Source organism: Ovis aries, chromosome 4 (assembly GCF_016772045.2).
Source record: "Ovis aries strain OAR_USU_Benz2616 breed Rambouillet chromosome 4, ARS-UI_Ramb_v3.0, whole genome shotgun sequence".
Taxonomy (NCBI): domain Eukaryota; kingdom Metazoa; phylum Chordata; class Mammalia; order Artiodactyla; family Bovidae; genus Ovis; species Ovis aries.
In genome coordinates, this window is record NC_056057.1 from 100,935,646 (window position 1) to 101,037,606 (window position 101,961).

A 101,961-nucleotide genomic window follows, 5' to 3' on the forward strand; every position below is an offset into this window, starting at 1 on the left:
GTTTGGCGTCTTAAATTCTGTAACAGGTCAGACACTTGACCATTTGGCTACCCTGACAATAGGAGTGACATCCTGACTCAGAAGTATTTCAAAGCAGCATGACCGGTAGCGATACTGGTTCCTCAGACCAGCCATACAGACCAGGTGGTCCCTCAGACATACCTCACATTGGTATTTCATTTGGGCTCATTCACTTTTGTAAGTGGCCAAATAATTTGGCCTACGCTAACTGGAAGCAGCAGTAATATTCCTGGTTAAACCTGGTGCAGGTTTTTGACTGGCACAAAAGAAACTTTGTAACTTACAGATAGATGATAAACTAAGAGGGTGACTTTGTTGGTAAATCATTGTGGGAAAACTGCAGTTGCTGTCATTAGTAACTTAAGCAGTGCTGTAACCATGGTTTCCTCCTTTTCCCATAAGGTGTATGTGAAGTGAGTGAAGTCACTCAGTCGTGTCCGACTCTTTGCGACCCCATGGACTGTAGCCTACCAGGCTTCTCCATCCATGGGATTTTCCAGGCAAGAATCCTGGAGTGGGTTACCATTTCCTTCTCCAGGGAATCTTCCCGACCCAGGGATCGAACCTGGGTCTCCCGCTTTGGAGGCAGATGCCTTAACCTCTGAGCCACCAGGGAAATAGCTGATGGTAAAAATCTGAAATGTGTCACGCTGGAGGGGTTGGGAGCAACATCCAGTCCTGTGGCAAAGACTTCTGTCATGGGGATAGGGGTGCAGTTCGGGAAGAAGGAGGAGGCCTGGACTTCAGAGTCATTTCAAGGAAGACATTTATTGAGCAGACAGGCACACAGTTTACCGTACCATATAAGTTGCTGGAGACTTTAAGAGACATAAGACATCTCCCCTCCCCTCCAGGGGCTCGTCAACTATGCTTATCTTTTGGGGGGCAAACTACTCATTGCCTCCTGAAGAAAACCCATCGACATATCATTAATAGTGCTGTGGCCTTAGTTTCTGCCGCCTCAGTAAGACAGGTACGAACTATGAAGGTTTTTCCTTCCTCCCAACGCTTAGCCAGCATGGTGGTATTGATGGTTAGTGCTGAGTGGAGAGAGAGACACTGATCTCAATGTGTCTTCTTTCTGCCCCTTTTTCCTTTGACAGAGAACAGCACCAGCCTCATTCTGCAGGGGACACTGTTTCTTTGCAGGGATTTGGTGCCACGGTATAGAGAGGCCATTGATGAGAGATACTTAAAAGAGGAGTGATAAGAGTACTGATGGCCACAAAGAGGCCTCCCTAAGAACTGCCCTTTTGTGGGGAGAGCTTGGCGAGAAACACCTAGGAGAAAGGAGCCGACGTCAGGTCTCAGGTTCTGGGTGAGACTTTTCCCCCGAAGAGGAGATGACACTGGTTTCACTCTCTGCACTTGGTACCATGATTTGGGTTTTCTCCTTCTATTCCTAAACGGAACTGAGAATTTAAGAATAACATCAAACCCAGGGGGACTGGTCAGTTTGTGAGGCTTAGCCTCTGAGGGGCAACGAAGACAGACTTGTCTCTTGCCGGCTTTCAGAAAGAGCTGGTTGGAGAGACAAGCTACAAGGGAGGGAGAAGGGTTTTAGGTTTCCTTCCACTGCAGTGCTGAGGAAGGAGGGCAGAGTGGAAGACACTGACGTCTGGGCCTGTGCATTGTGCTTGGAGGCTCTCTGCACGTCACCGGAGGTGGAAGACGGAGGAATCTTCTGAGGGGGTCCTGTACTCATGGTGGTCCTCTCAGCCTGTTGGTCAGCCTCTGCTGGGTGCTGGTCGCTCCTGGGGTCGGGCCGTGCGCCCGCAGGGGTCAGGCCTGATCAGTGATATTACTGACCTTGGCCCAGGCAGGAAATGTGTTGAGGTCAAAGAGGCTTATTCCCCACGTATTGATGGCCACCATCACTGTCACCAGGCCAATGACGTTGACCCCCAGACCAGCTTTCACCTGCAGGGCACAAGCAGCAGGGCGCACAGCCCGCGGTCCCTGTGAGCAGACAGCGCAAGTGCCCAGGTGCTCCCTGCCTGAGCCTCTCCTGACATGACCCCAGCGCCCCTGCATGGCCCTGACTTGTTCCCGTCACTGCCCCCTGGTACTCTAGTGGTGCCTTATAGCAGGCACAGGCCTGTAGAGGACCGGCGGACAGGAAGGACTTGGGGCTGGGAGATGGCCATTGGCATCTCTCCTTTTGTAGCACGCTCACTATTGCATGGAGGCCTAGGAGGTGTGTGCTTGGGACGCCAGATCTTGGAATGTTAGGTTGCACGGAAACAGCTACATGACTGGAAAATGTGTTCACTGAGATAGGGGAGCTCCTCGAAGCTGAAGCCTATCAGAGTGGTCACTGTCCCTTCACAGCAGGGGCCTCCCGGGAGAGCCTGCGTTCTGTGACTGTTGCCTTTTCCCCACAAGGAACAGCTAAGGAAGTAGTGTCCTTGGGTTCACCTGGGCAAAGGTCAGCCGCCTGCACCAGCCCTTCCACAGAAAGGCAACAGACAGTGCCCAGGCTGGGGGCGTGGGGCCTTTGCTGCTTTCTCCTGGGGGAACGTCACCGCCAAGGCTCTGACCGCTTCGTTTCTGTCGTGGCACTGACATGCCCAGGCAGAAGGGGGACGTGGGGGAAGAAGGATGGCAGAGCCAGGGCCGTCTGGGAAAGTGTCCGCTAAGGAGGGCTGGCATCCTAGCAGGTGACAACCCAAGTGCGTAGCGAGTCACCACAAGTCCACTAACCAGAAATGAGTTGGGCAGGTTGCGAGGGAAAAGTGAATGTCAGGAAATGGTTGATGACTCAATGAGTCGCCCTTTGGCCTTCTGGCCCAAGCCTTGTACTTATGAATCATCCCGTCCCCCTGAACCTTGCGGCATGGAGAACTGCCCATGTTTCCCAGTGGGTAAGAGGAAGCGGGTTCTAAAGGAGCTAAGTGAAGGTCATTTAGAGCTGAGAGGGACCACACAGAGCATCTGGGCTGAACCTGCTCACTTAGCAGATGAGGAAAGTGAAGTCTTGAGTCAGTGCCCAGGCTGGCACTGGGTTAGGGTTAGTGTTAGGGTTAGGCTCACTGCTCGTCATCTGGTGCCTCTAAAAATGACTGGCTCTGGTCCCTTGATTCCAGGGTAAAGGCTGAGGGTGAGCGGTGGGAGCACTCGGCAGAGGGAGCAGGATCGGGGGTGCAGGGGCAGGTCGAGGGGACAGGAGAGTCGTGGTGGAGCTCAGCAGGAGTGGATGGGGCTGCGCAGTAAGATCTGGGGGTGGAAGGGGACAGGGGTGGCTGTGACCCCCTTCCCGAGGTAATTCAGATGACTTGGATGATCATTTTGAGAGCAGAGAGGATCTGAATATCTGCTCCCAGCCTGAAGCTCTTTCTTCCTTTCCTCCGTTTAATATTTACAGAGCTGCCAAGATCTAGTTTGGATTTGAGTGAGAAACTAGCCCCCAGCAAGGAAGGACAGGCCATTTCAGTCGGCCGGGCCCAGTTACCTGTATGAGGGGTTCCTCCCTCCCCAACCTGATCAGCCCTGGGAGTCGAGAAGCACAGCAGTGAGCACAGGCTGAGGGGTGGAGGGTGGCCCCACACTAAAACCAGCCGCAAAGCGTCCCCTCCAAGCCGTGTTTCGTGAGCCTCGCTGAAAACTAAGAAATGAGCTATGGGTGCTTCATTTTACGGTTGTTGCTTTGGGGGTTTCTTGCTTGGGGAGAGGGTTGGACAGGGAGGAGAATCTTGTTCTTACAAAGTATCTTTCACCCTCAGTTCATAAAGTGTCTCACACTTAACCTTTTATGAATAAGCCAGCAACTCTGGGCCAACGTCCCCACAGTTCAGTGCAGGAACTAAGCAGAGACCAGAACAAGCTCTCGGCTTCCAGAGTGGGTCACACCCCAGGTCGGTCCCAGCCTTTTCTGTCTACGTTCCCACTCTCTTCCCAGATTAGGGCTGGGGAGAGCACATGATTGCTGTTCTTGGTGCTTGTGGACCAAAGAAAAACCTTTCCCCAGAACCATTCTTTCTGCCACCCTGGGGCTGAGCTATGACAGATCAGGGGTACTGCTTATAAAATAATAAACTTTAGAAAGCTATATAGGGCCAGTCATCCCTGTCTTCATGGCAGGTGGACCTGGTGGGAAGAGGCCACCCACGACTCACCATATCTTTAATCTGGCAGTGCCCGTAGCTGAAGACGATGGCGTTGGGGGGATTGCCCACTGGCAGCATCACTGCAAAGGAGATGCACATGGTGACCGGGATCAGGGTGTAGAGTGGATTTATTTGCAGCGTTTCAGACTAGAACAGAATTCACAGAAACATTAGCATGGAGGTTAGACTTGCATTTGCCATGCTTACCATCATGAGTGTGCCTAAATGATGGCTGAGTGTCAGCTGCCCTTGACTGAATACCATGTGCGACGGACAGGTAAACCACGCCCTCAAAAGCACGGAGTCCCGGGCTCCTTGGATGGGTCCCTGCTGCTCACTCACTCCCCATGGAAACATGGACTCCAAGTTGCCTCCCTACTAGAAGGGATGTTTCATTTCTTGGTGCTGGTCTAAGGGAGTAGTTTTAAAATTTGACACTTCAGCTGAGAAATTCTTGCAATACAAATCTCATGAACAAGTTGCGTTGATCGAGGTAGACATTTCTCGCTCTTGGCATGCAGAACTAAGTTTTTTTTTTTTCTTTTCCCGAGTTATGATAACTGCCTTATGTGGGACCTGAACCTGTGGGAACCTGTGGTCTTACTCTCAGTGGTACCACGTTTTAAGTGCATTCCTGCACTCATGTAGGCAGGCTGATGAGAGGGAGAAATTGGAGGGAGCAGTGAGCAGAGAGTGGCTGAGTGGGAGGAGTTTGGGGCTGATAGAGTAGGAAGGTACTATCTTGTTGGTGATGAGGAAGAGCCTTCATCTTACAGGTTCCACCTCACAGAATGGGATGGAGGCAGCATTTTGTTTGGTGGATCACCTCTGGGGCTCCTTAGCCAGGCCGAGATCTGCCAGTGGCTCCACCCCCACCATCCGACTGTGCAAACACCTACTCCATTAATCACAAATTGTTCTGAGACCCAGGAATGAGGCTGGCATTGCTCATAATTCTGAGTCTCCTGGACAGAGAAGCTGGGTGGAGGCGGTGATGACCGAGCTGTGGTTTTGGTCTCTGCAGCTGAGAGTACTTCTGGGAACATTTTTGTCTCCATTTTCTGTAGCTATTTCTCCTGCCCTCCTGTTAGGTCTCATCCCTGGAGAAGGGAAAGGCTACTCACTCCAGTATTCTGGCCTGGAGAATTCCATGGACTGTATCGTCCATGGGTCACAAAGAGTCGGATACGACTGAGTGACTCACTTCACTTCCATAGGAGAGGAAGATGGATGGCGACTGTGGGGTATTAGAATCCTAGGGCTTTACAGTTATCTTGTCCATTCTTGTTTCCATTCAGAACTGCCCCTAAACTAAGCCTAGACTTTTGGGAAAGGGCTTCTAGAGCTCTTGCTTTTATTATCTATTTACTTATCAGTTACTGGACATCTCAGAGCCCTGCTCTACTCACCAGACTGCACACGATGGGCAGGAAGATGGTGATGGTGGCTGGGTTGCTCACGAACTCTGTGACAATGGACACCAGGACGCACGCCAGCAGGGTGACAGCCCAAGGCGGGAGGCTGCTCAGAGACAGCATCTGCTGCCCGATCCACGTGGAGAGGCCAGAGGTCTGCAGGGAGACAAGGCGATGCAGTGAGGAGAGAGTGGCACTCTTAGCCTCCAGAAGGTCAGGGATGGTGGGGGCTGGACAGGACCACCAGGAGCCATCTAATTTGCCTCCCTATTTTTAGGCAGGCTGGATCCACAGGCATTCCTGGTTTTTTTTTTATGATTAAGTCACTTCGTAGCCCAGCAAATGCTTTTTTTTTTTTTTTTTTAAAATATTTATTTATTTAGCTGTGCTGGGTCTTAGTTGCAGCATGCAGGATCTAGTTCCCTGGCCAAGGATCAAACCTGAGCCCCCTGCACTGGGAGTGTGGAGTCTTAGCCACTGGACCACAGGGGTCTCAGCAGATTCTTTTTTTTTTTTTTCTTATTGATTGCACATTTAGTCTTAGAGCCGCCTGGTCAGTCGTTGTCACAGGGCACGGAGAGCCTCCACTTGCTGTGATCCTCCTCGGCGCTCTGGTGACTTGGCAGGGATTGGAGACCTTAGGGGTGATGGGCCGCTCAGCTTCACACCTGATACTCTTTCTTCAGCCTCCGACAGCGTCATGCTGTCCGTTCATTCAACAGTGCCCTTTGCACAGGTCGCCAAGTGTAATCCTTATTCCTGCTTTTGAAATCTATTTCTGTTATCACCCACGAAAGGGAAAAAATTATCACCATGTTTGGATAGTAACTTTTCCTCTGGTCTTTGGGGCCTGAGTAGGCAGGGCTGGGCATTAGAAATTTTACGTGAGCAATGATGGAGAGAGGAATTCCATGTCGTGGCAAAGGTGCCACCTCACTAGCCTGGAAATGGTCATTCAGCCTCAGCCTGTGTTAGGTTCAGGTCTCATCACAGCTGACATCAGGATCTACCATCTGCCCATACTTCTTGTCAATATGAAATAAAGGCTTGAACCTTTTCCATTAGCAACACCTACACACATCAACTCAAATAAATGAATATTTCCACTTGGAGTAATTCATTTGGTTGGAAGATGTTCATCTGCCAATGATGAGGGCTCTCCCCATCCCCTAAAAATGAAGGGCACAATTGAGTTTATGTTCTTAAAAAACCCCAGGTTGCCGTATGCACTCTCCAGCTCTCCCCCCCTCCCTCCTCTGCCTTCTCTAGTTGACATGCTCTGACTTTTCCTGTTCACCCTCCAGACTGCAAATGCAATAAAGAAGTGAGGACTAGGGCAAGAAACAGGGTGAGACGGTTTAGGATTTCTCAAACTGCGGGCCTTCCTCATATTCTGCTATTAAGGATGGCCTCACTATGTTGTCAGCAGACCACTCTTTCTCTTCTCCAAGTTCATCAAAAGCTCATTTCATCTCCACAGCACCTGGGCCACTTCAGGGCACGCTCATAGACAACTGATAACCAAAGGGCTTCAGAATTCTCTCATGTAGCCATTTTTACCTTGAGCACTTCCTCTTTTTTTTTTTTTTTTCTTCCACTGACTGAGAGCTATGAATGCGATATGTGAGGACTACCTCAGTTAATGGAGGGTGCAGTGCCTGGAACCTCTGTAATTTCCATTGCTTGTGACACATAAAACTGTGCTCACCAGACAGACAGAGGAGGCAGAGAAGTTAGCTGAGTGGGAGCAGTAGGTTTTATGAAGAATTGGAGTATTTATTTATCATGTTAGCCAATAGTACTTGTAAGTAAAGTGAAATAAGGGCAATTTTTTTTTCCAGAAGAACTAGCTTATACTATAATTTGAAATAAACTGATAAATTAGACTGTAAAGTTCGGGGAAAAAACACAATAAAAGAAACCTTTATTTTTTAAATCCTTGGGATGAAAACATTTTTATTGATTTTTTCTCACTAATGTTAAGACTCTGAAGTTATTTCAGATTCAGGAGGAATCACACATACTATATCTAAATTATATTATTAAAGTAGTAGAGTGAGTAGGTTTTATAGCCATACCATCTGTACATGTATAATTTTAGTAAAAAAAAAAAAAAAAAATCTTGCCAGGCTGGGCTCAGTGGCCAAAACTAACCACTGAAATTCAACAAGGATAAATACGATATTATGAACTTGGAGTCAGAAATATTGAAAGCATATATACAGAACTGACTGAAGGACCTGAAGCTTAATAATGGCTAACAATGAAAAGAATGAAGGGTATTAGTTGACTGTGGTTTCAGTGTAAGCACTGACATGAGTGCCAATGAAGCCTTGTAAAAGCTTCCATAAAATAAAGGATGGGGCATGAGTTATTGTTAACTGCTCTACTCTGCAGCAGACTGACCACCCCTGGACTGTGTTTGATCAAAGGCAAAGCGTAGTGAGTCCTAAGGAGAGAGACCAGTGTGGTCAGGGGTCACTACTCCTATGCAGAATGGTTAAAGGAACTGGGGAGTTTTAGTTGGAAGAAAGCATGATATAGGGGAACATAGTAAGTGTCTTTATTGTTTTAATAATTATTACTGAGGAGAGGGTTCCTGAGAAGAAAGCCAGACCAAGGAGTGGAAGACATCCAGAAGACCTGAGCTGAAAGTCAAGAGTGACTTCTCTGCTGGCTGTGCAGGGCTGTCCCTGTCACCCAAGGTGTCCTAGAGGGAAGAAGTCTCTCTTGGGTGGGCTAGGGGACCCAGTGTCCTCCACGGTTCCTTCCAAGCGGAGGACCCAAGGACCTTATTACTGATGCAGATAGCACTGAGGCCCACACAAGGGGCAGTCAAAACTGAGCCAAGTTGAGAATGGGTTAGTGAGTTAAACACATAGAGAAGACAGAGGGAGCAAACAGTGAGAACCTTAACCTGATTGTTAATGGTTGTTTACTTCAGGAAAGGGTTAGGAAAATCAACTCTTTTCCACCAGCCCCCTTTAAAAGATCTCATCCCAAATCCTCCCACTCAGGAAATCAGGGGGCATCTACACCCGCTTTAGCATACATTCTCCAAAGGGCCTTAGGATAGGCATACAGACTAGCTGAGGGATCAGTCTGGGGCATCTCTGAGCCCTTACAGCTGTCACCACTGTCAGATCCCCAGAAGGAGACGGCTACAAAGCCCAGTGCTTCTCTCGCCTGCAGCGGCGTGGGCCCATCCCTGGGGTGTGGATGCCCGTGGGCCGGGACTCTAACTCTGCTCCCAGTAGTGCCGTTTAGTAGTGCCATTTGTTCCGGGTGGGACACGATGTCCATTCCTGGCTTCCCTTCCCAGCGACGGGTGAACACTCACCTCTTAGCACCTTTGAATCTTCCCTCCCAGAACCATAAGGACTGGCTTTACATAGTTTACATACTGAAAACTACTTGGCGCAACAAGACGACTCAGGGGTTACCTTGCTGCCAGAAGCCAGGGCATAGCCTCCTCCCACCAGAATGACGATCTCCCAGGGCATCGTCTTCTGGAAGTCCTTCCACGTGATGATGGGCTCCATGCCCGGCGAGGGCCCCCGGTCGTCCCCTAGATGACAGGGAGGCAGAGCCAGATGAACCCTCCTGGTGTGACTCGTGGAGACAGGGGTCTCGTTGTTGAACGAGAGGATACTCTGCTACGCTGGGAGGAGTCAGAAGGGCTTTGGTAAGGCTCCTTCCAGAAATTCTGAACTTAGACCATTATTTGACTGGAGCCAGCCCCGACTCTTCCCTTGAACTCCTCTCACCATCTCTCTTTTTCCCGAAGCAAGGCTTCTTCGCTGGAATCAGGAAGAGGAGGAAGCCAAGGAAGACAGAGACCGTGGCATCGGTGCGATAGCCCTTCCTGCCAGAGACAAGCAGAGCTGGGGAGGAGAGTCAGGAGGCCCAGGGGTCACACCGGGCCTGGGACAGCCTGTCTGAACGTGGTGCCTTCCCAGGGCACCTAGTCTAGTGGGGACCTCAGCCTTCTGGCCAGCTGCTCCCATGCCATCCACTGGTGGATTTAATGTCTGGAGGCAGGGCCTGACTAGGGTAGATGTCTTAGTGTGAATTTATGGACCTGTTAGAAGGAATGAGCAGGAGTTATTTTAGATAGAGGAGAAGAGAAAAGGAGGCGTTCTCTTTCCTGGGAGGGTCACAAGCTGGCTCTGAGAACTTGTGGCTTGTGGCCCTGGCCCTCGGGAATATGAGGGGCAGGACACGCCTTGGCCACTGCGACCATAGCCTTTACAGGTGGTGTTTTACTCTACATTTTCTCCTTTAACTCTCGAAACAAGCACTAAGGTAACAAGACCAAGGTCATGTGGATGGTAAGCAGCAGCTCCTGACCCCAACCCTGGAGGCAGACTCCAAAGACTATTTTCTTCCTGAGTCTGCACTGTAACTTCCCTAGGAAAGGGGAATTTTTAACAGGACAGTGCTTCCTCGGTTCCTGACTATCCCTAAGAGTCTAGGAAGGGACCCTGGTGGGTACTGCCTGAAGAGTTCGGGTGAGGCGGTTGTTCACAGAGATGGTATCATTTACTTTTCAAAGAAGGAATCCCAACCAGGAACAAAGCCGGGCTCCCGAGTAAACCACAGCACGGTCATCAGGACGAAGAAGAATCCAGTGACCATTTCCGGGTAGCTAGAAGAGAAAACAGGAAGACCTCCTCCAGGAACTGGGACTTTTCTCTTGGCCTCCTCCCTTTGCTTTGGGATGCTCTTGCGATCAGGGTTCCAGGACTGGAGACCTGAGACGCAGCTTCTGCTCAACCACTTGGAATACTGCAATGGGGAAGGGTGGCCCCTAGGGCCTGGGGGCCAGCTTGACTTTGGCATTAAATAGCACCTCTAGTTGTACTTGAGGAAAACTCCCCCAGCTCAGGAGGCCACCGAGAACAAGGCTGCTTCTTTGCGCACTTTACATGCTGTGATTTTCCCCTGGGGAAAGAGAAAAAGGGTGAAGGGCTGATTCTTACGTAATGGCTCCCAGCTTCTCATATTCCTCTTGGATCCTCTTCTCTGATAACTCCTCCCTTTTGGTCTTCTTCTTCTTACTCAGAGAGCAGGTCTCTTTAAAACTGAGAAGGGAAGAATGAGCAGAGGAATGAAGGCCACTTCTGAAAGCAAGTGGAGAGCAAGTCGTAAGCAAACACAAACTACTGGCTGGCTGTGATGGTTCTCCTCTCCCCTCGTCCCGCCTATCATGTGACTTCATCTGCAACTTAACACAGCCCCTCGGCAGCCTTCTCCCCAGCTTCCCGGGTGAATCTCTGGTATATAAATGTCTCATGGACTTGTGTGAGGGTATTTATGTTTGGTTGTTTCTACACATTCATCTTTCCCCCATTCCCAGTTGGGTTTTTAAATTACCTAATTAGGCTGCACCGTGTGGCTTGTAGAATCCTGTCCTATTCCGAACTAGAATCAAACCTGTGCCCCCTGCATTGGAAGCGCAGAGTCTTAGCCACTGGACTTCCAGGGAAGTCCCTACACACTCATCCCTTACATAAGTGAGACTCATTGTGATGCAGCATATGTATCTAGATGCTTATATATTTATTTTTTGCAAGCACACGTAAGAGTGTGTGTGTGTGTGTGTGTGTGTGTGTGTGTGTGTGTGTGTATCTGTCTAGAGACAGGGTTGTTTGGGGTGAACGTGGGTATTAGTTTTCAACTAGCAATACTGGGAGCATAGAAGTACACAGTTGTCATTGATTTGACGGTTGTCCCTTGAGTTATTTCTTTTTAAAAAAGCTCAGCTTAGAGAACATTCCCTGAGCAGTGGGAAAGTTGGGTCCCCTGGACTAATAGTAAAACAGGTATATCTTTCCTTTATGTGTTTGAAACTGATCAAATTTGGAGCAAGCATCAGTAATGGAAAGCTGGCTAAATAGATTAATATTAGACATAGTATTGCAAGAGGAATGTCTAATGTTATTTTGAGTGATATGAGCATATTTTATATAACTATTAAGTATAAATCAGTCACGTCTATAAAATTAAGCCTAAGTCAACTTCTACTTGGAGTCATTTCTTTAGAAATTAGTTCAAATTACTCTCCATGAAACTACATTAACTACTCTCCCATTCAGACCTTTTATGAATCCAGCCCTTCCTCTAACCAGTCGGTTGACCTTAAGAACACTCCATCATAGAGCTCACAGAGAAGTGCAAAGGCCGTGTGAGTCTGGAGTATCTAGAAAACATGATGCCTGAGTCCTTGTCTACTCCACTGCCTTCTCTTCTGGGCATCCTTGATGGTTACTTGGCAGCTCCCAGTTGAGTGTCCCCCTCAGGGCTTGGGCCATGGCCCTGGATGGATGGGAGAGCCTTGCTCTCAGGCCCTAGGACTCACTTGCAGCCCAGGAACAGCCAGTGCATCCAGAACCAGCTGACCACCAGCATGATGAGGGAGATGGGGAAGCTGAAGAGGAACCAGGTGCCAAAGTTGACCACTTCTGCAGCTGGATACTGGCTGGAAGGGAAAGAACCAGGTCAGTGGTTAGAAAAGGGTGGATTTCCATGTAGTATTTTGGGGGCTAGTAAGCTAAATGGTCCTTAAGAAGACATACAGCAGAGTTAACAGAACAGCTGATGTTAAAAATATGGTAATATATTATCGAGAAGTCACTTGACAGCTGCAGCTGTACTGAGCCCAGCCAAGAATTATGAAATAAGCTAAGACGGCATCCAAGCAACCAAAATTGATATCTTGGAAGTGTATATGCGTTGCACTCCGGAGAATCACTCAGATCTGTTTCTTCCTAATTTATGTAAAGATTCTGATAAATTTACCACCCAAGACATAGCCTAAAGGAATAGGAATTGTCCCAGAAACTAAACCAGAAGGGCAGAAACTCAGAGCTCGGGCAGAGTACTGTGGTGTGAAGAGCTCAGGTCCTGGGGAGTTAGGTCTTAAGCTTTGCTCAATCCTTCCTCCTCCCATCTCCTGCCTCATTTTCCTCCATTTTCCTTCCTTCTCTCCCTGCTTGGGCGAGAACTCTCCAACTCTCTACCCCCTCTTGTTTTCTCAGTGCCATCACCCTGTCAGCCACCCCTCTCTCGAGGGTTTAACTATTCTCTCATCTGGATCATTCCTATCAGTGCTTACACGTCTTTCATCTTAAAAGCCCATTCTTGACCCTGTCTCGTCAGTCAGTCATGTCCAACTCTTTGTGACCCCACGGACTGCAGCATGCCAGTCTTCCCTGTTCTTCACCATCTCCCGGAGCTTGCCCAAACTCATCTCCACTGAGTTGGTGATGCCATCCAACCATCTCGGCCTCTGTCATCCCCTTCTCTTCCTGCCTTCAGTCTTTTCCAGCATCAGGGTCTTTTCCAATGAGTTGGCTCTTCACAGATTGTCAGGTGGCCAGAGTGCTGGAGCTTCACTTTCAGCATCAGTCCTTCCAGTGAATATTCAGGACTGATTTCCTTTAGGATTGACTGGTTTGATCCTCTTGCAGTCCAAGGGACTCTCAAAAGTCTTCTCCAACAGCACAGTTCAAAAGCATCAATTCTTTGGTGCTCAGCTTTCTTCACAGTCAACTCTCACATCCATACATGACCACTGGAAAAACCATAGCCTTGACTAGACAGACCTTTGTTGGCAAAGTAATGTCTCTGTCTAGGTTTGTCATTGCCTTTCTTCCAAGGAGCAAGCGTCTTAATTTCATGGCTGCAGTCACCATCTGCAGTGATTTTGGAGCCCAAGAAAATAAAATCTGTGACTATTTCCATTGTTTCTCCATCTATTTCCCATGCTTTACCCTCCCTTTATTACCACCCCGTCTCTCCCCTTCCCTTCACAGCCAACTCTGCATTTCCTCATTTCCATCTTACTCCTCAAACTACTGAAATTTGGCTTCTTTTCAGGTCACTTGACCAAATTGTTCTTGCCTAGACCACCAGTAACCTCCATATCGTCAAATCTAATGGATACATTTTTGTCCTTCCTTCAACAACTGTAAACCATATGGACCACTTTCTTTCTTTGGGTAGCATGACACTAGATTTTCCTCTTCTCTGTCTGACACTGTTTTATTCTCTCTTTTCTAGTCTAATTTAAATGTTCTTCTAAAAAATTATTTGCTTGTTTATTATTTGGCTGCGTCAGGTCTTGGTTGCAGCACGGGGAATCTCTCATTGCAGTGCCTGTACTCTTGAGCAGTGGTGTGTGGGTTCATTGCTCTGAGGCATGTGGGATATTAGTCGCCCAATCAGAGATAGAACCTGTCCCCTGCATTGCAAGGCAGAGTAATAATCACTGGACCAACAGGGAAGTCCCTAAATGTTTGTGCTTAATGTTTATGCCCCTGATCTCCTTACTCTGTGTGTTCTCCCTGAGTGATCTCCGTCACCCTTAGGACTTCAGTTTCCATATGCAAGTCACTCGGACTAGCTGTCATCTACTTTGTGGGGCCCAGTGCAAAAGGCAAATGTAGGGCCACTTGTTCACTGACAGCAGGACATTAAAAGCCACATGAGGCCCTTGTGAGCCTGGTGGCCTGGGGGTGGCACAGGTGGCCACCCCGACCCCACATCTGTGTCTTTAGCCTAAAAATGGCTCTTGAAATTCAGGGACATGTCCACTCCTCTATCAGCATTTCCTCATCTTTACCCTCGTGTAGGTCAAGGGCAGCTCTGTTTCCCCAGCTGCTGAAGCCCCAACTCTAAAAATGAGTCCAGGGCTTCCCCTCTCTCAAGCTTTTCCTAATCCAACCTCAGAAGCTCACTCAGATCAGGCCATTTCTCCTCCCACTGTTATCCAGGCCACCATCAGCTCTGTCCTGGGCAATGGCAGCCACAGCCTGGATTGTCTTCCTGCCTTTTCCTTCCCAAATTCCACTGTCCATTTTTTAAAATCCAGAATGCATTTTCAAAGCTGTAAATGTGATCACCTCACTCCCTGCCTATAATTCTTCAAAGGCTTCTCTCAGCTTTTTCGGATGAAGTCCAAGTTCCTTCATGGGCCTTGTGAGGCCCTGTGTGGTCTGCGCATCCACCTCCCTGGCCTCCTTTCGCCCTCTGCCATTGTCTTTATTTTCTCTGCTCTCTTGCCTCTGAACCTCTTAAACTGTTTTGTCTGGAAGATCTCCCTTTGTCTAGTTTACTCCAGCTCAGGCTTCAGGTCTCTGCTTTCACTGCCACCTCTTTGGGGAGGCATTTCCTCCCTCTAGACTGATTCCCCCCACCTGCCCCCGCCACCCTTGCAGAATCCCACCCTTCTCATCACATTTAACTGTAATGACTTGATCATTTCTCTGGCCCTTGGTACAAAAGCTGCTCTGATTCTATATTTTCTGCCGTATCCTTAGCATCCGGGTCTGTTCCTGACAGATGATGCTTTGTAAATACTTGTTGACCAAGTGGATTACTTACTTGTTGAAGTGCTCCAAGAAGATGAGGCTGGTGGAGGTGCCGATGATGGTGGTCAGGCCCCCGATGGTGGCGGCATAGGAGATGCTCAGAGACAGACACTTGCAGATCATTTGGTCGTGCTGGGACTTGTACTTTCTTTTGAGCTCCTGGTTCCTGGAGCTGGGGGTGAGGACTGGTGGCTTTTCCTACCAAAGGAAAGTCAGTGAACTTCTCTAACCCAACTTGGGCTTGTGGCCCACAAAGCATGAAAGACCATTGTGCAGCGGAAATGTTTTGAGCTTGGTTGTCAGATGGGTCCCAGTCCTAGTTCTCCTCTTGACCTGCTAGGGCATCCCTATCTGAACTATAGCTTCTTCTGTGAAATGGGGAAAATCCAGTTTTCTCTGCCAGGTTGTTGTAAAGAGTAAATAGAAAGTACTTGGAACCCTTCCTGGTATTTAACAAATGGTAAGCTATTAATATTGTTATTTTTGTTGTTATAAATATTAACAATTATGTTTTTTTTTTTTTACTTGAATTCCAGTAAAACTGACTGTTCTCCACTTCATGTTTAAGTACCAAATGGAAGATGGTTATTCTCTGTGGAGTTACAATACAGTCCTGGTTGGGAAATGACTGAAAAATAAGCTTTGCATTATAGAAAGAGTCCAGCTTTCACTGGACAGAGAGTCAAAGTGTGTTTCTCTCCTCCCTTCTTTCTCACTTCTTCCTTCTTGCCTATTGATTTTTCCTCCCCTCTTTCTCCTCCCCCTCAATTTGCATAGAAATCTCAGCCTTGCCCTGGTCTGCTCAGGCCCTGCATGGTCCATGTGATGGCCTTTCAGGGTCAGAGGTTTCTGACCTCTGATCTCAGCTCTGGGCTTAAGAAGCCAGTGCCCCTCTGTCCTGCCAGATCCATGAGACTAGGAGTAGCCTGGTACAAATGTCACCAGGCCAGGCCATGGGGAGACCGGGGGGGGCAGAGGCCACCCTGCCACAATTCTCAAAGCCCATAACCTCTGCCCCATCTTCCTACAAGGGCCCAGAAAAGGCTGGAGGCTTCCACATTCTCCTGAAAGAGTCCTTGATTATAAGAGCTGGAGAAGACCTCAGAGAGTCTCTTGTCCAGTGGTTTTCCATGATCCTTTCTCCTAATGAAAACTGACATGGACCTCCAATAGAGGAAACAAATATGGCGCTTAATGGGCATATATCGATGTTTTAACTGAAAGTCTATTTGAATCAAGGTTCTCCTCTTACTAGCTCCAAAGCCTTGGGTACATCTCTCTGCATCTCTGTAAAAATGCAGTTCAAAGTTGCTACTTCACTGAGCCAAGACTAGAGGGCAAATGGGCGGCACAGTGCTTGGTATTCAATAAACAGTGGTATTTATTTATGATGAGATGGATGTTACATAATTGAGATGATTTTGATGAACACAAAAACTTGAAATCTAGGGTTATAAGTGAGAGTTGCAGTGTGACGCCAGCTTTCACATCTGTTTTACTTCTGCATTTTTGTTTCAGTGATAAAAGTTCCAGGAAAATCAGGGAACAGAAAAGCAGTTGCCTTAAAAATCTCAGGATACGTTAACACAATATTTGCAGTGGCCCTGAAGCACCTTTGAGGAGTAGTGTGGACACCTCTGATCTAGACTGAGCCTCAGTTTTAAAGCTGACGAGACTGGGGCTCGGGCAGTGGGATAACTTGCTGAAGTCAGCAGTGAGTGGGATGCCTCGTCTCCGCGGCACACACAGACCTCACCCACAGGTGGCTGAAGTGGCCTGGTGACAGCCCGCCTGCCTGACACCCTCACAGCTGCAGGAACCGTGCCCCTGGGAGCTCAAGTGCTTCACGAAGGAAACAGGATCAGGAGGTTCCGCTCCATTACCTGGGATGGGTGCTGCTTCCTGCCTGGGAGGTTTGCTGTTTCGGCAGAGTTGGTGACTGTGGGCACACCATTCCGGTTCTGTCGGGACAAAGACCATCACACCATCAGGAGGAGGATGTGGGGTCTGGAGAAGCCACTGGATCACCCTGGGAGGGGGGCACCACGCCTGTCTCCCCTCCCTGGGGACTTGGGGAGCAGAGCCAGGGTGAACAGGTGGTAGACAGCCACCCTCACTGTGCCTGCCTCCTTTTCACAGGTTCCTGTCTGACTGGAGCCAAGCTCCCCATATGAAGAGGCTGTTGAAATTTGGAAAAACATGGCTCTGTCCTTAGAGGAGAGCTTGGCTTTCTAGAACTCCATTAGCTCATGAAGAACCCTTCATTTTAACACAGAGAAAATGAAACAGAAAATTCACACAACCAAGTCCATAGTTTGGACTGATCAAGGCCCATCCATTGGGACTGAGGTGAGAAGTGGTGTAAAACCAGCCCTAGGGGAGGGGCAAGGCTGAGCAGTGTGTGGGCAACTTGACTTTCACCTTTAAACTGTCCCCTTTTGTAGTAGGATTTTTGTAAATGAACCCCTCCTGAAAGGAGTCCTAAGGGTGAATCTGTGGATGGCTGACTATTGGGTTTCTATGAGGTAAGGTTAATTAGCCTGTCCCTTTGTGAAGCTAAGCCCAGAAACCAGGCCTGGGGTTCAGAATTGCCTGAAGCCTCACATGTCCAGGCTCAGGTGAACACCTCTCTGCCCTCACATCTGAGAAGGCCACTGGGCTCTCGACTAGCTGCCAGGCATCTCTGTCTCTGAGTTACCTTTATTTTGTATAATTTTTTTTTTTTTTTGGCTGTACCGTGCGGCTTGCAGGATCTCCTTTCCCCAAGCAGGGATCAAACCTGCACCCCTTGCAGTGAAAAGGCGGCATCTTAACCACTGGACTGCCAGGGAAGGCCCCATGAGTTATCTTGAGGGTCTTTTAAGTATCTCAAAGCACAGAAGAAACCCAAGGCCATACCTTTTTCTGCATCAGAGAACTGAAGTCTGCATTCGACGTGCTGGAAGAGAACAAAGAAGGTGGAAAAAATGGCAGTGGCCCAGAATGGCTGAGATGGGGATTCTCCCCACATCAGGGTTTGGTATAAAGGACCCTTCCAGACTTGGTTACAAAGAAGACGAATCTCACCTTTGAGAGATGTGGTAAGGATTTGTGGGGACAAGGGCAGGGTGTTGCATTTGAAGGGAACCCGAGACTCCTAATAATAGCTAACATGGAGCTGAGCACTCAAGAATGGATTTCAATCCTCATGACCTTGTTAATCCTCACAGCAGATCTGTGGGGCAGGTACTGTCACCTACATTTACAGGGTAGGAATCTAGGCAGAGGGAGGTTACTAGCTTCCCCAGGCGGCCTGGGTGCTAAGTGATGGTGCCAGAGAGGAACATGTCTGCCTTCCTGGAGAGCCTGGGGCCCTGGACTGTGGCCTCACTGGCTGACCATCTAGAAGGAGAAACGTGAAATGCTTCTCTAAGGTGAACAGGAGCAGGGAGGGCCAGGGCCACATGTGGTGAAAGGCACAGGAGAGAGGGGCGAGCTTCTCAGCAGCAGCTGCACCCCCAAGGGTGGGAGTCACCGCGAGTGCCAAGTCCCTCCCACCCCGGCCTCTCTTCAGCTCTGCCTTGAGAGAGCTGGAAGAGAGGAAGATGGGGATGTAACACCAGCCTTACTGACTTCCACTCAGCACTAAAGGCATGTTTCTGGTCTGTCTGAGCTCTGAGGACAGTGGGTCCTGTGAGCTCAGCCACTGGGAAAGCCAGTGAGGTGCTGGACACACATGTAGGGCGTGGGGCCCTGCGGTCGTCACCCACCTCCAGGCTCTATCAGGAGTTGGTGGAGCTCAGAGGGAAGCGTTCATTGGAGGGAGTTGTCAGCCTGGGGGGAGTATTGTGATATTTCCCTGTCCTCCTTCCCAAATCGGGTGAGGAGGCTGGTGAGGATCCCCTCAGAGTGCCATCCTGCCGTCCTCACACCACCACCAACCCTGGCAACCCCCTCCCCAGACGCCGCCCCCCCTCCCCAGTGCTGCTGAAAGAGACCAGGGACACCCTGAGCTTCAGCTTTGGAGTTTGGGACATGTGTTTTTGTCTGGAAAAGAACAAGGGCAAGAGGCCCGTGATCACTGCCCAGGAGGCCAGAGTGAGAAGGGAAAGGACCCCTGCACCAGGAGCAGCTAGTGCTTTCGGTGTCCAGCGGTTCCTGCCGGGGGCAGGCCCACAGGGAAGGTGCTCACCGTGAAAAGGCCCCATCATGGAGGCAGAGGCAACCCCAGATGGAAGGAGCTGGGGAGAGAGCCACCAGAACACAGAACCAAGGGGCCGAGCAGCTCTCCAAGAGCCCCTCGTGCCTTTAGGCCCTACACAGAGGTGGCCTCCAGGGGACACTAAAGACGCTGAAGGGGAATGCCCAACGTGGGAAAGAGTAGGGACCTGAGTCCCCGGGCACTGGCCACACTCTCCAACACCTCCAGCCAAGACCCGCTGTGCCCCTGTATCTTTCCTGCTCCCTACAGCCTCTGTCCTGACCCTGGAGAAGTCAGAAGTAGCTGAGAGGGTTGGTGAGGGGAGGGGAAGGTAGAGGAAGACTGAGAAAAAGCCAGCTGTCTCCCCCGCTCGCGGTCACCTCTCATCCTGCAGACCTGGGCTGACGGGGGCTTGAGTGTGAGCACGAGAGTGTGGGGAGAAGCTTCAAATGAGAGTGAGGTTTTGACACGAGCCTGGACCCGATGGCCAAATATCTGAAAATGAGATTGTTCTAGTATCTGGAAGGAGCTGTGGGATTTGCCCCAGATATCATCAAGGGTGGGGAGGGAAGGCCAGAGTATTCTGATCAACGACGGTGGTGGGAGGAGGGGCCGCCCTGCATCTATTTCTCCACATAGTGCTGGTCTCACTCACTGTGGGTTCCCCATTTTTTTTATGAAAAGAGCAAACTGTGCAACAGAGCTCTAGTACAAATCCAGCTTTTAAAATGTCCTATTCATCACAGTCTTCCTTGAAGGCCATATATTGATATCAGATGTCCAGAAGAAATCAGCTGTTCATGAATCGCCCTCACATGAGTGTTTGAGACCAGATTTCTCCTTTTCTAAATAGCTTGTTTTCATCATCACGTGGCTCTCTCACCAACTGTCCTGTTATCCCCTACGTGCCACTTAATTTTTCCTTGCCGTATGTAACAAGACCAAACCTAGTAAGACCATATCCAATACCTATAATATACTTTATGGTTCTTTAAGTGTCTCCAGCGATATCTAATATGCAAAACTTTCTTCACTGATAGATTTTTAAAATATCATTCTCCCAAGAGGGACATCAATTTAGATGAAATTCTACTTGGGAGATGTACGTACAGTCTGTCATCAGGTTCAGCATAGTCTTTCCCCCTCTTCCCTCAGCCCTGTAGTACCCAGTTTTGAAGGGAGTTGCCCTCAGGATCTTGGGCAGAGAGGAAAGCAGGGTGGGCGGGGGGTGGTGGTGGTGGTGGTGTGCCAAGCTGTGAGTGTGGCCCGCCCCACTGAAAGGGCTGTTCCCCAGGCTCTTTCCTGACCTCTGGGATGGACCTGGCGGGGCTCCGTCTGGGAGGAGGGCAGTCATACTCACTCTTCATTGACGAAGATGAGTTCCAGGGGAGGTTGGCTGTTGTTTACATCGAGATCTACAGCCGCAAAGGAAAGCAGAAAGTGAGACATGGAGTCCGGACTTGACCCTGAAGGGCAGGGACTCCAGGCTGGGGCTGGACTAGGGGGACCCAGAGGCATGCAGGCTCCTGCTGGGCCTGGTGCCTGGCAACTCCCCTTCCCTCCTCTCTGAGGATGTGGTGAGACTCAGGGACACAGACAAAAGGCTGGGGTCCTGGGCTAATCCTTGAGCATCTAGGGGCAGGGAGCAGCAGAGGCTGCTGGAAGCAGGGCAGGAAGGAACAGCTGGGAATGGGGGTTACAGGGAGCCTCTGGATGAGCAGGGCTGGAGGTTGGGGGATAAAGGGCAGGGGATGGGGACATCAGAAGATGAGGGGAGGGAAGCAGGTGAGGGGGGGCGGTGGGAGCAGGTGCCAAGCTGGGCGGTGTCACTGGAGGAGGGGTGGAGTAGCGAGGGGGAGATGAACTCCAGCAAACTGTACTGATGGGCTCGGCCTCTTCGGCGCTGGGGTTGCCAGCCACGAGCTGCTCCTCCTCGGCACTGACCAGCTCCTGCAGCACGGCCTCCACGATGGGCATGACCATGGCGGTGGTGGACGTGTTGGAGAGCCACATGGACAGCAGCGTGGTGCAACACATGAAGCAGAGCAGCAGCCTGGAAGGCAGGGAGGGGCGTGGGGTGGGGGGACAGCCTCACAGCACGCCCACCCCCCCGGGCCCAACCTCTGACCTCGCAGGCTCCCTCAGGGCCTCCTACCAGCCCACAGGCGCTGGCGTTTATCCAGAACATTGGGGTTTTATGTCATACGTGGTACTCCCAGGGCTTGGCACAAGAGTAAACATTAAAGATGTAAAGATGTGTTGAATGAATGAAGCACACTTCATGGGCTAGTGTGGCCTTGGCATTCCACCCCGCCTCCACCCCCAAACATACACCACCAGAAAAAGCCCTTACTTAAGCAAAGAGTAGCTTCGGTCATAGGGTCACAGGACATGGACTTAACTGATTCCTCATCTCTCTGTGGAGAGAGCTTGGTGACATTAGCCTGGTGATGATGTGTGTTTCTTTGTGTGGGTATAAAGGAATTCTTTTTTGGCCCTTGCAGCCAGCAAACCTCTGAATACCTTCACATTCCTTGCTTTGCAGCCACGTCACCGTAGTTATTAGCGACCGAATAGAGATGAATGGATGGAGCTCATGGTTCTGCCCACTACCTGTTCCACTACTAACATGTGGAAAGCTTAGCCCTCAAAGGCCCCAGTGCTCAATTTCACTGTGTCCACTTTTTCAGGCTGGTATCTTAAAGAGTTGAGGCTTGGAGAAAGGCTATCAAAGATAACATCCAGGTTCTCCTTGACTTTGAAAACATGCTCTGTGTGTACAGATACAGTTCTCATTTCCATAGGAGAAGTCAACGTAAAGGTGTGGACCGCCTTAGGTGGGATCACTGACTGTGCAGGAGATGAGGGGAGGGAAGCATGTAGATGAGGGGGCTAGCATGTCCTATGGATCATGACTGGATAGGTGCCAGAGCCCCAGTAGAGCCTCTGTGTAGGCTGATGGAGACAAGAATTTGTCTGACTTGGACCCTCACCAGCAAACAGAGGGCCCCACAGGGTTGGGAGGTGTGGTGAACCGAGATGAGTGGAAACACAATGGGATAAAAATTCTCAAAGATGGTATTCAGGGGTTTTTAAGAGCTGCAGAGTCCAAATATCATGTGGGGAAGTGCCAAACTGTGTCCAGCAGGTCGAGTGTGGGGTGCAATATTAGATTATTATTGAGTTAGGGGGAATTACTCAGGTTATTACTCAGGGTATTACTGAGAATTATGCTGTGAGTTAAAGCTGTGGTTAAGTGGGAGACGGGAACATCTTTTGAATTATAACCTGTATTCATCTAATGACTAATGTTGAAAACGAATACCATATTATTTATTTACGCTCTGTTGGATTCCCAAAGGAGCCAGGGAAAAAGGGTTGCAAGAAAGTTGTAAGCTAGAAGGAGGTGAGGACAGTATTCCAAAGGGAAGGGCAGGGTTATTATCCAGCAGAGTGGGAGTGAGTTCACACAACACCTTCAGTCCTGACCTCCTACACATTCCCAAGTGCCCCTCCTGACAGCAAAGAGAGGAGACAGCTGAGGGACTGCAGACCAGGTCAGACGCCACATTTGACAGGCCTGTGGTCTGAACCAGTGACAACAAGAGCTGGGATGGATGGCAGGAAACTGCCACACCTCCTTAAATGACCAAGGAGACACCGCTTCCTTGTCCAGCCTGTTACCTGATACACCAGGAAAAAGGTTGGGAAACAGTTTTCGCTGGTCCATGTTGCTTTATTGAATGAGCCCCTTAGATGCTGTAACCTGCTGTACCAGGAGTCTCGGTTACTCGGGTTACTTAGATTGTGACAATAAGTAAGTAAGTAAGTGAAGCTGCTCAGTCGTGTCCGACTCTTTGCGACCCCATGGACTGTAGCCCACCAGGCTTCTGCGTCCATGGGATTCTCCAGGCAAGAATCCTGGAGTGGGTTACCATTTCCTTCTCCAGGGGATCTTCCCAACCCAGGGGTTGAACCCGGGTCTCCTGCATTGGAGGCAGACGCTTTAACCTCTGAGCCACCAGGGAAGACTGTGACAATAAAGGACACTAAAGTCTCCATTCCATGGTCCTCCCCCTCCGGAGGGAGCCTCGTGGCCCTGGTGTCCTCCCATCCCTTTTGGTAGAAAACCTCAAGTGGACATCCCTCTGACTGTCCGGGGGGCCCGCTGGGAGCTGGGGAGGTGTGCTAAGTGTGACTTACATGCCCGGCTTGGCTCCAGCCATCAGGACCATGCGCAGAGCAATGCGCTTGTGCAGGTTCCACTTCTCCACGGCCGCCGCCACGCAGATGACGCCCACCAGCAGCAGCGTGGTGTTCTTGAAGTACTCGCCCGCCACCTGCGGAGGCCAGGGTGGGTCACCCCTGCCCGACCCGGGGCCCAGCCCCCGTCCGACTAAACTCACTGTCAACTACAGGCTGGCAAGCAAGAAGCAGGGAGATGAGGTTTATTAAAACAGCTAGCTATGGTGTATATTACATATGTGGGCTTCCCTGCTGGCTCAGTGGTAAAGAATCCACCTGCCAATGCAGGAGACTGGGGTTTGATCCCTGGAGTTGGGAAGAACCCCTGGAAGAGGAAATGACAGCCCACTTCAGTATTCTTGCCTGAAGAATTCCATGGACAGAGGAGCCTGGTGGGCTACAGTCTCTGGGTCACAGAAGAGTCAGATATGACTTAGCAGCTAAACAACAACAACATTACATATATATGTTCTTCCTTGGGCGGGTCTGTGCTGCTTTGCTGTTAAGTTGCCAAGTCGTGTCCAACTCTTTGTGACCCCATGGACCACAGCACGCCAGGCCTCCCTGTCCTTCGCTATCTCCTGGAATTTGCTCAAGTTCATGTCCAGTGAGTCAGTGATGCTGTCTAACCAGCTCATCCTCTGCTCCCCTCTTCTTCTTTTGCCTTCAATCTCTCCCAGCATCAGGGGCTTTTCCAGTGAGTTGGCTTAGCACATTACAAAGATTATTTCATTCAATCCTGCCAATAACTCTATAGGGTAAATAGTCTTCTCCATTTTTTAAGAGATATAAAAAACACCCATTATGAATACGATTTCAAAAAATAAACATTAACAATTCTATCCTGTGAGTGAAGTGAAAGTCACTCAGTCGTGTCCGACTCTTTACGACCATGTGGACTATACAGTCCATGGAATTCTCCGGGCTAGAATACAGCCTATCCCTTCTCCAGGGGATCTTCCCAACCCAGGGATTGAACCCAGGTCTCCCTCATTGCAGGTTGATTCTTTGCCAGCTGATCCACAAGGGAAGCCCAAGAATACTGGAGTGGGTAGCCTATCCCTTCTCCAGCACATCTTCCTGACCCAGGAATCAACCCGGGGTCTCCTGCAATGCAGGCAGATTCTTTACCAACTGAGTTATGTCCTTAAAAATTATGAAAATAACCCTGGGTCTGTGCACTAATCTTATTTTCTTTAGCTTTTTATAAAACTATATTCATTTTCTTATTAGAAAAACACCTGTTCACTATGGAAAACTTTAAAATATAGAAAACTTAAATATAAAATTACCCTCAATCTTACTACTGTTAATACTGTGGTATATTTTCTTCAATTTTTAATGTCTATATAGATACATAATTGGATTTATATAGTATGTGCTGGCTTTTATCCTCCGTTTTTTCATTTGACATTGTACTTTGATCATTTTCTTTTGAGACTTAAGTTTACTGGAAAAATCCATGCTCCTGGCAGCATGAAGTACTATAGAATTTACTTAGCCATTTTCCTTTTGTTGAATATTTAAATTGATTTCTTTTCTTTCTTTGCTACAATGGAACAAAGAATAATTTTCTGCTTAAATCATTAAGCTTATATGAATGTGATTATTTCCTTAAGATAGAGTTCTTGAAGGTGTCTTTATAACTTGCCAAATAACTACAAAGTTCCAAAGGGTCCCAAAATGATAATAGTGCAAGGAATGTCCTACACTGTATCCATTTTTGTTTGTTTCTGAACCATTTGAAGGTTACATACATTTTTGGCCCTAAGTATTTCAGTGTTTATTTCCTAAGATTAGGGGTTTTCTCTCAAACAACCATAGTACCAGTTGCAGCTTCTCCTTGCATTTTAATAATGAGAAAATTGAGACTGAGTCCTGTTCAAAGATGTTTCCTATGTTTGGGGTCCAGGACCATCTCTTCATTGATCCCCTCCCTTGGAATATTCTCTTCTTATCTCTGCTTTGATGAGACTTCAAAGCCAGTTCAGGCCTGGTGTCCCCCAGAAAACCTTCTGTGTGCCTCTAGCCTCTGGCTCCAGAACATTCCTTGTGGGTCCTATTAACTCCACACGCATCACAGAGCACACAGGGCAATGCTCAAATTGTTGCTTCATGCTTGCACTGTTTATCTTTTTATGTGTACCTCGCTTGTCTCTTTGGAGAAGGCACTGTCACCCCACTCCAGTACTCTTGCCTGGAAAATCCCATGGACGGAGAAGCCTGGTAGGCTGCAGTCCATGGGGTCGCTAAGAGTCGGACACGACTGAGCGACTTCACTTTCACTTTTCATTTTCATGCATTGGAGCAGGAAATGGCAACCCACTCCAGTGTTCTTGCCTGGAGAATCCTAGGGACGGGGGAGCCTGGTGGGCTGCTGTCTATGGGGTCACACAGAGTCGGACACGACTGAAGTGACTTAGCAGCAGCAGTCAGTTAATTCTCTTAACTGAATTCTAGGCTGCAAAAGGCCAAAGAACATGTTTCTATATCTCTTAACACCTAATAGGATAAATTGCAAAAGCAGACACTCAGTAAATACTGAGTCACATACAAGAGAGTTGTTCCCAACAATGGGACCATGATATAAACTGAAAGGAAAAGATATAGAAAAGCTTAACTCCTAACTTAGAAACCCTCTTAAAGTGAGAAAACAATAACACTTCTGACTGCAAGAAAAATCAAAACTGAACAGGGAAGGAAATGCAGATATAGTCAATTCTGTGATGTTTGAAGTAGATGGAATTTACATAACCATAGTGTTGAAATTTGATTATTGAATTATATGCCTGTACTGAGAGATGGAGGAGAATTGGGTGATGTGAGAATACAAAATCCTCATTGACTATAATCAGAAGACAACTGATAATGTCTAAAAGTGGTAACAATTAATATGTGTGTGTTAAGTCGCTTCAGTCGTGTCCAACTCTTTGTGATCCTGTGGACTGTAGCCCACCAGGTTCCTCTGTCCATGGGATTCTTCAGGCAAGAATACTGCAATGGGTTGCTATGCCTTCCTCCAGGGGATCTTCCCAACCCAGGGATCGAACCCACCTCTTTTATGTCTCCTGCTTTGGCAGGCAGGTTCTTTACCATTAGCGCCACCTGGGAAGCTACAATTAAAATAGGAAAGTCATATAGGACTGTGGCACTTAATACCAGAAGAAGCAATTAGGAAAGTTAAGTTTTTGGCTCTGGGTTGGGGGAGGTCCGTGGAAGAGACAGCTATTTTTTTTATTATGATCTTTTTCAATATTATTTGATTTTTTTAACCCTGCTAGGAGCATTTTGGTAAGATAAGAGCTGCTCCAGAAGGCAGCCTGCTCCATTTCCCTCTTCTCTCTTGTTCCCCCACGGAGATTTCCTTGTGTCTGACTGATGAGTTCTGTGCTGCAGAAGGACCATCTTTCCTCTCTGACCATTTGCTGGAAGAAAAGCCCTGTGCTTCTGGTTAACCCAGCCCTTGTGGACACTGTCACTAATTCTCCTGGAGGAGGGAGAAGCTCTGCTGAGCTTGTGACTCGGGAGGAGAGTGCCCTCTGGGAGGGGCAGGGAGTGCTTGGACCCTGACGGTGGGTGGAGGTGCTGCCCCCTCGCGGGAGGTGGAAGCACTGCTGCGAAGGCCGGGGGTGCTGAACTGGACCTTCCTCAGGGCCCGCTCATGGTCCCAGGCAGCTGAGAGGCAGCTTGATGGTGGAATCAGTGTTTCCCTTTCCTCTGTTGATCAAGGAGGGAGACCTGCAGCAGGTCTGAGGCACCGCTAGACCTGGGCGATGGTCCCCCACTGGCCCCATGACTCATGGCCCTCTGTGAAGCTTCTAAAGACTCAGTGCTCCCAGGGTTACTTTCCGAGAGGACCGACTGACAGACAGCCTTTCGGTTTTCTGCCTCTTTGGCACAAATCCTAATAGAACTCCAGTTTGTGATGGCCTTTCAGGAGGCTCAGAGCCTGCACAATCGGTGGGGCTACTTTCTCTGGGTTCCTCTCAAAAGGGAGGAGAAAGGAATCAACCCGTGTAGAGTGCCTTCTGCATACCAGGAATGTTACCCAAAGAGGTTAGGGAAGAGGTTCTAGGGTCCCCGATGTGAGGGGTGGAGTCGAGATATCAATCCAGGTCCCTCTGAATCTAAAGCTACCATGCGACATGCCTTTCATGGCAGCCAGCTGAAAACCACTCATCTAATTCAACCCCAGGGGAAATTCTTGGTCCCCCAGACAGCATGGGCCAGCCCATATTCCTTATCTTTATTCACAATCACAGTCCTGACGCCGGCCCCAAATACCTGGGCCTGGTCCAATGGCAGCCCCAGGCTCAGCTTTAGCGGGATAGTTGTTAGTTGTTTAGAAAACAACTGTGCTGTTTTCTCACGTGGTGTTCGGTGGGCTCAGGTCTGTTCAGATGTCCCCCTCCCCACTGTGAGTGATGCCACGTGCTTGGTGATTTAGCCTGGGTGTGGTCTGTGATTATGAGATAGTGCATCAAGTGGGGAAGAGCGAGGGCTCTCAAGTCAGCCAGGACTTGGCTGTGTGACCCTGGGCAAGTTATTCAACCTCTCTGGGCTTCATTTCTCTCATCTAAAAAAATAAATGGGGACTCTATGACTCCCAGTCTTTGGTAAAGCTGTTGTGAAGATGAAATGACACGTGCAAACCAGCTAGCCTGGCCCGCCACCTTGACAGCTGGGGTTCCTGGTGGTTCTCCTGTTACTCAGTGGTCCCACAGTCCAGGTCTGTGGACACTGGCACACAGAGAAGGCTGAGGCACAGTAAATAAAACCCTGTCTGGTGGTGGCGTCTGTTAGTTTTCTAGCCCGCTGATTTTTCTTTTACAATAAAATCTTGGTTATTCAGAACCCCTCTGGGAGTTCCAGGATTCTTAAGGATTAATCATTTTCTAAAATGTGTTGCATCCTCACATTTGCCATGAGCCTTCCTTTCCGCACTATCTAATTTCCAAGACTAATATTCTGTGAGTTGGGAAACTAGATAACAGAAATCGTCAGAACTATGTGCAAAGAAAAATTAGATTCTAAGATGAGAGCTCCTCCTATGGCTAGAGTACGTGGATTCTGTGACATTTATGTTGGCAGTGTTACTGCCTTACTGCTTTTCTGCTCTGTGGTTTTTCTTGGTGTGCCAAAACCCTGGGCTTGGAGAGCAGAGGTATTTCCGGACAGTGCTTAAGAAGAGATGGGCTCAAAGAGACAGCTTTGAAAAGGTGGAGCAGAGGATAGTAAGCTCAGGTTCTGGAGTTAAGATGACCTGGGTTCAAATGCCTGCACCCACAGATGGTCTGGGACCAAACACTGAACCCAGATACCCTCATCACTCTGTGTAGTAATACCCAACACTTTGAAACCATCATATGTGTGCCTTAAGTAAAATGATGCAGGAAAGGCCTGGCCTATAGGAAGTCCTCAGAAAAGGCCCATTATTATTGTTAAATGAAGTGAAAAGATGAAATGCTTCAAGATGAGATTCAGGGTCAGGAATCAGGTATGCCAGCATGACCATGTAGAGGAAGAAATGAAATAAGAAGGAGCAAGGTGGATTTCAAAGAAAAAGATTCTTCCAAACTTTCTTAAGTGAAGGGTGAGGACATCTCTAGAGTTTTCTAACCCAGCCTGGACTGAGAGGCACAAAGACCTAAGTAGTGAGCAGTGCAGTCTACTAATGAACTAGTTCATTGTTAGTGAATTGCAGGTGAGATCTCTTAGTGATGAGCTTTTAAAAACATCACTCTCTTTGGATTGGGATTATTTATTGCTCTCTAGATATGTCAGGTTTTAATTGTTTTTAGAAAGCTGTTGCTGTTGTTCTTTAATAGGAAGAGGGCAGTTGTGGCTTTAATCATAGTAGTCTGAGGAGAACAGAAATCTGGATGTTGATCTTGGTTCGGTGCTTTTCTCACTAAGAACATCATCAAGGGCATCGTCAGGAAGAAAGACAGAGATGGACCAACCGATCATTCGTGAAGATGAGCTGGGCACTCTGATGCACACTTTCTCACTCAGAAAGCTTTTAACATCCTCACAACTCCCCATGAGGCAGGTACTTCTATTGTTCTGATTTTCCAGGTGAGTAAAATGGTTTCAGTTTAGAGAGGTTACAGGGAAAGAAAAGAATGTTGCCCATTCCAGTTCTATAAGGATCAAGCCCTTAGCTCCTGCAGTCATGCACCCTGAGGGGAATGCAGGATGGAGAAAAACAGGAAGCCTCTGTACTTTGGGTATTGGCCCTAAATAGTTAAGATGGGTATCTAAGGAATCATTTCAATGGCTCCAGATTCTTATATCTTCTCGTAAATAGAAAAGCACTAAAATCATTAACTGGAGATGTCTGTTCTGATTAGCAGTAGTCTTCTGATGTTTGACTACATGTTTCTTTTTTTTCCCAGAAAAATAAATTCATATATTTCCTGGCTCCTGCCTCAGCTCTTTGGAGCAGTTCCTCAGTAACCCAGGCTGTCTCCCAGGCCATAGTCCTCAGTAAGGTACCCAAATAAAACTTAACTTGCAACTTTCATTTCAGCCAACACACAATTTGCTCAAGACTAGGTAGTGACAACACTGGATTCAAACTCAGATCTTCCTTGCTCCCACCTTGGACCCTGACCCTACCATGTTGCCACTGTCCCTGCTCATGGTGGTGACAGCCAGAACCTGGCCAGATGTGTGGATCTGACTGTGTCCTGACATGGGCACGGGTGGCACTGCACGGGTACTGTCAGAAATGCAGCTGCTCAGTACCCTGCTGTTGGCTGCGCACACCCAAGCTCTCCTTGCAGGTCGGCTGGGGGTGAGCCTTGTCACATATCGGGAAGGTGGCAGTCCCCCAGAAGATTGGTGGTGGTCGTTGGAGATGGGCCTATATTGAGGCTCTTTTGGTTCATCTGAACAATTTGCAGTGAGTCCAGGATGGGATCCTGGGCAGGTTCCCCTCAGCACTGAGCTAAGCCCATCAGAGCTGGAGACTTCACGGCATCATCCCAACCACCTCCCTGGCAAAGAAGCTATGTCCAGTGTAGCTGCCTCTCTGCCCTTCCCTGGGGGCAGGAATGCTGATTCTACTGGTTAAGTCTGTGCAAGCTCAGACACCCTCCTAACCACCTGTTTGTATTCCCTGAGGACAGAGGTGTGCAAACTACTCGCTGCCGCTGAAACCTCAAGGGCTGCTGTGGGAATGGGGTGGCCACAAGCTGTTGCAGTGGGCCCAGGCAGCCAGGGCTCTGAGCCCTCATGACCAATCAGAGTAGGACTTCCTCTTCCATCAGTTTCATATATTGATTCTCCTAAGATTTAGTTTCAAAAAAAGGTTTCGTTACTTAAAAAAAACATGCTTTGCAAATCTTACCCTGCTGCTGCTGCTGCTAAGTCACTTCAGTTGTGTCCGACTCTGTGCGACCCCATAGACGGCAGCCTACCTGGATCCCCCATCCCTGGGATTCTCCAGACAAGAATACCGGAGTGGGTTGCCATTTCCTTCTTCAATGCATGAAAGTGAAAAGTGAAAGTGAAGTTGCTCAGCCGTGTCCGACTCTTCGCGATCCCATGGACTGCAGCCTATCAGGCTCCTCTGCCCATGGGATTTTCCAGGCAAGAGTACTGGAGTGGGGTGCCATTGCCTTCTCCGAAACCCTACCCTAGGGAAGGCTAAAGCAGAGAGACCCAGATGGATGCTGACCTGGCCGGAAGTCAGCCCAATGCCTGCAGAGCTTAGAAGTGCTGACTTACCAGGTGCCCCTAGTTTCTGCTGTTGCTGTGGAAACACTGGCTTGGCCTCAAAGGGCTGCAAGATCTGTAGGTTCCTGGGTTTTGGGCCCCCCTTGTGGTCTGGGCATGGGCTCAGCTCTGGGCTGTGTCTGAACGGCTGTGGGTGATGGGCATCTGATAAACAGATGCTCAGTTTATCCTCACAGGCTTGTATATGTTGAGGGGGAGGGAATAGGATGGGAGGTCAAGGGGGCGGGGTGTCAGCCTTTATAGTAAGCAGAGGCCAGAAAGGCAGAGTAGAGAGTGGCATATGAAATGCCCCCAGATTTAAACAAACAGTCAGGGTCTGGGCACCGGTCAGGAATTGGTGGGTCAGAAAGATCAGAAGCCAATAGGGAAGCAGATTTCAGGATATCAGACTCTAGCATTACTTGGCTGTAGAGGCTGTTTTGTTTTTACAGCTGGAGCTGCCTTGCCTCTTCTCTGGCCCTGGCAGGAGCTAGAATCTAAATGGGAGTTGCTAGAGGCCTGCAGTGTAGGCCACTGAGACAGCAGAGGGCGTGTGTGTGTGTGTGTGTGTGTGTGTGTGTGTGTGTCTGTGTGTGTGTGTGTGCGTGCACACGCGTGTGCACATGTGTTTGGTGGGTAGATAGAGAGCAGGTGTAATCACTACCAGAAATAGTTTCTGACCCTGGGCACTCCTGAGACTCTTTCCAAGCCTCAGTATTCAAACTATGCCATTTAGTTCCCCAGAGCACCCCTGGGCCCCCATCTCTATGCCATTCTCCTATAAACAGTGACTCTCAGCTCACTTGATTGACACAGGTACTGTTCTCGGCTACAGTAATACATTAGAAGGGCTTAGAGGACTTTCAAGGCAGATATGATGATAGTAACGAGAGTCACAATGCAAGCAAAGCAAGCAAAAACATGCCAAAAAACAAATCTGAAATACAGAACTGAGCTCTGGGCACCAGCAAAGGGGAGCAGTGGCTGGGTGCTTACAAGCTTGAGAGAATCCTAAAGTCAGAGGGCCCTTAGAGCCCAGGCCCTCCCCCAGGGAATGGTGTCTACCTCTAATGTCCCTGATTCAGTCAGCCAGCTTTTGCCTCTGGGGACAGGAACAACAGGACCCCATGGGGTCCCCACTTCAGAGTCTCCCCTCTCAAAGAGGGGAATCTCCCTTATGCTGCTTTGCCTCTGGTTCTGGTTTGGCCCCTCTGAGCTTGGTGTGTTGGGCTGCACAAGCCAGGAATCATGCCCTTCTCGAGGCCTCTCTTCCTTTCTCATGTGACTCAGCTAGATTTTAGACATCTCGGGTACCCACCTCTGAATGAGTAACTTATCCAGAATTTACTGCCCTGGACAGTGAACATAACAGTCACTTATAGAGGATTAAGAGATAGGCTCCTCTGACCACAGGATTTTCCAGGCAGGAATACTGAAGTGGGTTGCCATTTCCCTCCTCCATGGTTTTTCCTGACCCAGGGATCAAACCAGGGTCTCCTGTACTGCAAGCGGATTCTTTACCGACTGTGCCGCCAGGGAAGCCCATTAAGAGGAACAGTGCATGTAAAGGACCTCTGCACTTTGGCAGCCACCTTGGATGGAAAGCTTACACCGAGGCTGTACTCAGCTGAAAGCCAGGTTCTTTTTCACACAAACTGCTGACACTCATCCTTATTAAACTTCATTTTGCCAGTCCCAGTCCATTGCCTCTTCCTGGCAGCATTGATTCTGTCACTGTACATTAGCTGGTCCATCCAGCTTTGCGTCATCTGCAATCCCAGTAATATGCCTTTCATATTTTCATTTGTGTTCTCTCTCCAGCACGATGCCAACATGTTATGAAAGATCCTTTAAGTGCAGCTATTCAACCAGTACTCAAGCTACTCAACCGTGCTATTATCCAGCCCACATGGGCTCCTCTGATTGAGAAATTTTTATCCCTGGAAATACTGAAGGCTCCAAAGAAAAAGTTAATTTATGTTCAGCAACTTCTGTTTAAAAGACTGGGAAATTGTAAAGCTTTATGGAAAGACTTCAATCAAAAAGCAGTCAGTATACATTTTGGGCACTTGATAATCAAGGGTAAATTTCACTTATCTAGAACATTCTCTCATGGGAAATTGTGTAAATCCTCTGCAATGCCAATAATAGTGTCATACTGCATAGAGTCTTCTGTGTTACTCCATGTGGTTTATACTTTCTCTCTACTAGACTAGAATAGAAACTTCTCAAGGTCAGGAGCCATTTCTGTCTCTTTTCAGCACCTGAGTTCAGCTGAGAGAGGACAATCTAAGCTTTGCACAGTGACCTCTTAACCTGCAGACTGACAATCCATCACTGTAAAATTTAGCCACTTATATGCACACACATCCAGCCCCAGTGGGAAACCCAAAGCATTAGCTATGAGATTCAAGAAGGCAAAAATATATTTCGCTTTCATTTTTTATCACCTGCAAGGTATCTGTAACATCCCACAGTGCACACAGCAAGTATAGCACTCAGAAAAAAAATTTTTCTGAATGTTGACTGAATAACCCAAGAGACAGAAGCCACAGATTCAGGGTCACACTGATCCTAGTCACTCGCCTTCCTTCACATGGAGAGTACACTGCTGACACACACCATCAGGAACACTGCAGTGGAGAAACATTAACAGAGGCTGGCGTGAGAGTGGACCGGATGAAAAAGACATCGTAAATCCTAGAAGGGCTGAAGCTGGGTGGAGACAGGACATAGAAGGTGCGCAGCTGGGTGGAGAGACGATACGTCTACGGCAAGGTTTTAATCTGATGCTCTCCTTTACCATTTAAGGGACAGACGAACCCATTTGCACAGATGAACCCATTTGCAGGGCAGGAGTAGAGACACATGTAGAGAATGGACATTTGGGCACAGTGAGGGAAGAGAGCATAGCATTAACGTATATACACTGCCATGTGTACAGGAGATAGCCAGTGGGAAGCTACTGCAAACCACAGGGAACTCAGCGCGCTGCCCTGTGACGACCTGGAGGGGTGGGAGGGAGGTTCAAGGGGGAGGAGATATATGTATATACACATATATGTTGTTATTTGTATCCATTGCTGTTGTTGTACAGCAGAAACTAACTCAACGTTGTAAGGCAATTATACTCCAACTAAAAAAATCAAAGGACAAAGATATCAGGACGGTCCCAAAGGAAGGGACCAACGCATTTAGTGTTGGAAAGGTTTTGGAAAGGCTTCATCCAACAGGGTAACTGCCTAGGATTTTAAAAGCTTAAAGGATTGGAGAGAACTTTCTGAGGTGGAAGGGTGGCCTGAGTCCTGGCAAGGGGCTGGGAAAGCACAGGTGGGTTTAGGGAGTGAGAAATGGATGCTGTATCTGAAGAGGGGGGTTCCTGTAGACCCCCATCTCATTTTTCCCAGAAAGCTAAAGCACGTGCTGGTATAGGAGATAAGTCAACGGCTGAGGAATAGATATGTTCTCTGTCTGCAAAGTCAACAGGCTCACACAGGGTTATCACCCATGTCCTGTACCCAATTGGCATTTCCTTTAATCTGAGTTTAAAAGGCTAGCTAAACAGATTATATTTGGTCTAAACTGCACCCTGGAGCCCAGCTGTTAAATATCATCACCAACCAAAGCCACTTTATCAGGCCAATGGGGTAGAATTTTTCACCTCAAATGATAAAACTGGCTCCCTGGCTCTTCCAGTGTTTTCCATCTCTAGCTCCAGCAATAACAACACCTAATCTCTCCCCAGACAGTCTCCTTTTTCTCCTTACAAAGTGCCATTGCCTTTGAAAACAACTGCCTCCCTAGACTCCTTATGGGTTGAGCCTTCCTACCAGTGCGGTGGGCAGACCCTAGGATGAATTGTTGCCTAGCAACATCCCTAGTTTGTGGAGGGGCTGATTGGCCCACCAGTCTGTAGGATCCTGCTGCAGGAAGCCCTTGGAGAAATAGAGACATCATCTGCTTTAAGGTTGCAGCATGCTGTTGGCTTTTGGGCTGCCTGTAGTGAAATACAAAGATATTAGTTTTTAAATGAATAGCTAGCTCACTTTTAAAATGTTACTTAAGTTTCAATTCTTTCTGTAACTTTTTTTCTCTGCTCTCTACTTTCACCTTCCGACACACTGGCTTTTTTTTTTTTTTTTTGATTCATTGGCTTTTGCTGTCACAATTTTGAAGAGAAACCTGCCAGACAAGTTCATACTTTTCTCTTAAGAAAAGTAATATTGACGCTTGTTCTTTTAGGCATGCATATAGACCTGAACTACCTCCTCTCTTTCCACAAAGGAAGGGGGGCAATTGGAGAGACTGGCTAGTGCTTCAGGTCCCAGGCGAGTTTTATGTGGGTCCCAGGATACTGGCGTTAGACCCATTTCAGGAATCAAAGCACTGCTGAGCGTTTGGGGGATCGTACCCTTTTTGGAGAGTCTGAAGCTGTTACAACTACTAAATGCCAACCAACCAACAAACTAACGTACTAACCATCCCTAAACCAAAATGTTGCAAACCAAAAAGAGCCAAATAAAAACTGGCCAGTCGAGTCCATCCCGTAGAAGGACATGTTAGTTTGTAGTCAGGTACAGCAATTAGTTGCTCTGTTCTGTCTGACTCTTCACGACCCCATGTACTGTAGCCCACCAGGCTCCTCTGTCCATGGAATTTTGTAGGCAAGGATACTGGAGTGGGTTGCCATTCCCTTCTCCAGGGGATCTTCCTGACCCAGAGATTGAACCCAGGTCTCCTACAGGATGTGACTAACTGCAGTTAGAGGGAGCCTAATTTTATCTTTGGACTTTCACAAAAAGTTGTTATTCATGGTTAAGGCATCCTATGGACCCAGGTTCATTATTCCTTCCTCATATCACACAAGTGAAGAGTTATACAGTTCTTAGTAGTAACTCATCATGAAGCTATGTAGTACTTAATGGGGTATTTTTCTGACTGTACAGTAAGCAAGTACATAGACTGAAATCTAATAGGTATGAGTTTGAATCCAATTCTGCTGTTTCCTACTATGTGATCTTAACTCTGAACATCTTTCCTCATTCTGTAGAATGGAAATATTAAATGTCTGTCTGGTAGAGCTCTTGGGAGTATTAACTAATACAGTACTTCTGAGATTGTGCCTGAGTCTTAGCAGGCATTCAAACAATAGGTCCCTTTCCTCTTTTCTTCTGAGCCTCTGTCCTTAACTAACCTCTACATTCAATCTTCAGAAACCCTAAGCAGGGACCAGGTGCTATAACGAGATAGTCCAAATGGAACCAGGTGTTAATGAATGAGGACCGTTCTTCATCTTGCTCTTGGTGTCTGGCTGTGATATTCTTCTTTCCTATTTGTGGGAGGCTTAACTGTTTGCCTTCAAATCTGGCACCACTCTGGGCTTCCTGTTGACAATTTCTGTCAGGATGCCAGAGAGAGTGAACAGAGGGCAGAGTCTAGGTAGACAGCAGTCAAGGAAAGAATATGCAGTAATCCTGAGTTGGGGAAGAAGAGGGGGACATGTTTTTTAGAGGAACTGAATGAAGACATTGTCAGGCCTCAGGGAAACATGGTAAGTTTCTCTGTCGGCAAGCATTTATTGAGCCCCTGCTCCACAGAGGCTCAACTTTATCATGAGATTCCAAAGACCCGAGACCTGACTCCTCTTTTGAGTGTTTAGAGTCTAAAGGGACAATTGAAAGACAGAGAAAGGAATAGGGAGCAATCTGGTTGAATGTGCCAATCACATGGTTCCTAAAGGTTTTCAGGTTGAAGGAGCATTTGGATCCAAAAGGCTTCCTGAAAGTGGCAGTTCAAGGGAGATGCAGGTCATGGGTTGAAGGAAAGGGATCCAGAAGAGCAGGTGCAAAGGCTTAGTGCTAATGGGTTGGTCCAGAGGGTGAAAGAAGCCCCTCCTCAACGCTCTGTGAATCTCCCTTCACCTCCAGCCCACTCTCACTGGCCCGGCAGGGACCAGGCAGGGGCCACCAGTGGTCTAACCTCGCTGGATCGCAGGACTCCGAAGAACGGGTAGAGGAAGGCAGGCACCAGGGCTGCAGCTCCAAGAGGCACTGCCTCGGACACCCAGTACACGGCGGTCACGATCAACACATAAGCACATGAGGCCTCCTGGAAGGGGAGGAAAGTGGGTGGTTAGAGACAGCATTGCCACCGAGAATCCAAAGGAGGGCCGGGGCAGAGGCAGCGGTCACACAGACGTCAACACGGGCGCTGGCACACAGTCCTGGGTGGGGGTGGGTGCAAAGCTGGACTTGGCCAGAGGAGTTTGCTGGATTGTTGTTGTTTAGTCACTAAGTCATGTCCGATTCTTTGTGACCCCATGGACTGTAGCCCGCCAGCCCCCTCTGTCCATGAGATTTCCCAGGCAAGAATACTGGAGTGGGTTGCTATTTTTTCCTCCAGAGGATCTTTCCGACTCAGGGACCGAACCCACATCTCCTGCACTGTTAGGTGGATTCTTTACCAATGAGCCTCCAGGGAAGCAGTTTGGTGGGCAAGTGCCATCATATTATGGTGGGTGAAGGTATGGCTGCTCCTTGGGGAGATTGATGTCTGGCACGTGGTTTGCATGGGTTTGCGACAGGGAGGCCCCTGGACAGTCATGCTATCACGGCTCTATTGGTCCCTGAAACTGAGCAGGATAGGGACAGAAATTAACTGCAGTGTCCAGATCCAAGATCGTATATCATAAAGGTATGTCGTATATCATAAAGGAGTTCATACGGAATATTTTGGTGTCAAGCTGACCAGATGCTAGAAGTTCTTGGGGGTGGCTGAAGGCAGAGATCGATTTGTGTAACTGGTTCACATGTGAATTCTCAAACTGGGCCATTTGAAGCTGGATCACTCCTGGCTGGGGGGTGAGGGTGGGGCTGGGAACTGTCCTGTGCCTTGTAAACCATTTAGCAGCACCCTTGGCCTCCGCCCACTAGATGTCAGCAGCACCTCCCCAGTTGTGACAACCAAAAATGTGTGTGTGTGCTCAGTAGCACACCAGGCTCCTGTGTCCATGGGATGTTCCGGGCAAGAATACCGGCGTGGGTCGCCATGCCCTCCCCCAGGAGATCCTCCTGACCCAGGACTGAACCTGCGTCTCCTGCATTGCAGGTGGACTCTTTACTGCTGAGCCACCAGGGGAACCTAAAAATGCCTCTGGACATTCCAGACGTCCCTTGGCAGTGGGAGAAGGGGGGAATTGTCCTTGTTGAGAACCAGTGCCCTAACCAGTCTGGGACTTTATTCTGCTTGACTGATACACATGGAAACATCCTCCTGACAAAAGGGAATAAGACTGCTCTCTGCCTGGAAGGGAGGGCCTGGAAATTCACCAGGGTTTTTCCCAGCCCACCTGCTTTGTTATTTGAACAGCCTTGGGGTGCACAGAATAATAATAATAAAGTATAATATTCTTATAAAAAAAATTAGAGCTCCAGTGAGGCTGGTTGCCAGTAATGGTGCTGATTAATGGTGGTGGGAAAGGTTTCTGTCTAAAGGCCTTAACCATGGACTCTGGAGGGCCCTGAGTAGAAGATCCAAGCAGGCTGTGGATTCCTCTGTTTATACCTAGTTCTAAACCATCTGGGCTCAGGTCTGACCTCCCCTGAGGCTGGCTGGCGATCAAGGAACCTGATAAACCTTGTTCTGTTTATCTCTCCCTTGGGTTCAGAACAAGTGTCCTCAGACGCTTACACAAAAGTTACAAAAGGTCGCTGTGATCAGTGAGGGGCGTCAGGGGAGATTAATCCAGCCTGGCTGGATGGGACCTTGCTCCCTCCTGATATGCATGGATTAGAGGGCTGGGGTTTGAGAAATGGGAACTGGGCCCAGCAATTGTTGACTGGGGCTCCCACTGAGGTTTCCTCTGGGGCCAGAATTCAGAGAGAAGTTAAAACTTTTGGAAGTGCTGATAAGACAACACAACTAATACTGGCGGGGGCGGGGGAAGAAAAGGCTCCCTTTGAAAAAGATTGCAACTTACAGACATGCTCCCTTTATTGCAGAAATAAAAATACCTAAAGGGGTTCAAAGTTCTTCAGCCCACCTGAGCTCACTCGTTTCCATTTCCTTTCTGGGAAAGAAACGGAATGGCAGGTGTTGATTCTAGTTGATGAAAAGGAGATAGAATGTCTTTCTCTCTCTGAGAAGCCCTTATTCCTCCTGAAGAAACTTCAGTTCTTATGCCTTCATCATTACAGGTCCAGGAATGAAGCAGGGGGTGTGGGGGCGGGGCGGCATGCAGAGAGAGAAAGCACTCGAGAGTGCCATTTCCTTCTACCACGCACCATTTTGGTTTGAATTAGGAGAATTTAGATAAGCCAAGGTAAACTTTTTGATTGTAACTACGGTTAGGAATTAGAACAGGTTACTGGAGGAAGTGACCAAGCCACCTTCATTCAGCAGTATTAAGAACAGGATAAACTGCCATCTTTTTTTTTTCTTTTTTAAGCTGTGTCTCACTGCACGTGGGATCTTACTTCCCCAACCAGAGATCAAACATGTGCCCCCCTGCATTGGAATCAAGGAGTCTTAATCACTGGACCATGAGGGAAGTTTCTCCTGCCATCAATTTTTAAAAATAGCGTTTTGTTTTTATTTTCTATGTATTTTTATATTCATATTCACGAGCTTTTTCTCCTTTTGCACTCAGTCACCCAGTCGTGTCCGACTCTTTGCTACCCTGTGGACTGTAGCCCACCAGGCTCCTCCGTCCATGGGATTCTCCAGGCAAGAATACTGGAGTTGCCACATCCTCCTCCAGGGGATCTTCCGGACCCAGGGATTGAGCCCATGTCTCCTGCATTGGCAGGCGGGTTCTTTACCACTAGTGCCGTCCTGCCCGGCTTCAGTGTCCCAGTGGGATAAAAGTTATATCCAACTCCCAGACTAAATTCTCAAAAGCCCTTGCAATCATTTATGACACCAAATAACCAGACCTCAAGCTCTCCTGCCATCATTTTTATCTGAACTTTCCTTAGAGTTTTCTAACTTTCATTAGAAGAATTCACATAAATTTCCTTTTGCTTCTTCTCAACCATTTCAAAATTCAGCAAGAAAGCTTATATGTGATAACCCAGAACACTCTGTGTGTCCCTGCATCTGGTCTAGGGTCCGGCAGGTTACTCAGTCCGTGTTGGGTGAACTGAACTCGGCTTCTCTGCTGGCTAGCAGGTCTCTCTTATCTGCTGAAGAAAATGTTCTGGAAGCCCCCGCCCCTTATCACTGCCCCTGGTCAGCAAGTATGTATTGGTATGTATTCACGCAGTGCCTTTAAGAGAGTGTTGCCAGTTCTTCTTGGCTCCTGTTTACAAACAAGGGAGTGAGTTCAAAAGTGGTGTCTCCCCACAGCAGATGCTTCCTGACTCTGCTGCCAACTGGTGCTTGCATCTGCTCCTTTCCCCACAGTTCGACCACCTCAATGAAACCCCACTGGAAGGAGCTTGAGGTCTGGTTATTTGGTGTCATAAATGATTGCAAGGGCTTTTGAGAATTTAGTCTGGGAGTTGGGTATAACTTTTATCCCACTGGAACACTGAAGCCGGGCTTAGTTATGGATGCACCCCCCGGCCCCCGCTTCCTCTTCTGTCATATGGAGGTCCGAGTCTGGGCCTCTGGCTCTAGAGAGCTGGGCAAGAAAAGCAGGGAGGTCCTTCTAATCCCTTCCGAAATGTAGCTGTGGCTTGTCCTTTGGAAGGACCATGAGAACTGCAGGCCAGGACCTTCTGCCTAGGTCACTCCTCTCAGCTCCAGCACAGGGAAAACAAGGCCGTTTAGGAATCTCAAGGATTAAATATCAGAATGTAAGTGTGAGGCAAGGGGGCTGAAGTGACGGGAGCCAGTCTCTGCAGTGGCTTGTGCCAGCTGTGGTGCTGTGACCACATCCTCTATGATGTGCCTCCTCCTTGCAGAGAGAGGTAGTGTCTTACCAACACTGTGACCCACGGAGGATTCGTTGCCGCAGGCCACGCAGGAGCGAGTGGCAAGCAGGCTGCATTCACCTCTGAGGGCTTGGTCCGCCCGGGTTCCACCCAGCGGTCCCAAGGGTTGTAGGGGGTCCGAATCATCTACCCTTCCCAACCCCACTAACACAGACTGGGAAGCTCTGCTCTTATTTAACCCCTTAGTTGTATCTCACTCTTTGCAACCCCATGGACTGTAGCCCACCAGTCTCCTCTGTCCAGGCAACAATACTGGAGTGGGTTGCCATTCCCTTCTCCAGTGGATCTTCCTGGACCAGGGATCGAACTCGTGTCTCCTGCATTGGCAGGTGGATTCTTTACCAATGGATCACCAGGGAAGCCCGCTTTCTCAAGGTACTGATTCTCAGCTGGGGGTGATTTTGGCCCCCAGGGGATGTTGTAAGCATCTGGAAGCATCTCTGGCCATCACAATGGCAGGGGCTGCACTGGCACCTACCAGGCAGCGACCAGGAATGCTGCTGAACGTCCTACAGTTCAGCATGGTCCTTCCCTTGTGACAGAGAATTTTCTCTCCCCTCTACCCTCCACCAAATGTCACCAGTGAGGCTGTCCCTTCCCTAAGATGAAACTCAGTTGGACAGAAGGCGATAGATAAGTCAGTGAAGGACTTAAGTGCCTCTTGATCTTAGTGAGTCTATCTTTAAAAACCTATTCAAAACTTATGTACAGACCCCAACAGAGCAGAGGCTCACCTTTCCTTCCATTTCTCTTTTCTTTTCTCCCCCCACAACATCCCTCTTCTGTCAAAATTTATGGATGATTTTGCCTACTTCAATGATTTGTTTTTCTGTTCTTTTTCTTCTCATGGGTTCTTCTCACTAGGCATTGTTAACCGAGAAGCTCAAAGACAGGCTCCCAGAATGAAATGGCAATGCCTCTCTGCAGTCATGGTCCCCAGAGACAGAGCTGACTTAGGAAACTTGCAGGGGGTGGGGGTGCCTGATGCTGCCATGGAGAAGAGTGGGTGCCACTTGGTTGGCATTCCCTAAATCCATCTGACATTGAGTAAAACAAAACAACAACATGGACAGAAATGAAAATCACCCTATTGGGGACAAAGCCAAAAGCAGACTAGTATATCGGCCAGGAAAACTGTCAGCACCAATCACTGTCTGCTAATCCCAGCCCGGCTTTCATCAGCGGCTCCCTGGCACTCTGAGGTATTTGTTCTACTGAAGACTTAAACCAGTTTGTTTTTAAGAAACAGTCCTAATCCCCTCTAACTTTATAATTACTTTTGGTTACTAAGTTACTCAGGGAGCTGAATGGAAAGACAGCCCTTCCCCTCCCACAAACATGATTAACCTTTCTTGGCTTATTTTTCCTAAAGTCTCAAGGGTAGTGCCAGCTAGGGGAAGGGGTAAAGACACTGGGAGGAGAAGAAGGACAAGGAGGAAGAGAGGGAACACAAGGAGGGGAGAGGAGGAGGGAAGCAGGAGGAGGGATGGGGAGGAGAGGCGGGGGAGGAGGAGAAAAGGAGCCAGAGGAAAGAAAGAAAGGGAAGCTCTGCGTCTTTGGCTTACATCAACCTGGTCAAAAAAATTCGGTCACTGTCTAGAGTTGGGGGCTCTTACTCTTTCTTTAAAACAAGTCATTTGTTGTCTCTCCTTCCACCGCTCAGAGAAGGAAACAGAGAGGATACAGATAATCAAAGGGCCATATGCATGGGGCCAGGGCAGGCAGCCAAGTTCCACCTTCAACTTAAAAGTTCAGGAGGAACTTATTAAGAGTTTCCAGTTGTGGTTATCAGAGCCCACTGTGGGTCACCCGCGGACCCTGGCTCAATGGACAAGAGCCCGGCTGGGGACTGCTCCCCAGCACACCCCAGGCTGGGGTCCACAGTCCCCTCCCTCCCCGCCCCCTCCTCTATGGGGAGGTCTTCCTCATGTCCAGTCTCTCTCCCATGCCATGGCCACATGTTGACTCTTGGCAAACACCACTGCCCAGAGCATCCTCATCGGTGTCCACCGGGCCCAAAGACGGGCCGCTTCAGCCACTGACCCACTCCCCCTTCTTATCTCACTCCCAGTTGGGGGCCCTAAGGCTGGGGGAACTGGGGATTGAAAATGGTAGTTCTGGGGCAGAAAGCATGTGAGCCTCCTCCAGGAAAGCATTTCCACTTCTTGACACCGACAGAAGAGCATGCTGAACTTTGCACTGAGCGCCCCTCTTCCCTCCAGGGACCTCCCCTCTGACCTCCCAGCTGACCCACTGGCCCGGGGAGGGCAAGGCCGGTACTCACGCTGCTGGGGTAGAGCATGGGCAGGGGCAGCAGCAGGAGCGGCACGAGGATGACGAGCAGCAGCTTCCTGGCTCCGAGAAGTCCCTTCAGCAAGCCCATCCTGGACCTCCGCCCCTTGGAGCCCGCGCCAGCCAAGTGCTGTGCTGCTTGGCGACGCTCGCCTCCGTCCAGAAAGACTTCTCCAACCTTTCTCGGCTTCCAAGAGTCCTCTTTCGTTTTATGGGCAGAACAGGAGGGCAGGTAGAGCCCCTGTCTACACCAAAAGCCGGGCACCTCGCCTCCGGTTTTAGGTGGGATTGGTGAGCATAGCCTCATGCCCAGCAAAAAGAAAGTGGGAAAGCATGACCCACGGGAACATAGTGGCTCGTTCCCTTTGCTAGATCAGTAATGAAGTCACTTTATTCTACAGCTCAGCAAAAGCCCCCTTAATCGATCAAGAGTACACCTCTGCTGCAGCTGTCTGGCCTCGAAGTCATTTAAAGGCTTCAAAAAAATAAAAGATGCCAAGAGTCTGTGGCGCCCTCCATCATTCTTCTTCTCACTGATGGCCCGCTTTGTGCAGTACCATCTTCCCTTTCTACCTCTGCCGGCTGTGCCCCCTTCCTTTAAAAAGTCTAGTCGTCCCCGCCCCCCTTCCCTTAAAACAAACCCCCAGGGTTGTCAGCAGAGCATGCTGGTCTCTTCTCCCAGGACCTGGCACCTTAACTCTGTTCAGACTTCTTTCCTTCTAATTGGTTTCCCATTATAAATTTGCCTTGAGCCTGGGCCTCCAGAGCAGGAAAAAAAAAAAAAGTCCCCAAGACATTCCTTTTTTCGTCACGGGACAAAATCCTGCTGGAGGCCCACCTTAACACTCCTTCACCTATGGGAAGCGGGACAGAGGCGGTAGCCACGCCCATTTCTCGCAGCCAATCAGCACGTTGGAAAGAATGAGTCAGTATCTCTTCCAAAGGTGGTTCGGGATTGGTCCCAGCAGGGGCCTGCTGATTCCGCAGAACCCAAGAAACTTGCAAAGCTTATTTTTGTTCCTCAGACATGCTAGGAGCTGGAGTGATGACCATCACGGTAAACATAATCCCACCTCCCCACACACTGCTTTAACGATGCAAAGCATAAGACACTGAGCTTTCTCTTTGAGGGCCACTTGCTGACCTAGTCCTCAGGAAGATATGTCTGGTAGCAGGGAGAAAATGAAACATCAACCCTGGAGACATTTGCCCCAGAGGATACAACATCAAGAGGCTTCTCTGGTGGCTCAGTGGTAAAGAATGTGCCTGAAACGGAGAAGATGCAGGAAATGCGAGTTTGATCCCTGAGTTGGGAAGATCCCCTGGAGGAGGGCATAGCAACCCACTCCAGTATTCTTGCCTGGAGAATTCCAGGAGGAGCCTGGCTGGCTACAGTCCACGAGGTCGCAAAGAGTCCGACACAACTTAACAACTAAGCCACCCACCACCACCACTGTACAACATTAAGTATTTCAGATTTCCCTGGTGGCAAAGACCATTTGCTTCAGCGCCCAGGTGAATACAAAGCATCTGAGTCAGCAGAGGACGTTAGCCTCTCAGAAAGACCACAGACCTTTTAGGGAGAGTGGGAAGGGTACTGCCTCTCTGGAAAAGTCTAGACACCAGTTTTATTTCAGAGGCATTTGGAGTATGTCCTTGGTCCTTCTGGCTGGAGTAGGTGTTCAAATGCTCCTCTCTGAGGCTCTTTACCAAAATAGAAGCCGAAGGCTTCCTTTGACTGGTGTGCAAGGAGGAGGTGGGAGGGCAGAAAAAAATGGATGGCTTCAAGAATAGGGCCTTTGCAGCCTTTGGACACTTTCTGCTCCTTATAGAAGTGTTTCTCTTTTCTCAGAAAGGTCATGTGGATATGGGGCAAGGAAGAAAGAGAGAGAGAGAGAAAGCACCCACACTTTTATCATTGGTGGTCTTTGGCAGCATTGCCTTGATCTGAGAGGTGCTGCGGGGAAGTCAAAGGTTGTGAAATTCATGTTCTTGAATTCACAGAACCCAAAAATGGCATTCTAAGGCCTGCAGCTATGCCAGTTGAAAATAATCCCCAGGCTAAAGGTGAAGTGAATCTGGAAAGGTGAGTCTTGAAAACCAGTTCTTCTTGACCCCTAAAGCAGGAGCAGCTGTGGGTGACCTGGTTTGAAATTGTCTTGCCACTGGAGGATGAGCTACTATGACTCATCTCTTTAAATGCTTATTAAAGACTGGCTGTCATATTTACTACATTCAAACCTCATTTTGGGGTGATGATTTTGAAACTCAGGAAGAACAGTAACACGTGTGTGATGTTTTGGTGGCAAACATTAAAGAGAGTGGATGCAGACGGCTGTGGAAGTCAACATTTGATGTTAAACCCATGAGCCACTTCAAATTCTTTGGTGAGATAATCTGAGATAACAAGGATTCCACTGAGCCTGGAAACTCGATCATGACATTTTTATTACAACATAAGTGGATATTTGTTAAATAAAATTATGTGACATGGTCATACCAGTAGTTCTCCTTCAGGACTCTCCATTTTTTCAGACAAAACATTTTCTTAAGGAAATTTTACACATTGCTTCAGAAATATAAGACAAATTCCATTTATATGGAAGGAGGTATCAAAAGTAGTCTAACAATTAGAAAGTTGAATGGTAGTTACCAGGGGTCATGAGGAGAGGGCAAAGTGGAATGTCATTTCATAGGTATTGTTTTTGCAACATGAATAGGTTCTAGAGATCTTTCACACAGCAGTGTGCCTGTAGTTAACTGTTCTGTACCTGTATTCCTAGAAATGGTTTGGTTCAAATGGTAAATTTCATATGACATGTTTTATAACCACAATAAAAAAAAAAAGACATTAAAATGGGTTACGGAAGTAAGGAGCACCATTTAACAAGCATTTAATTTTAGATCAGCGCCCTGCTTCCCAGGTAAAGAGCTCGCCTGCCAATGCAGGAGACACAAGAGACACGGATTCGATCCCTGGGTCCAGAAGATCTCCTGGAGGAGGGCATGGCAACCCACTCCAGTATTCTTGCCTGGAGAATCCCATGGACAGAGGAGCCTGGTGGGCTGCAGTTCACGAGGTCTCAAAGAGTCAGACACAACTGAAGAGACCTAACATGCATGCACGCCCTGTGGAAATATCTTCTGATTCACTACTTATGTGCTTCTCCTTTAGTTAGATTCCAGGTGAGAGGACAGAGCAATGGAAGTTTCAGCCTACAGATGTTTTTCAGTGTCCTTGAGGGACACCAGAGGTAGCCACGAGAATGCCAACTATAGAAGAAACTTCCAGGATTTTTAGATGCTACAATGACCCAGCGTCTAGAAATGGCAGAAGGGTTCCACTGAGTCACAGGCAAGTTTCCGCTGATGTCACACTCTGAATTATGCTTTGAGTGAATGTGACAAAATGTGTCTGGTTGAGACTGTGGTGCGTACAGTGTGGCATTCATGAGACAAAATGGGAGAGTCCATTGCTGTCCAGGCTACTCCTTCACTGCTCTCTGGGAAAAGAGTCGCGATTTGGGGTGGTGTGTGTTGAGCAGAATATTTGATTTTGTTTATGAATGAAGTCATTGCTGGAAAACTCTTTGTGGGTAAACAATTTGTATTCAGACTAAAATAGCATTTAAATATCCAGTATAACTGGCTTCTCTGGTGGCTCGGTGGTAAAGAATCCACCTGAAATGCAGGAGCTGCAGGAGATGTGGGTTTGATCCTTGGGTTGGGAAGATCCCCTGAAGGAAGGCATGGCAACCCACTCCAGTATTCTTGCCTGGATAATCCCATGGACAGAGGAGCCTGCAGGGTTAATGTCCATAGGGTCGCAAAGAGTCAGACGCACACATCTAGTAACAAAAATGAAAATTTCATTTGTCTTTAAAAAGGTTGTGTCCTTCTGGTTCTTTTTTTTTTTTTTTCCAGTTGACTGCCACGTAAGTTTGGACTCGATTATCAGTACAAAAGTGCCTGTAATTTATTTGTGGCAGGGTGAATGAATGAGCTGCCACTGCTATCACCAGTCCTGAGAACAACCCTCTCCTATCCAGGGATCTCCTGCCCTTGGGAGCAGCTGTGAGTATCCTCACATGGTGCTCAGGGACACCAAGTGTGGGCCTTTCTGCTTGGTGACTGAGGAAAGCTCTTAGATCCGTTCTGATAGCCGTGGAGCCCTAGAGCAGATGCAGGACTCTGTCAGACTATTACCCAGTGTCCAGGGACTGAGGCCTCAGCTGACCCCTCCCCAACCCTCATGAGGGCAAAGCCCCAACACTGAAGGTAGGCTGTGAGGCTAATCTGCTTTCTGGGCAATCCCAAACTTGTCTGTACCTTTGTTTTGCCTTTGTTTTATTCAGACAACAATCTCTGAAGGAGACAGTGAGCATCAGAAAGAGCCAGGCAGAGACAGTGAGAGGTTAGCCGGAAGAAATCAAGATGTGCCTTGAGCAATGGATATAGAGATATCAGAATCGGACCCAAAGACAGAGCAGCAGAGACAGCGATGACCACAAAGAGACAAGTGGAGCGATGATGTCAAAGAGAACATGTGATCTTAGGAAGAAATGGAATGGAAAGGCATATATCAGAGTCTGTATCTGAGGGGTGTACAAGAGGTGTAACTGGGGAATGAGAATGAGAGACTGGCTGGTTAGTCTTCTGAGCCTGAGAGTGAGGATGCAAAGTGAGACTGTTCTTTGATGATAAACACCTATTTCTTCATCCTGATATTTCTTCAAAAGATCCTGCAGCTTGTACTGCTAGGTAAAGCTCCCTTAGTCAAAGATTTTAAAGAAGTCGAGACCAGCTTTCATCATCATTAAACGACAATTGTTAAAAACCCATTTCAGAATCAGATTTAGCTCAGTGAGTCCTCGCTTATTCAGAGATTAGACTTCTTGCAATTTAGCCTCTCGAACCCAGTCGTAAACCTTGGATTGGAGAAGCTGGAAACATCTCTGAGCTGGTGAGGAATCTTAATTAGAACTGAGGTGATTTACTTCTGTCAGGGACCTTCATGGATTAACTCTTCTTTAACATAGAATGCTAAAAAGACTTGCTATCTTATCTTTCAGGCCATGGCCAGTTAGAAAGAACAAATTACAAAGGTCAAGTCATGTTGGTAGCAGAGGAAAGTGTGCTCTTATAGCCTGACTCTGAGGAAGGCTGCAGAAATATACCAGATTCAGAGTTAACAAAGCCTGGGAACTTTCAGGGTTGATACAAGCAGTCCAGCAGACTGACAACACAGGTCCAGGTAACATTTCATAGTTAGTTAAATGACGGTGGAAATTTGAGAAGGAGAGGGATCTTAGATCTTATCTAACTCCTACACTAGGATGTCTCCAAGATACTAAATAAAAATGTAAGGCATTTCATATGTATAATTTAAAATATATCAAGTCAATAATTCTGAAATGAAAGATTTGGCATTTGAGGGGGTAAAATTTTGTCATCTGAAAATCACTTTTATTTGGTGCACTTAATTCTCTGAGGATGCTCAATAATTTTAGCATTAGAATAGACAGACCAGGGCATGGGTGCCACCTCTCTTGTCAGGATGACCCTCTCTGCGTTAGCTTGACTTCTCTGTTCAAAAGGCAAGGCATGACAGTAGCATTTCTTTGGGCCTCCTTCATATTTCTCTGCTAAATTAGACCAGCCTTCAGGAAAGAAGCAGCTTGGTATATAAGTCATAACTGATTTTCTGACTGATTCTTCTTGGGGACTTTTGAAAAAGTTGAGGAGTGGGCCCTTGGTTAACAATATATTTATTTGGCTATGGCTTCAGTTTCTTTAGGGCTTCCCAGGTGGCACTAGCAGTAAGGAGCCCGCCTGCCAGTGCAGGAGACACAGGAAAGGCGGGTTCAGATCCCGGGGTCGGGAAGAGCCCCTGAAGTAGGGCCCGGCAACCCACTCCAGTATTCTTGCCTGGAGACTCCTATAGACATAGAAGGCTGGCGTGTTACAGTCCATGGGATCACAGAGTCAGACATGACTAAAGCGACTTTACACACACACACACACACACACACACACTAGTTTCTTTATATCTTATTACAGAACTTTGGAAAGACGTTCATTCAATCCAGCACCCTGATCTCTTAGGGCCAAAGAAATCTGTCCCCCACCCCCCACCTTCCTGTCATGCCCAAACTTTTATGATGTCTCTCCTGTCTCTTTCCTCACTCCTGGGTGTTTGTGTCACGGGCAGTCAGTGCTAAAGCCTATGTTAGACTGCTGCGATGCACCAGGCCAACCATTCACCCTCTGGAGGCGTCTTGAATTACCATCGCAGCCCTTTTCTCCATCTCAGGTCACATTATGGTATAAATCACAATCTTTCGCTTATCAAGAAGTTACAAGGGGCAAAGAGCAGCAGGGCTCCTTATTTGATCTCTGCAGCTCTGAGCTGGCAGTGTGTATTCTGTGCCTGGTCTCTGTAAATGGAGTCGAGAATGAGGAATTTCTGGATTGCTGTATGCTGGTCCCCGCTCCGTGGCCCTGGTGCGGGCCAGTCCCTCAGGGAGATGCTCTCGGACCTGAGGACCGCATCAAGTCATGCCTCAAGGCACGAAAGAGGCTGAGGAGGGACTGGGCCCAGACGTCCTTCTGATACCCTTGGGACAAGGCCGTGCGGTAGGCCGTGTAGGCTAGGGTCAGCGCTGTCCTTTCGAAGTCCTCTTTCTTGAGGATGCCCGGGCGGCTGGAGAGGCTGGCACTAAGCCGCCGGATGTCGGGGATGCTCTTGGGGATCACGTCATTGCAGATGGCGCGGAAGTCCGAGGCCTTCCGCAGGGAGGCCAGCTCCTCGTCCTTGATGGAGATCTTCAGGTCAGGGCTGATCTCAAGTTCGGCCAGCAGGAACTGGGGAGAAACACGGGGTGTGGAAAGGCATGAGGCACCCATGGTCATTGAGGACATAGCATCACCAGAGTCATGATCACATGCGTTCATGTAAGGGAGGTGGCTCACAAAGAGCTTCGGAATCAAGAGACCTGGGTCCCGGGTCTGGCTTTCCCACTGTGTAACCTTGGATGAGTTACTTTACTTCTCTCAGCTTGGTTTTATCCCTCTGTGATGTGGTTAACAACAACACTTCACTGGGATAGTGTGAGGAGTAAGACAAATATGGGCGGCATCTAACACTGTGCCTGGTTCAAAACCACTGTTAAGTGACTGTTGTTTCCAGTGTCCCAAGTCACCCCCTTCTCTCATTTCTCCCTCCCGCCAACCAAAAATCTTCTACAGCACAAACTGACTGTTTTGGATACTTTAAAAGCAGAATCTGGGAATTTGAAGGATACAGAGAATTGTCCTACGAATTAAGTGGGCCACAGAGATCTGTCCTCGTTTCTTACCTGTTCTTTAAGGGTAGGGGTAAGGTCTGTCATTTGCTCTGTGCCAGGCTCATATCAGGAATCTAACAAGTCCTGACTCTTCCCCCTGTCTCTGGCTTTCCCCAGGTCTGACCCATTTTCCATGCTACTGTCTGTTATCTTCCTAAAGCAGATCTGTTCCTCAGACTCCCATGTTCATGACTTGGCAAAGGCTATGCATTTTCCAGTTTGTTCCCCGAGGCAGTGTTTGAAATCTGCTGCCTGGCTCAGCCACGTGGCTGCGGCAGGCTGTCTCCTTCTCAGCCAGACAGTTCTAGTCCTTGAGGACCTCAAGGCAGGAGGGGAACTTGGGTGATCACTGGAGCCCTTTGTTTAACAGCTGAGGAGACTCGGGTCCAGAGAGACATGGTGGCTTGTGTAAGGCTATGTGGCCAATGGGTGGAAGAAGCGGAACTAAAGCTCAGATCTTGAGCCTGCATCTTCATCACTAAACCAGACTGCAGGGCCTTGGGAAATTCACCCTGGTCTGGAGGAGAAATGGGGTCGTGGTTCCAGAGGTGTGAGAGGCAGAGGAAGAGAGCCTTTGGGGTGGCCCCAGACTTGAAAATGGGGCTCTCCCTGTGTGAGGTTACCGAGACTCGGCTCCACTCAGACAACAGGTGTGGCATTGTCTGGATGCTGCTGACCCATCCTGGCTTAAAGCCCTGGCCGGGGCAGACTGCCCTGTTCTGCTGCTTAGGTGCTGGTAGGGGCACCTCTGAGCCCAGTATAAATCTCTAATTTTGCCTCCACTGAATTCCTAATGTTGTCCATCCCTGGGATGACAGGTGGGACAGGAGAGGGGTACGAAGACCACTTGCCTTTGAGGTGGGCAGGATTCTGGGACCTCCACACACAAGTCCAGTCTGGTTCCCCAGGCAGCAGAGGCCACCCACTGTCAGGGGTTCAGGTCACTCCTCCAAAAACCACAGAGAAGGAGCAATGCCTTCTCCGTGGCTTGAGTTGCCCACTCTGCCCTCTGCCTACCTCATAGAGCAGTTCTACTTCCTCCAGGGAGCTCTGCAGGACCGGGTTCAAGGGCAGCGTTGAGGATCTCTTTGGCCGGTAGGCGGCAGGGAAGAGCACGGCTGCAAGAAGTTAAGAGTGAGCGTGAGAGCTTGCTGTGTGCACCGGCTTTTCCCCAGGGGTGAGCTCCAAGGTCAGCCAGCCACTCTTGAGAGTGACTCTGAGTGGTGGTGGATGCAGAGGGGAAGTGACAGACCGCCCTGGTGTGTCCCAGAGAGTCCCAGGCATATCAGAGGTTACTATTTCACACCAATAATTTCAAACCTGGCTTCTTATCAGAATAATTTCAGAAAGTTTTGAAAAATATGTATGTCTAAGGAGTATGAATCACCATGGACCTTTATGTTAGAACAAAAACATGTATAGTATTTAAGACATGGAAGCAACCTAAGTGTTCATTGACAGATGAATGGATAAAGAAGTGGTATGTATACAGAAACAATGGGATGTTACTCAGCTATCAAAAAGAATGAAACAATGCCATTTGCTGCAACAGGGGTGCAACTAGAGATGATCAGGCTAAGGGAAGTAAGTCAGAGGAAAACACATATGATATTGCTTATATATGGAATCTAAAATAAAATGAAACTTATTTACAAAATGGAAATAGACTCACAGACACAGAAAACAAACCTATGGTTACCAAAGGTGGAGGGGGGGTGGTAAATTAGGTGTTTGGGATTAGTAGAGGCAAACTATTATATATGGAATAGATAAGCAACAAGGACCTATTGGATAGCACAGGGGACTCTACCCAATATCTTCTTATAACATGTAATGGAAAAGGATCTAGAAAAAGAATCTCAATATGTATAACTGAGTCACTTGGCTGTACACCTGAAACTAACACATTAGAAATCAACTATATTTCAATACAAATAAAAAAAGAGATGAGCAAACAATTGACCCCACCCCCCAATGCCCCACCCCAATTCAACAAACAACTCCCTAACACTACTGTTCCCTACTAACACTGCACATTTCAGCACTTTACAGAATGGAGTGTACTGGTTTGTGTTTATTGACAACCCCTTGAACCAGAGACTCAGACTTCTGGCTCATTCCCCTGCCGCCCGGAGTAGGGCTGCCAAGAATCGAAGCACAGGTGACGACGTGTAGGAAGAGAGCTGCACAGCCCCTGACACTGGCTCTGGGGGGGTGTGGCGCCAAGGGCTTGACTCAGAAACGCATTGGATATAAAACCAGTGACTTGACACAGGAGTTCCTCAGTGGCTGGATAGAGATGGAGTAGCTGGGAGAAGATGGACGAAGTGCTAGAGGCAAAGAGGACCAAGAATGAGGAGCTGACAGAGGACACGAGAAAGAGAAGACAGAATATTATAGGAACTGTTGTTGCTGTTTAGTCACTAAGTCGTGTCCAGCTCTTTGTGACCCCATGGATTAGAGCCTGCCAGGCTCCTCTGTCCATGGGATTTCCCAGGGAAGAATACTGGAGTGGGTTGCCATTTCCTTCTCTTACTGACCCAGGGATCGAACCCACATTTCCTGCATTGGCAGGTGAATCCTTTACCACTGAGCCACACGAGAAGCCCGCTGTAGGAATAGTCATTAGAGACTGCCCTTCTCCTGGACCCATCAGGCTAGTAGCAGGTGGCCCCATCCACCCTCGCAGCCCCTGCATGTCCCAAGACATGGTGCAGAAAGGATTGGCAAGCCCACTGCCAGCTGTAACAAAAATGGGCCACTTCTTCGAGACACTTGGTTGTGATCTACCAGAAAACTGGGCAAGTAACTATAAAAACAGGTGAGACTTCAAGGGAAGGTTCATTCCCCGAAGTTTGCTATAATTATACATGATCGCTCTGTTTCTTGAATATGGTGACCTTGGACCACCAGGGAAGGGTCCAGTGATGTCCAGAGTACAGTGTTGAAGAAGGGAACTGCATAAGCATTTAGAAGGATTTCTATCAGAAGTGATAACAGTGAAACATCTTTGATGTAAAGGACATTTCCTGAAAAGCTCACTGGTAGGATCCTAACCTCCTGGAAAAAACTGCCTGGCTGTAGAATTGCTGTAATACTGCCATCTCTGTAATCCATTTATTATCTAGCCCACAAGTTCCTCAGGAGCTTGGATAAATACGCTTTCAGACTTCTGTCTGCCCGGCAGAGAACCTGGCAGGCTTTCAGGGTGCACACAAGATGCGGATGCTGACAGACTGGATCCTTACGTTGAGGAGGACCTGGGCGGGCAGAGGGACCGCCCTACTTCCCCAGACCACCTTGGGGGACGGAGCCTATGAACTCCAGAACAGTAGTTCCTTGCCCAGAATTTTGGCAGAATTTTTCTCTTTACCAGAAAAGTGCCCCTTTCCCACAGAAGCATAGATTTTAGGGCTTGAGTGAGCCTCTGCTCACTTGCAGCCTCTCTGCCTGTGGAGCCAAAGAGGACAAGGCATCTACTCCACGTGTTTGCAGCCTTGACCCCACGTGAGAGTCACCCAGGGCACTCAGAGAAGTTCTGATTGAAGTGACTAGGGTGTGACTGGGATAGTCAACTTTTTGAAAGCTTTCTAGGTGCTTTGAATGGCAGCCTGGGTTGAGAATCAGACGGTGCTTGACTGAAGGCTGTGTAGAAGGAGCTGGCCAGGCTGAGTGGCCACTCGCAGTTTAGCCCTGGGTTTCTCAACTTTGACCATGCCTTAGAATCATCTGGGAACTTTAAAGGCCTAAATGCCCCTAATTTCCTCCCAGGCCAGTTCACAGGCATCTCTGGGGTGGATGGATGTAGGCGTCGGGACTCCTGACAGCTCCTAGGTGTTCCAACAGGCACGCAGGGTCTGTAACCACTGTGTTATCCAGACCCACTGCCAAGCAGCGGGTGCACTGCTAGAGTTGAGAGCTGCTTCCATCTGACGGGGCCTTATGCGGGCATCTGAAGAGGTGAAAGAGACATCCTAAAGGAAATCAGTCCTCAATATTCATTGGAAGGACTGAAGCTGAAGCTGAAACTCCAATACTGGCTACCTGATATAAAGAACTGATTCATTTGAAAAGACCCCGATGCTGGGAAAGATTGAAGGTGGGAGGAGAAGGGGACCACAGAGGATGAGATGGTTGGATGGCATCACTGACTCAATGGACGTGAGTTTGAGTAAACTCTGGGAGTTGGTGATGGATGGGGAGGCCTGGCAGTCCATGGGGTCACAAAGAGTCGGACACGACTGAGCAACTGAACTGAACTGAAGAGACCAATTCCCTTGTGTTCTTGGATACAGAGATGGAGACACAAGGAGGGGTGCACTTTCCTTGGCGGGAGGAGGGACAGATGTGGGCTATGTCTTCTTCTGACCATGAAACCCCTTTTCAAGGTAGGATCTGAGAGCAACTTCTTTATGTCTTCTCTGTGATTGTGAAATGAAAGGTCTTGTTCTCTTAAAAAAAAAAAAATCACTCAGCAGCAGGGGAAGGGCAGAGAAGGGAACAAGGTCCCAGCATGGGCCCTAAAGTTATTCAGACCTGCACTTTCTTCACTCAATTGTTTCCCCGGGAACAGTCACTTCCTTTAAGGTGCAGACACTCTGGTGGACCACTAATTCTCAAGAGTCGGGAAGAAAAGGCTTCCTGATGAAAGCTGTGTTTAATAATGGAAACATTGTTTCCAGTAGCCCTTATTCTTAAAGTTTTTAAAATAATAACAGTTCAGGGAAGATTGTTAGAAATAAGGTCAGCCTCTGGACTGGGGCTGGTTATTGCTTCAGAAAGTCTGTGTGGGGAGCACAGGAATCTCAAAGATGGACCCTCCCCCACTCCTCCCATCCCCTGCCTCTGCACGTACCCCTCAGGTTGCTGTGGCTGCTTGACGGTGCGTGTGGGGCAGGGGGCTTTTTGTACCTTGTGAGGTAAGGGTTCACATTCCATTTTATAGATGAAGAAACTTGGAGGCTAAGAAACTTGCCTTCGGCCACCCAACTGGTTTGTAATAAAGACTGAGATTAAAATCCAGGTCTCATGGGCTTCAAAACCCAACACTGCTATATTTAAAATAGATAACCAACAAGGACATATTGTATAGCACAGGAAACTCTGCTCACTACTCTGTAAGAACCTAAATAAGAAAAAAAGTTGAAGAATAGATACATGTATAACTGAATCAGGTTGCTGTACTGAAACTAATAAAACACTGTTTATCAACTCTACTCAATACAAACTAAGAATTAATAATAACAAATCAAAACCAAAAATCAGATGAACAAAAACTCCTCCAATCTCACTGACAGGGTGTGTTATGTGTGCTCATGTGTGTGTGTGTGTCTGTGTTAGTCGCTCAATCATGTCTGACTCTTTTCAACCCCATGGATTGTAGGCCGCCAGGCTCCTCCATCCATGGAATTCTCCAGGCAAGAATACTGGAGTGGGTAGCCATTCCCTTCTCCAGGGCATCTTCTGACCCAGGGATTGAACCCGGGTCTCCTACATTACAGGCAGATCCTGGTCTGAGTCACCAGGGAGGTCCTACAGGACGGATATAGTTAATTAGAAATGAATGAATATATATGGTGTAAAACATACGCTTAAATGAATCACACATGTTTTTAAAACAAATCTCTAACTTTGATTTATAATGTGTTATGCAAAGTTATTTTATTTCCTTGGGCTCCAAAATCACTGCAAACAGTGACTGCAGTCATGGATTTAAAAGACTCTCCCTGGAAGGAAAGTTGTGACAGCATATTCAAAAACAGACATCACTTTGCCAACAAAGGTATGTATAGTCAAAGCTGTGGCTTTTTCAGTAGTCATGTATGGTTGTGAGTTGGACCATAAGGAAGGCTGAGTGCCAAAAAAGTGATGCTTTTGAACTGTGGTGTTGGAGAAGACTCTTGAGAGTCCCTTGGACAGCAAGGAGGTCAACCCAATCAATCCTAAAGGAAATCAGTCCTGAATATTCACTGAAGGACTGATGCTGAAGCTGAAGCTCCAATACTTTGGCCACCTGATGTGAAGAGCTGACTCATTGGAAAAGATCCTTATCCTGGGAGACACTGAAGGCAGGAGGAGAAGGGGCTGGCAGAGGATGAGATGGTTAGATGGCATCACTGACTCAATGGATATGGATTTGAGCAAACTCCCGGAAATAGTGAAGGACAGGGAAGCCTGGTATGCTACAGTCCGTGCGGTCTCAAAGAGTCAGACACGACTGAGCGATTGAACAACAACAGTCTCAGGAGGGGCCTGAAATGCTGCCTAAGCGTTACTCACGTTTCCTGATTCCTCTCTATTTCAGCATGAAATAGATGATTCCACACCTCCTCCTTTTTCCTGACACCAGTTACCCACCTCTTGCCCGGATCCTCTGACTTCCCTTCTGTTATTCTTTCCCTGCTCTCATCTAGAGCCTTGGACCAGGTCTCCAATAAAGACTCACTCACCTTTCCACCTTTCTCTCCCACGTCATTAGTTTTCCCTTCTCTACTGATTTTTCAAACTGGCATGAAAACACATTGCTGCTTGCTGCTTCTTAAAAAAAAAAAAAAAATCCTCCCTTGCCAGCCGCTCTTGCTCCTCATCCATCTCTTCGTATTGCTGACTCCTGGCCTCAGCCTGTGTCAGGGTGCGTGACTCCTCTCTCCTCACCACCCTGACTTTCGAACTGATCGTCTGCTTTGTATTTCCAGGTCAGATTTCTAGATACCCACCTGCCAATGGGAATCTCCTTTTGGATTTGTAACAGTTGTCTTTCCTGATCCTGACCCAATGCCAGTCCCCACCACCCCTCGCACCTGTTCCTCTTCCCCCTCCTTGCCTGCTGTCTTTCCATCTCTCGCAGCTGCTCAAGCCAAAACCTAGGAGTCGTGAGTCATCTTTGCCTTTTCTCTTTCACATTTCACACCCAACAAATCAGCAAATCTCGTTGGCTTTACCTTCAGAACATACGTGGGATCTGGCTACTTCTTACCACATCCCTGCTAACCTCCAGGCGTCTAAACCTTGAACATTTCTCCTAATAGTGCTCTGCTTCTATCCTTGGCGGCCATCATCATCCTCATTGCATTCTTTTTTTTTTTTTTTTGACCATGCCACACAGGGAGGGATCTTAGTTTGCCTACCAGGCATGGAACCCATGCTCCCTGCAAAGGAAGCAATGAGTCTTAACCACTGGAAGGAAATCCACCTCATTGTATTCTTAACAAAGCAACTAGAGCAATTCTGTGAAAACACAGGTTCCATGATATCAGTCTTCTGCCAGGAAGCTTCTGTGACTTCTCGTCTCCCTGCGAGTAAAAGCCAAAAATCTTCAGATGTAGGAAATGGCAGCCCACTCCTGTATTCTTGCCTGGAAAATGCCATGGACAGAAGAGCCTTGTGGGCTTTTGTCCGTGGGATTGCAAAGAGTCAGACATGCCTAAGCACCTGAGTGCACACATATAAATATATGGATTCTTTTCCATTATAGGTTATGTAAGATGTTGAATATGGTTCCCGGTGCTATACAGTAAGTCCTTATTTTTATCTATGTTATATATAGTAGTTTGTATCTGCTAATCCCAAATTTTTAATTCATCCCCCTCCCACCCGTTTTCTCCTTTAGTAACTGCATGTTTGTTTCCTGTGTCTGTTTCTGTTTTGTAAACAAGTTCATTTGTATCATATTTTAGATTTCACATATAAGTGGTATCCTATGATATCTGTCTTTCTCTGTCTGACTTTACTTACTACAATAACCTCTAGGTCCATCCATGTTGCTGCAAATGGCATTATTTCATTTTTACGGCTGAGTCGCACAGAGTCGGACACGACTGAAGCGACTTAGCAGCAGCAGCAGTATTCCATTGTATATAGGTACCGTATCTTCTTTATCCATTTTCTGTCAATGGACACCTAGGTGCTTCCATGTCTTGGCTATTGTGAATAGTGCTGCCGTGAACATTGAGGTGCATGTATTTTTTGGAACTAGAGTTTTCTTCAGATATGTACTCAGAGGTGGGATTGCTGGATCATATGGTAGCTCTATTTTTAATTTTTTGAGGGACCTCCATACTGTTCTCCATAGTGGCTGCACTAACTTACATTCCTACCAACAGCGAAGAAGGGTTCCCTTTTCTTCACACCAGAGAAGCTACTTTTAATTATTTCAGTCATGCCTGGCACCTGTCTTGCTCTCTATGCCTTAGCTCCTTCAGGCTTTCTTGCCCAGACATGCAAACAGAAGCCTGTCTAAATGGGAGAGCCTATTTTTGCTTTGAGCCTGATCTTCTCGTTGACTTTTATAACTTGTGGCAGAAATCTCTTCTTCCCTCCCATCTCTCAAATAGGTTAAAAAAGCAAACAAACAGAACAGTATTAAGACTATGGCTTCTGTGTAACTGTGTACAGCATCTGTGCCAAAGAACTTGTTGGAAAGGACTCAAAAGGTAGACCATATCAAGCCGAAATAAAACCATATTTCCAATGAATCAGTTGAAGCAACTCTATGGAAACAGCCATGGATGTGGAAAGGAAAAGCCCTCATTTATAAAAGCTCTTTTGCCAAATCATACTGATGTCATTTACTTTTTGGCTCCTGGGCCAGCCCTTCAGACAGCAGTCCCCAATCTTTTTGGTACTACGGATTGGTTTCGTGGAAGACAATTTTTTCATGGACTGGGGCGGGGGATGGCTTCAAGATGATTCAAGTGCATTACATTTATTGTGCACTTTATTTCTATTATTACATCGGCTCCACCTCAGATCATCAGGCATTAGATGGGGGGCAGAGGGTGGCTGGGAACCCTTGCCTTTAGAAACACAGTGCCATTCTGAAGAAGCCAGAATCTTAGTCCCTTGTGCTGGGCATCTTCCTGGAGTGATTCTGAAAGGGCTGATGTGAGTCAGCTCCCCTTGGCCAGAACATGCCACCACCCAAGGGGAGCCCCACCGCCCAAGGGGAGCCCCACCGCCCAAGTGGAGTCAGGGCATGCTGGGAGCACCTGGAAGGGGTGGAGAGGCGAGGATGAGGACAGCAAGGATCTGCTGCTAGAAACTGAGCGCAGGAGTGAGGTTGAGCTCTAGGCTTTCAACGGAGGGATCTGGGGATTTGTTAACTTCTTCCCTTCCTCCAGTTTTCCTGTTAGTGTTCAGAACAACAGCCGCATAAACGCAGTGACAAGCAGCAAAGTGGCTGCTCAGTCATGCTGGACCAGTGAGTCAGTCCCTACCTGGGGCCCTTCGCTCCACGGAACATTCATGATTGAAAACACACAAGACACTGAGCTGGACACCTGAAAATGGCACTGGAGAGCCACCTTCCTTATGAAACTACTTTAAAAAGAAATAACATGTATATGGAGTAAAAATTAAATATTTATAGGAATTCATGCATCTTTCTGTGTTTTAAGACTGGCTAGGTTCCCTGCGGTCCCTCAAGTGGTGCGCTGGCAGGATCGGGTGGGACGGCGACTCCGGCCAGGTGTGTCCACTTCCAGGAGGCCTCGCTAACCACAGGTGAGTCATTTAATCTTAATCCAGTCGGTGAGGCTGGAGCAGCCGTGCTGGCCCAGGGAGCCACCTCCCAGGGCGGAATCCTAGAGAGCGCGTCTGAGGGAGAGGCTGGGAGAATGGGAGGGGAAAAAAGATGTCCTGCCTCAGGGTGTATTCCTGTTGGGTTTATTTCCCCACTTTCACCCGAGGGGCCAGGCGGAGGGGGAGGGTGGAGGCTGGTGTGGTGCTGTGGGATGGGGGGAGGAGGATTTGTAGGGAGAAGTTGCCCTCCGACTCTTTCCATAGGGAATTCTTCTGAATTAGGCCTGGCGGTGGAGGCGGGGGTGGGGCTGGGGTAAGGATGAAAGTGAAAGGGACTGTTTATGCGTTTGGAAAAATTGGTTTTCTTTGGGTGTGACTCCCATTCCATCTTAAAAAAAATGACAACTGTGGATTATTTTCATGATTAGACAAAATGTTGAAATGAATTTTAAAAAATCAACCACGTGGAAGACTTGATGCTGGTTGGAAGGGCTCCCATATCATTTGTTGGCTCCGAACGCTGACATGAACCGCTAATCCAGCACTTAGTATCAGCGGCCTCATGGAGGCCTCCATTTCAGCTGTGTTGGCTTTGTGTCTTTATATAGATTATTGATACGGGGTGGGGGAGCGGGGGGGGGGGAGACCTTCCCCCGGGAAGAGTGAGGAGAGGGCCAGAGCAACTGCTCTCTGGATGTTGCTGTAGAACTTATAGGTTTTCTGTTGAGAACCTCACACCTTCTTTAACGAAATTTTTTTAAGTGGTAGGTAATAGTTGACCTTGATATAGCTCCTCATTATCTAGGAAGCATTTTATTTACATATTTGAATATGACCCTCACATAACAACGCAATGAGGGTCACTTTTTGTTATTGTTAATATGTTATCTGTTCATGAACTAAAGCTCAGAGAGGTCAAGAGACTTGCCAGACATCACACAGCCAATTAGAGGCAGAACTTAAAATTTTTTGAGTTCCTTGCAGTTCATGATGCAGCTATATTGTATTTATAAGACTTGTAAAAAAAAAAATCAAACCATCTCATTTGGCTTTCTAACAGCCTGTGTGTTAGGAAGAGTGGATATTATCATCCTTTTTTAACAGGCAGATTAAGGTAGGCCCCAGTGTCACACAGGGCTAAACGACAGATCACAACGCCGAGGTCTCTTTGCTCTGTGCTTCCAAGTGTTACCCCCCAGATTTGTGCACAGGATGAGCAGGGAAGTGTGTGTGTGTGTGTGTGTGTGTGTGTGTGTGTGTGCACAGGGTGATGTTTACCAGGAAAAAAAAAAAAAAAAAACAGGGAAAGTGCTTCATTAATTATCTGTCCCTGCTGTTGCTGCTAAGTTGCTTCAGTCGTGTCCGACTCTGTGCGACCCCTAGACAAGAATCATTTCACTGCCCAGTATAGAGAATTGGCAAGTCCCTAATCTCAGGTTTACAAGTAAGGGAGTAAGAACCCTAATAAGTGCCTTGACTTTTGCTTTCCCCCATATCAGATCCACCTGCTCCATGCTGCTCTGTGCCCCAGCTGGCGGCTTCTTCCTTCCCTGACTCTCTCCTTGAGAACCAGAGGGAGCTCATCCCCTTGCTGCTGTGCCGTCTTCACCTCACTTTGGATCTCTGGGAATACCAGCAAACCTGACTTCTTTTTTTAGTTCTTTCCAGCGCAGAGATCTCATTGACTTTAGGAAGCAGAAAGATTTCAGTTCAGATTGGCATGCAGTGGTCAGCGCAATGGGCCCCTCGCTTCCTAAGTGATACACCTTAGTTGACTGGAGGTGCTGCCAGTGTCTGCCCACGGGAACCAGAAAAAGATGCCAGGCCAGGTCTGAGGAGCCACGTCCCAAGGGGAAGGAAGTCGGCCATGGGGAGAAGCCTTGCTGGGCTTCTTCCTTTCCGGGGGAGGCTGGCCGGGGTAGTAGCAGCCAGGCAGACACCAGGTTGCTGAGGGGATTACTATTCCTCTTCTGTTGCTGGGCCAGCTCTCTCCAGCTGGAAAGGTGTGACCACTCCTGCTCAGGAAGCAGTGTGGAGCCCTCCACGTGGACACGCCACGTCCCCCAGGGAGCAGAACTCTGGCCGGCCAGCACCCCCAGTGCCATCATATTAGCATCAGCCCTGGGCACCTGCTCTCCCCACACCCTGCCCAGCTGGTAGCAGCCTGCAGGGCACTTGCAGGAGTCTGTCCACATTCTACGAAGCAAAGATGACCTTCTCCCCAGCCTGTCAGGAAGGGATGCTCTCTGCACTCTCCACCTCAATCCCATTTTCTCAGTGGCTTTGATTTTTTTTGGGTGTCATTTCCCCCATCACCTTCTAACACCTTCTAGCCTGTTGAGAAGGATAAAGCATTTGACAGAGAGGAGATCAAAGGAGGGCACAGGGCTTCTAATTTCCTTCTGCTCCCTCCACGCCTCCAGATTCCTAATGATATTCAAGAAAGAATCATAAGCATCAAACAAATAAAGGAAAGACAACTCACCCCTGGTCCACCTGTGAGACAGAGTGGCCTGAGCATCGGAATACAGCAGCAGAAGCAGCAACGTCTTCCAACACATCTTTTCCTCCAAAAAGGTCAGACGTCGCCCTCGAACCCAAGGGGACCCCAGGAGCCACAGGTATGCCTGTGCTGGTCCTCCCAGGGCAGTGGTGATGTTCTTACCACCCCTCCGTCTTCAGACGTGTAGAGACGCCCTCTCCTGCCTCCCAAGGGTGGAGCGGGGGTTACTCCCGGGGAGGACAGGAGTGGGTCCTCTGTTACTCCTACTCTCTCTGGGATTGGGGCACTGGGCTTCCACAGAGAGACTCTGTTTTTGAGCACATCTGGAGTGACTCACGGGGCATGTGATCTCTTTGGCAGTGGGGCGGATAAATATAATTTCTGTTCTTGAGTTCCATGTGTTGGATGCACCCACTGGAATTTTTCTTTAACAAACAGACTCGCGGAACTTGTTAGAGAGCCCAGCAAAGAGCTGGCTGCTGTCCCCGTATACACACACACACACACACACACACACACTCACACCAGCGCCAGGGACGAGAGCTACAGCGAGAGCTGGGAGACTTGCCTGGCAGACACCAGGACCGACTGAACCCAGAACAGCAGAGTCATTGCGGTGTCTGGGCTGAGCGTCCCCTGTTACCCTTCTGTGGAGCTAGTCCTCGTGAGGAGCAGGAGAGAGTTGCTGTGGTGTGTAGGTTATTGTGTGGGCAGGTGATGATCCAGGGGCCCACAGGTGACCCCGTTTGCATTCACGACACCTCGATTTCTGGACTCTCTAGACATGGTACCAAACCACTTTGATTCTCCCAAGCAAAATAGTAGTGTTTTTCCATGATCATACTTTTGGCATTTGATTAATTTTTATTGAGATATCCTTGACATATAACACTGTGTAAGTAAGTTTGAGGTGTACAGCGCATTGAATTCCCCCCTCCTTTGGTTTCACTGGGTCTTCATTGCTGTGTGGGCTCTCTCTAGTTGCAGTGAGCTGGGGCTACTCTGTTGCGGTGCCTGGCCTTCTCATTGCGGTGGCTTCTCTTGTGGAGCACAGGCTCAGCAGCTGTGACACAGGGGCTTTGGTTCACCTCAGCATGTGGAATCTTCCTGGATCAGGGGTTGAGCCCATGTCCCTTGCATTGGCAAGTGGATTACCTAGTCACTGTACCACCAGGGAAGTCCTCCAACATGTTGATTCGATATGCTTCTCTTTTGCAGCGTGATTGCCACCATAGCCTTAGCGAGCAACTTACATCACCGAATCATCATTTCTCTTTTTGTGGTGAGAACATTTAAGATCTGTGACCATTAAAAAAAATTTTTTTTTAGTTTATTTTTGGCTGTGCTGGGTCTTGGTTGTTGCACAGAGGCTTTCTCTAGTTTTGGCTTAGTGGCCCTGCCCTATGTGGCATCTTCTCAGACCAGGGATCAAACTGGTGTCTCCTGCTTTGCAGGCTGATTCTTAACCACTGGACCACCAGGGAAACTCTTCATGACCATTTGGAAAGTTCTGCCACAGACACCTTGATTTTGTCCAGTACCACGTTCTTACCGTCTCTGAAATTACAGACGTGTGATGTGAAATCCTGCAGGACATTTATTTATTTTTTTAAGAAACTGTTTTTATTTATTTTTAATTGATTCATGATTGTTTTACAGTTTTGGCTTGATTTCTGCCATACATCAACATGAATTAGCCACAGTTGTAGCTGATCTCACCCCATGGATTTCTAAGCTGTGGAGGTGGTGGCCAAGGTGAATGGACAACTAGAGAGGACACCCCTTTGTTTTAATCAGAAGTGCTTCTTAAAAAAATCTGTTAGAGGAAGTTGCTTGAAAAAGGAAACGTGGCTCTATAGCTTTTGAAAAACACTGGTTTTTCTAGCATTCAGACTAGCTGTTGGGTACTTTGTTCCAGGCTCGGGGCTAGGTGCCCTTCTTGTATTTATTGAATTAATGCTCGCAGCAGACTGTGAGGTCTATTTAGAACTGCCCTCTCCAATGGAAATAGAATTTGAAAAACAAATGTAATTCAAAATGTTCTAGTAGTCATGCTGAGAAAGTGCATAGGAAATCAATTGTCATAATACATTTTATTTAACCCAATATATCTAAAATATTATCATTTCTACATGTAATAAACACAAGTTTAAGAAGATATTTTATATTCCTTTGTTTACACCAAGTCTTTGAAAGCCAATGTATGTTTCACACTTTTGTCACATTTCAGTTCAGCTCAGTCACATTTCGAGTAACAGTTCACATGTGGCCAGCGGCTACAGGGCAGTGCAGGGCTGGAAGGTAAGAGGCAGATGACTGTGGTCACCATGACGTACATTACAGCCCAGAACTGACTTGTCTTAGAACTGAAAGTTCGTACCTTGTGACCACCTTCACCCTTTACTCCCCTCTCCCCCAGCTCTGGCAACCACCCATCTGTTTTCTGTTTCTGTGACTGGTGTTTCAGATTCCGCCTATAAGTGAGATCATACGGTATTTGTCATTCTTTGACATTTCACGTAGCATAGTACCCTCAGGGTCCACCCATGTGTGGCGAATGGCATGGTTTCCTTCTTTTTAACGGCCGAATAGCATTCCACTGTGTATATGCACACCACAGTTTCTTTATCCGTTTGTTGACTGTCACTTAGGTTGTTTCTATGGTTATTGTAAATAATGCTGCAATTAACATGGGGGCAAACATCTTTTTGAGACAGTGATTTCATTTCTTCAGAAATATCCCCAGAAATGGGATTGCTGGATCCTATGGTAGTTCAATTTTTAACTGTTCGAGGATCCTCCAAACTGTTTTCTGTAGTGGCTGAACCACTCTTTATTTCCACCAACTCAGGCTACCTTTTCTCTACATCCTCGTCAATACTTTTGATCACTTGTCTCTTTGATGATGACCATTGTAACAGAGATGAAGTGATATCTTGGGGTTTTGATTTCCATTTCCCTGACATTTAGTGATGTTGAGCTCCTTTTCATGGATCTGTTGGTCATTTGTACTTCTTTGGGAAAAGGTCTATTTATTTCCTCTGCCCATTTTTTAATCAGGTTGCTTGTTTTTTCGCTATTGAGTTGTATGTATTCTTTATATATTGTGAATATTAACCCCTTATCAGATACACTATTTGCAAATACCTTCTCCAGTTCATTCTGTAGATTACCTTTTCCTTCTGTTGATGGTTTCCTTTGCTGTTCAGTGTACATCCTTTTTAAATCTGCAAAACTTGCGCAAAGGACCTGGCACAGACTGGGTGCTCTGAAGTTGCCCACTGAATATTTGTTGATTGATGCTGAAGCTGAAAAAGCTTCCACTCCTCCCATTGTCTTGCCAAGAGGACTTCCGTAAGCGAGGAGGTTGCTGAGGAGGGAAGATGGACAGGAACTGGCCTGGCCCCCGGGAAACCAGAGCAGGAATCACAATCTTGGCCTCCAGTCCTGGACTTTTTCATCTGCAGATGGGACTCATCAAATGATCACCTACTATCACTAGGATGAGGATTAGCTTTTGGATCTGGGCTGGGAACAAATGAGTTTATAACCCTTTTGATTTTGTAAGATGATGAGCCAGGCCTTCCCTCCAACCATTTCGCCCAGCAGCAGGAGGTGAATGTGCACAATTTCTCCAGGAGCCTGACTGAAGTCTTGGGAAATCCTGGCCGAATGCGCTGATTTTTTTCTCTCTCCATGCGGTTCTTATTCTTGCTGCCATTGTATGCACACCGGTTAAGGCTGGCAAGTGGATGTAAACACTGCCTTTTGTAACAACACAGCAAACCCACAATGATGGAACTTTGCAGAGCTATCGATTATGTATAAAAAAGCTTTTTTTGAGGGGGAGGGATGTTTTACTAAAAACAACAGTGTTCAAGTGCATTTTCACCTCTGAATTCCCACTGCATCTGCCTGTGCGTTTCTCGTCAGCACCATTTTCCAACGTAGTGATATCTACTGTTTACTGAGTTCTGACCGTACACCTTACTTTATTTCATTCAATTTTCACAGTAATTCTGTTCAGTGGATACTGTAATAGAGTTCCTTTTACACATGGAAAACTGAAGCTTAAAAAGGACAAATCACACAATATCTGCAAGGCAGACGCTTCCATATACTACCTACTAGGCGCTGAGCAAAACAAATACCATTCAAGCAGCTTCTGTATGTTGGAAACATGATCAGTAGCTGGAGTACTGACTGGGTGAATGAATGTGAACGTGAAGTCGCTCAGTTGTGTCCGACTCTTTGCGACCCCATGGGCTGTAGCCTACCAGGCTTCTCTGTCCATGGGATTTTCCAGGCAAGAGTACTGGAGCGGATTGCCATTTCCTTCTCCAAGGGATCTTCCCGACCCAGGGATCGAACCTGGGTCTCCTGCATCGTAGACAGACACTTTACAGTCTGAGCCACCAGGGAAGTCACTATTCCCTGGTGGGACCCACTAATAGTGATGGGTGTGTGTGTATGTGTGTGTGTGTGTGTGTGGAAATTCTGTTCATTTTCAGGGCTTCTGACTCTAGCACAGAAGTGGCATGGTCTACCCACATATGGTTGTCATGCATTCATTCATTTCTCTACTTTTAAAGCATCTCCTCCATGCCAGGCGATAGGTATAGCAAAGCGAGTTAGACATGGACCCTGCCATCAGGAATCTTCAATCTAGTGAGGGAGGTAGCTCCACGGAGATTTAGAGCATGTGATGTTAGATTTAACGATGGAAGAGACTATGATAGGAAAGGAGAGGGGAGGGGTGTCAAGGAAGGCTTCTTGGAGGGGTTGACACCTGAATTAAGATTTTAGGCATGAGTTGGATTTAATTAGATTGTGGGAGAGGGTATGGTGAAGGAGGAGACAACCTGAAAGATGGCACAAAGAGGGAGAGATGACGGGATATGTACAACGAGATAAAAGTGGCTTGGCCTTGTTGGAAGATCGAGGATGAGCAGGGGCAAGCAGGTTGGTGGGAAGGAGGGCCTTGTGTGTGACACCTGGACTGTGCCCTCCTGGGAGGGAAGCGCCAGGGAGGGCCACCTTCAGGGAAGTGAGATGGTTTGCTTTCTGTGGGTGGATTTGCCAGAGTAGAGATCAGACAAGGAAGGAGCAGAGGCAAGTTCTAGGGTGAGATGGCGCGGGTCTGAAACAGGGCAGGAGCCAGCGGCGAAAGAGAGGAAGGTGCGGGTTTGAGAAAGATTGTGGTGGTCCAGTGGTTAAGACTTCATGCTTCCAATGCAGAGTTTGTGGGTTCAATCCCTGATCTGGGATCTAAAAACCCCACATGTGGCACATGAAGCCCCAAAATAGAAAATAAAAATACACTTAAAAAAAAGATTGAGGTAAAATCAGAAACGCACAATGATTTCTCAGAGGAGGAGCTGAGCGAGGGAGCAGATGAGAAGTTCTGGGGTGGCCCCAGTGAAGCTGGGAACAGACAGATGCTGTGATTTAGATATTGGACCCGTCGAGGCTGAGGTGTGTGCTGGGCGTCTCTGTTTCTTGGTTTCTAGGGTGCTTGTTTCCTGCTGTGCCCTCCGTGACATGCTGCTGCTCTTTTCCTGTAGCCCTGGGGGTGGGCTCTTACTCCCTGACTTGGGTGTTCTCGCTGCCCCAGGGTTCTCTGCTGAGGTCTGCAGCTGTGAGGATGGAAGAGGGTATTTATCTTTCCCGGAGAGATGTCACCTGTGTCCGGACTGGGATATATGGGAAGGTAGATCTGCCATTGGAGGGAAACGGGGACACTGACTCCCCTCTTCTGGGTCCTCTCCCTTGGCGCCAGTGGGGATGCTTAGGCAAGGTCCCCTCTTTATCAGGTTGACTCCACTCATCCTCCACATTCTGGCTGCAGCAGGGTCCCTCTCCCTGGGAAGCCCTGCCTGACCTCCCTGACTACATTGTCTCTCCTGATTAAGCATGTCCAAGGCGCTGTGAACCTCTCCTTTGATTCACATCCCGGCTGCACTGTTACTCTGTGATACTTTGATTCAGCTGGTTAAATGGCAGACCGTACACCCTATGAAGGCAGGACAGGGTAGTGCTTGCCCTTCTTTGTATTTCTGGTACCTTCTGGCACCTACTAGGGGCCCTAGGGCAGCCAGGCAATAGAGGTCTCAGCCAGAGTCCTGGCAGGAAACAGATGGCGCTTTCTAAAAAGGAGCTGAAAAAGATGAGAATGAAGGAATTGTTTATAAAGGAGTAAAAGGACTACTGGGACAGTCCCAGCTGGGGGCCTGGCCACAGCGGGAGCTGTTATCCCTTGTCAGGGGGTGACATAGGTCACGCAAGACAGTTTGAAGTCCCAAGTCCCAGGTTCTGTGAATGTGATCTTATTTGGAAATAGGGCCTTTGCAGATGTAGTCAAGGGAGGATGAGGTCATTAGGGTGGGTTCTCATCCAGACTGACTGGTGTCCTCGTAAGAGGAGACTCACACAGACACACCCAGGGAGAAGACAGCCACGTGGTGCTGGGGAAAGAGATTAGAATGATGTACCTATAAGCCAGGGATGCCAAAGATTGTTGGTAACCACCAGAGACTAGAAGACACAAGAAAGTTCCTCTACAAGTTTTGAGGAGGCATGGCCTTGCTGACAACTTGGTTTCAGACTTCTTGTTTCCAGAACTGTGAGGCATTACATTTCTACTGTTTTCAGCCACCTAGTCTGTGGGACTTTGTTATAACATCCCTAGACAATTCATATACTCCTTCTGGGCCTGAAGGGACAAAAGGAGGATTTGAACTCTTTGCAGTGACCTTAGCAGAGGGACCACCTGCCAGGAGCTGTGGCCCAGATAGCAGAATTCAACTATCACATACCCTGGCCCAGCAGGGAGGGAACAGGGGAGTTACCGCTTTGACCTCCCACCTCTCCCACTTCCTAATTTCCCTCTCCTGCTCTCATTAGCCTAGCCCATCTGGCAGTCAGAGGACAAGGGAGCTTGGAGATGTCGTCTGTGGAAGTCAGTCTCCCAGGCACAGGGCAAAGGGGTCAGGGGAGTGATCTGGAGGGCAAGGTGAGTCGGTTCCATAGAGGAAGTGCATACAAATATCGGATGCATGAGTGAGTGAATGAATGAAGCCGGAGAGAGAACTGAAGGGTAGTCCTCGTTTCCAGTTTGGGAGTGGACGGTTTCGTGGCACTGTTCTGTTTCCATCACGAGGAGAGAAGAGAGGAGTCATAGGATTCTCTCCGTTAGGACTTTGGGTGTAGCTTCCAGCCCTGCCCTCTGGCTCAGCACCCAGGTTCTGAGTCTTGCGAAGCCTCCCTCTTTGTGCAACCAGCACCTTCAGGCTGGATGCTATTTTCAGGCTCTTAAGTGAGGTAATTTGGTACGACAACAGAAACACAGCTGTGATTATGAAGTGCCAGCCTCCAAAGCAGAAACATTGTTGGCCCTCGAGGGATGCCAACTGGAGTGACTCAGTCGTACATGCGGGCTCGTGCCAGGCAGGCCAGGCTGGTCCCCTACCACCCCTGGCTACGTGCACCGGCCAAGAGGAGCACTGGGCTGATTCAGCTCCCGTGTCCACGTGGGGCCTCAGCGGCCAGGTGCTGCCAGCCAGAGCAGTGAGTGACATAGGTGTGTCAAAGTAGCCCACCAGTTGATGGCCTAGTTGAACCAAAGGGGCTAGACCTCTCCTCTGGTGTAAATACTGTCAAGACCAGGCTGTACTGGCAGAGCTTCTGATGCTGGTTTCTGTGTCATGAGAACACCTGCCGTGTGATGATCAGTTCAGCTCTGCGTAGACATGACGACTTGCATAATCTCCATTCTCCATCAGGTAGCTTGACCTGCTCTGTCTGGGATCTTTGTCTTTCTCAGATCAAAAGTAACTAGTCATACCCTTTGCTTCTAGGATTGTTTGTTTGTTTAGAGTTGTTCAGTTGCTCAGTCGTTTCTGACCCTTTGTAACCCCATTGACTGCAGCACGCCTGGCTTCCCTGTCCTTCACTATATCCTGGAGTTTGCTCAAACTCACGTCCATTGAGTCCGTGACATCATCCAACCAACTCATCCGCTGTCACCCCCTTCTCCTCCTGCCCTCAACTTTTCCCAGCGCCAGAAGGGAGGTTGTTAAAACGGCAATGGCGTGAGTAGAGATTTGGATGGAAAAAATTCTCGGTGTTCCCATCCATCACTCAAGTTTTCTAGCTATGCTAAGAATGCTGTGAATTCTTCTCGGAATTATCCCAGATGACAAGCATTCACTGGTGTCCACCGTGTACAAGCCACTCTGGGGAAAACAGAAGCAGTGGCTCTGCCCTATGAGAGATTATTTTCCCCCCCTTTTTAGCAAATTTTACCACCAAACAGTTTCTGTAGAAGTTAAAGCTGAAGGGTGCCTCAAGGCACATGTTGAGACTCCTCATTTACTAAACAGATGTAAAGCAGACAGGAGACTTGGAGAGGAGATGCAAAATGAATTCTTGGAGAAGCCTCTTTTGGTGTGAAATGCTCTGGGGAGAAGGTGGCCTCATTTGCACAAGGATCCCTGGGTACTCAGGGAGGGAAGGACTGGATATTAGACAGAATTTGCAAGGTTATGCTGCTTTAACAAATGACCCCAGACTTTCAGTTACTCCCAACAACAATAATACAAGTTTATTTCTCATTCATGTGAGCTATGTATCCTGAGTTGGCCATGGCTTGACTTCTTGATGTCTGGGGATCCTGGCTAGTGGAGCAGCTTCTATATGAAGCACTCCTTGGCCATCGTAGCAGAGGAAGAAAGGTTCAGGTAAACCACACTCTGGTTCTTACAGTTTCTGCTCCAAAGGGACACACGTCCCACATTTCAATTCCTCCCATATTTCAGTGGCTAAAACAAGTCATGGGGAAATTCCTGAGTTCAGCAGGGCAGAGATGTATAATTCTCCCATAGGATGGAAAAATGGAATGTTTGGTGAACATTAATACAATCTGTTGTATATATTTATACCTTCCTCCTGAAATTCAGAATAAGGGAGATAGGGGTATAGCTCAAGGGCAGAGCACTTGACTGCAGAATTAGGGCAATCCACTGTGTTTGGCACCATGAGGCTTTAATCACAGCCAGTTGCAGGGATGGGCAACTGGATTCTCAAAGTGAGAGAGAGAGAGATCCGATGGGTCCATCTGAGTGAGGCTGGAGACAAAGGGGTAATGGTTTTGGGTCCACGAGATGGTTGCTGGATCCCATCCTGACTTAGTTCTCCAACAGTAGCTGAGAAGCAGATAAAGAGGTACTTGGGAGACAAGCTCGGTGTTTTGGTGTAGTTTTCTTTTTTACATATATATTAATTTTTATTGGAGTAGAGTCGCTTTACAGCATTGTATTGGTTTCTGCTGTACAGGAACATGAGTCAGTCATACATATACATATTGCTGTTGTTCATTGTTTAGCTGCTAAGTCGTGTCCGACTCTGTGAGCCCCTGGACTGCAGCACACCAGGCTCCTCCGTCCTTCACCATCTCCAGGAGCTTGCTCAAATTCCTGTCCATTGATTCAGTGATGCCATCCAACTTTCTCATCCTCTGCTGCCCCCTTCTCCTTTTGCCTTCAGTCTTTCCTAACTTTAGGGTCTTTTCCAATGAGCTGGGTCTTCATGTCAGGTGGCCAAAAAATTGGAGCATCAGCTTCCAGCATCAGTCCTTCCCATGAATATTCAGGGTTGATGTCCTTTAGGATTAATTTGTTAGATCTCCTTGCTGTCCAAAGGACTCTCAAGAGTCTTCTCCAGCACCACAGTATGAAAGCATCAATTCTTGGGCCCTCAGCTTTCTTTATGGTCCAACTCTTGCATCTATACATGACTACTAGAAAAATCATAGCTTTAACTAAATGGAGCTTTGTTGGCAAAGTGATGTCTCTGCTTTTTAATGTGTATATATATTCCCTCTTTTTGGGTTTCCTTCCCATTTTGGTCACCACAGGACACTGAGTACAGTTTCCTGATGGTATGGTTTTCTTTTTGTCATAGTTTTATTGAGAAGCCATTGATATACATCACAGTATAAGTTTAAGGTGTACAGCATAATTGACTTATATATATTGTAAACTGATTACCACAATTAGTTAACATTTATCATGTCATATCAGTTCAGTTTAGTTGGTCAGTCGTGTCCAACTCCTTGCAACCCCATGAATCACAGCACGCCAGGCCTCCCTGTCCATCACCAACTCCCAGAGTTCACTCAGACTCACATCCATCGAGTTGGTGATGCCATCCAGCCATCTCATCCTCTGTCATCCCCTTCTCCTCCTGCCCCCAATCCCTCCCAGCATCAGAGTCTTTTCCAATACGTCAGCTCTTTGCATGAGGTGGCCAAAGTACTGGAGTTTCAGCTTCAGCATCAGTCCTTCCAATGAACACCCAGGACTGATCTCCTTTAGGATGGACTGGTTGGATCTCCTTGCAGTCCAAGGGACTCTCAAGAGTCTTCTCTGACACCACAGTTCAAAAGCATCTATTCTTAGGCACTCACAGTCCAACTCTCACATCCATACGTGACCACTGGAAAAACCATAGCCTTGACTAGATGGACCTTTGTTGGCAAAGTAATATCTCTGCTTTTGAATGTGCTATCTAGGTTGGTCATAACTTTCCTTTCAAGGAGTAAGCGTCTTTTAATTTCATGGCTGTAGTCACCATCTGCAGTGATTTTGTAGATACAATAAAAAGAAAAAGAAAGGAAAAATATTCTCCTTGTGATGAGAACTCTTAGAATCGACTCCCTTACCAACTTGTCCATATATCACAACGCAGTGTTAACTGTAATCATCATGCTGTACATTACATCTTTAGTATTTATTTGCTTTATAACTGAATTTTTGTATCTTCTGATCACTTTCCTCCAAATCCTCTTCCCTCTGGTGTAGTTTCTTGACTGAGCCTAGTCCAGGGGTGGGTTCCAAGAGGCACTATCCTTATTTTAACTCTACAATCATGGAAATAAAGCTCTTCCTCAGCCTCTAGGCTGCCACTGATGTTAGCAGAGCTGGAGCCAACTAAATAAGATTTGACCCGTGCCAACTTTCCCAAGGCTTCTCATTTCCTTTGCATTTTCTCTTCCTCTATCCCCTACCTACATACTAATAAGAACTCACATGTTTTTGGATATACAGAGAACAGGAGTTGGGGCTTTGGAAAAATATAAACCGGGTTTCCATCTACTACCACCTGAGGCGTGGTTGAGATTTGTTGTTGGGCTACAGACTGTAAAGTCGAACATCTCAGTTACATGAAAATGTATAAGTTGCAATTCTTCCAAGAATTATGACCAGAAGGCAAGACATATAGTTTAGAACAGAATTCACAATCAAGGCAATTTTTGGTAAGCAGGTGTTAAAACGTGAGAGACAGGTAACTCTTCAGTATGTTAATCCGCTGAGGTGTTTGGAATGTTTGTTACAGCTAGGCAAATGTAGTGTGTGTGTGTGTATGTGTGTTCTGGGGAGGCAGGCATGAAAGATTCAGAAGGAATTTCTCAGAATGGAAAGTTCTCTGGGGTGGGCATCTTGGCTGCTCTTCAACTAGATTCCGCAGAAGGAGGACAGTGCTGAAATTTTATGGAGGAAGTGGTTAGTTTGTCTGTGAGTTAAATCCCATCTTCTCCCCTGAACTCTCGCCTGGGAGGGATCTGATGAATGGGTGTGAAGTTATACTATGAAGCTGTAATTTACAGTAAGTGGCCCAGCGGCCCAGCCTGTCGTTGTCGGAGCCAGTGGGTGGCCCGCCTGGAACCCTGGAGAGGTAGCAATGGAGGAGGCTAGTCTCTGAGCCCAGCAGGCTTCAGGAAGAGAGGTAGCTATGAGGGGAATTTCCTGCCTTCGCAATCCTTCATGCCAATAACCACAGCTTAGCAAATCCACCTCCTGGCTACTTTGGGGGAATTTGAAAAAAAAAAAAAAAAACACAACAAAAACCTCACAAGCTCTTTTGGGTTTGTCCTTAAAATCCAGACCCAGTTCAGGGCTGTTCATTTCTGAATCAGATTTTAGTAAAAACAAAAACCCTGACGCCTAGTTTATTTCATCAATTGTCAAAATGGAAGAAACTCATCTTCTTTTTCTTCTTTGTAAAGAAATTTTGGGGTCGGGGAGAATTTGTTCTTGAAAGATTAAGAAGTGGGTGGAGAGCTGGGAGAGGTTAGGAAAATGCTTCGGATTTTGGATGGCGCCATCGGAGCTGGTGCCGGCCAGGGGCTGGAATGGGACTGACTGGGGTGGGTTGAGGTTGTCGGTGGCTGATTATACACAGTGTCGTCATTTTAAGAGAAGGGGGGAGACCCGTCTAGGGAAAGGAACAAGGAATTCAAGTAACAGACAGGCACCACCCCTGCCTGTTGTGAGGTTGCGAGAGATGTGAGCTGTGACCCCACGGGGCACTCATTAGGACCCCAGGGAACAGTCTCCCTATCTTCAACTTATTTGACTCAGTTCAGTCGCTCGGTCGTGTCCAACTCTTTGTGACCCCATGGACTGCAGCATGCCAGGCTTCCCTGTCCATCACCAACTCCCAGAGCTTGATCAAATTCATGTCCATCGAATTGATGGTGCCAGCCAACCATCTCCCTTCTCCAGGGGATCTTCCCAACCCAGGGATTGAACCCAGGTCTCCTGCATTGCAGATGGATTCTTTACCAACTGATCCACAAGGGAAACCCAAGAACACTGAAGTGGGTAGCCTCTCCCTTTCCCAGGGGATCTTGTCGACCCAGGAATTAAACTGGGGTTGCCTGCGTTGCAGGCAGATTCTTTACCAACTGAGCTATCCGAGAAGACTTCCTCCCTATCTTAGAAAAGCCAAGTGGGAGGTGTCTGTCTCGATTTGAAGGAGCTTGGAAAACAGTAATGGATTAGGTCAGCTGGTGCAGACGAAGTGTTCCTGGGGTACACATGGGGGTACTTGGAGGGACAGACTGCTTAAAGGGGAGATGGGAGGTCTGAAAGGCTCGAGTAAAGGCTGTTTAGCAATGAAATCTACACCTGATTGTCCTCTTCCCTTTTCTTAGTAGAGAAAGTGGAATTCATTAGGAAAAGGAAGAGGAGGTGTGGTGTGGAAGAAAGGTGAGATCAAGGGCTGAGAGAGAAGAGCAAGAGGGAATGAGGTGGAATTTGTGTCCCCAGCCCCCATGCTTGCCTGTGGTCTGTTCTATCCCAGGAAATGTGTGAGGACAGGAGGACTTCACTGGTGGGTGCTCAGGCTAAATGTTAGACAGCACAGTAGTAATCATTCAGGCCATTAGGAATTCACGTCTTTGTGGGTTCAAGCAGTATTTGTTGAATGAATCTTAAGGCAGAGTGATTATTTTTTATAAGTATCACCCAAGTGATTGTTCCCAAGCTTTTATCTTCTTTCTTTCTTTTTGTGTTTTGGCCGCTCCACTTGGCTTGCAGGATCTTAGATCCTGACCAGTGATTAAACCCTGGGCCCACGACAGGGAGAGTGCTGCGTCCTAACCACTATACTGCCAGGGAACTTCCCTCCAGTCTTCTCTTTGCATGGCCCAGAAAGACCTTTTCTGTGGTTAAACAGATGCCTGACTGTGTGCTGGAGTTTCAGCGTGCACTGCACTTAGGCTCACAAGGTGTGGTGTGGACATGGTTAGAGCCAGTGTTAGACAAACAGCAGAAGGAAGAAGAAAGAGTGATGGGAACTCATGGAAGGAACTGGCAGCTCCATTTGCTGGAAGTGTTTCAGAGACCTGGTCCACAGTCCCTCTGTGAGCCTGGTTCTTTCCCACACACCTCAAAGGAGAAACTACTGTAGTTTTCCATGGAGGACAGGAGAGCTGGATGGAGTAGACACATTTATGTACATCTTACCATGGTGGCTGGCCTCGCTCAAGTTGCTTCCAGTGGGTAGAAGCACAGCATGTTTCCTTCATGAATATACATCATTTGCTGACAAGAAATGGAATGCGTGTGTTTCTTGTGCTTGAATAAGACTTGTTGTCTTTGTTGGTGCAGGAGTTACAACTCTGTGCGGAAGCAACCACTGTCTGCTCTGCAGTTCAGAGAAAACATTGTCATAATATAAGAGCTTGGTGGCAGCTCTTAATCAGAGAATAGGTTGAACTGGAGGACTCCAGGGATGAAAGGAGCCTCAGGGTCAGCTCTTTTCTCTCACATGCTGTGACCTGTGGAGGGTGACTTTAGCTAAAGTTCATCTGAGTGGAGAATTGAAATAGGCACATAACACTAATTTTTTTAAAATCACATCAACATAAACTGAAAAAAAGGCAAATATCCATCAACGGGAGAATGGATAAACAAAATGTGGTATGTTCGTAGAATAGAATGCCATCCTCAAATAAAAAGAATGAATTACTGATACATCATGGATAAACCTAAAAATATTATTATATTGAGCAAAAGAATATGAGGTTGAAGAATAGGCAGAACTATACTATGGTGATAGAAGTAAAAAAAAAAAAAAGTGGTCACCTGTTGTGGTGAGGGTGGCTATTGACTGGAACAAGGCATGCAAGAGCTTTCTGAAATGATGGAAATGTTTTTTACTTTTATCCAGCTGCAGGCTGCAAGGGTGTGTGTCTGTCACTGAGCTGTATACTGAAGAGCTGTACATTTTACGGCATGTAAATTATACCAGAAACGAAAAAAAAAAACAAAACAAACAAATCAAAATCCAAACAGTGAGCAATACAGAATGGAAAATATGTGGTTAACTGACCAAGGAACATTGATTGTTGATAAGCTTGATGAAGAAAACGGAATAGTAAACAAAACTAATAGAAGTCCACTTGCCCAGCAGTTTGAGTGACTTGGACCTGTTACTTAATGTCTCTGAATTTTCGTTTTTCTTCCATTAAAAAAAGAGAGGGCTCATTTGTTTGTTGTGCACAGTCTGCCACGTCAGATGGCACTGGGTTCGCGGGAGGAGGACACAGGCCCCGATTGCAGACCTGAGGCTATGCTGCCAGAGGAGGGAGCGCAGCCACACAGAAACCAGCGTGGCTGCCAAAGCTGGCCCTGCCCTGCCTCCCTCTCCTGCTTTTCTGGTTACAGCCAGCACCGCAGGAGCTGTGAAAAGACCTGTGTTTAGGGCCAGACGGGAGCCTCTCTTCTTCCTCCCAGAGCATTGCTTCTCCTGTGATCCAAAGCCACTCTTGTCCTCCAGCCCAACAGCCTTGAAAGGCTCTTTCTGTTTGGGGAATGCATCTGAAGCCAGGGAGGGAGGGACAGAGACAGAAAGAGAGAGAATGAATCTGAGGGCACTTGCCTCACACCCAGTCCCAGTGCCTAAAATAGGTGGCCAAGAATCCCAGTCTTTCTTCCCTGCAGGGAGACTGATGACAAAGTTCCTCCTTCAGGTAGTTCCAAAGACCATACAGAGGGACTGACGCCTCCCCTCCCCAGTCCAGCACCCAGGCCACTGAGCTGGCTTTGAGTGGGGTCCCTCCTATCCCTTCACTGCCTCAGAGCCCCCAGAAGGGGGGACAAGGTGGGGGGGGGTGTATAATTTGGACCAGAGTAGCATCTGGGTAATTTTCCATCTTGCTTCGTTTACTCAAGCCTTTCCTCCTGATGCAGGGAGGCAGACAGGTTGTGTCTCTTGTTTGCTGATGGGAAAACTAAGCTCCTAGATAAAGACCTCCTAGTGGAGGTCCTGGGCAGAGGTCATACTCGCCCTCCCCAATTTACACTCAGGATCCACACAGGAAGCCAGCTTATCATCTCGACTGGGAGCAGAATCAACAGACCTTGGTCTAGACATTCTTCTCACAGTAGCAGAGTTCAGTGAAAGCACAAATATTGACCCTGTGAAAACCATAGATTCTTAGGCAGGAAGAAAAATGGAGATCAGAGACTCCAGGGCTATTTTATAGATGAGGAAACATAAGCTGGGAAGTAACTTCCTCAGAGGCAAAGGCCAATCAGTGATAGAACCAGGAAAAGAACAGAAGTGGCCATGTGGACTCAAAATTCCTGAGCCAACTGGATAGAATTGATCATAGCATATTTGCCCCTGTAGACCAGGCTTCTCAACCTTGGCACTACTCACATTTTGGCCTGGATACTTCCTTGTTTGGGGGCACTATTCTGTGCATTGTAGGATGTTTAGCAGTATTCCTGACTTCTACCAACTAAATGCTAGTGAAGTGAAGTGAAGTCACTCAGTTGTGTCCGACTCTTTGTGACCCCATGGACTGTAGCCTACCAGACTCCTCCATCCATGGAATCTTCCAGGCAAGAATACTGGAGTGGGTTGTCATCTCCTTCTCCAGGGGATCTTCCTGATGCAGGGATCGAACCCAGGTCACCCACATTGCGGGCAGACACTTTACCATCTGAACTACCTGGGACCCAGTTGTGATAACCAAAAATGCCCCAGACACTGCTAGATGTCTTCTGGGGGATGGAATTGTCCATGGTTGAGAAGCTAAAAGATGCTTGCTCCTTGGAAGAAAAGCTATGACAAACCTAGATAGTGTATTAAAAAGCAGAGACATCACTTTGCTAACAAAGGTCCATAGAGTCAAAGCTATGGTTTTTCTGGTAGTCATGTACAGATGAGATGGTTGGATCATAAAGAAAGCTGAGCATCGAAGAACTGATGCTTTTGAACTGTGGTGTTGGAGAAGAACCTTGAGAGTCCCTTGGACACCAAGGAGATCCAACCAGTCAATCCTAAAGGAAATCAACCTTGAATAATCATTGGAAGGACGGATGCTGAACCTGAAGCTCCAATACTTTGGCCGCCTGATGTGAAGAACCAACTCATTGGAAAGACCCTGATGCTGGGAAAGACCGAAGGCAGGAGGAGAAGGGGACGACCAAGGATGAGATGGTTGGATAATATCACTGACTCTGTGTACATGAGATTGAGCAAACTCTGGGAGATAGTGAAGGACAGGGAAGCCTGGCGTGCTGCAGTCTGTGGGGTCACAAAGAATTGGACACAACTTAGCAACTGAACAACAACGAGAAGCAGTGCAATGGAAAGCCCGTGCTGTCAATTCAACGTGCAAAGATGCACTGTGGTCCACTTACTTTTTTGTAAAGCTGTTTGGGTATTAGTCTGTAAGTTCTTCAAGGGCACAGACAGGGTCTGATTTACCTTGATGTTTCCTGTGTCTTGAGACAGTACCTGGCAGGTGAGAGACAGGCAATCAAGGGTTTTGAATGAGTGAATGAACCAACTCCCTGGGAGACCCTGAAATGTAAACTTCCACTCCCTGGATATCTTGTATTATGTTAAGCATCAGCCAGGCAGAGGGATGAGGAGGAGCAGGAGAGTGACCTGCATGACCTTCCATCAGCAGGAAGGGGGGCCTCCTGTTCGTAATTTGCTTGGTCATCCATGGTCCTGGCCCCACAGAAGTATCTTCTCCTTGAGCTCCTTTCCTTGTGCTCCAGGCTTAACTGTGTGGCTTCTTTTCATTCTTGCAAAACAATAGAAATGGATACTGTATCATAGAGACTTTTCTCACTGAGGGTTAAGCCAGAATTCTGGAATGTTAAGCCCGAGATTCTCACATTTGGAAGCCAGAGGTCCCTAAATACTAAGGAGTCATAAAATTCTGACATTGGGAAAATTCATATATAAAGTTTAAGAGGAAACATTCCTACCACAAAACCTCTGCTACTGTTTCTCTTAAAATCCCAGAAATTTTCACCAGTGTTGTGTTTGCACAAGTGACTGGACTCTTGTGTGTCTGTTTTCCAAACAATTAAGTGCTTGAGAGGGTAGAGTTCTTTTTTGTAAGATGGGGAAAAAAAAGCTTTCAGAGGAGCTTATATTCAAAGTTATAAAGTATAAATTCCAGTCATTTTTAAGAGTCACTGGATTCTTGTGACTGGAACTTTATGTTTTATGGTTTACTTTGGGCAGAATAAAAGTGGAAGTAATAGAAAAAACAAGCTGTGGGTTACATGGATCTTATAGGGGAATTAATTAAAAAAGACTGACATTTCCAAAGATTTTACTGGGAAATTAATTCAAATGGACAAGTTGACTTGAATGTAAATGGTGAAAGAGGATATAAACAGAAATAAGAACAAAAAGGGAAATAAGGAAGTGGCAGTGAGAGGGAAGAATGATTTTGTTAGAATGATTGGGTGCTATTGGCCTAAGATGATTTTAAAGGTGGATTTTACCAAGCTGCTGAAGTGCATCCAAGACTATAGAACCATCATGTCTGGCCACATGCTGTTAGCATTTATATGATAGCTCTTCAGCCTAAATTTTATCATGGATAATGACTGTTAATTAAAAAAATTTATTGACATATAGTTGATTTACAATGCTGTGTTTAATTTCTGCTGTACAGGAAACTGACTCAGTTATATATATATATATATGTGTGTGTGTGTGTGTGTGTGTGTGTGTGTGTGTAGGCTTCCCTGATAGCTCAGTTGGTAAAGAATCTGCCTGCAATGCAGGAGACCTGGGTTCGATCCCTCAGTTGGGAAGATTCCCTGGAGGAAGATATGGCAACCCATTCCAGTATTCTTGCTCAGAGGAGTTTGGTGGGCTACAGTCCATGGGGTTGCAAAGAGTCAGACATGACTGAGCGACTAAGCGCAGCACAGCACATGACCTTAGGCAAACAAGTCTGAAGCAGTCAGACACGAAATATTCCCAGTGAGATTTATCTCTGATGCTTCTCAGTGCTGAACTTAGACCCATATCATTTTATATGCTTCTGGTGTGTATGCACACAGATGCTCCTTTCCAGTTGACCAGTCCAAACCAGTCAATCCTAAAAGAAACCAACTCTGAATCTTCACTGAAAGGACTAAACCTGAAGCTCCAATACTTTGGTCACGTGATACAAAGAGCCGACTCACTGGAAAAGACCCTGATGCTGGGAAAGATTGAAGGCAAAAGGAGAAGGGGCCAGCAGAGGATGAGATGGTTAGACAGCATCACCAACTCAATGGACACGAGTTAGAGCAAATTCTGAAAGACAGTGACGGACAGGGAAGCCTGGTATGCTGTAGTCCATGGGATTGCGAAGAGTTGGACACAACTTAGTGACTGAACAACGACTGTCTAAAACTGTGTGGTAGCCAGAGCCAGCTGCTGGGGAGGGTACAGTAGATGAGTGCAGGGAGGGATGATGGGATCAGGTTCAGACCTAACACATAAAAACACAGGACCCAGTTAAACTTGAATTTCAGATAAAAAAAAGCTTTTTTTAAAAAAGTATAAGTATATCCCCTGTGAAAGTGAAAGTTAAGTCACTCAGTCATGTCTGACTCTTTGTGACACCATGGGCTGTAGACTTACCAGGCTCCTCCATCCATGGGATTTTCCAGGCAAGAGTACTGGAGTGGGTTGCCATTTCCTTCTCCAGGGGATCTTCCCAACCCAGGGACTGAACCTGGATTACCTGCTTTGCAGGCAAACGTTTTGCCATCTGGACCACCAGGGAAGTCATATCCCCTGTAGCACACGGATATACTTATATACTTAAAACATTATTCACTGTTCATCTGAAATTCAAATCTAACCAGGCTTCCTGTCTTTTATCTGGCATCCTTTCTTGGGACTCTCAGCAGCCAAGAAGCCGGGATCCTTGATGATTGTAGTGATGTGGAGGGCATTGTGATGCCTCTGTATCAGATGGAAGGTGGCTGCTCAGGTCCCCTCTCTCACGCCTCACATCACCTGGGGTTTCTAGATGAGCCAGGAAGTACTCTTGCCTTGTAGATATCCAGGCAGTAAAGGAAGGACAGAATAGCATTTGTAGGTCATTGCTACCATAAAGTTCTTTCTCTAGTTCCCTTTTGTCTTGCTCCAGCAAGAGGAACAACTCAGTCCTTTAAGGATTTGTGGACAGAGGAAATGTGACTGGATAAAGCTACCGCACTCTGGAGCGTGTGTCCTGGGGAGATAATGGCTCTCACCCTGCTAAAATAAATGGTCTGCTTTGTTCCTGAATAATAATCAGTTGGCAGTTTTGTTCTCTTTTCCCGGCAGCTGGATGAGGACATTCTGATTTCTGAGGAAAACGGGTGACCTGGGGCTGGCCATGTTGGACAGAGCGGGCAGGGAGAGTCACCACACCTGGGAGCCCCCTGTGGTGACAAAGACCCTGCTGCAAAGCCTGCTGCAAAATCTTTCCCCACTGGCTGTCTTAATGCCCGAAGGTCTGCCATAAGTCTGAAGGTTAATGACCTTCACCATAAAAAATGCATATTTCTCTGTGAATCAAAACATCCTCTTGGAATGAATTGACCCCATTTTTTTTTTAAAGCTTATAAACAAGGGAAACTTATTTCTCATTGAATTAGTTCCCTAGAGTCTTCCTAACCCCACATTTGGCTGAGAGCAGGGTCTTAAGTGTCGTTGGATTCTAGGCCAGGCAATTCTTTGGGGGCCTGAGAGATAAGAGAGGTTGACCCACAGAGGCAGAATATGACAAAAACCTAGAAATTAAGGGACTGGGCAGTTCACGAGGACTGGGGAAGGTGGGGAGGGGAGGAACAAGAGACAGGAGAGCCCGAGGAGAGGATGGGGTGAAACTACCCACTTCACTTGCTGCCGTATTGGCTGGGGCTCCATGGATAGGAGCATCTCAGACAAGTTTGGGTTGGGCATAGCTGAGGTCAGGACACTGAGTTCCTGTCTTGCTCCTCTGAGACAGTCAGAGTCAGTCAGTTCTATTTGATTTTCTCACCCGTTCCTCCCAAATGTCAGGAGACAAATGAAACCACAGAGAGGGAAGTTTCTGTCCGGCTAAAGCCTGGAGGGGTGCATTAGGCTGCAGGGAAGGGAAAGCTCATATCCAGGGGATTGAACCTTAATGGGGTCTCTTTTTCTCATGTGATAGCAAGTCCGAGTGGTCGGTATGGGCTGGCGTGAAGCTCGAGCATGTCACTGGGGATATGGACTACATCTATCAGCCTGTGGTTGAAGAAGGCATGGGGCTTGGTGTTCAGTGAGCTGCAGTGGCCCAGAAGAAAATCCCTGGCAGATATTCAAGTAGCCCTGGCATTCTGGGCCTTTCTGTTTGCCACCTGGAGACAAGCTCACCATCCGGAGATTGTGCTTCCCAGCACCACTCATCTTCATTTTTAAAACTTTTTTGGCTGTGCTGGGTCTTTGATGCTGAGTAGGGCTTTCTCCTAGTTGCAGCAAGTGGGCCTACTCTCTGGTTCCGGTGCACAGGCTTCTCACTGTGCTGTCTTCTCTTGTTGTGGAGCATGGGCTCCGGGCTTGAGGGCTTCAGTAGCTGTGGCTCACAGGCTTATTTGCCCTGGGGTATGTGGGATCTTCCCGGACCAGGGATCGAACCTATGACCCCTGCATTGGCAGGTGGATTCTTAACCATTGGACCACCAGGGAAGTTTCATCCAGTACCATTCATCTCAATGAGTGGTTGAATGTTTCATTTCCCCCACAGATATTTGACCACATATAGGCACCCCCTGTGTCTCCCCCTCTATTTGGGAGGGTGCCAAGAACACTAGGCTTCTGGGCTTCCCTGATGGCTCAGTTGGTAAAGAATCCGCCTGCAATGCAAGAGACCCTGGTTTGATTCCTGGGCTGGGAAGATCCACTGGAGAAGCGATAAGCTACCCACTCCAGTATTTGGGGCTTCCTTTGTGGCTCAGCTGGTAAAGAATCCACCTGCAATGCAGGAGACCTGGGATAGTCCCTGGGTTGGGAAAATCTCTTGGAGAAGAGAAAGGCTACCCACTCCAGTACTGTGGCCTGGAGAATTCCATGGACTGGAGAAATCCATGGGGTCGCAAAGAGTCGGACATGACTGAGCGACTTTCATTTCACTTTAAGAACCCTGCAGGGGCCAGTTTGGTGCAGGGATCTCCATAGACTGTCTGGACACAGGATGATTTTCCCCCCCCCCCTGAGCTTTCCATCCAAAACCTACTTTCCAGAAGAGCAATGGTTACAACTTTGCCTCCTCTATCCAAAGAAGTCTTTTGCCACCATTCCAGTTCATTCCTGAAGACTAGAGCCTGAGAAAAGACACAGTGTATGTCTTGAAGGTCAGAGAGCTTGGGCTAGCTGGAGCAATGCATGCACTTTTCCACTGGGAATGAACATTCCTCCTCTCCCCAGCAGGTCTGTAAATCCCCAAGGTTGCCCTCTCCTCAGTCTTGGCCAGCTGAATGAATAAAATTTCTCATTCTGATAACTGCAGAATTTGGACTGTGATAAAGACAGTTGCAAAATTCTCTCTGTGGATGGCTAGCTGCTGCTGCTGCTAAGTCGCTGCAGTTGTTTCTGACTCTGTGACACCCCATAGATGGCAGCCCACCAGGCTCCCCCATCCCTGGGATTCTCCAGGCAAGAACACTGGAGTGGGTTGCCATGTCCTTCTCCAATGCATGAAAATGAAGAGTGAAAGCGAAGTCGCTCAGTCGTGTCTGACTCCCAGTGACCCCATGGACTGCAGCCCAGGCTCCTCTACCCATGGGATTTTTCCAGGCAAGAGTACTGGAGTGGGTCGCCATTGCCTTCTCCAGTGGATGGCTAGAGTATGACATAAATGGGGATGAATGGCTCCAGTGTCATAGCCTACATTCTGACCAGAGCCAGCTGTCCTAGAAATGTGTCCTTTAGGTTCCAAAGGATAAAGAATGTGTAGCATGTCCCTTCTATGTGGCAAAAGCTGCCTGACTTAGTGACAATAAGTTTTGGAATTAGGAGGCCAGGATGTAAAGCCCTGGTTTCTTCCCCTCTCTAGGTGGACAGAGCCAGACAGTACTTAAGCTCTCAGACTGTAAGAGATAGGGATAAAAATCCTGGGTTGTTGCTCTCATAGAAGGGTCATGGATATGAATGGGAATTTCAAGGGCTGACCTATTGCACAGCCTTAAGTAAGTATAGGTTGCTGACTGTGATCACACCTGTGGATGTAGAGGGTTAATTTCATAATCAAGGGACAGTCCATTTGACAGCTTGACCCCTGATTGTCCCTGACCAAGACAGTGGTTTCTAAAGCAATGCCTTGAACAAAGCAGGTGCTAATCAAAGTAAAAGTGGTATGAATTAATTCAGATGAACAAATGGCAAATGTCTTTTTTGCCCTGTTTCATCTCACCCCAGGACTAGGATTGCTGTGGTCTAGCCAGACTCTTCAAAGGGATTATCTGTTCTAAGACATTACACATCACTAAATGTGCCAGTCCATTCTGAAGGAGATCAACCCTGGGATTTCTTTGGAATGAATGATGCTAAAGCTGAAGCTCCAGTACTTTGGCCACCTCATGAGAAGAGTTGACTCATTGGAAAAAACTCTGATGCTGGGAGGGATTGGGGGCAGGAGGAGAAGGGGACGACCAAGGATGAGATGGCTGGATGGCATCATGGACTCGATGGACGTGAGTCTGAGTGAACTCCGGGAGATGGTGATGAACAGGGAGGCCTGGCGTGCTGCGATTCATGGGGTCGCAAAGAGTCGGACATGACTGAGCCACTGAACTGAACTGAAATGTGCCTGTGAGCCAGGGCTGGCCACCAGTAAGGCACAGTCCAGTTGAAGGAGTCCTTTCTGCCTCAAAGGACATGAGAACCACTTCCTGGTTGGACACCCTTGTTCTAGCTCTGATCTTCCCCAGGAACTCTGCTTGTTGTTGTTCAGTCACTCAGTCATGTACAACTCTTTGCAACCCCATGGACTTTAGCGTGCCAGGCTTCCCTGTTCTTCCCCATCTCCTGGAGCTTGCTCAGACTCATGTCCATTGAGTCTGTGATGCCATCCAACTTCTTTGCTACTAGAAAGTAATTTTTCATTTCTTGATTACAAAAAATATGTTAGTGTGAAATTTCATTGGCTGTCTCCAAATTCATCAAAAGAAGGCAATCATCCCATGATTCTGGTAAAAAACTTAGTGAACTCAGGCATCCTCTGCGTGGTCGTGGGGAATGCAAATGGATAGAAGCAGCAATGGTTAGTATTTACTGAGTAGCTACTATGTTCCAGACACTGCATGAAGTGTTTACATGTGTTACTGCATTTAAGTCTCACATCAACCCACTTGGGTAACTACTATTTCACCACTTTGCAGATAAGGAAATGGAGGTGCAGGGAGATGGGGGGGGGGGGATGTACCCCTACAGCTAGGAAGTAGTAGTTTTGTTGTTTTAGTTGCTGAGTTGTGTCCAACTCTTTTGTGACCCCACGGACTGTAGCCTGCCAGGCTCCTCCGACCATGGGATTTCCAAAGTTAGAATAGTGGAGTGGGTTGCCATTCCCTTCTCCAGGGCATCTTCCTGATGCAGGGATTGAATCTGTGTCTCCTGCATTGCAGATGGGTTCTTTATTGCTGAGCCATCAGGGAAGACCAGGAAGTAGCAGGGCTGGGGCTTAAATTCAGAGCTGTCTGATTACAAACCCATACTCTTAACCACCATGGAATTATTAACCTCTTTGCCTTTTTTCCCCAACTTGCAATTTCCAATCAATATAAGAGACCGCTTGTCCCTTTTGCCCTCTAACTATCCATGTCTCTCTTCTTCTGCCGTGCAGCCCTGGGCTGAATCCCACAGTGAGCCTACGCTGCACTGAAAGGAGACTGGGCTTTGGTGTTGTGCTCTGGCCCAAGCAGGTTTTTTGTTTTTTTTTTTTAAATGTCCTTAAAAATAAAAAAAGTTTATTTATTTGGGGGTGCCGGGTCTTAGTTGCAGCATGTGGGATCTAGTTCTCTGACCAGGGGTTGAACCCAAGCCCCTTGCATTGAGAGTGTGGTGTCTTAGCCACTAGACCACCAGGGAAGTCCTCCAGGCAGGCTTTGAGGTATTAAGCTGTCTGGCCCTCTCTTTGGCAATGACCATACCCCTGGCACTAAGGGTGTGGCAGATGCCCCTGGCAGTGCTTGGGGGTGGGGGCAGAACTTAAAGTTTCAGGGACCAGCCATTCTGCCACCACGGGCGCTCCTGAGGCTGGTGGGGGTCCGACCAGCACTGTGCCTCTAACTCCATCCCCATAGGCAATCCAAGGACAGAGCTGAAGTCTCTCTTTCTACTTCCTCCTTCTCTGAAATGGGCATAATGATGGGATGCGTGCATGCGTGCTTGCTAAGTCACTTCAGTCGTGTCTGACTGCAACCCCATGGACTGTAGCCCACCAGGCTCCTCAGTCCGTGGGATTCTCCAGGCAGGAACACTGGAGTGGGTTGCCATGCCCTCCTCCAGGGCATCTTCCTGATCCAGAGATTGAACCTGAGTCTCTTATGTCTCTTGCATTGACAAGTGGGGTTTTTTTTTTAACCCATTAAGCTATCTGGGAAGCCCCATAATGATAGGATACCAAGGCATAAAAGGTTGAGAACATATGTTTTGCCAGTTGTTTCAGAAGGCTCAGAATCAACCCCATGCCTCCCTCCTATGTGAGTCTTGCAGAAGTGCTCCTGACAGCTACTTCCCTTCTTACATCAGTGTTGGAGTCACATGTCCAGGAAGCCTTCCCTGAAGAAGCAGGCTGGGTCAGGGCGCCCTCCCTCTGTGTGTTCTGCTCTCAGAGTACATCACCAGTACATTTATTGCCGGTTTCCCGTCAGTCTCCTCGTAGGCTCCTTGGGAGCCTGGCATGTAGCAGGTACATTTCCCGGCATGTAGCACAAACTCCTGCACGTTTGTTGATCTGAACTTGAGCTTTGAGTTGAAGAAAAGATCAATAACCATTTCAAAAGTTTTGTTGTTCTTTTACATTTGTTGTTAATACCCAGTGATTGTGCCCTTTAGGCAGAGCTATTCTTCAGAATTTTAGGCATTTTTGGGAGTTTCTATGCCTTATTCAGATCTCTGGGTCATGACTTAGTGTTCCGGGGAATTCAAAGGGGAAGAAAAATCATTCGTTTCTGCAAACCCTCATGTCCACCATTCTGATAAAGGATCCCAGCTGTGACAAGGAGATTATTTACTTGAAACTAATGAGCAAAGCTAATTACTGCAGTTGATTTGGGCAGGGACAGAGTGTTCCGGAGCAGGCTGCTGGCAAATGTCCCCAAGTCTCCAACTCGGCAACTGTGCCAACGAGCCCACTCAACGTGCCAGTGCTTTCGGTCCTTGAATCTCCTGTTCAATAGCAAACAGACTTTAGGGTTGTGGTTTGGGGCTCAGTTGCCTGAGAGGAGCCAAGAGTGAGTTTCTGTGGCTTGTTCTCATTCTCTCTGGTTCCAGTTTTTGTAAAAGATATAATAAAATAATTAAAGTCTGACCTTTGTGAGGGTGTGGGATTGGAGGTCCACCCCTCACTTCCACAACTTCCTCCTTCCCAACTCCTCCACAGGACGGCTCCTCTCCTCCAGAACAGGAAACAGACTTCTCGGGGCTCACAAATGCCTGGTTTCCATGGCTCAGGCATTTTTGTTTCCTTCTCCATTCCTCCTAATGCAACTGCAGCTCACATGTCAGGAAACCACTGCCGCTGACCCATTTGACAATGTTCATGTCTTTATCTGACGTGCTGAGCCTCACGAACTTGTCCCAGATGCCAAATCCCATTCTAATGAACTGTGTGGGCATCCAAATTCTTTCCTTCTGGTAGAATTTTGTTAAAATTAGACCTGAGAGGAAGAATTAATGAGTGGGATAGATGAGAATTAAATGTGTGAATTGAATAACATGTCTGGCACAATTTATAAAACATTTTTTAGACATTTAATTTCGATATGCATCTTTAGAGCATGTATTGTGAAGCCCAATCCTATTCTCTGTACTGAATACTAATAATAATGATAATAAAAACTACAACCACACACACACAAACCGTGGTCTCTGCTCTCAGAGTGTTTGGATTTTGGAGGGAAATGACAAGACACGAGTGACAAGTCAGAAACAGCCTTCATGGGATACACAGGCCATAGGGAGGGAGGTGGCGTGGAGCACAGGCAGGAGTGTTGGGGTTTAAAGTGAGGCAAGGGCAGTCATGAGGCCAATTGGAAAAGGCTTAATGGGGAAGGATAGTCTGAAAGTGGAGGTACAATTTTGTCCAAGAATATTGGAGAAGGCACTCTAGGCATGGGGAAAGGGTGAGGAAGCCCAGAGATGGTTACCAGGGCGACAGAGGATAAGAGGATTCTGAGGCATGCAGGGTGTGATGGGCCATTGATGGGGTCAGTAGGAGCTGAGGGTGGGATGGCCTCTGGGGTGAGATCATTAGCCAGACTGTCAGGGGCCCGACCAGTAACGACTTCAGGAGAAGGGTTGGTATGCATGCATGCTCAGTCGCTTCAGTCTTGTCTGACTCTTTGTGACACTATGGATTGTAGCCCGCCAGTCTCCTCTGTCCCTGGGATTCTGCAGGCAAGAATGCTGGCATGGGTTACCCTGCTCTCCTCCAGGGGATTTTCCTGACCCAAGGAGGGATGGAACCTGCATCTCCTGCATTGCAGGTGGATTTTTTGTTTTACCACTTGCTACCGGGAAAGCCCAGAGGGGTTGGTTCAGTTCAGTTCAGTCGCTCAGTCGAGTCTGACTCTTTACGACCCCATGGGCTGCAGCACGCCAGGCCTCTCTGTCCATCACCAACTCCTGGAGTTTACTCAAACTCATGTCCATTGAGTCAGTGATGCCATCCAATCATCTCATCCTCTGTTGTCCCCTTCTCCTCCCGCCTTCAATCATTCACAGCATCAGGGTCTTTTCAGATGAGTCAGCTCTTCGCATTAGGTGGCCAAACTACTGGTGTTTCAGCTTCAGCATCATTCCTTCCAATGAATATTCAGGATTGATTTCCTTTAGGGTGGACTGGTTGGATCTTCTTGCTATCCAAGGGACTCTTAAGTGTCTTTTCCAACACCGCAGTTCAAAAGCATCAATTCTTTGGCACTCAACTTTCTTTATGGTCCAACTCTCACTTCCATACATGACTACTGGAAAAACCAAAGCTTTGACTAGATGGACCTTTGTTGGCAAACTAATGTCTCTGCTTTTTAATATGCTGTCTAGGTTGGCCATAACTTTTCTTCCAAGGAGCAAGTGTCTTTTAATTTCATGGAGGGGTTGGTAGATGGTGGCTGTTTCAAAATCTCAGGAAAATGTTGGCTTTCCTTGGAATTCTGGAGTGAGGCACGTTACCCAGCTGAAGTTAGAAGCAGTCAGAGAAAGAGAGTCTCTGTGTTTGAGAGGAATGGGGCTGAAGAGTGCTCTGGAAAATGGCAGGTTCTGCCAGGATAAGGTGGAGAGATGACAAGCAGATGGCCGACAACAAAGGCGACTTAGCTCTAGGGACTGGTGCCCCACAATATTAACCATGGAGGCTGTAGCAGGAAGTTCCAGGACAAAAATAATGGGTGCCTGGTTTGGTTTGTTTTTTTTTTTTTGTTTGCTTGTTTTTGCACTAAATTAGCAAGCACACCCTGTGCTTTGTGCTTTCAATCCTGAAGGACAAATAAGAAATTGTTATGGAGCTAAGTTCTTGAATTTCTAGAAACTTACGGTAGAGATTCTTATTCCATACAATTGGTCAAAATAAAAATGTTGACAAATCAATGTAAAAATAGGACCTAAGCATTGTATCCTAAGCACGGTAATTTAAAAGATAAAATGTACATTCCCTAACATTTTGGGCTTCCAAGGTGGCTCAGTGATAAAGAATCTGTCTGCCAATGCAGGAGACTCAAGAGACGCGGGTTCAATCCCTGAGTTGGGAAGAACCCTGGGAGGAGGAAATGGCAACCCAATCCAGTATTCTTGCCTGGAAAATCCCATGGACATAGAAGCCTGCCAGGGTACAGTCCTACCATGGGGTAGCAAAGAGTCGGACACCACTGAGCACAGCTCAGCACTAATATTTCATTGTTGAACTTAGACTTTTCTCTCTGACCTGGGGGATACTGATTGGAGTTTCCTATTTTCTTTCTTGTATGATCAGCATCCACAATGGATCGATAATGGCCACAGATCCTTTGCTACTCCTTTGTTGAGGAGTGGAGCCCAATTCTCCTCTACTTGGATCTGAGCTTACCTTGGTGATTTTCTTGACTTACAGAACACAGCGGAAGTGACATTCTGGGAATTCCATGGTTAGACTTGAAACTCCCTTCTGGGCACCTTGGAATGCTCTTCTGGGAGCCCTGAGCTCTGGAAGCTCATGGGAACTGCCATCTAAAAATTCACTACCATGAGTTCCCCAGGCTTGAAAGGCCACATATGGGTGCTCCAGAGGACAGTCCCAGTTGGGCTCGGCTTTCTAGCCATCCCCCTGAAGACATGTGAGTGTGGCCACCTTGGGTCCTTCATTGATACCATGCGGAACAGAAAACTTGAATGGTTGAGCCCTCTTTGAATTTCTAGCCCATAGAATTGTGAGATAGTAACAGAGTGGTTGTTTTAAGTCACCAAGGTTTAGGGTAGTTTGTTATCTCTGCGAGATACTTGGAACCTTGTTATAAAGAGGGCTGGGCACATATTCATAGGACTGGGAGAGACTAGAGATCAGGTACTTCAGCTCTCTGATGTGCACATTCTGAGTACTGGAAGAGGAGTCCAGAAACTGATGTCAAAAATGCCCCGTGATCCTACAGAAAGTGCCTGGGCCTCCTAATTTCAGTTTTGCTTTCCTGCCCTTGAAAGCGAGGGGTTTCCTGTGTTTACCTTTCCTGGATAACCTTGCTGGAAAAATGCCAGCAAGCAGAGTCAGATATATAGATGGTCAGCCGCATTGTGTTGGCCATGGGAAGTTGTTCCAAGAATCTATTCTTTAGCAGTTGGTGTCTGCCTTCCCAGGGTCCCGGAAAGTCTCAGAGGTCACAGGGACTGTGCTTCCTGTTTGTCTGACTCACTCCCCTTCCCATTCCTTCCACAGGAGAGGCTCCTTCCAGCTCAGTGGGGGGCAGCAGGGAAAGCTTGGAGCTTGTTACCTGCATACTGAGGCTCCCACGATTCACGACCAGGTCTGGTACACAGAGGAACCTCAAGCTTGGTTTAACACTCTGCTGGCGTCATCTTGAAATTCTTAATACTTTTGAAAAAGAGGACCTGCATTTTCATTTTACACTGGGCCTGAAAATTACATAGGCAGCTATGCCGTGACTCACTCACACTCCTGCCTCATCGTAGAGACGAGGGGCCGAGGCTGTTTCCTTAGTACAACCCTGTGCTGTCTCACTGAAGACTGATGCAAAGTGGTGAGTTGGGGGAGGAAGAAAGCGAGGAAGGGAAGCCATGTGGGAAAATGAACGCTGTATTTCTGTTTCCGATGTTCAAAGATAAACTGAGGCACGTTAAGACTCTTAAGAGTTTATTTGAATAAAAATTGACTGGAATCAAGCAGCACCAAACTGGAAGTGGTTAGGAGCCCTGTGACCTGCAGGAGCTGAAGAGAGACAGAGAGAGAAAGTGAGGAAGAAAAGCGGGGAAACTATTTGATTGGCTGTATTGTGAAGCATGGTTGGTCAACTGGCTGTAACGTGAAGCCTGGTTGGCTGATTGGCTGTAGCGTGAAGCCTGGTTAGCTGTTTGTGAATGGTGGTCCTTGGCGTCTTGACTTTCAGGCATTTACAGGTTAGACTTTGGTTTGCTTGAGTAGGCTACCCCCTGCATTAAGGCCTCCTCAATCTAACAGCCTCCTTGTTTAATTCATTTAGCATCTCCTGTAAGACAGCACCCCTTCCTCACCCTCCTGCTATTGACGAAAGGACCACCTCGGGCCGGACTGACTGTGAGGGATGTTTGGCAGGGCATGAGTTTGGAGACAGACGATGCCCTGCAGCTCAGGCCAAAACAGCAAAACCCAGATGCTTTCTCAGCCGTCCATCACTAGGAGCCAAACTGAGGGGGATCCTTTCTCACCAGCCCAGTTTTCCTACAAGGATCAAGAGTGGTGGCAATAACGGGGAAGTGGGGGGTGGGCCTGGGGAGCCTAGGCACCCGCACTCTCTAAGAGAAGAAAGAAGAGCTAGACCCCACCCACGGCCTGATAGAAGCCTAGGAAGCTGGGGCAGGGGTTAAGGAGACCCCCGCCCTCTCCTGCAGCAAACGTGTATCCTGCTGTCTGGCTCGGTATCCTCTTGTCAGGACGAGCTGTTCCACACTTGGTGATCATTTCAAAACCCTCTTCTGCCTGCTGTCAGCCTGCCCTTTCACATACGGGCTCAGATCCAAACACAGCTGTCTCCTCTTTGTCTACCACCTGTGTCTCGCAAAACCAATCAGTCCGGGTCTGCACTGCCATAGCGGATGATTCTTCACTTTTTCGCTTTCTCTTTGCCCTACTAGAACAGTGATTCTCAAGGTGGGGTTCCTGAACTGGCAACATCAGCCTTACCTTGGAAATTGATAGAAATACTAATTTGTGGATGCCACCCCAGATCTACGGAATAAAAAACTCTCAGGGCAACAGACTCACAGACTTAGAGAATGAATTTAAGATTACTGGGGGCGGAGTGCGGGGAGAAAGAGGGGGCAAGAGATAGTTAGGAAGTTTGGGATGGACATGTACATGCTGCTGTATTTAAAATAGATAACCAACAAGGACCTACTGTATAGGACAGGGAACTCTGCTCAGTGTTATGTGGCAGCCTGGATGGGAGGCGAGTTTGAGGGAGAATGGATACATGTATATGTATGGCTGAGCTGCTCTGCTGTCCACCTGAAACTTTCACAACATGGTTAATCAGCTATATTCCAAAATAAAATGAAAAGTAAAAAAAAAAAAAAAAAGCAACTCTGAGGGTAAGGCTGCTGACCTGTGGTTGAATAAGCTCTTCTGGTGGTTTTAATGATCACTGAAGTTTGAGAACCCCTCTCCTCGAAACTGGTGACTGAAATAAGTCCTTCCACCAGCACCCGGGATTTCAGTGTTGACACCTCTATGACAGATGGCATATCAATTTTGCAAAGGAAGGCAATAGTAATTCTTTCATGTATAAAACCCCTCCCCTCCACACACAGACACACAAAAATACACAGAAAAAGGAAAAATGCTTTGCTTCTCATTCCTCCTCTATCTAACATCTGTTACCCGGGCTTTGAGTTGTTTTAACAAGAACATCAGCGTTAGAATAAGCTTGCTTGCAGGGTGTCTGGAAGGCAGGTGCAGCTTGCCACTTTTAATGCAAGCTGAGAACAAACACAGCCTTCTGCTGCTAGAGACAGAGGTGGAATTTCTGTTTTGCTGGGAAGATACCCCCTAAAGCGCTGCCTTACCTTGAGGCCTTAATTAGAAGCAGCAGTGGCCCTCGGGCCTGCTGAGTTTCTATTTGATGTGATTGCACAAAAGAGCTGAGGTGGAGAACTGGACCTTTTGTTATTTCACATATTCAGAAAAGCTTTTTCATAAAAGCCCCTCTCTAGGTTCTTATTTGCTGTCACACACACCAGGGTAAACTTATAAAGATTTACACAGAGCAAGCAATTAGTAATGTCTGGTTTTCCCATGTTTGTCATAGATTAACGGATTTAATTTATGCCATTTCAGCCACACTTTCCCTCTCTCACAGGGGCCTATCCCACTGCAGCTACCTTCCCGTACATTCGTCACTGCCCTGCCTTTTCTGGTCCCTGTGACTCTCTCTCCTTTTTCTTTGCATCTTTCTAGAGAGGACTTAGTGTCTCGTATTAGCTTGAATGCTCAAACATATAAAAATAAAATCCAATATAAAAGTGAAAATTCCTACTGGAGATATTGGTGTTTTAATTTCATAATTGCACCCCCTGAGTTAACCTGATAAACCAAAGAGTTATGGAGATTTTCTTGTGCTTTTCTTCATTTGAATGTAGACAAGAGAGGACATGCCACAGACTGAGATTTCAGCTGTAAGCTATCTGGCTGATCACGCGCTGGGCAGTACAGAGACATGACAGTCCTCCTTGATCTGCCACATACGTCATGTAAAAATGTCCACGGGCTTAGCCCAGTGCAGCTCTTGGCTCATGATAAGTCCTAACTAATTGTCTACTGTGTGGTACTTAGCCGAATAGCAGAGAACCCTTACACTGGGCTAACAAGAAACACATAGGAACTGGTGTCTTCTGACATAAGAAGGGGGTCTTGCACCAGGATCTGTGGATCTGCACTGCTTGGACAAAGTCTCATTGCTCTGTCTTGATTCTCTGGGTTTTCAAGTTATGGGTTACTCTTTTGGTTTTGCTTGTATTTTAAAGCTCCCTAAACTCACTCTAAACACAAAAGGGAATTTATTGGATGAATATTGGAATATCTCAAGAATCCAAGGCCAAGACTATAGCTTGAGCTTCATGAAGGCCTGGAACTAGGAAGTGGGTGCAAAGCCATCAAGAGCCAGTAGGTATTTCATTCTCACTTTTCTCTCTCACACTCGTGGCCAGCTGGACTCTTTGTTTCTTTCTGAAGATTGATTCATGCTTCTTTGTGTCTCTAGACCAGCTTATACTGCTTTGGCATAAGAATGACAAATATGGCTGCCATAAAATGGCTATATTTTAACTATAGTGCTATATAGTAGGTCCTCGCTGATTATCCATTTTAAATATAGTGGTGTGTACATGCCCATCCCAAACTCTCTAACTAAGGTGGGGATTTATTCTGTTAAGAATAATTATCTCAAATTTGGAAATAAAAGCAAAAGAAAGACAACTTGTCCTTTTAATGTCATATTGGAGTCTTGCTTAACCACCTTAGGGTTCTTTAATTATCGTGAGGAATGTATCTTTATATGACTCACTTTCTACTATTGATGAAAGACCCAGATTCTGCAGTTACATGGTAATTTTTAGCCAAATGTTTGTCTAGTAGATACTCAGTTAATTTTATCTCATAGAGATTATAACCAAAGATTATGACTTTATTGCTCATAGTCATGTTAACTAGTTTTGTGCCTAACCTAGTAATCTTATTCCAATATTTTCTTTCTTTAATGACTGTGTATTCCCTTAGTCTATACTTTTCCCTTGGACTAGCTTCACTATCCTGTTCATTTCCAGAAAAACAAACTGGGCACATCTTGACATATGTTTATTTTTTTGTATTTGTATGAGAGGCATGTTGTTAACTTTTTGAACTTTATTTTTTTTCAGTTTTCAGAGTAAAGGGGAGGAGGATTGAGTTGATACTTCAAAGTTATCTACAATAGCTTCTATTTTGGTTCCTTTGAATTTCCTGTTTTTTAATGACTTCCACAACAATTTACCAGTCTTTTGCTTTAGTGAGAGTTTGCTGTTACTATACTTTTTCAGTCTTTTTTGGTCTGAAATACATTTATTTCATTTTTGTTCCTGAAAGGAACTACCACTGGATATACATTCTAAGTTGACATTCTAAGACTCTCTCTTAGATATTCTACTGTCTTCTGGCTATTCTAGTGTCTTCTGGCTTCACTTGTTTCTATTAAGAAGTCAAATAAATCTAATAGTTATTCTGTCATAGGTAATTTTTATTTTCTCTCTGGTTGCTTTTAAGATCTTCTTTTTTTTCTTCAGTATTCTTCAACTAAAAAAAAAAATCTCAGCATGGATTTTTAAAATTTACATCTCTTGAAATTCATAGGGCTTCCTAATTCTCAGGATTTGTGGTTTTCATCAATTCTTTGAAAAATTCTATTAATATCTCTTAAATATTATCTCTTCCCATTTTTATATTATTATAGACCAGTTGTTATACTACTGGTGGAAGTGTAATTGGGTATGACACTTTTAGGAAACAATTGTCATTATTTACTCTTGTTGAAGCTCTTCACCCTCTTTGAGTTTGTAATTCTACTGATAAGTGTATAATTAACAGAAATACAGTCAGCTCCTGGTCTTGTTTTTGTTGCCTGTATAGAGCTTCTCCATCTTTGGCTGCAAAGAATATAATCAATCTGATTTCGGTGTTGACCATCTGGTGATGTCCATGTGTAGAGTCTTCCATTGTGTTGTTGGGAGAGGGTGTTTGTTATGACCAGTGCATTTTCTCGGCAAAACTCTATTAGTCTTTGCCCTGCTTCATTCTGTATTCCAAGGCCAAATTTGCCTGTTACTCCAGGTGTTTCTTGACTTCCTACTTTTGCATTCCAGTCCCCTATAATGAAAAGGACATCTTTTTTGGGTGTTAGTTCTAAAAGATCTTGTAGGTCTTCACAGAACTGTTGAACTTCAGCTTCTTCAGTGTTACTGGTTGGGGCATAGACTTGGATTACTGTGATACTGAATGGTTTGCCTTGGAAACGAACAGAGATCATTCTGTCGTTTTTGAGATTGCATCCAAGTACTGCATTTCGGACTCTTTTGTTGACCATGATAGCTACTCCATTTCTTCTAAGGGATTCCTGCCCGCAGTAGTAGATATGGTGGTCATCTGAGTTAAATTCACCCATTCCAGTCCATTTTAGTTCGCTGATTCCTAGAATGTCGATGTTCACTCTTGCCATCTGTTGTTTGACCACTTCCAATAGATTTAAGGTACTAGATCTGATAGATAGAGTGCCTGATGAACTATGGATTGAGGTTTATGACATTGTACAGGAGATAGGAATCAAGACCATCTCCATGGAAAAGAAATGCAAAAAAGCAAAATGGCTGTCTGGGGAGGCCTTACAAATAGCTGTGAAAAGAAGAGAAGTGAAAAGCAAAGACGAAAAGGAAAGATATAAGCATCTGAATGCAGAGTTCCAAAGAATAGCAAGAAGAGATAAGAAAGCCTTCCTCAGTGATCAATGCAAAGAAATAGAGGCAAACCACAGAATGGGAAAGACTAGAGATCTCTTCAAGAAAATTAGAGATACCAAGGAAACATTTCATGCAAAGATGGGCTCAATAAGGGACAGAAGTGGTATGGACCTAACAGAAGCAGAAGATATTAAGACGAGGTGGCAAGAATACACAGAAGAACTGTACAAAAAAGATCTTCAAGACCAAGATAATCACGATGTTGAGCCAGACATCCTGGAATGTGAAGTCAAGCGGGCCTTAGAAAGAATCACTATGAACAGAGCTAGTGGAGGTGATGGAATTCCAGTTGAGCTATTTCAAATCCTGAAAGATGATGCTGTGAAAGTGCTGTACTCAATATGCCAGCAAATTTGGAAAACTCAGCAGTGGCCACAAGACCGGAAAAGGTGTTTTCATTCCAGTCCCAAAGAAAGGCAATGACAAACAATGCTCAAACTACTGCACACTTGCACTCATCTCACACACTAGTAAAGTAATGCTCAAAATTCTCCAAGCCAGGCTTCAGCAATATGTGAACTGTGAACTTCTGAATGTTCAAGCTGGTTTTAGAAAAGGCAGAGGAACCAGAGATCAAATTGCCAACATCTGCTGGATCATTGAAAAAGCAAGAGAGTCCCAGAAAAACATCTATTTCTGCTTTATTGACTATGCCAAAGCCTTTGACTGTGTGGATCACAACAAACTGTGGAAAATTCTGAGAGAGATGGGAATCCCAGACCACCTGACCTGCCTCTTGACAAACCTATATGCAGGTCAGGAAGCAACAGTTAGAACTGGACATGGAACAACAGACTGGTTCCAAATAGGAAAAGGAGAACGTCAAGGCTGTATATTGTCACCCTGCTTATTTAACTTATATGCAGAGTACATCATGAGAAACGCTGGGCTGGAAGAAGCACAAGCTGGAATCAAGATTGCCGGGAGAAATATCAATAACCTCAGATATGCAGATGACACCACCCTTATGGCAGAAAGTGAAGAGGAACTAAAATGCCTCTTGATGAAAGTGAAAGTGGAGAGTGAAAAAGTTGGCTTAAGACTCAACATTCAGAAAACGAAGATCATGGCATCTGGTCCCATCACTTCATGGGAAATAGATGGGGAAACAGTAGAAACAGTGTCAGAGTTTATTTTTTTGGACTCCAAAATCACTGCAGATGGTGACTGCAGCCATGAAATTAAAAGACACTTACTCCTTGGAAGAAAAGTTATGACCAACCTAGGCAGCATATTCAAAAGCAGAGACATTACTTTGCCAACAAAGGTCCGTCTAGTTAAGGCTATAGTTTTTCCTGTGGTCATGTATGGATGTGAGAGTTGGACTGTGAAGAAAGCTGAGTGCCAAAGAGTTGATGCTTTTGAACTGTGGTGTTGGAGAAGACTCTTGAGGGTCCCTTGGACTGCAAGGAGATCCAACCAGTCCATTCTGAAGGAGATCAGCCCTGGGATTTCTTTGGAAGGAATGATGCTAAAGGTGAAACTCCAATACTTTGGCCACCTCATGCGAGGAGTTGACTCACTGGAAAAGACTCTGATGCTGGGCGGGATTGCGGGCAGGAGGAGAAGGGGACAGCAGAGGATGAGATGGCTGGATGGCATCACTGACTCGATGGACGTGAGTTTGAGTGAACTCTGGGAGTTGGTGATGGACAGGGAGGCCTGGTGTTTTGCGATTCATGGGGTCACAAAGAGTCGGACATGACTGAGCGACTGAACTGAACTGACTGAACAGAAGTACAGACATGTATTCATTCAGGGACTTTCAAAGCTATTCATAGCAACATGATTCACAGTGGCCCCAAACTGGCAATAACTCAGATGTTCATTAACAGTAGAATGATAGTTAATCATGAAATATTTATACAATGGAGACATATAGCAATTATAACAAACTCCAGTTATAAGCGATAAGTGGGTGCATCTCACAAGCCTAATGTTGACTGAAAGAAACCAAATTCGAAAGAATGTGGTCTCTATGAAGCCATTTTAAACATACCAAAACAAACAAAAACCAAACAGTTTGACAAAACAAAACTTGTGTTTAGGGGCAAACACCTTGGAGTTAAAACTAGAAAAAAAGATAACCGTAAAAGTCACGATAATGATTAGCCTAGGTCGGGTGGGATAGTCCTGTGACTGGCAACCAATGCTCGGGTTTTCTGGGAGTACAAGTAATATTCTATGTTTTGACCTAGTTGATGGTTACTTGAGTGTTTGGTAGAAAAACCATTGAACTATATGCTACTTTGTGAAAAATGAAATACACACTTTGACTTGTAACTAATGAGAGTTTACATATCTTAATTTGTTAATGCAGGTAAGGAGGTATTTGGAGGGAAATTTATAGCTTTAAATACTTATGTTACAAAGTAAGAATGGCTAAAAATCAAGAAATTGAGCATTCAGTTTAAGAAATTACAAAAAGAACATTAAGTAGTTCAAAGAAAGTTGAATAAAGAAAGCAACAAAGATATGAGAAGAAATTAATGAAGTAGTAAACAAATAGAGAGTAAAATAGAGAATAAAATGATGATCAATACAAAGAGTTTGTTCTCTGATATGACTAAATTAACAAACTTCCAGAAAGGCTGATGAGACAAAGCAAAAAGATGGAAACAGATATGAAGGATAGAAAAGGCAATGTGTAGCAGATACAGCAGAGATTAAAGATAGTAAGAGACTGTTATGAACAAATTTATACCAAAAGTAGTGGGAATATAGAGCATATTGAAATGGACTTTAAAGTAATACAAAAATGAAATAGCTCTATACTCACTGGTAATAGGGAATTGTCCCATTAGGAAATTCCAGCCCTACTTTTATAGGTAGGTTTGTCTACACTTAAAGAAATAGATTATTAAAATATTACACAAACTCTTAGAATAGAAAAAGAAAGAACACTCCCCAGCTCAATTTATGTAGCTAATAAGAAAATCTTCAAATCAAAAGCAGATGAGGACAATACAAGAAAGGAAAACTGTAGGCTGATTTTACTCAGTGAACACAGATAAAAATATCCTAAACAAAATATTAGCAAACTGAATGAATAATATATAAGGCAACAATTCATAACTAAATTGGAATAAAGGCTTAACCCAGAAATCTGAGACTGGTTCAACATTTGAAATAGACTGATATAACTTACCTTGTTCACAGATCCAGTGAAAAAATTCACATGAATTTTCACAAAAATTCTCTCAGTAGAAGCAGAAAACTGTTTGATATAATCCAACATCAACTTAGGATAAAGAGTCAACATATCAGGAATAGAATGGAATTTTTTGAACTGGATAAAGAACATCAACGTACAAAGAAAAAAAAAAAACAACCTTACAGCAAATATCATACTTAATGGTGAAACTGAAAAAGCAGATCCTTTAGCAAGCAGGAACGAGACAAGAATCTCTGCTTTTACCACTTCCTAGCCAGTACAGTAAGGGAAAAAGAAAGATTTATAAGGTAAAGGATTAGAAAGGGAGAAACCACACTGTCATTATTCACAGGTGATGTGATCGTTTGCATAGATTCATAGACAGTGTGTTAGAATAATAAAAGTGTGGCAAGGTTGCCAATTATAAACACAATGTAAACAAGGCAATTGCATTTTTATACACCAGTTAACATTTGGAAATTTTAATTTGATAAAGCTATCATTTATAATAGCAATAGAAGTGTAAGGAAAGTATGTGCATTTTTCCAAATTTGGACTCGAGATTTAAAGCATTTCCAATAAAAATACCAACATCGTTT

General features: G+C 46.9%; 2 protein-coding genes, 1 long non-coding RNA gene and 1 other non-coding gene across 5 annotated transcripts; all 4 read right to left on the bottom strand.

Moving 5' to 3' along the window:
- Positions 1-770: 770 nt before the first annotated feature.
- SLC13A4 (solute carrier family 13 member 4) lies at positions 771-43,868 on the bottom strand. 2 transcript variants are annotated; one of them, XM_027968846.3, is made up of 16 exons: positions 43,283-43,868; positions 37,043-37,171; positions 23,300-23,436; positions 20,977-21,149; positions 20,457-20,511; positions 17,815-17,854; positions 16,800-16,877; positions 14,930-15,114; positions 11,904-12,023; positions 10,525-10,626; positions 10,089-10,190; positions 9,310-9,407; positions 8,986-9,110; positions 5,537-5,698; positions 4,137-4,274; positions 771-1,941 (listed from the first exon to the last, which is right to left on the bottom strand). In XM_027968846.3, the coding sequence occupies exons 1-16, from the start codon at positions 43,595-43,597 to the stop codon at positions 1,804-1,806; spliced, it is 2,097 nt and encodes a 698-aa protein (XP_027824647.2). In that variant the 5' UTR covers positions 43,598-43,868; the 3' UTR covers positions 771-1,803. The 2 variants fall into 2 exon arrangements, with proteins under 2 accessions (XP_027824647.2, XP_042104817.1); XM_042248883.2 differs by lacking the exon at positions 9,310-9,407 and having other exon boundaries at positions 771-4,274.
- TRNAW-CCA (transfer RNA tryptophan (anticodon CCA)) lies at positions 23,053-23,124 on the bottom strand. The gene has a single exon. It is a non-coding gene; the product is annotated as a tRNA-Trp (tRNA).
- A 1,855-nt stretch (positions 43,869-45,723) lies between the features above and the next one.
- On the bottom strand, positions 45,724-62,946 carry FAM180A (family with sequence similarity 180 member A). The gene is made up of 3 exons (XM_012177191.5): positions 62,641-62,946; positions 51,654-51,754; positions 45,724-50,154 (listed from the first exon to the last, which is right to left on the bottom strand). Exons 1-3 carry the CDS (start codon positions 62,714-62,716, stop codon positions 49,810-49,812), a joined length of 522 nt encoding a protein of 173 aa, XP_012032581.1. The 5' UTR covers positions 62,717-62,946; the 3' UTR covers positions 45,724-49,809.
- Positions 62,947-84,475: 21,529 nt separating this feature from the next.
- On the bottom strand, positions 84,476-101,646 carry LOC121819430 (uncharacterized). The gene is made up of 2 exons (XR_006059691.2): positions 101,357-101,646; positions 84,476-89,147 (listed from the first exon to the last, which is right to left on the bottom strand). It is a non-coding gene; the product is annotated as an uncharacterized LOC121819430 (long non-coding RNA).
- Positions 101,647-101,961: the final 315 nt, after the last annotated feature.

Excerpts from the sequence above, each read along its gene's own strand:
- SLC13A4 (XM_027968846.3), bottom strand. The coding sequence starts at position 43,597 with ATGAGGCTATGCTCACCAATCCCACCTAAAACCGGAGGCGAGGTGCCC. Across the intron at positions 37,172-43,282 it reads CCATGCTCTACCCCAGCAGC|GAGGCCTCATGTGCTTATGT; the intron begins GTGAGTACCGGC and ends CTCCCCTTCCAG. Across the intron at positions 9,408-10,088 it reads TGGGATTCCTTCTTTGAAAA|GAAGGGCTATCGCACCGATG; the intron begins GTAAATGATACC and ends TGTCTCTGGCAG.
- FAM180A (XM_012177191.5), bottom strand. The coding sequence starts at position 62,716 with ATGTGTTGGAAGACGTTGCTGCTTCTGCTGCTGTATTCCGATGCTCAG. Across the intron at positions 51,755-62,640 it reads GTCTCACAGGTGGACCAGGG|CCGTGCTCTTCCCTGCCGCC; the intron begins GTGAGTTGTCTT and ends AACTTCTTGCAG. Across the intron at positions 50,155-51,653 it reads AAGTAGAACTGCTCTATGAG|TTCCTGCTGGCCGAACTTGA; the intron begins GTAGGCAGAGGG and ends GTTTCTCCCCAG.